Raw genomic sequence first — 144,179 nt, 5'->3', positions numbered from 1 at the left:
AAGGGAGGCGGGTCAGTAATCAGTCAGATAGGCTTCTTAAATCCCGACCCTTCTCACTGAGCCTCCCTGACAACAACAGGATAATGAGACCAACAAGTTAACAGCTGGCCAAATATAGCAGAGCGAGGCTTGCCCTCATATAAACTGGCCTAAATCAGCTGCTCCCAACACAGTGGGCAAGACCAGACTCTGGACACAAACACTTTATATGGGTTGTTTTAACCTTCTTAGGCGCTACAAGGGTTTGCCAGAAAAAAAACACAATGCAAAGAGTACCAGGGAAATGAGACAATCACAGGAAAGTTTCTAAAAGTGATTCTGTGATTGACAATTTACCTGAACTGTCCTGATCTGATTGACTCCACCCATCTGTACTCAAATGCAAAGACCTAAATAAAAATTTAAGTCTTTTTAATGCTACCTGGAATTAAATTTAAGACCAATTTAAAAAAAAAACATACTTTTTGACTGGTAGGTTTAACCATCGTTTACTAGCTGCAGTCTACATTGAGTGGCTTTATTATCATATTGAGGGCAAAACACCAAAGCAGTGACTACATATCACCAAAATCAGGAAAAACAAGAATCTTGCAGGCTGTCACTTTAAGAGCCCCCACATGATAGTAGCAGTATGTTATCAATACAGTGGGTCCCAGAGTGAGAGACTGGGTTCCTGGCTTGGTTACCAAGCTGAAAATAATATGAGAAACCCTTGCTATAGATTTACAATGACTGAGGGTAAGAGTGGTTTAATTCTCTTCCCTCTGCTTCACGCTGCTCTGCTGCTGTTTTCAATATTTTTCAGATAAACCAAATGCAGCACTTTGAACCTTGAGAGGTAAACTAAATTCAGCACAACATTGATTTCAGGACACACAGCAGGCAACTAGACAACAACGTATGGTAAACACAGCACAGCAACACACACACACACACACAAGTCAACAATGTAAGGTAAACCTACACCCACACAAACAACAAAGCACTAGCTATTAAAGTCTTTACTGATCCACCCAAGAGGGCCATTTCCTGGTCTGTTGTTTACTCGGGCTATGATTGGCCAATCATGAGTGCTTACTCAGGCTTTCACTGGCCAATCACAGGGAGGCATGCTGGGGGACGGAATGTCACCTGGCCCTGTCATTGGTCTAGGTGGGAGTCCAGGCAACAGATGGTTCTGTTTAGGGAAGACTAGCCACAGTGATAACACACACACACACACACACACTCTTGTATTATGTTATACTTGGAAGGAAATTCCAGTGTCTTACATTCATTCCATTGTCACTACATGCCTAATTCTAACTAACCTCAATCCCAAAAGGTTTGACAAAATTTCCCAATTTTGTATAATTTTCTTCATCTTGAAAGCAAGAAGACACACACACACACAAGCTGGGGGGGGGGGTCGCATGAGGAAGCAGTCAAAATGAATAAGAGACAGCTTACGATGCAGATCAACAACAGACTGTGTACAGTGAGTAGAGAAGCAAACATGATGCCGTGCCAAAGACGAGGGAAAACGCTCTCGTTCTGCATCGTACAAATGAAAAACACACACATCACCAGGACACACACACACACACACACACACGCACAGGGACGCATGTATTCACACAAGCCCAAACACACACGTACACGCATGGGAAGCGCACACAGGAAAACACACACACACAAACGCTAATGAAAACCAAACAAACAAAGCGGTTGGAACATATGTACAGATCTGGAGCTGGAAGTGTGTGAACTGTGTGACTGTGCGTTCATGCTCTGACCGTGCGCCCTGACCTCTGACCTCTGAGGGCTAATGGTCTCTTCCTGTGTTAAATCACTACAACATGGAGAAAGAGACAACGTGTTCATGCCCTCACTCTCTCTCTCTTCCTCCTCTCTCCTCACTTGTCCTCTTTCCTTAGTTATGAAACGTGATTTGATTTAGGATTCTGCTGTGAGGTTAAGAGATGTTGCTTTCAGCGGGGCTGACAGCCTTATTTTTTGTGTTTCCACATAAAAGCCTCACTGTGGGCTTCGTTTTAGTAGCTTCTCTGTGAAAGTAAATACAGCCACATGGTTCTTATACAGGCAGAATAAGTTAATGCACTTCAGGAATGGGCTGGTATACTGGATTAACTGTATACCATGATATAAATAACACTAAAAGTAGTGACACCACTGCCAATTTCTATTACTTTGACAAGATATGAATACCATGTGAATACTACTGACTAACAAAATCTGCAAATGTCTGCCGAAAACAAACCCTCCTGACATTTGGTGCTTGGTGGGTGGTCATTTTGGAGACTGGCTAAATCATTGCAGCAGCATTGCAACACAGGTGAAACTGAATTGATCTAAGATTATTTGACAAAGAAGGGGGTGTACAGGTGAAGCCGTGCTGACAGCAGCTTCTCTGTAGCAGCAGACAGCCATGTGAGTCTGACAGCAGCAGCAGAGGTTACTCAGCCACCCGGCCGACATTCCAGGTCTCCGCCCCACTCAAACAGGTTCTGATGCTCTAATTACATAGGCTACATGAATTTACAGTGTAACCCATAGACAGCTCTCTGGTAGACTGGAGTTCCAGTTATACAAACATTTCTCAAGAGGCAGAAATGATCGGATTGGTTGAGTTCAATCCCCAGTGGGCGGAGCCAAAGAACCACAGAGAGTTAGACTGAAGCCCAGTGAAAAAGACAAGAGGTAAGAGCGGAGGAAGCAATGTTATGAAGCCTAGCGCTCTGCTACTAACTGATAAAATGTGATCTAGCCATACTAGGTAGTTAGCCTAGCTGATCCTCCAGGTTCAAACTAGCCATACTAGCCTATAGCTGTCTAGGTCAGTGATTCTCAACCTTTTTCATACCCCTAATTTAGTCCACATTAGAGCCACAGATCCCCATTTGATGAGGTTTTGTCTCTTGAACCCAAATCTGAGAATATTTTTATTGTTACCTCCGCCAAGGAGGTTATGTTTTCGGTGCCGTTTGTTTGTCTGTCTGTTTGTCTGTCAGCAGGATTACGGAAAAACTACTGGCCCGATTTTCATGGAACTTCGTGGAAGGGTGTAGCATGGGCCAAGGAAGAACCCATTAAATTTTGGAGTGGATCCGGATCCGACTCATGAACAAGCAATAATAGCGCTCTCTGAGTGCCCTTCTAGTTAGATATGATTTTGTCCAGAATTCCATGACTATCTGTATTGTAGGTGGAGAGATAACAGTGAAACTATGATCAAAACAGTCTTTTCTTCTACATTCTCTAATTGTGTTCACTTCTTGTAAATGAAATAATGGTGAAGTTTAACAATTCATCAGTTTGCTGGGGACCCCCTGTAACTCCCTCAAGGACACCTGGTGGTCCCCGGACCCCACGTTGAGAACCACTGGTCCAGGTAAGCTACTTAGCTAGCTGCCGACCTTCCAGGACTCCGCACACTAAGGTTTAACCCAACCAATAATCCAAGAAATGATTGCATAACTACAACTCCAATCTGCATTCCCCAGTCAGCAGAAAATGTTATATATTGTAGGCCTACCTTTTGTCACTGAGGCTGTGCTCTGTAAAGCAGAGCCTCACAATCTTACCGAGGTCAGAACATTCCTGTCACCAAAAGAGATAGTTCAAAGAGGAGAGGATAGAGTGCTTCCACTGGGTGTCTGTGTGCAGAGGCATTTGTTGAAGGTGCTCTTTGGTTTGTGGGTGCTGCTTTCACTGAAAAAGGAAAAGTTTCAAGGCACTCTTCTTGCAAAAAGTTTAAAAAAGGCTTTAATGCATAGCTTGTTCAAAAGAATGTAGTACTTTTGAACTAGCTATGCAAAAAGGCTTTTTGATTTCTTGTGCTTGAAAAGCGCCATGGAACTCCCTTTTCATTTAAAACAATTATAGAATAAGCGTCAACAGTGAGCGCTAAGGCAACTTTTCATTTGTCATAGAGACAGAAATTAAGTGGCAGTTCGCTGCTAGTTTTGCATTTCAAAGTCATTCAAAGTCATTACAGACATTTTAGTTTGATTTGGATGTTTCCTACAGATCTCATTTCTATATTAGGGAATACATGCATCACACCTTTCATTCTAAACAGGGAACAAAATTGTACCGTTTCTGCTAAATACATACATATTATCCACATCTGACTCCATAAACATGCATAAATGTTATATTATACACAATCAACATCAACATTAGGCTTACCAGTGCAGTATCATCATTATGCTATTGTTTTATGGTTTCATAGTTCAAGGTGCAGTGTGGAGACTGTTCTAACCTGAACTGACACCAAGGGCCAGTTGCATAAAGACAGACCTAGTCTTAGACTTAAATGTGACCTTTAGTCAAACTTGCTATTACCTTCACATGCTAAACGTCACCATGTACAGCAATGCTTTGAAGCAGATGGGAACTAGACCATTTTTTTAATTCAACATTTGGTAATTGCAGTCTCCAATGAGTTTTAATGAGCAATGTGTTTTAATGAGCCTTGGTCTCTTAATGAGATGAGTAGATTGCATTAGGCTACTTACATTTCTGATGTGGCTACTGCTTAAACGGTTTAAGAACTTATGATCAGTATGATTCATCTGCATCACAGAAACATCTGACTATTACTGAATTTTTCACCCACAATACACTGGAGGTACATACAATATTAGAGACATTTTCCTGATATTGAGTTGCAGCCCCTTCAGCACAATCCACATCTCAATAGGTTCAAAGCTTCAAAAGCCTTCTGTTTCTCTTTATCTAAATCTCCTCTTTTGTGATTGGTATAGATTTAGTAAGGGAAATCAATAAGGGATAACGATTCACCTCATTAGTGTACTTCATGAATAGAGTAAGTGTCCCTAATGTCTTGTACATTCAGTGTAGATGCCACCATGTCAGTTAACACTGAAAGCAATCAGTCCAGTATGGTGTGTGGCTTTCTCAAGAGGATCAAGCCCCTCACTGAGGGTCCAGATGTTCTGTGTATTGATCATCCCCGATACACTGCGCTCTCTCCTGTGTGAACATCACGTCAAACCCCATTCAAAAATGTGGAAATGTAGTGTTGCCTCACTTATCAGCAAACGCAAATACCTCGTAAAACATGGCTAAAGGCACTTTACAATTCATTAGGTTCCATTCTTCGATTCGGCATACACACAATACATCGAGAACCACATACGTCCCTAAAAAAAATATACTTTTAGAATTGGTTCGCCTTCTTTTACCACATCCCTATTCCTTCAAAATGCACCGAGGGCGGTTACGAGCTGCGTAAATCAATTATAAAAGTTGAGATTTTCTTGCAATCATGTGCTGCTCGGTGAATTACCTGTTTGCCGAATTTTCCATTGGCTCCCAGCCATTCGTAAATGTCTTTACTCATGTTCCGTGAGGTATGTGGCATTTTCCGATAAGCAAGGTATCTTTAAATTGCCAGAATTTGTAATGGCGTTTGGCGTGACGTATTCTACCCGGCTATGCATTGATAAGAAGTGGAACTCACGAGTCTTGCTTATAGCTCTTAAAAGATTTTCCCCTAAAGCCTTTCCTGTTAATAAGAAGCCATGGGAAAGTGGTGTTGCAGGGGCGCAGAGAAAACTAGACTGTTCACACAAAATACCAAGACAGTCATGACAGATGCTGTGAAAAAGTAAATTAACAGGCGTATGCTGTAACTGCTGCTGCTTACCTCTGGATGTGTCGCCGAGATCCCTCTCACTGTGCAGGCGGGTTTTCTTTCTATATTCCCCAACAATATGAAACGTAAGAAAATAACGCTCGCCCTCTCGGTCACCGGTCGGTCAAAAAGTTCCCAAATCACATCCTGACGTAAACTGAGCTAAAGAAATCTTCACGCGAAACAAACGGGGACGAAAAGAAACGTTGAAACTGCCGTCGGTTCGGCTGCGCAGCTACTGCAGTCACGGTGGAAGTTTAGTTTCACAATATTCCCACGACAAACAAGTCGACAAGCTGCTTTCTTCGGCTTTTCCACGCCCAGGAACCCGGTTACATGCCCGGTTCAGGTGTTATTCATGACTACACCAACACACTCATGCAGTTTTACTGGTAGGAGCGTGTGTTTTCTACTTCCAGTACGAGCACGACACGAACACATCCACTCCTGTCGTTAGCTAGGAGCTCTACTGTAAACGGCGCGATACGCAAAAAACTGGTGTATCGGCATGGGGAGTTTTCCTCCTCCTCCTCCTCCTCCCATTAAACCCCCACTGCCTCTACGCTTACTTGCATCAAGCTAGCTACGATTAACTACAACAAGACAGGAAGTACATCGATTTTGCCTTCAAAATAAAAGTGCCAACGTGTTTACTCTAAAAACAGGATAGGGGTGTCCAGAATAACAAAATCCTATCACAACTGCGGTTTCCACTAGACAGGGAATTCCTGGAATACCATTCAACGTTGTGAGGTGTATTCCAGACAGGGGGGAAGTCGGGGAAGTGGATAAATTCTCTGGAAAGGTTTGGCAATATAAGGGAATTTTACAAATGAGTCACTTTACAGGAATATATCAGAATGTGTTTCATCTTGTTTCACTTAGTTATTGCATTAGATGATTGTTTTCAGCCCAACTGGAGTGGAAACCAGACTGCTTACTCCTTTAGAAAAACAACAAACCCATTAGGATGACCATTTTTAGGTCATGGAAACTTGTCTTCTGAAAAATTGTGGAATTCTACTTCAGGATCACAGTTGGTACCATGCAACATATTCAGTGGAATCATGAAACTAGCTGTTACATATGTTTTTTTTGTTTTTTTGCAGAATGTCCTTTTAACAGCAAATGAACTGCATAGGCTATTAATAGCCACATAGCTTATGCAAGATTCCAGATACACACGGATAATAAAAATATACAAAGGATTGTTTTCTTGAACCCACTGAACCTCCTATTATACAGCTTTTAGGTACAATTGTGCTACTGAAATGGGTTAAAATAGGCATATAAGACAGAGTCTGGTATAAGTTTGGTGTTTTACATATATTTTTGGTAGCCCACTGTATTTATGGCATCTTGCATTGGCCTATATATGTATTATTAACACGGAAAACTACCAACAACAGCATTTTAGCTTTAATTTACGAAAGATTCCACCTGAAATACATTCTACATTTTCACTTCTGTGCGTTCAAACCAACGGCTAAACACGTTCGTCACGAAGCTTTTATTTTGAAGTCTTAACCGGAAGTCCTATTGTTTATTCTAGATGGCTTGACGCTGGTGGTTTAGACAGTCCTATGGGTTTACATTGAAGACATTGCATTACATGGAAGAGGAGGGCAAACCAAACTACCGCTTAAAAAAAAACCCCACCAATAACAGAATATTCCATTTTCCTCTCCTCCTATTTGAGATTTATCAGCCCCAAAAAACTCCATTAACTCAATTAACATATTCACCTAAAATCTCAAAACTAGGCATAGTAGAAGGCTTATTTTAATTTAATTTTACTTTTAATGTTTATGTATAAGACACTATATAATACTGGCTGTATTATATCTTTATTTTATTTTTATTATTTTTTATTTCTATAAAATCTAACCAATCTAAGTAAACCTTCAGAAAGGTCTTTTTTTCCTCCATGCAGGGAGAGTGGTGGCCCTGTCAAGCCTAGTTAAGCGTGCAGTCGCCCCCGCTGCTAATTCGAGGGCTTGGTGGGACACAATGGAGGCTTTGTTGGTGGAGAATTTGTCTGAGAAGTAATCCTTGACACTGGAGCATTCGGGGGGCTAACCTTTTGTTTCATAACTCTCCTGAATGTTACAGTAGGCATCAGTGCATTAGAACAACTTAAGTCCTGCAAGTCGCCCCGGAACGGCAGGAACGATTTGTGTGTGTGTGGATCAAAGGTCAACAACATGGAATGAATTTGAAACTTACACATACAGTATATATAGATGTATCTACACACCGATCCTAATTCTAATCTTAACCCTAAACCCAAAATCCTCATCCTAAAAGAAGTGAGGAGCGGCAAAATGTCCTCGCTTTAGAGGACTTCTCTCATCTTTCTATCTTGTGAAGGCATTTAAGGTTCAGAAACCTGAGTACAGAAATGCAGGAACACACACACACACACACACACACACACACACACACACACAGAGCCAGGGTGTGAGTGCCACCATGTGTTCAGTATGTTAAATGTCAGTCATGCTTTGCTGATGGACCGACTGATAAACTGTTTAAATCACTGACTGGCTGGTGGACTGACTGGTTTATTGACTGACTGTGTGTGTGTGTGTGTGTGTGTATGTGTATGTGTGCCTGGCTGACTGTTTGACTTTCTTGATTGTCCCAACGCCTCCTGGCTGCCTAAATGAGTTCTTAAACATGGCATTGGAACGTGTGTGTGTGTGTGTGTGTTTGTGTGTGTGTGTATGGGGGGGGATGGGACTCCTCAAACGACACACATGCAAATTCACACACACACAATTGCATACACACACTTTGACGTGTGTCAGAGAGACACCCTGAAGCCTGACCATACACATTATTTAGACATGGGTCACCACACCCACACACACACACACACACACAAAGAAAAAAAAAAGAAATATCCCACTGTTCATACTTAAGCTTGTACTTGAGTCTCTTGTTTGAAGTTTGCTTTCCTGTTTTGTCATTTCTTCAAGTCTTTCTCTCTCTCTCTCGCTCACACACACATGCAGTGTTAAGCCCATCTGCCCTTGCTCAAAGCCTGATGTTGACCCATGACCTTTGACCCCCGCGGGTCTGGTGACCTTTCCACATGCCAGCCTGTCTGATCAGCCAGCCATGGATGACACATTCCTTCTTATTGTCTGTCTCTCTGTTTCTCTCTGTCGCTCTCTTTACACAGGGGGTGGACTAAATAACAAAAAACACCACAGGAAAGAGGACTTTTACTTTGAAGTAACTAAATCACAATTGCAAAGGCTGCTGCACAGGGAGTCAAATCACACTGAATGCCAATTAGCAGTATGTGTGTCAGCTTTAAAAGAGCTAGGAAAATCACTGTGTTTATATGTGTGTTTTCAAAGCAACAGGAGGCAACTAACAGAGCTCCATCAGCAGCCAAATTATAGGAGCATCAGTCACAAAAACTAGAAAATTATTTAATGTGGCCAAACCACTACAATATATGCCAAACAGAGGAACAGTTTCAGAAACCAGTATTTTTCCAAGAGCAACACATAGAGATGCATAACCTGGTGTAAGGGGCACAAAACCTGATCTGATGAGCCCTCTTCCTCCATCCAGACGGGCTTATGTTTGGAGAAAAGACAAAGATTCCTTCAAATGTATGGAGGACCAGAACTGTCATTTTAATAAATGAATGAACGAATGAATAAATAAATCCATAAATCAATGAAATAATGAAATGATAATTGCATGAATACATAAATAAATGCATTAACAAATAAAGGAATTAATAAATCAATAAATTAATGAATTAATAAGTGGTAAAATAAATGTGGGAATATTTATAGAAATGCGTAAATTAATAAATATTTTCAAAAATAAATCAGTCAATGAATAAATATCATATTTTTCATTTATTTATTCGTTCATTCATTCATTTATTTCTTGGGACATTCGATTTCCTTTCCCATTTCCTCAGGCATATGCTAATGAGCAAGAGAGCACGTGACAGCAAGGCAAGTGCAATCGATCACTGCACCCTGACATGGATCATCCAATAGTGGTCATTGTAGCTGCGTTCAGACGAGCGATAGCGAGCAATCTGCCGCCATTCTTTGATAGTTGCAACCACTGCAACAGCCTGTGGGCGGGTTCTGGTTCATGACCAAGCAAGCTATCTATAATGCTAGTTCGATTACTAATGCCTAATCAGACATAACCACGCCCACTGACTCACCTCGTTAGCATATGCTTAAGGAAATGAGAATCTAATGTGCAGCATTAAATAAATGAATAAATAAATACAAATGTGAGCTATTTATTAGTTTATTGTTTTTTTATTTATTAATTTACGCATTTCTATAAATATTCACACATTTATTTTACCATTTATTGATTCATTCATTTATTGATTTATTTATTCCTTTATTTGTTATTGCATTTATTTATCTATTTATTCATTCATTTATTGATTTATTTATTTATTACTATATTTGTTATTGCATGTATTAATTAATTCATTAATTCATTCGTTCATTCATTTATTCCTTTACTTGTTATAGCATTTATTCATTCATTCATTCATTTCTTAAAATGACAGTTCTGGTCCTCCATACCAACATACCCTTCATTTATTTGATGCGGCTCTTCATAATGTGATTGCAAGTTTGTAAAACAAGCTACAGACTTGTACCTTTTGTCACCAGGGCTGCTTGTTTTCTGACAGTGTTTGCCATATTAAGCTTTTAGTTTCTCACATCCAGTAGCCTATTGCAAAGTTAAACCTGCAATAAGCGGTTTCAGACCCTGTAACCAGTCCAGAAGCTAACGTGTGCTACGTGGAGATTTCCGTGAGACGTAACGATATAAACAGACAGCCACACACGCGGACCAGCTGTGTTGCTGTTTTCACCTCTTTCTTAAAGCTTGTTGTCAAAGTCGGACCGAGTCGAAGCTCCTCCCGACCGATTCAGTAGCTTTTCTTTGTTTTGTTTTTTTAACTAGCTTATCTCCTCCTTCGCTGTTCTTTCAAGCAATGGCATTGTTTAGAATGTAAACAACAATTTAAAAATGTCATTACAAAGTGTAAATAATATAATTTGGATGGAGAGCTTGTGAAATTGTGATGGTCAAGCGTCTCATTTGTGATTACTACAGCAGAATAAAATGGAGCTAATGATCACGATTCATTTTTCTGTCTCACAATACCTATTGGATATATTGAATTTCGATATATCGTCCCATCCCTACCAGATACTATGGTTGGCTAGCTAACAAGTTGACATTATCTAAACACAAAATCTATCTATCTATCTATCTATCTATCTATCTTGACACAATTTAGACTATGTATGTGGGCTATTTCTGTGGCAGGCTAACACCTCATTATTACATTGCCCACAGGTGTGTGTGTGTCTGTGTCTCTGTGTGTGTGTGTACGTGTGTGTGTGTACGTGTGTGTGTGTGTGTGTGCGAGCGCGTGTGTTTGTGTGTGTGAGTGAGAGAGATGTCAGACGTGAATGATTTATGAGTATGTAAATGAGACTGTTGAACTGTTGAAGGACAGTGAAGAGCAGGACTATAGGGACACACACACACCCCAAACACACACGCACACACACACACACACACACACACAAACATATTATCTCCCTCTCGATGGCTCATCTCTCTCTTCCTGTCTCTCAAAGCCACCCACTTAAAACTCAGTTTATCCTCCATTTTATATGTGAAATAAAGTTTACCTGCGTTTTTCAGCCGATATAAATCTAAATGAATTGTATATATTACAGTATGTAGCATGAGGCTGATCTTAGCTACATTAAAGTTGGGCCTTTTCAAGAAAATGAAGCATTATTTAATACTATTCTGAAAATACTAATGAATTGTGATAGGAGTAAGGGAGAGAGGAAGAAATAGTACTTATAATAATAAAAATAATAGATAAATGAATCAATAAAACAATAGAATAATACCACCATTGCTACTACTACTATTAGTAATAATGATAATGATATTCGTCACAGAGAAACAGTAATTTAAACAAACAAATAAATAAATAAATAGCATACATAACAGGGAAACAGAAATTTAAATAATGATAATGTAGAAATACTTTGAGATATTGATATAGCCTAATACCAGAGGTTTGACCAAGTAAGCTTTGCTCGAGTCCCAAGTCAGTCTCAAGTCTTGAGGCACAAGTCTCAAGTCAAGTCTAAATGTAGATTACCAAGTCAAGTCCAAGTCAAGTCCATGTCATTAATGTCAAGTCTCAAGTCTAAATGTAGAACAGCAAGTTAAGTCAGAACAAATCAAGAGTCCAGTATCAATTTAATATCTTAAAGAAAACTAAATATCTAGGACTTTTCAATGCAATATGGTTTTAATAGGATAAAAACTTGGTAAGAGCATCATGAGTTTGATTTCCATAATCAGTTCCAACTTCAATAAATTCAATCATTCCATACAAATTCAGAAAACAGAATTTAGATTCAGTCGTCTGCTGGAACAAATCTCATCACTTTCAATCTAAGTCATTTACACAAACACAAGATCTCAAGTCAAGACTTTAGAAACCTTTTCAAGTCAAAGTCAAGTCCCAAGTCACCAGAACCCAAGTCAAGTCAAGTCTCAAGTCTTCTCTTCATGCATCAAGTCTCAATCAAGTCATGTGACTCGAGTCTCCACCTCTGCCTAATACTAATAAGTTTATTTATTCGTTTATTTAGAGAGCAGAGAAAACCACTCTACATGGCCTTCATTCACCTTACGAAAGCTTTCGACCTTGTGAGCAGGAGCGGCCTCATCCAGGTGGTTGAACGGATAGGTTGCCCCCCAAAACTCCTCCGCATCCTCCGGTCCTTCCACACCGACATGCAAGGCACCATCCAGTTTGATGGGTCCACCTCAGACCCCTTCAAAATCTGTTGTGGTATCAAGCAGGGATGTGTGTTGGCGCCCACCTTGTTTGGGATATTCTTTTCCCTCCTCCTGCGGCAAGCCTTCGGAACATCAACTGAAGGAGTCTACCTACACACAATTAGGACAGACGGCAAACTATTCAACCTCGCTCGACTGAAAGCCAAAACAAAGGTCAGACCGCTCATCATCCGGGACATGCTGTTCGCTGATGACGCAGCAGTGGCAGCACACTCCCAGGAGCACCTGCAAACCCTCATGGACCGGTTCACCAAAGCATGCCAGGACTTCAGCCTGAACATCCGCCTGAACAAAACCAAGACAATGGGACAGGGCACTGAAACCCCCCCGTCCATCACCATCAACAACTCCACACTGGAAGCTGTAAACATTTTCACTTACCTTGGATCCACCATCACCAACAACCTGTCACTCGACGCTGAACTCAGCAGCCGCATCGGAAAAGCAGCCTCTACTTTTGGGAAGCTCACAGCTAGAGTATGGGATAATAGCAAACTCGCAGCCCACATGAAGGTACAGGTGTATGGCAGTGAAGCTTGGACCCCATACTCACATCAAGAGCGGAGGCTAAACAGCTTCCACCTGCGCTGCCTGAGGCGCATACTGGGCATCACCTGGAGGGACAGGATCACACATACAGCAGTCCTGGAGAGAGCACAGCTTCCCAGCACGTACTCTCTCTTCTGAGGCAGCGACACTGCCATGGCCGAATCCCGAGGGACATTCTCTATGCAGAACTGTCATCTGGCAAGAGGCCATCTGGCCGCCCACAGGTACGCTATAAGGATGTCTGCAAGCAAGACCTCAAGTCCTTCAACATCAACCCTGTCACCTGGGAAGATGGCGCTCAGGACCGTCTTCAATGGCAGCAGGCTCTCCGCAGTGGGCTGCTGACATACGAAACCACCTTGGCTCAACACTGAGAAGCAAAGAGAACGAAGAGGAAGCAACAACAACAGGACACCACCACATCATCCACATCATCGGGGCCGGGCTACACATGTAACATCTGCGGCCGAGTCTGCCTCTCACAGGTTGGACTTCACAGTCACAGCAGATGCTGCGTAAAATCCTAACTCCCAGGCACAAGAAATCTATGGTCTTCCGAGACTGCGATGCTGACATAGCACCATTCATACATAGAATGCAACTCAGAGTGCTGTACATAAAATAGATTGATTAAAACAATAAATCGATTAAAAAACAGTAAATGGATTAAAAACATCACATTACTTTAAAATTAAAAATTACAAATAGTTCAGTATAGGAATGACCCTCTATGCTATTTGAAAGCTGAAAGATTGAAGCTGCCAATTACCAAGTTTTTTGACCAGTTTCATATCCCAGAAACCATTCTAAAATTTTTCAAATATGTTGTCGAGGTGGAAAAGCTTCTGAATGAGCATTGAGACCATGATGGGACACTAAAACCAGATTTCTTTAGGGCTAGCATATATCAATCAATATACTGTATATGGATCTAACCCTAGTATATGTAATAGAGAGAGACAGAGAGAGAGAGAGCAAGAGAGAAAATGTGCAAGACAGTAATGACAGCAGCAGTGTTGGGGAAGCTACTTTGAAAGCATAGCTTTGCAAGCTACCAATTACTTCACACTGGAAGAAGTTGAACTACAGCAAAGCTACCCTAGGGAGAAATCTAGTTTGGTTAACTAAAGCTACTTAGAAAAAGTAGTTCAAACTACTTTGTAAAAAAAAAAGAAGATAAATTTGTGATACAAAATTATAACAAAATATAATACAAAAACTATTCCCACTATTCATGGGAAAGTGCAAGGAATGTCAGCTTTGGTTTTGTATACAATGTCCATCAGTCAGACACCTGCCTTCCAGAAACTAGAGTCCAGGTGGGGGGATTGCAGCAAGCAGGATTACTCAGTTAGCAGGTAACTTCTAAAATAACATGCAACAACTTCTCTGAACATTTGTTAATAAATAGCAATAATCATTTATTGCCATGTGTAACAAGTACAATGGAATGCTTACTCCCCATTCGCTCCCGCAGTATAAATTCTAAAAGGGGGCGGGGCTGGTCAAAGGGGGTCCAATTACAGTAATGGTAAAATAAAAATAAAAAATCATTCCTTTCCTTTTATGGCCCAAAATTGTTTGTAGTTTGTAGTTTCAGTAGTTAACTACACAAAAGATGGCAAATGTATCTACTTGAATCACTGTGCAAATATGAATGTAGTTGAACTACCAGCAAGCTACTGCAAAATGTAGTTAAACTTGTTTAATTACATGTAGTTCACTACTCCCCAACACTGGAAAGCAGGTAGTGAGATGTAAATTGAATCGTATGTGAGTGGGAGAACGCAATGAAGCCGCGGTGCGTTCAGGATGCTATTTAAAAACCCCACTCATTGCTTCCTGTAATGAAGCTATTCTCTCTTTGTGCGACACCTACTCACACACTTCATTTCTCTGTGTGTAGAACCCATTCTCTCATAGTCTCTGTAATGAAGCTTTTGAAGAGAGGGAGTAACAGCGTTTAATGTTTGATGGAAAGGAAGCCGGAGCGAGGGAGGGAATGATCCAACACATCAGCTACTGACAGACGAACACCTTCACCCATTATAGGGGAAGATTTAAATACTGTTAATATTTGTCAGTAAATGCCACCTGTTGAAGAAGAAATTACTACTCCTACTACTACTAGTACTACTACCACTACTATGAACAATAATAATAATTCATAAAAAATAATAATAATAGAGAAATACAACAGTATACAGGGAGGACCTAAATACTTGATTGGAACAGTTAACTTTCTTCCTGTTATTTTTCACTGATAACACTATTTATTGATTTTAATTACTTCTATTCATCTGTTACTCTCTATAATATCATCTCAGTTGATACTCCACTGCATCAGCGGCACATGTTTTCTCTCCTGTCATGTTAATGAAGCAGACTTGAACTTGAAATTGAATTGAATAGATAGAATGAAGCAGAGAGAGAGAGAAAAAGAGAGCAAAGGCCCGAGAAATTTGCTGACGCGGCGGTTTATGCTCCTGCGTGTGAGCGGGACGCAGGATGCAGGGCTGGAAGAGTGCGCATCGATTGAGGAATCATGCAGAACTGGGTTCATCTTCTCCGCAATTATGGGAGAAATAAATTGAGCGAGTCCTTCAGTCCATTAGGGAACAAATAGAATGTCTCACTCACGTCGATACAGGACTTGTTAACGGCGTGAGCAGCGTGTCAGGAAAGACTGATGCCCCCACTGCATCAGTGTCTCACATCACAAGATGTTGTTGTTAGAGCGCCGCCTCTTGTTGGGAAGGAGCGGTGCAGCTCATTACTCATATTTCAATTCGTAATGTGACATAATGCAGTCTTATATTTTTGGAAATACATTAGTGGTCTGGGGTTCATTGGAGAGTTTTAGTGTCCCACGATGGTCTAAATGCAGTTTCAGAGGCTTTTCCACCCTGATAAGAAGAAAATTCTGGGGGAAACACTGAATACTCAAATGTAAAGATGCTGCAGATCAGTACATAATATCTAGCCTGGTTCCAGACCCTTGAATCGCGTCCCGTCCACTCTTCCCGTCCAGGAGAGTCTCGGAGAAACAATCGAGCCAATCAGCGCCTTTGTGGGCGGGACTAAAGTTTGAACTGTTCGTGGAGCAGTTTTTCATTGGCGTTTAGGCAGAATAGATTTGTTGAACTCACCCCTATTTCACTGCTGTGAATATGATGATTTATTAAAACTAGGTCACCCATGTAGTAGAAATGTGTAATTATTTTTGAAATTGGAGCCCTATGACCAGAGAAAACTGAGACAACGGCTGTTGATTCCCCATATCGCTCTTAAGACGGAATCCTACAACAACCAGAATGCATTGCGCACGTCACTGACTCTGACGGTGTGTTCACGGTCATTGTAGCACAAAAGACAAAATTAGCAGAGAAAAAGCAGCATTATATCTCTTATTATATTATCTCTCTTATTTTCATTTACAAAACGTTTTTCCTCATCGAGTCTGGATAAATCGCACCCGTTTTCAAAGGATCATAAAACAAACCAGCGGGCTGGAGTCAGTTACGTTATGTGGATCAACTTACCGAGTGCTGAACGGTGCCGCTGGATGGAGCCGCAAGTTACAGGTACACAGTCGCTGTTGTTCTGTATTCAGAGTTGGCAAAGTCCGATATAATATTCTGTCAGAAAACAAAGTCAGGTTCACAAAACACCGTGAAGTTTGTTGCAGCGCGGAGTTTTCTGTCTGTCCCCCTGACGATCATCACCGGGCGTTCACAGGTGTTCAGCCTCCCCGGCAGGCGCGTCTCTCTCGGCTGACGCTGTTACAGCTCCCGTGGTCTGATTCCACAGCACTATATTCGGCCTCATAAGTTGTAATAGTGGCGCCACATCTCTGCTCCGACATTATATTGTAAAGCTAGTTGTTTTTTTTGTGTTAGATTCAGCTCTTCTGGATGAATCACGGAAATTTAGCAGCTTAGCTTAGCTTAGCTGCCTGAAACGTTGCTCTGGTCCGGTGGTCGCTTCCTCTTCCAGACTCTGTTGTGTCTGATTCAACAGCGTGATATTCGGCCTCCTATCATGAAACTAGTTTTCTTCCAAATATACTGATATTATAAAGTATTTAGTAGTATGATATTTTAGTGTCTGCTTTCCCGTATTGCTAGCGTAGCATGGGAACAAACATTGTCCAAACATTGTTCATTTGCATATACTACCCATATTGTAATGATACAATGCTGGCTGAAAATCTGCGAAGTTGCCCTTAACCAACATATTGTCTTTGCAAAATCGATATTCTTGTCAATATCAACTGACAATCTTGGTAAAGTTGGTAAATAGTTGTTAATATACTTAATAGTTGGCTAACCATGGATGTAGCTAACTGGCTGCCCAGCATCAGTGTCTCTCTCCCTTTCTTTTAACCTCTCTCTCTCTCGCCATTCAGTCTGAATATCAGACTAGGTAGCTCAATATCAGCTATCGGCAGCTTCAGTCCCAAAACATCGGCATCGGTATCGGCCTTGAAAAAACCCCATATGGCCGAACCCTCGTGTCCCTGGTGTGGAACAAACCGCTGTCAAGGTTCCTACAGGACTCCCCACTCATCGAGCTAATCAGGGAATTGAACCTCTAACCTCGGCCGTGTTAGTGCCTCGCTCTGCCCGTTGACCCCAGACCGGGAATGGAAACACCGAACGTGACCATGCGAAGACAGACAGAAGGTCAATTGGTGATGTGCTGAATGTGTGTGTGTGTGTGTGTGTGTGTTGCAAATATACGGCGGCTGCAGAAGGCTGTGAAACAAAGAGCAGGTAGATTGATGATTGATTAGCTGTGGCTGTGTGGCTGACTGAGACTCATTGGCAGCCGTCACTTTGATGAATTACACCGCTGAGAAAAACACTGCACTCTGATTACTGTCTGTGTCTGTGTGTGTGTGTGTGTGTGTGTGTGTGTGTGTGTGTGTGTGGTGGGGCCGACGGTGTGTGTTAGGGCATGTATGTGTAGGAGTGTATGTACCGAGGGTGACGCGGTGTTTTGGCGGTGTGTGTCTCTTCACGACGGTGTGAATTGCTCAACGGGGGTTGTTTCGGCGGGAAGCGCCAAGGCTCGCTCTGCTCTCTCGTGCCAATTGCGCTCGCGCGTGTGTGTCCGCGCGCTTGTGTGTCCCAACTCCTCGCTTAGTATTCCGCCGGTGAAAGCTGTACATCCCCACAAGTCTGGCCCAAGGTCCCGCGCTGCTCGTAAACAGTAGGCAATTTGTTCATATTTAACAAGATGGATGACAGGTAGGCTAGGTGGTTTTTTTTGTTGTTGTCCCACAGGTATGCCTTTCATGGGCCGCGTTGAATATTTTATGCCGTTAAAGGCCGTGCCCCGTCTTTTGATCTGACAAAGTTTTCGATTTGATTGAAGCATGATAGTGTGGCCAGATTATTAAATAAAACATAGTTTGGGAGCAGTGAAGCAGTGAGTGAATATCTTACCATCATGTATACTGTGAGTTTAGGTCATTAAGTTTTATATCCAAACCAAACCCCTTAATGTCATCCCTGAAATGCCCTTAATTTCTCCATTCCATAAACATTAATTATCCATTCAAAATAACACAGCTTTAAAAAAGTAAGGCTAGTAGGCCTATCATGTGTTTATAATGGATTTATTCATGGATTGATTCACAGATACACTAGTAGCCTAATTAAGGGATTTTTCATGCCTTTTGGAAATTAAGGGAAAAGTTCCTGCTGAATTTGTCATTAAATTAGAAAGTAAGGAGTCAAGATTAAGGGGGTGTTTAAGGACGTTTTGGGATCCCCGCCATTAATTACTCCCTTAATGTGAAGAGTTATTGAATGAATTAGGGTGAATTAACATAAATTAATGACAATGTAAGGTTATTTTAAGGGATTTACGGGTTTCAAGCGCCTACTTGAAAAGCAACTCGATGGTTAAACACAGTTGGCGTTCAGTGAGGTTTGGCTTCAGCTGTCAGATGTGCTGTTTGTGACTTTATGGCCGTATGTCTACCGCTCAGTGGGAGCTTTCGCATGTGTCTGACTGCAGTGAAGAGAGTTTGGACAGGAGTGAAACCTCTCTTTTGATGTTGCACTCTCTCTCAGCGCCCCTCAGATGCCCCCCTCCCCCGGTCCTTGACGGAGGCTGACCCGGACGCCGTGTGCCGGTACTGCAGATCGTCCTGTCTGCGGCGGGGCTGCCTTTGCCCGAGGCCCGGCGCGCATTCGCTGAAAAACAAGAGGCACAGCCACCAGTGTGTCTCCCACAGAAATAACAGAACGATCTTGTGCGGATGCTTTTATCCGGAGAGCCTCAGAGTGTCTTTATCCTTTGAGCTACACGGGATAAACACTTCTGAGAGCCTTGAAAAGACCTCTGAAGTAACATTTAAGCCACAAATGGAACGGTTCCAAGGCGTTCCCCTTCAAGCAGAAAAAAACCCCCAAAAACAAAACAGCATTTATTTCCTGGCTAGTTCAAAAGAACTTATTAAAACCAGCTCCAGTGTGTTTCAGCCATGCTGTGGCCTTCATCAGGGAGCAGCACACTGAACTGCATGAAGAACAAGATGGAAGATAGGGGAAGGTCCATTTCAAAATCAAATTCAACAAATTCAAATTCAGCATCTAAGCCTAAACATGCAGAACCGAAGATCTCGTATCTCTCGAATTATACTTTTTCTGAACAGTCAAACTACCTGTACAGTTGAGTCTACAACAGGAAAGAGTATCCCATCCTTGATTGAGACGCTGTAGATCCTCCCTATTTGCCCAAGTTAAACTCTGGTTTCAGTATGGTCACTGGTGGGAAATCCTCTTCACACATGAATCAAACCTTAAGACCAAAATCCAAAAGCTGGAGTCACCAACAATAGTTGAACCTCTTCACCAGCTCCACCCCACCACACACTGAGAATTAGACATTTAGTTTACGGACCTTACGTTATAGAATTTCAAACTTTTAAAAATTCCCTTATCTTGGGGCCACCAAAGTGTGAAGTTGCCTAGTGCAGCTTTAAAGCTTTCAATATTACAATATCCTATATCTGAAAACTTAAAATGGACTTGTATTCTTCATCTGAAGGCTTCACTTACTTCATGGGACATTAAGAGTCCTATGAGTAATAGAAATAACTGCTTATGAGTGGTCATTCTGTATGGACCTTTGGACCCCAATGTACTGAGCACCAAAGATGGAGACAAAATAGAAAACAAAGAACTCAAGGATTACCTCTTTAACAGTTAAGCCAACGAGGCCCCCTGCTGGTCAAGACCTTTTTCAACTGAAACTCATAACAGGCCACTGTCCAATAAATACCATTGACTTCTATAGTAAGGTGGAGTCATAGTCTACAAAACAGCGAGAGGTAACATAGGGAAGAATAGGGAGAATCTACAGCATCTCAGTTAGTGGGGATGGGATGCTCTTCTCTGTTAAAGCCCCACTTTGTGATTTAGACTCATAAGACGGGTATATTTTTACATCAAAAATCTTGCTTCAGTGCAGCTTTAAACTAAATCAAACACCTCAACCTCAAAGACAAATTAAGTAGGCTAACTTTTCCTAATCTGTCAAAGCGTCTGGGAATCTCTTGTGCACGAGTAAATGATTTGATGCAACCGCCAGAAAGAAAGAAGAAAGGGTTTAAAAGAAGGAAGCTTAGGCGGGTTTGAGGAAAGAAGAATGGATAGATGCGAGAAAGGAAGGACAAATGGAAGAAAGCAAAAGTGGATGGAAGAAAGGAAAGGGGGATGGAATTGAGAATGAAGAGTGAAAAACAATCGTGTTTTTATTAGTTTTATCTGCATTAATTTAACCCTTTAAACCCTGTTCTCATATCTTACACCAGTTTGATACCACTTACCATCATGTACACTGTGAGTTTAGGTCATTAAGTTTCATATTCAAACCAAACCCCTTAATTTTATCCCTGAAATGTCCTCAATTTCTCCATTCCATAAACATTAATTATCCATTAAAAAAACAGTAAGTTTTATAAGGGATTTATTCATGGGTTGATTTACAGAGGCACTGGTAATTAAGGGATTTTCATGCCTTTTGTGCATGGTTTACAGGTTTATTAAGTGGAAATTAAGGGAAATGTTCCTGTCTCCCTGGACTTTTCATTCAATTAGAAAGTGAGTCAAGATTAAGGGGGTGTTTAAGGAATGAATTACTCTCTTCATTTTAAGGTTTTTCTCACGAATTAAGGGGTGAATTAATGTAAACGAGGTTATTTTCTAAGGTTATTTTAAGGGTTTCAAGCACCGAGAACCTTCTGATCCGTAACACCCCCCCCGACAAGGTAGCCGTGATAAGCGCTTTGTGTTTTCCCCCTCTCTCTCTCTCTCTCTCTCTCTCCATCACGCTTGCCTCCGCCGCATCTGTTTGCGATAGCGATTAAAAATGGAACTAATTTCCTTAATCCGCCCGTATCACGTCGCGCTCGCACTGGCATCCTTTCATTACGGACTTTAACGGCCGGTTGCTGTCGAATAACAGGCTTCGCGGAGCAGAACAATCCAATAAAAAAGTTGTGAATGTTTAATCAACGCTCCCGGCGCGGCCCCGCTATCTCTCTCTCTCTCCGTCTTTCAGATAACCTTCAAGTGCCGAGGAAGTAATGCGGTTTTCATCTCATCATCTTTTTTTCATCATCAGCATCAGATATACAAAAATCATCCAAAAGCATAAATGGAGTAACAGATCAGTAACAAAGAGTAACAGACATACAGATATACAACGTCAGGGGTTACAAACAAAGCTTGACACAAACATACAAAATGAAAATGGTGCAGTAAAAATTATATTAAGATGTTAAATTTGGAGCACGAATTTAAGGTTTTCACAGCTTTTCTATTGCATGAGGTAGATCATGTTCTAATGTAGGACTCTGCTTCCTTTTTAAAGGTACAAAAAAAGGGTTTCGTTTTTAACACCTTACATTTATGGATATAAAACTTGCCAGATTACACAGAAAAAAATAATTTTCTAATTCTTTCCTATAATTTGTAAAACCAAACAATACATCCTTCAAGCAAAGTACAAAAGCATCATAGATAGAGTCCAGTACAAAACGACAGATGCCTTGCCACAGACTAAGAGTGTGATCACAAGACCAAGACAAATGGAAAACAGTCTCTGGGTGCAGGTTACATCAATATCCTTCTTGAATCTCACCAAAAATGACTTGACAGGATAACAATGATGAATGTTCTTTGAATGAAATTTCTTTCACTTTGTTAACCAGTAGATATCTATAGGAAGAGACCATATCTTTTCCCAACATATGTCCTGAACAAGCTCATTCCAGGTTGCAGTTACATATGGGACAGAGACACATTCAGTTTGGAATAAGGTGCAGATTTTTCTGTTACTTATAATGCGGTTTTCATCTCTTGGTTGGTGAAGGATGTGATGAAACGTCACACTCCAGATGGCTGGGTTCCACCCGCTAGTTGCTGTGTATGTTAATGTTTCAATTTGATATTTGATTGATTACTTTATTACTATATGAGTGACAGTCTAGACCCAGTGGACATACTGTATATCTGCAGTTCTCCAAAAGATGGCAGCATAGGCTTATAGCTGATGGGTAGATGCAGCAGTGTGTGTGTGTGTGTGTGTGTGTGTGTGTGTGTGTGTGTGTGTGTGTGTGTGTGTGTGTGTGTGTGTGTGTGTGTGTGTGTGTGTGTGTGTGTGTGTGTGTGTGTGATGATAGAGACAAGAAAGCAATAACAAGAATTACAAAGATGCTACTCTTCCTGCAAAGATGAACCATAATAACAGTATTCACATTCAAACCTGCAGGTGTGTGTATGTGTGTGTGCGTGCTTGTGTGTGTGTGTATTGTGGTGGGGGAAGGGTCCCCGCTTCCTGTCCTGAGGGGCGCGTCGGTCAAACACTTTCCCTCAGGAGAAAGCTTTCTCACGGTGGAGTATGGTGAGCGCAACTACAAGGACACACACACACACACACACACACACATGCACACACACACTACATGCATACAGGACACACACTTCCCTCTCTCATGCACGCTGCGTTTATGTGCACCTACTCACTCTCACACACACACACACATATACAGACAGACACATGCACACAGATGTGAACACTTGGAATGAATTCTTGGAATTGCTGGGCATGAATTCTGATTTAAATACATTCAATCCAGAAACAGGATTACATTGATCATTACAGCAGTGGTTCTCAATGTGGGGTCCGGGGACCACCAGGGGTTCTTGGGGGGGTTCCAGGGGGTCCCCAGCAAATTGATGAATCATTAAACTTCAGCATTATTTCATTTACAAGAAGTGAACACAATTAGAGAATGTAGAAGAATGACTGTTTTGATCATAGTTTCTCTGTTATCTCTCTACCTACAATACAGATAGTCATGGAATTCTGGACAAAATCATATCTAACAATAAAATATATTCTCAGATTTGGGTCCGAGAGACAAAATCTCATCAAATGGGGGTTCGTGGCTCTAATGTGGACTAAATTAGGGGTCCTTGATATGAAAAAGGTTGAGAATCACTGCATTACAGAGTTACTCATAAAACAAATTTTTCTCTTTATTATATATTGTTATATTGTTATTTTGCACCAAACTGCAATAGTATTTCTTCACCAAAGGATTGGGCATTTCTCTTTTCAACACTGCAAAATCTTTTGACTATATAGAATAACGCGTGTTGCTATTGTAAATATGGATATTTCAAAGAGGAATGATGGCTTCTCTCTTCTCTGTGGCAGATGGATTGGGATCTCAGCCACCACTGATGGAGTCTCCAGTAAGGAGCCCGGCCTGGTTCAAAACCTTTTTGTGCATTCACACCGCGAGCAAAGTCTCCATTTCCGATAGAGGTGAGTGGCAGAAAGACTCAGCTGCTGCATGGAAGGTAAACGAGCTTGTCGGCAGCCAATCAGGGGCCGGATTCACCAATGTGTTCTTAAGAGGAAATTTTAGGAAGTGCTTAAGAAGGCTTAAGAAGTGCAATTCCTCAATATTTTCTTAGTAACAGTCTCATTTCTTACAAATTTCTTTAATTTTCCTACTTAAGAACTTCTAAGGGGGCCTGAATTAATTCTGGTTAATAAACTTTAGGCTTACTGCAATTGAGGCTAGGAGACAAGGCCAGGAGGAAATCCAAAGTGCTTCCATCTACAAAACGATTGGGGAAAAACCTATTTAGAGCAACTAGAGCAAAGATTTAAACATTGGTTGCTGTTAGTAACTAAAATTTGCAGCTTATTTTCAATAAACATGAGGCCTACCTGGCCCTACACCAAATAAAGCTTTACAATAAATGTTCATCTTAATGTTAGGTGTCGGGGACCCTATGAAGACTTTGAACTATAACCTACTTGTCTAAAATGTGTTTAAATATATGATATTAGAGGCTTACCTTTTCACTGTAGTTTTAAGACAGGTGAAGGGCCGTCTTCAAGTTAAGAAAAAAATCAAGAACAAATTTGAGAACTTTCATTTCAAGAATACCATTTATTCATAAGTTTTTTCTTAGGAATAAACATAAGAAGAAAGTTAAGAAAAGAAAAGAACTGTTTTTGAGAATAGCATTTTTTCCTTTTTTTTTTTTTTTCTTAAGACTAAAGTTAAGAAAAAAATTTTTTTTCTTAAGAGGAACAATATGAACAATAGTCAAAGCCTCCCAGATCTCTACAACTTTTATTCGAAGGACTACAGGAATAAACGACTCAAAAACTTTGCTTAGAGAACGGTTCCATCCACCGCCACAATAAGCCACACATCAACCACACTTCACTTCTTCCTAGATATTATGGGATTTCCACTATCTCTCTCTCTCCTCTCTGTCATCCATCCATTTCTCTGGGTGTCATTGGGTCACAAGTGCGACTTCCGCCACTGGTGTCACAGGGGTCAAAGGTGAAAGTTCAACAGCTGGGTGTTTTTTTTTGTTTTTTTTCTGTGAGTGTGTGTGTGTGTGTGTGTGCGTGCAAAAACAGAGGAAGAGAGGGTGAGTGGGAGTGTTTGCGAGACCCAAGGGCCATGAGTGTATGGCACTTTGTGTGTGTGTGTGTGTGTGTGTGTGTGTGTGTAGGGGAGAGAGGTCAGGATCTTCCCTCCGCAGTTTCTTGGGAAACACTGGCGGATGGGAATCTCCACACACTGTCCCTCGCTGTCATGTAAACACACACACACACACACACACACACACGCACATACACACTCGCACACAAGGATCACGAGGGCTTCGCCGCTTGATCTTCCCCAGAATATATCGCACAAACCCTCCCACACACCCTCTTTTCCGCTCTTCACACACACACACACACACACACACTAGTATTTTCACCTCCACCCCCTCTTGGGCCCGCCGGTCCCCCAGGCTGTGGCCTCTCAGCTGGGATACAGCAGCAAATGGACTCCCAGGCTCCACATACGAGCTCCATAACCTTTCTAACATGTATGACAAAGCTGAGGGCTATAGAGGGCTTTCAGGTGATGAAACATCTCTCTCTCCTCCTCCCTCCATCTCTCTGTCTTTCCCTCTCTCTTGCTAATAAAAGGTCTCTTTTGGAATGCAGTGGAGATGTTTTCTACTAGATAAAAGCCATCGGAGCAACTGGGACCTTTAATCCCATGATATTTATTTGTTAATACAATGAAACAATTTTCTGAAACTCGGTTTACGGATTGGCTGGGACCGACTTTCTTTTCAAACGGAGCAGGACATGCTGGCCTGGACAGAAGATCAATGATTCAGTGATACAGAGAGGCATGTGTTCGTATGTTTGTGACCGCCTTCGCCATTCAGTGAAGACATGCAGTGGCATGAGGCTAGACAGGCTTGGAACAGAGCTGGTAGTATATTGGTGTCAGTGTGTCAGGGTGTGTGTATGCTCTCTTCCTCTTATGTGCCATAAAGCTGCCTTTGTGCTGCAAAGCAATCCAGCAGATTCCCCTTTATCCGACCCAGTGTCACAATGTAAAATGCAGCATAGATGCCTTCTTACTGTTATTTGGTTACAGTAATTAGACTAATGTCTCAATATTAATGTTGTAATGATGATGGTAAAATATCGCGCTTAGCACCTTGAATAAAAGGCCGATATATTGATGTAGCCTAAGCCCCTTGCTGCTGCGTGCCTGCACCGTCGACCTAAATGAACCTTCCCTGTCAATGCTGATATAGGCTTACTGACTGTTGATTAAATGACACTATTTACAACCACTACAAGCTAAAAAAAAATCATCTTTGAAAATACAAAGCGACGCAGCCCCCTAATGCTCATTCAGCTTTAATTTGACCTACATTTCCCCGCGTCGGTTATTATGAATTATATGAAATTTCGGCGGAAAAGCCAGCCACATCTCTCTCTGTGTCTGTCTGTCCGCCGTGCTGATGGAGCGACATAATACCGTATCTGCGTCCTGAATGAGCGGTCACGACCGTGCGGTCCTCTGTATTTCCTCTCCCCCTGCCTCCAGTACTATAAACACCATTATCCCATAACACGTCGGATAAGGGAACGACCCGGGACGATTTGACCGAACTTGACACCCTGCAACCCCGCGTCAAAAGCCGGGTAAGTGTCGGGGAAGGCTTTCCTATTTCATCCTCATTCCATTCGCAGCCTGGTGTCACACGACGTCTTCATCTTACACCGATATCTTGTTTGAAGAGAACCTCGCGCCAGACTCCATTCAGTACTCTGGGATTTTAATGTGGCCTTGCCTTATGTTGAAAGTACATGCATAAAAAATGACTCAATACAGTGCATGAATAATTAGGAGACATTCTTGCTTTCGGCATACATATAGTCCACCAGGCAGTACTTCGTTTCAGTGAAATCTCAACATTTTGAATCGGTTTACGCCGCACATTGCTGCTGTGTTTTGTTGGTAGAGGATTGTGGGAATAACGGGCTAGCCAGTTATAAAAGTTGACATTTTATTAGGATAAAGTGTTGCTTGGTGGGTTATATGCATGCCGAATTGAAGAGGTGGCCCTAATGATTTAGAAAAACGATTGAGTAATATTTCTAAAGTATGTAGCTTTGCTGGTAAACAAGGCAATATTAAACCCCTACATTTATGAATGGAGTTTGGCGTCACTTCCCCATATGAGAGTACGGAACGTCTTGGCGCGTGCACGTTGTCAACAGAAAGAAACGCTCCGGATTGGTTTTTATTACATCCTGGCAAAGGAATATTGGAATCGTTTTCTTTTTCATGTGATAGGCTATTCTTAGAATTATGCATTTCCAACATGCAATAACAACAGTAGGCCTTCAAAAAATGTCAGTATAGGAATGGACAGCATGGCTTTGTATCGGTTCAGTGCGCTCTGCTGGTCATATGCATATCCAAGGTCTTCCCTCCGATGCCTTTTATTCGCAGTATCTAGGCAAAGCAATGCCATGTGTAATCCTGCATCCTCTCAGATGTAGTGCTGTTTTGGCTTGGTGATTTTACAGCAAGCCAAGCTATTGTGTATCTAGCCAAAATACAAACCATGCATAATTGAAAATATTACAGGCTTGTAACACATGCACAAGAAAACATTATAATAGACTCATTGCTGCTTCTCCTATACGTTGGAAACGGGCTCTTTTCTTTTGGATACCTGTCTACCTGTATGCCTATATTATAATAGTGTTAATAATAAGATTCCAATATGAAACTAAATGTATTCACTCTGAATGCAATTTGTAATCATGTGTAAAATTATAATAGCCTGGCACTATCCATTTCTGCTTTTCTGTGTCTTTTGAGTTGGTGTGTTATACGTTCTTGACTCTGATTGATTTTACTCATTCATATTCACTTCTTTGAATATTGTAAAATACTTAAGAAAATAAAAGCCACAAAAGGTGTAAGAATTTAAAGTCGCAGTGACATGAAGTTTTACTACTAGGCTATAGCATCCCATCCTGAACTTGATCAGACCTGATCAACTTTGGAAACTAATATTTGACATATTATATATTCAAATATTTCAAAAATATCTACAGCCTATATAGGCTAGTAGGCTAACCACATGTTTACTGTTGTGAGGTTTGTCAGCTTAAACCAGGCTATTACAAGGTGTAGCTGAAGCCACAAATATAAACAAATAATACAATTAATAACAATAAACAAATAATAACCATATTATTTCAGACAGGCCTACAGGCTTGGCTGACATATCAGTTCCAGCACACAAGTTGTGAAGTAAGCCTTTAATAAACCACCATCCCACCACGAAACTGGTTCAAGTTTGGAAACCTGATACGAGGGAGAGCTGCGTCAAGCTAGGCACAGTTAGACAACGATACCAGAAGTAACGCGATTGTACCTTCAAAATAAAAGTGTCAATTTTCACTAATGCAATAATAAGATGAAATGTTAATGATTTATTGATCAATGCAAAAGAGAAAAACAGTGATACAATACAGCAAATAAAATAGTATATACATAATAATATAGCAAATGGGGAGAAGCAAATATAATATAAGTCCAACACTAGAATGTCTTAAGTAGAAATATATGAACGTAAAGTATTAGAAAAAATGAATCAAAGCGTAATGAGGGGGTGCAAAGCAATAATACATTCGAGACAAAGAAAAATGTCTGAAAAGCATGTAGGCTACAATATGAAAATCTAGCAGAAATATGAAATATATGCTGTACAGAATGATTGAGAAAATATATAAATATATATGCAATATCGCAATTGAGAAAAATATCAGGATATGAGGAAAAATAAATGCTCCTAAAATGCATTCTTTATTTTCAATTCTGTACTTCACTCAACATAGAAACGTTCGTCGATGGGGCTTTTATTTTGAAGGTTGTGACCGGACGTTCTGTGTTTTATTCCCTCTGGCTTGACACGGCTGGCAAAGAGAGTCAGCAGTATGCGGAGCAGCTGATGTACTGGCGGGGCTAAAAATAATCTTTTTCTCTCCTACACCTTCTACACTTTGTTTGTTTGTCTTTCCCTCCCTCCCCCTGTCTGAATTCTGTTTTCTAAAAATCCAGGTATCCGGAATGAAACGGTGTCAATAAGGATTATTTGTTTTCTCTGAGGTAAGTGATTTTGGTGTTTTATTTAGTCTTTCTCATTAGGCTACAGACTAATATACAGTCACTTGGTTTGATGATTAGAGCTGTACAGCAGGTGTTTTTAAAACGCTGGAGGTTGTCCTGTGGTTTGGCTTGGCTGTTAGTTAGATTGAGATTTTTTACTTCATATTTTACCAGGATGTCTAGTGTGACAACTGGCAAGACTGCCCTATTAGGACAGGGGAAGAAGAAGCCCCCCCTGAGACCAATTTTATGTTCATAATATATATTTTCATATAAATGTGGTATAGACTATGTACATTAGTCATGCCCAATGAAACATTTAAAGAGACTTTAAGTTGGGGAAAAAAATCTGCATGGGACAAGAAATGTGAAAAGGGGCTCCTTGCCCCTGAAGTGGTGTAATGTCGACTTCAAGTGCTGTCGGAAATATCAGAATTCTGAGCTGAGCGTAGGAATGACTCATCAAAGTGATAAATGGGACTGTCAAAGTTGGAATTTTCTATGATAGGCCTACCCAAATTATCCAGATGTGATGTATAGTGTTGACAATTTTTGTCTCATCAATTACATGCCAGATGCATTTTCCCCTTTTCATATTGCTTTTGCAGCACAAAGTCTCTCTGCCGCTTGATTTCTAAAATAAAACAACAGGCATCAAAAAACTACTTTTGTCATAGGGTCCATTTTTATTAGAATTTCTGACCAAAATTATAATTGAATGCACGTTGTCGTATTTATGACTTATGAACTTGGCAGTTAAAGCTTATGAGGAGCACTTGAAGGCAGCAGCCCTGCCCCACTGTCACTGACACTGTCAGAATTAACAGTCAAACACAAATCTGTTTTTGTTTTTTTACCAACCTTTTCAAGATGTAGTCTCTACAACTTCAAATCCAGATTATTATAAAACTGTACACTGGAACTTTTGTTATGGGTGACTCATATATCATCAATATTAGGCTATATGATGTTTTATAATGTACAGTTAGTTACACACACACCAGAATTTCTCTCCTGACCCCCATCACTAAATTGGATAACAACTAGCTATGTTAGCCTAGTTATCTTCGGTTAGCATTAGCAATGAGCAGCATTATAGATAATGTTTCATCTCTTTCTGCATTATGTTAGAAATTAAGGAATTATTTGCAGGTTCTGCAGTTTATTATGTTACCTCACACTAAATCACTGAAAGCTTACTTTGAAACTAGCTACTGTAGCAGCCGAAGCCTATGCTAGCTGGCTAAGCTAGCACTTAGCTTGTGGGTCCTCAGTTATGTATGATTAAAAATATAATTTTTTTGGTAAACGATGACCCTGCTGACCTTATTTTTTAATAGTTCTCATTGTCAGTGGATTGAATTGTAAAATTTCAACAAGAGATAGGACGGCAAGTGGGAAATATTGGAGTCTATGGAAAAATTCCCACATGTCCTACTTGTAACTACGGTTGACGTGAACGGTTCTTCCCAGTCATCAGGTCGTATCTACGGTAAATCCCATATGAACACAAACTCGGGAATTTGGGATGAACCGACGATGGATGACGACTTCTCTGACTAATGGAATTCTGACGTCACCAACAAGGAAATATGCAGCCAAGTGTAGGAAATGATACATTTATTTCAAAGAAAATGAAACAAAATGAACGATTTTCATCACATAAGTCACTGTGTGATCACAACTCTTACAAAACCATGGAAGGACACAACTACTTGCTGGATTTTTAGCTTTGTGGTTGACATTACAATGTTTGGTGTGCTGTAAAACATGAACTCAGATGTATCATCACTGAGTGTACGTGTGTTGATTGTGAAAAAGCTGAACAGCATCAACCAGACTCTACAGAAAAGTTCAACCATGACGTCTTGACAGCTTCAAATGACTTTGAATGCATGAAGACTTCCAAGTTGTTGCTTTAAAGCGCTAAGTCTTTCCGACCATTAGCCCCATATGACATGAACGCTCCATAAGCCTGAGGGCATTTCTTCTTGGCAATGCCCCTGAAATGTCTAGATAGCTCTCATGCCTGACAAGAGACTGTATCTGTGTGTGTGCGCACGTGTGTGTGACATGCCACTAAAATGCCAAAGCACTTCTATTGACACTAACCACAAACCATGACTATAGGAAGCATGGCAAAACAGTTTCCACTCATTGTTTTGTTATATGAGCACTTTTATGATGTATTTTATATCTTATTTAACCCTGGCTGAAGGCAGTGTCACTGCTATTAACCTGACCTTAAACTCCTTACAACCACAAGATAGTAAAACCATTTCATGGCTCAACCTGGGCTCTTAAACTTTTACAGCCAGGGATCCAAATGAGAAATGTATTCTTCCTCTGGGCTCAGTAACATGTTGGCATCCAGCATTTACCAATGCACAGGATTTGATGGTGCCGGCCTTTGTGCCATAATCCAGGGTGAGCATTTACACAGAAGCCCAGTTCAGATGTCAAAACAATGATGTACTAACCCACAAATAGTGACTATAGAGGATGTCAGGCTACAGTCAGCACCATTCACCAGCCAGGGTGGAGTGTGTGAGTGTTATTGGGGTTATCAAACCCGATACTGATACTGCTAGTTTTCGGAACTGCCAACGCCTGATATTTTGGGCCGATATTGAATCTTAAAATTTGACCGTTTTCATGCAAAAAATGTACCAAAAATTAGAAGTATTTAGTGTTTCTCGAATAAACATTTTATTCTTGTCAGGTAGGGATGGGACGATATTAGGGCTGCAACTAACTTTTTATTTTTCATTGTCGATTAATCTGTCGATTATTTTCTTGATTAATCGATTAGTTGTTTTGTCTATAAAATGTCAGAAAATGGTGAAAAATCATTGATCAGTGTTTCCCAAATCCCAAGATGACGTCCTCAAATGTCTCGTTTTGTCCACAACCCAAAGATATTCAGTTTACTGTTATAGAGGAGTGAAGAAACCAGAAAATATTCACATTTAAGAAGCTGGAATCAGAGAATTTTGACTTATTTTTCTTAAAAAATTACTCAAACCGATTAATCGATTATCAAAATAGTTGGCGATTAATTTAATAGTTGACAACTAATCGATTAATTGATTAATCGTTGCAGCTCTAGCCAATATATCGGAATTCAGTATATGGCGATATAAAAATGTGACGATACGTATCGTGGGGCAGAAAATTGAATTGTGATATTAGCTACATTTTAATCTGCTGTAGTAATCGCGAGTGATTCCATCCAAATTCTATTATTTACTCTTTGTAATGACATTTGTTGACAATTGTCGTTTACATTCTAGCAAGCCATCAATGCCATCGCTAGAATGATTTGTGGCCCAGAAATAAGCCTAATTCTGCACAGTCAGACTTTGTTGTCACTGAACTTTTATTCATTACATCGTATCGTGGTTGTATTGAATCGTGAACCCCATATCGCGTATCGAAACGTATTGTGAGATAAACATATTGTCCCATCCTTGTTGTCAGGGTGGAAAAGCCTCTAAAAGAGCATTTAGACCACGGGACACTAAAACTATCCATTGAAAGCCAAAATGACGATAATCGTACATATTTGTGCATTCTTGTGTGGAATCTGAATCAATCCAGATGAAGGTTTTTCACATAGACAACCAGTGTAGTATTGGTCAATTCTACAATAAATATGTCATCAACCGGTCCTTTTTTTCCCCAGACTGACCCGAGGCTTGTATGGACCGGCCGTCTGGTGGCATGGCCTTGTCATTCTGCGGCAACGAGGGTCAAAAAGCCTACAGCGTGGAGAATGGCGTGCTGAACAACGGCTGCTTCGTGGACGCCCTCAACCTGGTTCCCCACGTCTTCCTGCTCTTCATCACCTTCCCTATCCTCTTCATCGGTAGGTGACGGACAAAGACACGCACGCACTTAGTGAATGAATCCATGTATACTTGTGCTGCATGTCACACAGGGAAAAACAGTTCATAAGGGCTTCCTACTAGAAATGACTGTTCAGCTCAGCTTTCACATGGTAAATACTACTAGAAATTACTGTTCACTCAGCTTTCAGATAGTAAAACTACTAGAAAATACTGTTCACTCAGCTTTCAGATAGTAAATACTGCTAGAAAATACTGTTCACTCAGCTTTCACATGGTAAATACTGCTAGAAAATACTGCTCACTCAGCTTTCAGATAGTAAAACTACTAGAAAATACTGTTCACTCAGCTTTCAGATAGTAAATACTACTAGAAATTACTGTTCACTCAGCTTTCAGATAGTAAATACTGCTAGAAAATACTGTTCACTCAGCTTTCACATGGTAAATACTGCTAGAAAATACTGTTCTCTCGGCTTTCACATGGTAAATACTACTAGAAAATACTGTTCACTCGGCTTTCACATGGTAAATACTACTAGAAAATACTGTTCACTCGGCTTTCACTTGGTAAATACTACTAGAAAATACTGTTCACTCAGCTTTCACATAGTAAATACTACTAGAAAATACTGTTCACTCAGCTTTCAGATAGTAAAACTACTAGAAAATACTGTTCACTCGGCTTTCACATGGTAAATACTACTAGAAAATACTGTTCACTCGGCTTTCACATGGTAAATACTACTAGAAAATACTGTTCACTCGGCTTTCACATGGTAAATACTGCTAGAAAATACTGTTCACTCGACTTTCAGATAGTAAATACTGCTAGAAAATACTGTTCACTCTGCTTTCAGATAGTAAATGCTACTAGAAAATACTGTTCACTCAGCTTTCACATGGTAAATACTATCAATGGCGATGGACCTCAATTTCATTGACTTTTTTCATTGACAATTCTGACATTGCAAACCAGGAAATACCTGTGGTTAAGTGTAGGGAATGATACATTTATTTACAGTAAAAATAAAAATGACAAAATGAACGACTTTCATCATATACTGTAAATCATATTGTAATCCCAACTCAATCCCAACTAAAATACCATGGCAGGACACAACTACTTGCTGGATTTTTGTTTGTTTGTTTTGTTTCATCACTAAGTTCATTGGTGTTAAGGATGAAAAAGCTGATCAGGAGCTAACAAAGTCTACAGAAAACCACAATTACAATGTTTTGACGGGTTCAAACGAGCTTGAACCATCATTTCCATCATCAAGTCGCCGCTTTTAACATTTGAAGCCCCTCTGATGGTTGTCCCCATATGACGTGAACGCAGCGATAGCACACACACACCCAGACACAAACACAGACCGTTTCTGTGTATAAGCAAGCCCATATGCTTCAGTCTGTTGGTCCGTTTAAGCCTCTTATCACTTCACCTTTGCTGCTGGACGTATCAGAAATCACTGCATCTGTCATGTAGGACAGTACTAATCTGCTGAGGATTATTTGGACCAGAGCCAGGGAAGACCGGACAGCTTCACCCTTTGGCTGATGCTGGCTGAATATGATCATTGTGAAGATAATGTGTTTCCTGTTGTGTTTTAATCAAGCAATCAATTTGTATTCATTTATTTCATATTACATTAATTTATATCATATATTTAGGTGCAGGGAAGACGCAGACAGCTTTACTCTTACTCTTCACTCTTTACTCTTTACACTCTTATTCTCTCATACATTTCATGGCACACACACACAGCTCTTTGATGCACTTCTGTGTTACTAACGTGAATGTTAAGCAGCTTTGAAGAGTAGATAAGATAGGATTAGGTCAGATGAAACTGATGATGATCCCTGTGGGGAAATTGGGCCATTGTAGCAGGGAATAGTAATAAAATACATCAAAGAAAAACAGAATAAAAAGTGGTGTGGGTAGCAATCATTTGTTTGGTTAAATACTTCCTTCCTTCCTTCCTTCTTTCCTTTCCTCCATCTGTTCCCTTAGGAAGGGAGAAAGGAAGGGAGGGAGAAATGATGGAGTGAAGGAAGGAAGAGAAAGAAGGAGGAAGGATAGATTTATATAGTATTGTAAGTGTGGGATTGCGGTGACTCTGCTGTTACTGCTGCATTACTCTGCAGAATATGACTTTGACTGAACGTTAATGTGTGGTTTGTTATCTATTCTCTGTGTGTGTGTGTGTGTGTGTGTGTGTGTGTGTAGTTTATGGGAATGGCTCTGACCAGAAGCCCTCAGCCTGCTCCCTAAGGACTCGCTAATTGATGCTTCCTGGTTCTAGTTTTTTATGGACCGCGTCCCCTGAGGCTCACAAATGGCTCCGGTCCATTTAGTTAAGAGGAGAAACAAACTTAATGACAAACAATGTCTCCAGTGAAATAAAAACTTCTGTATCGGGGTCCCTGATTCACTCTAAAAGTCCACTACACCCTATTTGTGTACTTGCATATTATCCATAGGTTTAAAATGTGTAAAGTTCAGATTCATATCTCTCTCTCTCTCTCTCTCTCTCTCTCTCTCTCTCTCTCTCTCTCTCTCTCTCTCTCTCTCTCTCTCTCTCTCCCTCTCCCTCTCCCTCAGGTTGGGGCAGTCAGAGCTCCAAGGTGCAGATCCATCACAACACATGGCTTCACTTCCCCGGCCACAACCTGCGGTGGATCCTCACCTTCTCGCTGCTCTTCGTCCATGTCTGCGAGTTCGCGGAGGGCATCGTCTCCAACAAGTACGACCTCAGAGACGTCTTTTTTCCATCCCATTAATTCCATGCTGTGTTTGTTTTAACGTGTCCTTGAATCTCTCTCTCTCTCTCTCTCTTCCTCTCTCTCTCTCTAGAATGATGGCCACCAACCACCTCCATCTCTTCATGCCAGCGTTCATGGGTTTCATAGCGGCCACTACGTCAGTAGTTTACTACCACAACATAGAGACGTCTAACTTCCCCAAACTACTGCTGGGTAAGACTCGCCACTGGGGATGAAACGTCCAGTTTGAGGTCATGACATTAGCTTAATATCACAGAGAGACTTTGAGCAGGTTGTGCCATGTTGCTGCCATTTCTGTAGAAGTAAGCAGGGCTGCAAACTTAGTATTCTGACAAGATCTACTGGCAAAGAATCATAAGTCATAAAATAGAAAAGTCATAGAGAAGGATTTGTGCTGACATGACTGCCACTGAAAACTGCAATGGCTAAACTTGGTTGATTGACTTTCAGTTCCTCCTGCCACCTACAAATATCAATCAACTTTTTGGTAGTCACACTAACTGAAAAATGAACTTAACTAAGGTGCCCAGGTACCTAAGTAACTTAAGTGGCCAAAGAGTTTTCTATGTTCTGAATGTCTTATTTGTTTAAAGTTCTCAGCGTCTCATGGATGCTAGTCCTGAGGCAGGGATTCATCCTATTCGTCCTTAAAGGTGCTATGTGTAGAATTTTCAACATCAATATCATTGTCAAATTAATTGTGATACCTTGGCATAATTACCGTAAACAAATGAGACCATGTTTGAGATGATAGTTAGTCTCAATGTCACACCAGTGGTATTGTTGTGCTAGTGCTTCTCAAAATTAAGACTGCATTTCACATAAACCCTGTTGCTGATGCCATAAAGCAATCGCCCTTTGTGCTGTAAAGCAATACAGCAGATTTCCCGCCAAATCTGACATGGTGGCACACAATGTAAAATGCTGTGTAGAGGCCGATAGAGGCTGACGATCATCTTTATTATGGTATTATGGAACTATACTGATGACAACACTCATCAGAATCAGGAGTAGATTTGTGTTTTATAGCATCTGTACTAGTTTGCTACATTCAGAATCTGAAGCAATTTCACTGCCTTGTACACACCTTTATGCTGTAGCTTCCTCCAAAACTGCCATTCTCTCTGATAAGATGATTGTGAAGTTGCTGCATTTTAGACATTTTTAAAACAAACATAGTGAATATTTCCTTACCCTGAGGCATTACATTAAATAAGTTCTGCTCTCATGGAAATGGGCCTATCCACAGAGAGGAAGCAGATGGTCTAGACAGCTATTATCTCCAGTTGAACTGTTTTGGTGGGTCATGCAAAAAAGCAAACATGCACATACAAGTTCTGCTTCAGTATATGGCTGCAATAAAATGATGTCATGTTATTCTAGTTCATAATGCGACCATTGGAGACCAAATTTGGAGAAAAATTGGATAACATTTTTGTGAGGCTCAGAAGCCATTGCCTTGTAAATGGCAATCAAACTGGCCATGATACACAGGTGACATTTTGAGGCAGTATACATGGATGCTATATCTAACAGTTAAGAGTGGCAGTTTGACAGGTTTATTCAATCTGCAGGTTGGGAGCCAAGGAGCTCAAAATCTGGATGATTCACATTCCCTGCTCTGACTTACTTGAACTTCTCTCTCCACCCAGCCTTGTTCATCTACTGGGTGTTGGCATTCATCACAAAGTCCATTAAGCTGTGGAAGTTTGCCGAGTTCGATGTGGGACTGCAACACCTGCGCTTCTGTATCACAGCCCTGCTCGTGGTTCTGTATGGACTGCTGATGGCCGTGGAGATCAACGTCATCAGAGTCAGGGTGAGTCAGCTCTTTCACATCCTACCTCTTAGATAAAGAAGGGCCTAAAAGACATCAAATCTGACCAAGGAAATAAGTGAAAGTGTTTGTAATTTTTATTCTGTTTATCATTTTTATATATATAAAATGTGCAAATAGGTGTAAAGCATGCAAACATAACACGTTCATATATAGAGGCCTTTTCTGAGATGTGATGTTGGAGAGCTTTTAGTGTTGAGTGATTCAAATCCTTTATAAAGTTTATACCGTTCCATCCTGCATATTGATGACGGTAGAGCCCATCAACTTTTGATATCCTTGGTAATAGTTCCTATTACTATCAATAATGCATTACATTGGGAGAGTTCTCAGCAGGCAACGCCTTGGTAACTCATTCTGTCAGGTTTTTACCATAAGTAAAGCTTGATTAATACATCTCTATTCATTTTACCTCATCAAAAGTCTGATTCAACTAATTTAATCTTTATTCAACAAAATATGAGGCTGATTAAACTAAATAAATCAATGCAATCAACTGAATTCAACCAATTGTGGCAAGTGGCTAAAGTGGAGCATAGACAGTAGTCCTCAATATGAGGCAAAGATTCAAATCATTTTAATTTCATGAGCATGTTTGAAGTGAAATATTTTTGTATTATATATTGATCAGCTCCTGGTTACATTTTTGTTGGTCCTTCTCCTCTTGTGTCCCCTATATTCTCTCGTCGCTCAGCAAACATAGGCTGGTGTTTCCCCAACATACTTTACACTGGGATTTTGGGACTGGATCCTTTCGTTCTATTCTATTAGCATACCTGTCTATTTTTTTGTCTTCTTGTCTCCCTGTAGAAGTACGTGTTCTTTGCCAACCCCCAGAAGGTGAAGCCGCCAGAGGATCTGCAGGATTTGGGGGTTCGCTTTCTGCAGCCGTTTGTCAACCTGCTGTCCAAGGTACCACGCACACACACACACACACACACACACACACACAAAAAAGCTATGGAAAAGTGTTCGCGGTGCAGCAGAGTGCATCTGACTTTTTGCGTCTCTCTGCCAGGCAACGTACTGGTGGATGAATCCTCTGATTATTGGAGCCCATAAGAGGCCTATAGAGCTGAAGAAGATCGGCAAGCTGCCCATCGCCATGAGAGCGCTCACCAACTACCTCCGCCTCAAAGACGCTTACGAGGACCAGAGGGTGAGTAGATGCCGCTCCGTCACTTTTGTTTTTTTATCCCGTATCAGTAAAACCCCACTATTGACTATATGAGAAACACATAAACTTTCATAATTTCTCCCCTTCTCCTTCCACCCTTCCCTTCATCAACCCCTCGCCCCGCACAGAGCGCAGAGGAGCCGGAGCGAGCCCCGTCCATCTGGCGCTCCATGTACCGGGCGTTCGGCCGCCCCATCCTGCTCAGCAGCACCTTCCGCTACCTGGCCGACCTGCTGGGCTTCGCCGGGCCGCTCTGCATCTCCGGCATCGTGAAACACCTGAACAGCAGTGAGGTCACCAAGCCCGACAAGTTCAACGTGCGTGTGTGTGTGTGTGTAGCGTAAAAAGGTTTTCATTTCTGTTCTGCTGGCGCCAGTGGGACCATCGTCTGGTTGAGGCGTTTGCATAAGGTCATTTTGTTGGAGTATAAGTGAAATATAAGAGTTGTCCACACACACACACACAGATTGCGTGTCTGCCTGTCACAGTGATGCTGGGTGGTCCGGCCAACCAATGGATGACTCACTTCCAGTGTGATGTCACCAAGGCGTTGGTCCTAGCCATCATGTCAGCACTAGTGTGTGTGTGTGTGTGTGTGTGACTACATGTCTATGTGTCTGAACCATCCTGTCTCTGACCTGGTAATATGTCTCTAATCTCACTTTGCACTAGTGTTGTAATGACTCACACACACACACACACACACACGCGCACACACAGACACACACAGAGCAACATGTAGAAAGCGACACTAGAAAACTGTGAAATCACATAAATGTGCATTAGTTACAATGACACCAGTTATCCATCATGTCTTCACTTTTCCATCACTTTTATACATTGCACCACATTAGTTTTTCATTGTTCTTAAACTCCACATCCATGGAATACAAAATCGCATTTCCAATGCTGCTGGGTTCATTTCCAATGGACTTCTTAGTAATTGTGATCTGCAACTGGCAGTTTCACTTCTGTGCGTTCAGTATTTAGTGTGCTATGGTGCTTTTATAATGATGCAAATGTCACAGGCTTTTCCACCCTGACAATAATACAATTCTGGAGGGAAAATATTGATTATCATCAGCTTCACTCCAAAAATATTGGTGTCAGTATCGGCCTCCGAAAAACAGTATCGGTTAGACCCTACCTTTAACCACAATACTCTGCAGATGAATAACATCTGCCCATGGCAGCGTAATGAAGAGGGTAAACAGTGGTGTAGCAGGCAGAGAGAGAGAGAGCAGACTTTTACACTGACAGTCCATTTGGCGAGGGCAGAGACACTGGCAGACCTGATCACAGAGATGAGCTCCTCTTAAGTCCATGCCAGCCTGCAGAAATGGTTTTAATGGAGAGAGAGAGAGAGAGAGAGAGCGAGAGCAGACACTTCTACAATGACAACAGATATTCATTCAGTCCATTTGTCTGGACGGTGTTATAGTTGATCTGGAAGTTGGGCCGTTGTCAAGTCCATGCCTGCTTGTTAAAGTGGGTGTAATGGGTAGTGAGAGATAGAGAGCAGAGCGGGCCTGCATTTCTGACTGACATGGAAAATTCCCCGCTCACCTCACACTCTTTCTCACAATTTAATATTGAGGGAAGGCCTGTGGAGCATCAGACTGGGCTTTTTGATACTATACCATGTGTGTGTGTTTGTGTGTGTGTGTGTGTGTGTGTGTGTGTGTGTCTGTGTGATTCCATCCTGTTCATGCACAGTATCTGTGTGGGTTTACAGATGCACTGTATATTTGTACAGTTGTAATGTGTGTGTGGATATACAGATCTATTTCCATATACTGTATATGCTGACATCCAGATGCCTTGTATAGACTCTTTAAGACATCAAAACTGGACTGCTTCTGCTGACATTATGTATTTAAAGTATTTTAAGAATTGATTAGTACTGGGAAAGTTGTTATTGTTGTTAAATGTCAGCTAATGTAGGGCATACCTCATGCTTTCATTCAAAGATGAAAAGTATGAAAGTATTTGGTGATATTCTAATGTACAAACTAATGGTCATACAATCACAATGGCTACATGGAAGAGACTATCTAATAAAATGGAAATACTTGTAAAAAGGCTAATGTTTCCTGTATGTATGTATGTATGTGTGTGTGTGTGTGTGTGTGTGTTCCCAGGAGACCCATTTCGGCGTGTACTTCATGTCGTCCACCGAGCTGCTGCAGAACACTTCGGTCCTGGCCGTGCTTCTCTTCCTGGCGTTAGTCCTGCAGAGGACCTTCCTGCAGGCCTCCTACTACGTCACCATAGAGACGGGCATCAACCTGCGGGGAGCCCTGCTGGTGAGTGGAGCATCATGGGAAATGCGGTGTCAGAGGCATTAGTCAGACTGGAAAATCACCAGTGGGGGGAAATAACCAGATCAACAACTTCATTAAAAGTGTTGCTGTTTTTGTATTTACCGTGTCTGTTTCATTAACTAGGCAATGATTTACAACAAAATCCTTCGTCTGTCCACCTCCAACATGTCCATGGGAGAAATGACCCTGGGTCAGATCAACAACCTGGTGGCAATAGAGACCAACCAGCTCATGTGGTTCCTCTTCCTCTGCCCTAACCTCTGGGCCATGCCTGTACAGGTACAACCTACCTGTCTATCTGTCTGTCTATACTTCACTCCTCTAAATACCTGGTAGTAGAGCATTTGTTTATACAGTGGCGTTTTAGAGAAGAATTTAAATGCTTATATGTTCTGTCTGGTCTTGTCTCTCCTTCCTCTCTCATTCTCCTTCATGATGGGCATTTTGGTGTTTTCAGATTGTGATGGGGGTGATCCTGCTATACTATTTGTTGGGCTACAGTGCTTTGGTAGGAGCTTCAGTCATAGTTCTCCTGGCGCCAGTCCAGTATCTCATCGCTACTAAGCTGGCAGACACACAGAAGAGCACGCTGGTGAGTACAGTATTTATAGTATTTAGTATTATAGCACTGCGTCTTTCGTGTAGAAGGTTTTGTAGATGTGTGTAATTGGGGTAAATTTATTTATGAGACTCTGGTTCACTTCTGGGTTCATTCCGTTATCTGATATTTTCCCACCCATATCGGCTGATGGCGATATTCATTCTGTTGCTATTTTGACAGTTGTATTAAGTGACACACTCTTAGACAAAAGATCACAATAATGCCAATTCCACAAAAGACCATAGGAATCGGGCAATATTAGCTTTAAAAATCAACATTGGTATCAGTCCTGAATGATGTGTGTTTTTTGATGTGTACATATTTACGTGTTAGTTAACATACAATACAGATACAAATGGATTCAACCATATATCACTCATCAGCATTTTAGTATAAGGATGAGAATCAAAAGTGCATTTAGCATTAATCTTTCATGGTCCATTAATGACTAATGACACTTAGCCATTAGTTATTTTGTGTTTTAATGTTAGATAGATTAAATAAGGGAGGGACTGAGGGATGACTTTTCTCTTTCAGGACCACTCTACAGATCGCCTGAAGAAGACCACAGAGATCTTAAAGGGCATTAAGTTACTGAAGCTGTACGCCTGGGAGAATATCTTCTGTGACAGTGTGGAGGAGACCAGGGGCAAGGAGCTCACCAGCCTCAAGACCTTCGCTCTCTACACCTCTATGTCGAGTAAGACGGAACGACTGGAGGGGCTCAAGCTAGTGCCGCTAGACGACTGAGTTTGAATTATGTGCGCTGAATTTGTGTGATTCTTGAAATCAAAATCCTTAAATTGCATCCGATTTTATTTTAAAAATCTGAAAAATGTCCAAAAGCTTTCATATTTCAAAGTAAACTCTCGGAAAGCTTTCAGATTTCAAATGAAACTCTTCGAAAGCTTTAAGATTTTAAATTCAACTCCTTCAGATTTCGTATTCAACTCTTGGAAAGCTTTCATATTTCAAATTCAATTCTACAAAACCCTTTCATATTTCAAATTCAACACCCCGAAAGCTTTCAGGTTGTAGCAACATCTGGGCAATTATGAAGAACAATAGATTCCAGATTTTATCCAACTTCCCTCTAGCCATCAGCTTCAGCCCATATGACTTTGTTTTTTTGTTTCTTTGTTCCTTTCTTTCTTTCTTTCTTTCTTTCTTTTCTCCCTGCATTTCTTAAGTCTCACTCACTCTCATTTCTCTTTCTCACTGCAATAAAACCTTTGTCTTAACCTCTGTATCTCCTCTCTCCATGCAGTTTTCATGAACGCTGCCATTCCCATCGCTGCCGTACTTGCGGTAAGACATTTCGTGCCGAAGTTGAAATCTAATAAGCACTAATTTGACTCTTGACATCGTGTAATAAAAGATGCTGGGTTGGATGGTAAAATATGGAAGTTTTGTGTGCCGTCTTTGCAGACATTTGTGACCCATCACCTCCTCAACTCGACTGGGCCCAGTCCTTCTGAGGCCTTTGCAGCCCTGGCGCTGTTCCACATCCTGGTCACCCCTCTCTTCCTGCTCTCCACCGTGGTGCGATTTGCTGTCAAGGCCCTGGTCAGGTGTGTGTGTGTGTGTGAGAGAGAGAGAGAGAGAGAGTGCGAGACTTGAAAAAACTCATTGGTCAAACGCTGTTAAATGCAGCTAAACCATTGTCATAGATAACCAAGCTGCTCTCAATTTTCTATTTTAAAAATGCGTTGACAGCATTGAAATTAAAGCTGCACTAGGCAACTTTGCACTCTAGGGACATATAACTTTTAATTTTTGAAAATTTGACTTCACTATTTGGCTGTAAATTTTGATTTGTCAGTTCCTGTGTCTCAGTTAGTAGGGATGAGACACTCTTCTCTCTCGTGGCCCCACTTTGTGATTTAGATGGATGTATTTTTACGTAAAGATCTTGTCTAGTGCAGCTTTAAATTGGCCAGTGAAAATGTGAACCTCACATGCCCTTTATCGCATTTATGCCCTCCGCCTCATCTGGCTTGTGAGGCTGCTTTTGCATAACCATCCTTTTAATTTTACACTCCACAAATCATGGTGAGTAAGTCTGTCACAAGGCCACTCTATCCACATGGGCTTACTCCCATCTGGTCCTTCGTGTTGTCATGTGTGTTGTGTTCCTGTTCTCACTGGAAAGAGATTTACTGTATGCTGTATACTGTTACTGAGGGGTTTAACTGGTAATGCTATTTTGACCGAGAGAGGGGGGATGTGGACATGACTAAACAAGGAACACCAACTGGGATGCTGTGTCACAGACAGGATACGGTTCCAGTGGTGAATCTAACTAAGAGAACTCGGAGGAAACCTGATAGGAATGAGGAGAAACTCTAAACTCCCTGGAGCCGACTGCTATCAGTATCATCATCATCACACTTATTTATGGACTCTGTGTGTGTGTGTGTGTGTGTGTGTGTGTGTGTGTGTCCTTACAGTGTTCAGAAGTTGGGTGAGTTTCTCCAGAGTGATGAGATTGGAGACGACAGCTGGAGAAACGGAGACATGTCTGTTTCGTTGGAGGCGTTTAAAAAACATGCCGGGGCAGTGAGTATTACTGATACCAGATCAATTAACGAAACGGTGATAGCAGGGCAGGTGTCAATGCACTTTTTGGATTTTTATGTAAAAATACACCTGAGGGACCCCGTAGATTCTCCTTATTTGCCCAAAATTCTGGTGTCGGGCGTGGTCACTGGGAAGGACTCGAAATTTAAGATTTAAAAAACAAACCTTCTCCTAAGCAGCAGCAAATAAGTGCCAGCCACTAAGAAGAAGAAATTTAGGAGTCTGACTATACTGATGTCATGATACATGATTTCTGGGTAATGAAAGAAGAAATCCCAACAATTACCTCTCCACATGGGCCCGCCAAAGTGCCTAGTGCAGCTTTAAGCAGATCAAAACAGAAATAGTTATTGCAATTTATTTGTTTGGGATATGGCCCGCATTCTCAATCAAAAAGAGTCCTATTCAGACCTTAATGTACCTATAATATGTCTAGCGCTCGCATTAAAGAAATCTGTATACTAATAATGGCCAAATACATCACACAGGATATCAATTGTTGACTCACAAAAACTTGAAGGGAAAGAATTGGGTTATGCAACATAACACTGTTGATTCCAGAAGCACTGCCAAGAAAGCGTTTTAATGCGCTGCGTTTAACAGACAGTACATCCATCCTTCCTCGTGGACGGGGCTTGGATCCCTGAGGTGTGCCAGATCACACAGCAGCAAAATTCCTTCCGTGTAACATTGCGTCCTTTCCATCCCGCTGACAGGTTCCTTTTAACAGTGTGGACAGGCAGGCTGTGGGAATATCTCAGGCCCTGTGTTCTTCTGCCTGGAGCGGTTCTTAATGGAACAGACGCACCGAGGAATATGCGTATATTGGTCAGACAATGACGTGCAAAGACACACACTCACTGTAACCACCAGGGAATTGAGCACACAAGAACAAATATTGAGAAATAGAAAAAGACATCAGTATTGATATTTGTTGGTGTGTCATGCAGAAATGGTCATAAGTGTCTGCAATGATTAAAGCAGTTATTTCTGCCATACAAATCATTATGGTTTTGGGGCTGTGGGGGGTCACTGGCACATATACAAAACATCACAACCCAGTACATTACAGTCCAGGCTCTAATCTTCTGCCTGTCTGAGGTTTCAGGTGACTGGGTCACATGGTGACTATTATATCCCAGTGGGATTATCACTGTGTGCATCCAAAAGGGACAGTGATACTACAGGGCTGAGAGACACGGGGAACTCTGTAGAGGCGTAATGGTTTTCAAAAAAAGCTTGAAAGGCGAGCTTTTAAACACTATAGATACATTTTCATTAAAAAAAAGTCCTTAAATTCATCAGTAGTCGTCAGTAGTTCCAAAATATAGATGACTCGATCTTCCACAATGTTAGTATATAGGGCAGAGGTCTTAAAATAGCTCATGACTTAAATTTTTTTTTTACTTCTCAGGCAATAATATGAGTCTGTACCACTTTTTTCAAATTTGAAAAATGGTGGATCTCAATTTGCCAAACAAAATGTCATTTTTTCTGACTGTCACTTTCCTAAACAACAATCATATTTAAGTTATTCCCTCTACTACTACCTCTGTGTCACAGTCCCATTTGCTGCCACAGTGTGTCCTTTCTATCAAGCTTTTAGTTGAATGCACTTGGAGACACAAAATGAGTGAAGTGAATCAGAATCACTTAAAGTGGTAATCTGCGAGATCCTTGTATTTGTATTTTAGCGACAGCTTTGTTGCTCGGCGCTCACTGCTGTGGTGTTTCTGCACTGCTCTTCCCACAGATCACCTGTCAATCAAACAGTGTGTCCAGTACTGTGACATCTTTTTCTTTGGATTTTCTGTTGATGCAGTTTGAGTCTCTGTAGGTGGTGCTCTTTTCTGTTTAGTGTTTGGTGGCTATCACTGCTCATGCTAACTTTGAAGTTCTTCTTCTATTCATTCCAAACAAACCAGAAATTTAAAACGCATCACTTCCTGTGCGCCAGAAGATTTTTCCCAGGAAAGAGCTACCAGACAGCGGGTGTTTAGAACAGCAAATGGAAATGCTTTCATGAACTGGATATAGGTTGACTCACTATTGTGTTATATCACTTGGTAATAGAGAGTAGTAGTGGCAGAGTGATGGATGGGTGGATGAATAGAGGGAATAGGAGGATGTGGGGGTAGCTGTGGGATTGAACCACCCTTTAGGCCTAAATCCCCAGGGCTTAGATGAGAGAGAGACCCCCTCCTCATCTTCTCCCCAAGGAACTGAAGCGGATGGAGGAGAGTCCAAGTTTATTAGTTATTGCTGACTGGAATCTCTCTGTTTCTTTTTCCCTCACCCCTCGTCTCTCCCTTCTTCTTTCACCCCCCCACCCCCCCCCCCCCACCCCTTCCTCCCCAGACCAAAGCAATTAACAGGAAGCAGCCTATGCGCTACCAGATGGACAACTACGAACAGCCAACCAGGCGACAGATGAGACCCACAGAGACCGAGGACGTGGCTGTAAAGGTCAGGGTCAAAGTTCACACGTTGGGGAATGGTGGAAGGGAGGGAGGATACAGAAAGAGCAGTAGAGTATGAAGAGGCACAGAGGCCAAGGACATAACTGCCAAGGTCCAAGGTTAAAGGTTAGGGTAAAGGTTTTAGGATTAAAGGTTCGTAAACTTGTTCAGCCTTGAACATGAATGAGAAAGAGTCTCTCACCCTGGGACCCAGGCTCATGAAAATATATCACTATGATCATGGGACGATTTCACGCAATAGTCCTTTTAAAGTCCGAACCACAGTTTGCTAGGTTGTTAGATTGTATTGTTTCACATTGCCTAATATCTAGCACAGTGGTTCTCAACATGGGGTCCGGGGACCACCAGGGATCCTTTAGGGCATCCTAGGGGGTCCCCAGCAAATTGATGAAGCGTTAAGCTTCATTATTTCATTTACAAGAACAATTATAAAATGTAGGAGACTGACTATTTTGATCATAGTTTCACTGTTATCTCTCTCTGGAGTTCTGGACAAAATCATATCTAACAATAAAAATATTCTCAGATTTGGGTCCGAGGGACAAAATCGCATCAAATGGGGGTCCGTGGCCCTAATGTGGACTAAATTAGGGGTCCTAGATATGAAAAAGGTTGAGAACCACTGATCTAGCAGACCTATTGCACAGATATTGTGATGAAAAATCAAACTAGAATGGCACTCAGAGGATGTTTTCACATTATAATGCTACACCTTGCCATTAAACGACCCTGTAGTATTCTGGGGTACTTTAAATGTAATCCTCTGCAATGCGTCGCACGTACTTCCACTTTTGGGCCAGTAGGTGTTTCACTTGCTAGTGAGATTTCAAGGCTTAAAATCTGTATAAGGAAGGGTCAATGACTTGGGAAACCTATCGACAAGACAGAAAAACTCCCGTCAACGATATGTCTGCATTAGGTGAGTTTATGTTCATTTTCGTAAATATTGTCCAAGGCAGCAGGTGTTCCATTTAGCACGTAAGAAAACACAGCAGCTCCTTACCGACCATGGAGAAAAAAAAGAGACAAGAATATCGTTAATGACTCGTTAATCGTTAATGAATATCGGATGTTGTTTAGTGTAAACGGCAGGATCGGGTGGTGGCTGCAAAGTGGGCCGCGCATGACAGTCAGTTTTCTAGAGTCACACTGAGATTCTTGGCAGTCTTGGCAAGAGTCATTGTGGTCTTGTCCATAGTGATGGAGCGTTCTCGAAGGGATCTAATAATAGGGCCAAGCGATGTACTGTAGAGTACAGAAGAGGGGGCCCAGGACGGAGCCCTGGGGGACCCCTGAGGGACCCCAGTGGAACGTGTGCGCAGTTAAAGGAATACACAGAGTTTTTGAGATATTCTATACATACATACACTATGTTGAGTGATCGTGCGACTGACATTATCTCAAACGTGAGAAAATGAGAACTTGTAGAAGCTCTAATGTTAAATGGTAAGTCATTTTAAATGATATATGACTAAGTCTGACAGTTTTGTGTATGCGATTGGTAAAATTTGCTTGAAATTTAGTCCAAAAATAACATACTGTTAGTAACTAGGGACTATTTTTCCTGTACCCACAAGACTTGGAGCACGACTTGTTTTGTTTCCAGAGGTAGTGAAGATGGTGGGTGATGGGAGACTGTGTCCAGCTGACTGGCAGTTTCATAGTCCTCCCTTAACGATGGCCTGAGTGTGAGGAGACCTAGGGGGATAGATATGGTTAGATTCAGTGCGGTGATGGGGTGGACTGCCATGTTACCAGAAATGGCGAGAGGGACAGAGAACAGAAATAGACATGAGGCATGTGTGATGGAGATATAGAAAGAGAACAAGAGAATGTAAAAGAGAAGGGATACAAATGGATTAGCAGAGTGCCAAAGATACAAAATAATGGGAACACCTCATGAAAAAGGACCTTTGATGTAACTAAATCATAATTCAAAAGCAGCTACACAAGCTGTTCTGGTCCTTAATAACTACTTGATATTGATATGTTTTTAGATGTACAGTATGCCAATGGCCATTTTGAGTCATTTTTCCTTCCATTTTTCCTTTCTTTTCTATTTTTCCTCCAGCTGTTTCATATTTTGACCAGTTTTGTACATACATGGGTCTTGTGGGTGTGTGGAATCATACGTGTGGTGTGTGTGTGTGTGTGTGTGTGTGTGTGTGTGTGTGTGTGTGTGTGTGTGTGTGTGTGTGTGTGTGTGTGTGCGTGTGTTCTCTCGTCTCAGGAAGTGTGAGATTCTCACGAGAATTTGTTGCCCCTTAAAGGGCCTTGTAAATGTGGCTGACATTTTCTCAGCCCCTCTGTGAAGGCCAGTCTTCCTGTCTCATCCCTGCGGACGCTGCTGGAACTACCAGACAGCGGTCCGCTAATTAGAGAGAGAGAGAGAGAGAGAGAGAGAGAGGTAGAACACAATAGAAATTCATAGTTGAATCGTAGGTGTAGGATTTTATGAGCTAATGAAATATACAGTTTTAGCCTAGTAGACAAAGGTGTATTTCAGGTAGGGAAAGTCAGGGAATTGGATGAAATCTCTGGGCAAGTCAGGGAGTATCAGGGAATTTTTTTAATGGATTACTTTACAGGAATATAGCAGAATGTGTTTTCCAACTTGTTTCACACATTCATTGCATGAGCTGGTGCTTTTCAGCCCAACTGGAGTGGAAACCAAACAGAAAATGTGTTGTTTTTCTAGTGAGAAATCTGCCCAGACATTCTCACCTACTGTATATTCCGATATGACTACACTTGTTTTCATTTTCACGTTTATTTCATTCTTTCTGGCACTAAAAAGCTCTTAAAAAGTCTTGAATTGAACTTGAAGTAACTTGCAGAAACCTTTTCTTACGACCCCTCCTTTCCTTCCTGCAGCTTCCAGCATTCTGTTTAATTTATCCTCCTTTGATTTTGATTTTTTTTCTTCTTTCCTGTCTTTCCTGTTTCGCTCCCCTTTTAACATCTCTCCTCTCTCTCTTCCTTTCTCTTTCTCCTCTCCCCCGTTTCCTACTCCCAAATCCGTCTCTTTGCAAACTTTACTGCTTTTTCTCAGCGGCCACAGAATCAGTCTTTCATCTCTTACATGTTTGTTTGCTCTGATCAGCTGATCTGAGTACGACTGTGATGCCTGGCTCCTCTGTTTGTAAGAGCAGGCTAGAGGTTGATTTATCAGACAGCAAACGGAGATTATCAGACAAAATAACCATTAAAGTGATACTGTGACGTTCAACAAGTTAGCCTGTGCCTAGAGGCGCCCTTTGCTTTTAATGAGGAATTGTAACCTGGGTTTCAATGGAGAATTTTAGTGTCCCATGGTCTAAATGCTGTTCCAGAGGCTTTTCCACTCTCACAAGAATACAATTATGGGGGGAAAACACTGAGGTCCACCTTTCAAAGGATCTTACATACATTACAATAGTTTGGAGGAGTTGGTGTTTCAAAGTCTTAGTGAAGTACATTTACATGGCCATGTCTACATATGAGCAAAATAATGAGATTTACATATAATTATACATATGCATGACCTTCACATGCATATGCTATACCATCATTTTGTTGATATAGCTCATGCGCTTCCCTGTGCAAACCTTGGCCTGAATACTTTTGAGGATTTTTTTGGAATGAAAATGGTGAAATTTAAAGATGTTGGATAATAGCACAAAATTTTGGTTGTTGGCAGCTTCAATCCACAAATACTGGTATTGGTATTGACCTTCAAAAACCCATATCTATCGAACAGTACTAACAATGCTATTTTAGTTATTTCTCTGTTATGTCTCTGTGGCAATACAGAAAAGGTTTGACCCACAGGTGCCTGGTGAGGAGAAACACCAGATTTAGATTCCAAATGTCAAGATGTTGCTTAAAAATCAACATGGACCCAGTATCCAAAGGTCACATCCTCTCTCTCTCTCTCCCCATCGTCCCCCTGTATCCTCTCTAATAAGCCAAAAACATCACAAAATTATCGTCATGAAAAAAGTCCATCGTCATTCATTTGCTTACAAAGGAACTACAGTGTTCTTAACTCTAAGATGCCTTTGGGGGACTGCGTCTTGTGTGTGAGAAAGGAGTTGCGGGGAAAAGGCAAGGGGGGGGGGGGGGGGGGGGGGGATTGTCAGATAAAATAAACATGAAATAAATAAGTAAAAGCAACAGATGGGAGGAATGTAAACAGAGATAGAGTCCTAGCAGGAAGCAGGGTGATAGATCACTAAAAAGGGATTATGGGATATGAGGGGCCTATAGCGTATTGCGCTCTGCTGTTGCATAGCGATGTCTTACTCTGGGCTGTTTACTGCAATTAAGCTCTCTTAAAGGTGCAGAAATGAGACACTGGGTCTAATCTGCAGGTGAGGAAACGTTTGATGCTGGAGTGACATTTTGAAACGGGACAGTTGCTAATAGGGTTTGACAAATAAATGGACCGCAGCACCTGCTCCTCTGTTGTGTCCTGACATTTTCGTTGGCCGCGTTCACTCCAGTGAACTCTCGAGAACCCCGGTTTCTGCAGCAGGGGGTCGGGAGGGCAACGCGTGACGGGCCGACTTTTTGGTGGATCCCCACGTAATGTGACAGCGGTATGTGTTCCTCTGTTGCGTAATGCCATTTCACTCAGGGCCGTTCGCTGCGATGAACTCCCAGCAGCTTGGTTTCTTTAACTGTGGGTCAGGACATAAAATGGGTCACGGGCCGAACTGGTGGGTCCCCACAGAACAAGAAAACAGCACGTAGTCATCTGTTGCATAATGGCATTTCATTCCGGGACATTCGCTGCTATGAACTCTCAGTGACTTGGTTTCTAAAACTAGTGGATTCCCAGATAGTGGGACATCCCAGCCAGCAAACTGGCATGCAATTAATCTAGTATCAGTGTTAGGGCTCCAATGTAATTTCATAGAATCAACGTTGAAATCTGGCATTTATTCATCATCTTGTTCTGCACTTATCTGGCACTGATATAGCATTGACAGTAGAGTGAAAACAAGACAACAAGACAAGTAAACATGTCGTCCTGCACGAATGATGCAGGCACCCTTTGGGCCAATCAGTAACAAGTAAACAAATTTTGTTACGCTTCTCTTTGGCCAATGAGTGCAATTTTACAACTGCCAGAATGGTGCAGTGCGATGCATCTTTACATTCGTGGAAATTCGATCAGCAGCGTCCGAAACATTGTAGCTCCCCCCATAGGCCAGTCAGTGTCATTTTGAAAATGTCAGAAGAGAGCAATGACATGCATCATTCCCCAAAGATTTGTCAATATCCAATCAGTGGCGTCAGAGATATTGTGCACAGATGAACGGACGGATGGACATCGTGGGGGACAAAAAAATCTACTTTAAACAAAATTTCTGTCATCTTTTTTGGTTGATCTAACGTTGAAATCTGACATTGTTATAAAACTTTTTTTGCTAATTTATCTAACATTGACACAACATTGAAAATGGGCTGAAAATGACACAAACTTAAAATAAATCTTTTTGGTTGATCATTACCATTGAATGCGTGAAATCAATCCTCCTTTATCTTTTTTTGTGAGCAATTAGTATTGATGTTGTGAAGTGCATATGTGTGTGTGACTGTACTCCTGCAGAGGCCGAAAGAAGAAAACTAGTTTGAACTAACAAACATATGCAGCCATACGCCTTTTGAATTGGAAATTAGGAAATGTTCAGGACCTGAATGTCAGACCTGTGAAGACTTCGTTGATGTAGCAACTTTTCCCTATATCACAAGCTCAGCAGCACACCAAAACATGATGTCAAAGAACGTTTAATGAGACACTAAAGGAGCAGAGTTGCGTTTCTGCCTTCCATCAGCTGACTTGACTCCAGCAATTCAATCTTCTGGTGTAAAACAGATGAGAAACAAAGGAAACGCCTTTCCAGATTGAATATTTTACATACTTCTCTACACCATCTAGAACCAACAAGGGATATAAGTGGGACTAATATCCCTTTTAGAGTGTGTTATATTATAAGTCTGTGACACCAAAGTGGGCCTGGAAGATTCTGGTTAAAAGAAACTGACCCACAAATTCAGTAGTGCCACAGTTCTGTGCTTTAACAAAACAACAGCAGCAAAATTAGCCTTTTGTACTTAATTTCTCTTGATTTCCCCATATTTCTCTTCAGGTGAGCAATGGATTCTTCACCTGGGGAAGCAACCTGTCAACGCTGTCCGACATCAACATCCGCATCCCCACAGGTAACTGACCAGGATAAGTATTACAGAAAGTCAATATCAATAAACGATCCACATTTCAAAAGATGCTCCATAGACACTGATAATTCTAACTACCAGATAATGTTGGCATATTACAAATTCGATTGGTTGGTGAAAATATGAATTCATTTGTTAGTCTGGCAGTTGACAAAAAAGTAAAATTCCTACTCTGGTTGTGAGAACATATTAAAATGTGAATGGAATAATCTAGATGTGGTGTAGGAGGACTGTGGGAAAGTTGCAGCAACGTCACTGGAATACCAGGCGTCAGGAGGCCAGGTCAAGTTTAGGAGGCTGTGCAGTGTAGTATATCACACACACACACACACACACACACACACACACACACACACACACACACACACACATACACACACCTTCCTCTTGGGAAGTGACTTACTAGCTATCCCAGTTATCCTTCTAAGACGAACATGATTGGTTGGCCTGCCAAGTGTTAGTGTAATGTTATTTGTAGCAACTTAAGTGTGTGTGTGTGTGTGGCATTCCTATGAGTCAACGTAAGTGCTCAATTTCAGCTGAGCTAGAGTCTGTGTGGAGTGGACTAAAGGCAGACTTTAGTTTCCACCTCCTACTAGTATTTTTTTTTTTTTACATTTTTAACAGATACCAGTTAGGTTTGTTTTGTTGATTTAAAGAGAGACAGATCAGATTAAAGAGCCACACATTGGCTGTTGCTCTTTACTTTTCCTGACAGTTAATCTGTAATGACTGACCATACAGCTCACTGTGTTTTAGTTGAAACTGATGAAACGCAATTCAGTTCAGTTGTTTCTTTATTGAAAGGTAACAGAGATTAATTGGATTTGCTATAGAACACTTGAAATGATCTCAACATATTCATGCATAGCTACTTGTGTGGAATCTGATCAAAATGTATCATTAGAGTCAGTTCAGGTTAAGGTCTTCCCATAGACAACCAGTGTAGTATTGATCAATTCTACAATAAATATGTAATCAATCAAACTGCATCACATCAATCATATCAGATGACACTGACTGGACCAGATCTTATTTATAATAAAAGGCCAATATTGACACCATATATCTGTCTTCTCAACGTCTTCCCTCTGTCCAGGTCAGCTGACGATGATTGTGGGCCAGGTGGGTTGTGGGAAATCTTCCCTTCTGCTGGCCATGCTGGGCGAGATGCAGACCATCAATGGAAAAGTCTACTGGAGCAAGTAAGACATCACAACAACAGAATTCAACATGTTATGTGAAAGCTTTACCTAAATTATGACTCAGGAACCACAATAGGGTGTGAGCCTATTTCTGATACTGTATGTGCCTACATGACAAGAAGAACAGAATAATAATAACGATGTATGCTTTGCTGACATAGGAACAACAATGAAACTGTGAGTTGCAGCATCAATGTTTCATGGTTAGTAATGAGATGAAATGATAAAATCACACTATCTACAGAACGAGAAACAGCAGATTTCCATTTTTAGGAATTATTTTGCAATTTGCCTCCTAAGAAATCCATGTGAGTCAAGACACATTTTAGAATCACTATCCATGGCTATAGGTCCTCATTACCAATGCTAATCAAAGGTGCCATCACAGTATAGGCCATCCCATTCCATTCTTTCATCAGTACATAGACTGATCCATTCCATCCATTCTCCAGCATCTCGTGTTCACCTGTCCATTAAGCTTTTGTGTGTTTTCAATGTTCTTTCCATGTTCTGTGTGCGTTTTCTGAGTGCCACCATGCCAGTTTTGCTCCTTGTGTCTAATCCAAATTCAAAGCTTTATCAGGGCATCCGCAGGTCCTTAAAAACTCTGGAAAAGTCTTGAAATAAATGTCTTCACTCCAGTTATTAGTTGTCTTATATTTCACCATGCAGTTACTGGTTTCTTTGCGCTGCATGTCGACTTTTAGATTAATACAGAACAGGGTTAGTAGTACAACATGCAAGTCATGTTCTTATGTTGTCCATTTTCTTATCCTGCCCATTTATAGTTTTAAAACTGTCATTAGCGATGTTCAATCAGAAATAGACTGGTTTATCCAGCTTTGCTTCTTCATTTTGGTTGTTAAATTGGAATTAATTCAATTCCAGGTAGCATTAAAAAGGTCTTAAGAAGTTTCAGAAACCTGCAGATACCCTGACTATTGCTGCTGTGATTTCACTAATGCACCCTAACCTCCACTGTCTGTATTCCATGCCTCCATTTAAACAATGACAATCCTGTCCAAATTCTATTAATATAGTTTGAAACTCTAATAAGATTCATAAAGTCATCCTTCAGTCCATCTCTCAGTGGTGATGAAGCTGAGGATGGATCTCTGATTAGCATGTAGAGATGAGTTTATGAACAACTGAAAACAGCTATTAGCCTACACAAACAATTTAGCCCCAGATAAAGCCGTAGTAAAGTCCCAGGCAGTGCTTCTCACTATTAGAGAAGCACTGCCTGACAGAGACTAATCAGCTATCAATTAGTGTCAAGTTTCCTAGGAGCGGTTGTAACAGTATGATTCAGTTTCCTTCTCAGATGGTTATAATAAAATTAAATGGCTTTTTGGGTTATTGAATCAATTCACTTCCTCACTGAAAAGGTTTTCATTATAAAAATGACAGCAAAACCGACTATTGATCTCATTTTATGGCATTTGTAGTCAAACATTCTCACTGAGTTGAATGTAATTGCTACTCAGTGACGAACTCTTGGGGATATTGAATTATACTGAAGAGGTTTTCATTATGAAATTACCAGACCAGTGTCATTATTTAGTTGTATCATTATTTGTAGTCCGTTTCCATGGCAACAGACATGCCCTTTGAGTTTATTATTATGACCTATAGTCTCACACAACAGCAGAAGCAGCCAGTTAGTTACTGAATCAATACTCTGGAGATTATTAATGAAGACTGGATAGCAAAGAAGCATCTAAAATGACAGTTGCCGTCACTTTGATTGATTGCTGCAAGTTTATTTAGATTTATTTTATTATATATATATAGTAGATATATATTTTGACTTGAACTGAACTGCCATAAAATGTCTATGTTATTGAATTTTACTTATTTGTAGGCATGTACTCACTATGACATTGACTTACACAAGACAAATCAATTGTATTTGTCAGTAGAAGTCATTAGAGAAAGCCATAGAACCTATCTCTACCTCTGCTCTTCCATCCACTGATATGTACAGATACTCTAACCATCATGGAAGTCCCTCTTTGTATGCATATGCTCGCTGCAGTGCCGCTTCTGCACCGTCGCTCCACCTTTTTGGGGAATTATTTGGAAGCAGCTAGATGCAGGGTGGGGGGGACTTCTGCCATGGTTACCACTGTATCATGTGATGCTGATAAAAGGTCTCTCCCTCTTGCCCCTCTTATGATAGCAATGAAGCATCTAAAATCACTGTTGCTCTCATTTTTGATTGGATCGAAACAATACCGATGTGAAGTCTCTCAAAGCAGATCAATTCTAAAAAACCTGGTAGATTGAAGATGCACATTAGTATCATAAGAGGATCTGTAGCCACCAGGGCTGGATACTAACCTTTGCCTGACTGTGTGTGTGCGCGTATGTGTGCGACTGTGTGTGTGTGTGTGTGTGTGTGTGTGCGTGCGTGTGTGTGTGTGTATGTGTGTGTGTATGGTCTGTCTCTTTACGTCCTGCCCTATTGCCATATCAGGCTGCCTGATTGTGAGATGGTCCACGAGGGGAACATAAGGTACTTTCTCCCTGGTCTCTCCTTTCTAAAACACACTCATTTACACACACTGTACTGTATTTAAGACACATTCACTTTTTAGCCATTTAGCTGACAGTCTCATCCAGAGTGATTTACAGTAACTAGCTAAATCCCTAGATTGTCCACAATGCAAGCAATAAGTTGGTGACTTTTTGGTGACTTTTGTTACTAGTTACTGTTACTTTTCAGACTCTCCTGGCAACTTTATTTGTCAAAAGTGTCTATCGACAAATCAGGCGATTTTTTTCCTGACCATGGGGAACAATATTTTACGCTTCTTGCTTGTCTAATCCAAAGAGGTCTGATGGTCACAGTGCTTCCTATACACAGTGTAGCCCCAGTGTATGCGATATATGCAAATTATTCACACATGATGTCATCAGGCGACTTCTAGCAACTTTTTGAGCTTCCAATAGCTAGGCCTACTTTCCTTAGAAAAGAGTTGGCAACATTGAGCCAGCCAAATCCAGCAAGTTTGACTCTTACTGACATACATGTCATACACTTTAACATACACTTAAACATACATGTGTTACAGCATGTGTATGTTAAAGGAATACAGCAAGTTTTTGGTAGATTGTCCCCTTATAGGCAACTTAGCCAACAAGTGATGAGAACATAGCGCCTACTGTCACTCAACATAGCGTATGCTAAAATGTTAGCATGGAGCCTACTGTCACTCAACATAGCGTATGCTAAAGTGTTAGCATGGAGCCTACTGTCACTCAACATAGCGTATGCTAAAGTGTTAGCATGGAGCCTACTGTCACTCAACATAGCGTATGCTAAAGTGTTAGCATGGAGCCTACTGTCACTCAACATAGCGTATGCTAAAGTGTTAGCATGGAGCACCGGATCCAACGATCTACTGGGGACACATGGATGATTTTGGTGTCTGTATTCTCATCATGTTACAGCTGAGTTGTCCAACACAATCTCCCAGAAACATGATGTATTCCTTAACTCTGTATCGGAAAATATAGGCAAGTAAGCATATTGTATTTAAAATACAAGGCATCTTAGGGCTGTCACTTGTAGTAGGCTATATCTGCCAAAACTAATGCATGCTATTATTAACAGTATATGTATGTAAATTAAACATTAAGCAATACATTGCCTGCATACAGTTGAAAAGATCCCCCACATACAGAATATGAGACTTCGTGCTAGGTTAAGCCAGGGCATCATTACCACACACATACGCATACACACACTCACACACACACACACAGAATATTGGACATCATTCTAGGAGCAGTCACAAAACCTAATTATCAGACAGACAATGACTGCATCAGTTACACTGCTCTTCTTTTCTGGGTGGGAAGGTTAATTAAATTAACAGTTGGCAGGCTAACGGTGTGTTCATGGTCTGGGGTTTGGCATGTCGACGCACACGGGAAAAACATCTGTCTCCTCCATAGCTTTTGTTTTCACGCTTTGTTCCTTTCTTTCTCTTTCCTCATCGACTTTTCCTTTCTCTGTTTCCTGCATCTCATCACGCACACCGTTGATTTCAGGAGGCTTTGTTCTGTTTCTCTTTCCTTCTTTCTTTTCCTTCGTCTTTAATCACGCACATTGTCACCCACACACACACACAAATGCTGTCAATTGCAGTCGGCTCGTTCTAACACATTTGACGTGACTTTGACAGTTGGTCAGAGACAGAGGAGTCTGACGAAGACATCAGGAGGTATAGGTTCCACTGCCGGTCTCCCGCTTCCCGTTTCAGATCTGAAGTGACCCCTTGACCCCTCATCTGTGTCCCCTTTCACCTCCTCTCACCTGTTTTACTCTCGCCTCCATTTGTCATCTTTACTCTGTCCTTTCTCTCAGAAGAAAGTACATCTACTGTTTGTCACTGTACACAAAGGATTTGATTTATTACAGGCTGTGTTGTTCTTGATCACACATATACAAGTTTAGTTGAAATTGTGCATGTGATTTTTATTCGCAAATTGTGTCCCTTTTTAATGTTTTTGGCAGTAATCTGCATTGTAGGCTTTTTGCTTTTTTAACCTTAGTTGCCTTGTCTTTGAGCTTTTACCTTTCTAGATTTATTTTGGTTTTAGTTCCTGAGTTTATTTATCCAGGGAAGGATTTTTGTGATTTTTTTCAACACTGCCCTGCTTCACATTCATATAGTTCAAATAATTCAAAATCCCGCTTCTTCAACCTTCCTGCTGCTGCCGCTTGGCGTTCATATGTGTGTGTTCAGGAACAACCCCATCAGCTTTACTTCAGTGCTTTGACAGTGTACTATCTTCTGCTCATCTTGTGTCTCTTTGTCTATCATCTCTTCTCCCACTGAGGTGATCATTGACTTTGTGCTAGCCCATATTGGAGTGGTTTGTGCTTGTAGTGCTGGGAGTCTGTCTTAACTCAATGCTATTATCAAATAAGCCACACTCAATTTCTATTTACATAGTCGCAAGCAGACATAAATTTGTACAGGCTGTTCCAAATGGTTTCCCTCAGACTAAACTGCTGGGTTCAAATGCCAAATGTGGTTTAGAACAGAAGTGCTGAGCTGAGACCAGTTTGTGTCTTAAATCATGTGACCTTTGCACTGTCATGTGGATGGATCATAGATCAGTATTTTTATTTTTTAAAGGCTTTATGAATATTGTCATGGAAGGGCCAGAAAAATGATTTTGCTCACACAGTATTTTTTCAGCACAGTATGTTTTCAAAAGGAACAGAGTAATATTTTTTGAGAAACTAAATGTCTATAGCTGACTCCCATCTATTTGGGCCAGTACAATTCCCTGACACAGACTGTATGTACTGTACAGTATACTGTACATGTGTGTATTAGGATGTGTTTATATTGGTTTGCTGAAAAATACAGTAATCTTTTAATAATAGTAGGAACAAGTTTTCAAGCCATCATTATAAAGGGAAGAACTGCTTAACAGGATGCAAGAGAGCACAAAACTATCTAAAAATTATATTCACATAACAATACAAGTTTACATAATAAAATCACAATTTCAGGAAACAAAATCTCTTGGAGTGTTGGAGTTAAAATTCAAATTCACATCAGACTCCCAGCAAAGTGCCACAGTTGTTGTTCTTGTCGATGTTGTTCTTGTTGATGTCGGTGTCGCTTTAGCTGTCGTTCTTATCGATTCCGTTGTTGCCGTTGTTGTTGATTTGCAGTTCATCATTAACCTGATCCATATTTATCTCTCACATCTGACATTACCTTACATGTTGCGGTGGAGTTTGACAGCTTCCAAAGACATTTACTCCCCCTCTCCCTCTTGTCCTCTCTTGGGTCCCGCATTCATAAAGCGTCCCAGAACGGGAGTGCTGATCTGATCTGACATTAGTTTGCCTCTTAAACAGTTCGCAGACACAATTTTCAGATTAGTGGATACAAAACGAAAGCAAGAGATTGAGCAGTGACTCACAAAAACATTCACTTGTGCGCACAACCTGCTGTTGGGTGTGCAGGAGATATAAAACATGCACTTGAGCTGCATAAAAGCATGCAAATAAATATAAATCATGCACACATTATAACTTAATATGTAGAGTCAGTCCGCTAGACAGAAAAAAACGTATATCACTTTAAGGAATGATGCAGTTGATATGGCGATTGTAGATCAGCACTCCTGCTCTTAGACGCTTTATGAATACAGGACTTGTAGTTCTCATCTGTCATCTGTTTGCCTCTATTTCCCATGATGCCCCCAGCAAGAACAGGTACTCTGTGGCCTACGCTACCCAGAAATCCTGGCTGCTCAATGCTACAGTGGAGGAAAACATCACCTTCGGCAGCCCCTTCAGCAAGCAGAGGTAAGATGCCCCCGCTCCCACAATTCTTGCTGAACGTTTCTCTGCTTTTTGGCTGTTTTGCGTTTTCATTTTCTTACTTTAAAGGGGCAATACGTAATAAGACTTCTAGAAAATAGTCTCCCAGCATTGAAGACATTCTGAAGATTTCAAAGTCCATGCTGACTGTGATCATGTTGTGTTTCTCAGGTACAAGGCAGTGATCGACGCCTGCTCCCTGCAGCCAGATATTGACCTGCTGCCCTTTGGAGACCAGACTGAGATTGGAGAGAGGGTGTGGACTTATTTGTTTAGTAATTATTTGTGATTATCATTCTGTGAATGCTCGGTTTTCAGTATCTGTCAACTGGTACTGTTTTAAACCAAGTTAGTATCTTTGAAAGTCTAAATAGAAGGGACATTTGTGATCTTTCAGGGCATCAACCTGAGCGGAGGTCAGAGACAGAGGATCTGTGTGGCCAGAGCTCTCTACCAGAACACCAACATCGTCTTCTTGGTGAGTTCAACTCCTATTATCAGCCAGTTGGCATATTAAATCTATATACGAAAGTGCATGAGTCACAAAAAATTTTGGGACTCTTCTCACAGCTGTAGAAATCCTCAACTCCCGTAAATGAATCTGTTATCTTTCTCTTTAAAGTATGTACAGCAGCAGAAATGATGTTTTGCATGTCTCCAATGATTATAGGGTGTTTCCAATATGTGTGTGTATGTGTGGACAACATACTGACTCCCATTATGCATGAATTATTTCGGAACACATTTTGATTTCGAATATTTTGTGTATTATCATCAAATATAGGCAGTTGATTTGATTTCCGTGACAACCTTCTGTGGCCATTGGGATGAGGAGTTGTCCATTTCTTACTCTCTCCTCTCTTGTGTCATGTGTTTATCTTCCTGAGTAGTTACATCATTTCCTGTTGCCATCGCAGGTTTTAATTGGCTATCAATCACAGACTCCAGATTAAAAGCCGCCTCTGGCATTCTTTTATACACTCATCACGCTTAGTAATGTCTTGAATAATTAACAAAAAAGGTTTTATTGATGAAACACTGTAATGCAATATGAGATCTGTACAGGGAATGTTTTCTTAAACATTGTATTTGGCTGTAAAACTGCGGCTGCTCGGGCCAGAGAGGGTCAGATGTCTGATCTCAGGTTTGGATTGTGCGTCATACACACTCAACATGAAATGCATCAAGTAATCATAACCATGACTCCATTAACACACTATAGGACAGACTCCTGTAGCACCCACCCACCCTGCAAAAGACACATCTAATAGAGCAGAGACATACAGCTGTTCCTCCCTCAGTAGACAGGATTCCTGCCATGGAACTGATGAAAGATTCCATGATTTTCCAGAGCTAAACGTGTTCTTCCCCCATGGTTTCTAAATCTTGTTCTTCTAAAGGGGACGAACACTCCAGGTTTCCACTGGTTTCTGGTTTCCACTCCAGTTGGGTTAAAATTCACTGAAATCTATTTACAATATATTCTTTACAATATATTCTGCTATATTCCTGTAAAGTGAGGCAGTTGTAAAATCCCCTGATGTTCCCTGACTTCTCCAGAGAATGTATCAAATTCCCTGACTTTCCCTGTCTGGAATAACATGGAATATTGAGTGATGTATTCCAGACTGGAAAGTCAGTTTCACCGGCAACTCTCTGGATGACCCATGATCAGTGTTGCACATCTGCCTGAGGTTTCTGGAATTAGCCTAACTTCTTCTCTCCATCACCCATCTGCCTCTCTCCTGTCTCCCAGGACGACCCATTCTCAGCGCTGGACATCCACCTCAGCGACCACCTGATGCAGGAAGGAATCCTCAAGTTCCTACAGGATGACAAACGCACCGTGGTGCTCGTCACCCATAAGCTGCAGTACCTCATACACGCTGACTGGGTAAGATGAACCCCAAACTGATATAACAATACCCAAGATAACTACTATACTGTGCTGTGGTACACATAGTCCCAATACATGACGTTCTCCAACATCACGCCAAACTCCATTCAGAAATCTGGCAGTTTTATGAGGCCTTGCTTATTGGCACAGGTGCATACTGAATGAATGAATGAATAAATATTTTATTTTCATGTCTGGTCATTTACGTGACCCATCCCTCATGGAATTATTCAGACACATTAACTAACAACAAACCAAACATTCCGGAATGTTAACCCACCATCATCTAACAGCACAATACATAGATATCATCCAAAAATAAATAGCCTATAAACATAAACAAAAACATAAACATCATCCAAACATAAACATAAACATAAACCTTCCACAAATAACGCTCCAGGAGATATCCCACAATGGAAAAACAGCAAAAATAAGCAAAAATCCCTCCCAAAAAAACAGCAAATATACAAAAATACAAACACAGCCCCCTAAGCACAAGACACAATACACAAATCCAAAGAGGACAAAATCTGCATCTTCATCCATTAGTGCCAAACACTGTATATTTGATCCAGTTCGTAAACCAATATAGTTTGCAATCCATATAGAATAGAGTATCAGGAATTTATCTATCATATGTTACTTTTCTCCTATTCCATGCTTTAGAGAGATATTCAGAGAATGCAAAAACATTATCAAAAAGGTATTCAATTAAAGCTCCATTCTCCATACCTATCAAATCTAAATCAGGAACATGAACATTTTTAAACAATATTTTTCGTAAATCATGATATAAGGGACAGTATGGGATGAAATTAATTTCGTTCTCCACTTCATTCAACTCACAATACCCATTAAAATATGACTCATGTTATTTTCTGAATTGTTAGGAGGCTCTCTTTAATTTGGCATACACACAGTCCGCCAAGCAATATTTATTTCAAGAAAATTTCAGCTTCTAAAATTGATTCACACTGCTCACTACCACCTATAAGTGTACGTTGGTGAAAGAAGTTTATAGGAATAACAAAGTGAACCAATTCTAAAAGTTGCTTGGTTGATTATATCAGTGCCAAATTGAAAAGTGGCTCCTAACAATTCAGAAATTAACGTCATATTTCCATCTCCATACAAGAAAGAATGGCACATACCAGGATTATGGTATACCATACTATGCTACACCACACTATGCTAAACTACAATCTTCTTTCTGCCTTGGCACCTTCCTTTCTACCATACCACCAGTTCGCTTAGCAACCAATTCATAACTATCTATCATGTGTTATCTTATTTTAATCTTGTTTCATCTTATCGTTTCATCTTATTGTCTGGTCCAGATCATAGCTATGAAGGATGGCTCTGTGCTGAGAGAGGGAACTCTAAAGGACATTCAGACTCATGATGTTGAGCTCTACGATCACTGGAAGACCCTGATGAATAGAAATGACCAGGAGCTGGAGAAGGTACTGTACACACACACACACACACACACACACACACACTCCATATAGGTCTATTTAAGGAGCTTTATTCTTTATCTAATGTAATGTTTCTATTGTAATCCACTGTCTCTCTGTGTATCTAGGATACAGAGCTGGACAGCCAGACGACACTGGAGAGGAAGACGCTAAGGAGAGCTTTCTACTCCAGGGAGACCAAGAACCAGATAGACGATGAAGACGAAGGTAATAGAGCCTTGCAGTCTTTTAGCGCATTTTCAACATTACAAGCAATTTAATGATAGGATACAAGGCTCTGCATCTGTGGTGCTTGATGCCATTTCCAACCCTCAGGTCTATATTACTAAATGTAAAAGATGGAATGGAAATAGTGTGTGTAAAATTGTTTGCTTGTAAATTTCCCTCGTCAATCTCATACCCGATTCCACCCCATCAGAGGAAGAAGAGGAGGAGGAAGATGATGACAACTTGTCCATGACCACGAGCAGACGATCGAAGATCCCATGGAAGGTAATCCATCCATTCATCCATCCATCCATTCTTCAATCCACGGATTTTTAGTTCTACAAACATTTCTCGGAAGCAGAGCTGCTCTGGAGGCAGAAATAATCTCATTGGTTGAGTGAAACCTCGATGGGTTGAGCCAAAGAACTGCAGTTTTAGAGAACTGGCAAACTTGAATGGCAAATAAGGAACTCTGGTCAAAATCTAAATAAAAAATTGAAATAGCAATGACATCTATCCATCCATCCATCCATCGTTCCACCCATTCTTTCATCTCTCTACTCAACCGTCCATCCGTCCATGAGTTGTAATGAGCTGTATGTCCTCAGGTGTGCTGGCGTTACCTGTCTTCCGGAGGTTTCTTCATGGTCTTCCTAATGGTGTCCTCCAAACTCCTCAAACACTCCGTCATGGTCGCCATCGACTACTGGTTAGCTGTCTGGACCTCCTCCAAAACCAATCAGAGCACGGGGGCGGGAACAGAGGGATCTAACGGAACCACATCGGCTGACGGCAGCAACAATACAGCGTCCCTCCCTGGTGCTTTGGATGGCGAGGTATAGTATGACTGACTCGAGTTATATATCATATGATGGTATAGCTATGGTGGCTGGACAGGGAAGTTATTTGAGTTTGGAAAAATGCAGGGTCAGTTGTTGAGATCAATAGAAATTATTGGGTGTAATTTTGTGAACTAGCTATAAGAGTGGATACAGGTTAAAGGTTACATGTGTTAAGAACATATTTTAAGTGGAACTGTATGAATAAAAGTATGATGGATTGCAAAATAGCAGTAGAACATACTGGGACAAAGAGAAAAATGAATGAAAATATGTACAATATGAAAATACACCAAAAGATGAAATATAGGCAGTATGAAATTATATAGTGATTTAGTGACATATTATATACTGTAGTGAGAAATTATAAAACTATATGCAATATAGGAAAAAAAAAATGATAATATGAAGAAAACAAATATGTGACAAATATGAAGAAGAAAAATATACAGTAGTTTTATATAACTTATAAGCATTTCTGAAACTTTTTGTCTTTGTATGACTGTGTGTCTACTTATGTGTCTGCTTTGTGTGTGTGTGTGTGTGTGTGTGTGTGCGTGACCTACAGCCTGACTATCTGCCAGTGTTTATCGTCCTGTGTGGGGCTGGCATCACTTTATGCCTCATCACCTCCCTCACCGTGGAGTTCCTGGGTCTGTCTGCAGCCACCAACCTGCACCACAACCTGCTCAACAAGATCATCCACGCTCCCATCAGGTAAAGACACACACACCTCCACAACTTGCAACATGGAATTTAAACTCAAACAAAATTCACACACCCGGATTCTTAATTGGAAGTCACAGAAATCAACTTTGTACACAATTGTTGCAGAGAATTTGATGAAAAAGTGATTTGTAGATCTGTTACTTCAAGACACTTGTGATTTGTAGACATTGTCACTAAGAAAAACATTGGTAGTCAGGTGTTCCATTGATTGGATCAGCTGTTAGATTTCCTATTTATTTACTCAATTATTTGTTAATTTTATTTACTCATTTAACTTTTACTGTCGGTTTATGCTAAAGCACTTTAAATGGTTCGATATTTATTTCAGGCACTAAAAGTAATACTTCAAAATGTTCTCCAAGGTCAGCAGGTCTGCTTCTTCATCATCACTGATCATCACACATCATCTCTGTCCTCAGGTTCTTTGACATCACGCCCCTGGGGCAGATCCTCAACAGATTCTCAGCTGATACTAACATCATAGACCAGGTGAGTGGGTGCTGAATGGAAGATCCTGGGCAGGACGGGTCATAGGTTTGGTTTACAACTCTTTCAATCCCCAGACCCTCTTATGGGACACTCTATAGAGGTTTTATGGGTGATTCTCATCATCATTTGCTAATTAAAATATCCATATATCCTAGATAACGTCCCTTCCTTTCCTAGGTCTCTTTATTCCCTGCTTCCTGCACCACAGTTCTCTTGTTAGAGGACAGAGACTCACATTTTCAGGCGTCTCGGTGTCTTTCTCACTCCTTCTTTTTCAGCATATTCCTCCCACCCTGGAGTCGTTGACCCGATCCACGTTGCTGTGTCTGTCGGCCATCGGGGTCATATCCTCCATCACGCCAGCCTTCCTGATCGCTCTGGTCCCGCTGGCCGTGGCCTTCTACTTCATCCAGAAGTACTTCCGGGTCGCCTCCAAGTGAGTCCACAGTGTAGGCCTAGTAATTGTTGTAGACTAGGGGCGGGTCGATATGGGTTTTGAAGGCCAGTATCGATACAGATATTCCTTCGGATTGAAGCTGCCGTTATTTCATGCTGATATTCTTTAAATTTGACCATATTCATGCATCAAAAATTCCAAGTATTCAGGGTCTCTCCTAGAATTTTTTCTGTCTTTTTGGATTTTATCTTCTATCTTTCTGCCTTATACACACAGCACACCCATCCACATACATCTTTATTAGAGATCAGTTTGTTATTACTACCTTGCATTAAGAAATACTGTTCAGTGAGCGAATAGATGACAGCAGCTGAAGTAAGAAAGGTACAGTGCTGTAAAGGGATCAAAACAATCAGATTTAATGTTGGGTCTTAAAATATTAATGCTGACTCTCTCTCTCTGTCTCTCTCTCTGTCTCTCTCTCTCAGGGACCTCCAGGACCTTGATGACTCTACCCAGCTTCCTCTGCTCTGCCACTTCTCTGAGACTGCCGAAGGCCTCACCACCATCAGAGCGTTCAGGTAAGAAATACCGAAAGATAGAAATAGAAATACAGTAAATGGATACATTTTTCAGATGAATAGAAATCCAGTGACACTCAGATGTAGTCACTTAGTGTTCCCGCTCAACAGTTAATTTACATTTCCTCTGCTTCTCCTTGTTCTGTTTGGCCTTGAGCTATTTATTATATTTTACAGTACTTGAAAAGTGCTATAGAAGTATTATTATTATTGTTAGTAGCAGTAGGAGTAGCAGCAATAGTAGTACCAGTAGTGGTTATGGTAGAAGTAATAATACTAGTAGTAGAAGTAGTAGTTGTTGTTGCAGTAGTTAGGGTACCAGACCTGTATTACTAGTAATTGTAGTTGTGCAGTTGTGTAATTGTAATAGCAATAGCAGTAGTAGCAGTAGTAGAAGCAGTAATAAAAACTAGTAGTCCAACATTGTTGTAGTTATGGTAATAGTGCTAATAGTAGTAATAGTAGTAGTAGTAGTAGTTGTAGAAGTTATGGTAGTATTGCTAGTTGCAACAGCAGTAGTAGTAGTTGTAGTAATAGTTAGTGTTATAGTGCTAGTAGTAGTCATAGTATCGTCTAGTATTTCTCTGTCTCTGCACGTTCACCCTCTCTTTCCCAGCATCAGTCTAATCCAACATTAAACAGCTCTCACGCTTTCCTCTCCTCCCTCCCTGAGGACTTCCTCTACTCACACACACACACACGCACACACATCACACACAAATACGCACACACTCAATGACTCACACACACATATGAAAGCACATATCATGCACACACACATAGAAAAACTGATTCTACTGCTGAGGCAGATACTTGGCAGTCACTGGCCAGTTCCCATTATCATTATCCACTGGTCTCCATCCAAACCAAGTCTCTGGTGGAGATGCTAGTTATTCACTACTGCATGCAGATAGGAAAAGATGATGAGTTTGTTTTGTTTTTGTTTTTTTTTGCCAGTTTTGCTCCCCTGTAACCCTGATTTTGATTCACATCTGGCCTTTTTATTGTTTTATTTCATTGGTTTCCAGTTGCTATTATTTTATTGTTTGTTTTATTGTTTGTAAAGCACTTTGTAACTCCATTTTGAAGAGCAATAGTTGGCTGAATGAAGAGATGCATACTATATCATGTGTATTGAAATGCTTGTTTCAGACATGAGGCTCGTTTTAAACAGCGCATGCTGGAGTTGACAGACACCAACAACACGGCCTACCTGTTTCTGTCTGCCGCCAACCGCTGGCTGGAGGTCCGAACGGTGAGGAACAGTTTCATGATTTCAATTTCATGACACTTTGTTTGTAACAATAACAAGGAGTCCAATCCTGCCTCCTGTAATCCAACATCAAGTTATTTTTAGCCTCTGCAAATGTAAAAGGTCATCCATGCTTTTATCTCATCTTTGTAGACTCTTGCAACTCTCTTTACTTTGGTTTCAATTAAAAGTAACTTGCATGTCTGTAGCTTGTTCAGAATGCAACAGTATCTCTATACTGGTTACCAGTTAGAGTTAATTTTACAATTATACTGATTGTGTTTAAAGCTAGGAATGACCTCAGGCTACACTGCAGACCTTTTACTGTCCTTCAGTTTAGACTCAAGAAAAAAGGTGATTTTACCATCAGGGTCTCTCAGAATCAGAATCAGGCTTTACTGGCCAAGTATGCACACATACAAGGAATTTGAGTTTGGTTAAAAGCCCCAGCTCCCGTTTCTTACATTCATACATACATAACATTAACACCTACCCCACACATATATACCTCCCTACCATGTGTGAAATATGCACAAACAATGACAATATAAGCACATACAATGACATCAGTGTCATTAATCTGGCATCTCTGCAGGGTGCTGAGTGTCACTGTATAGAGTGCAAATGTATGTGGTAATGCATATTGTGTAACACCTTGTCTGAGGAACTTGAACTATCTAATAGGGATGGGACGATATTTCGAAATTCAATATATCGCGATACAGAAATGTGACGATACGTATCGTGGGGCAGAAAAATTAATCGCGATATTAGCTCCATTTTATTCGATATATCGCATATCGAATCATATAATGTGATAAGCATATCGTCCCATCCCTACTATCTAAATCATCATCTTTTAAATCCCTTCTTTAAACATAGTTTTATGGACTTGCTTTGGTGTAATATTTTTTGTTTTTGCCCACTTTTTAAATGTTTTCATCATTATTTTTATCCACTTTCTGTTTTGAGTGCCAATTTTTTCTTCTTTCATTTATATATTTTTCTCATTTTGTTTCACTTTAATTTTGAATAATTGCAATATAGACTAAATAAGCTTTCTTCTTCTTCTTTCCCCTCTCTGCAGGACTACCTAGGAGCGGTGATAGTGCTGACAGCAGCGGTGTCCTCCATATGGAGTCTACGCTACGGTCTGCCTTCTGGAGGCCTGGTGGGCTTGGGACTCACCTACGCCCTCACTGTGAGTTTCCACTGCTCTCATTGCCTCTGTCTTTACCTCTCTCTCCCTTTCTTTCTCTGCTGGGCATGCGATTTGTCTGTCATCTTTTTTTTTTTTGCTTTTTTATAACTCTAAATACTCAAAACACCAGCTTAGCCAAACCCAAACAACCCATTTCATTAGACAGATGGCATTTCAAAGTGCATTGCAAGCGGATTATAAGCCCATTACAAGCATAGACTAATTTTTCTTACAATGTAATCATCCAACAAACATCAGAAAATTACATTCAAGTTAATATCACGTCTTCAACTATACACTTTCCCCATAAAGCATTCAGCCCCCTACATTTTTGCACATTGTATCATGTCCTGCTCTCATTATAATAATTATTCATGCACTTACAATGTGTTTATAATGTGCTTATGATGTGTTAAATGCCTTATAAGCACAAGTTCCCAGCATTTCTATCAGGCCATTACTGTCGGATTGTAACTGTATGGGCAGCTCATTCAGCATTCTGCAGTGTCTGCTTACAGATGGATGCTGACAGCAGGAGTATTGTTTGTGTCACTTGAAACATTAGTGTTTAACTGCTAACTTGTGCATGTCTGCATAGATTCAGCTGTAATATACTGAGGTTCAGATGGCTGCAGTTTAGAGCAAACAGAACACGCTTAAAGGAACAAGACACTGAACCCCTACCTGCTTACACATAGGATAAGAGCATCAGCTTAATGTATCAAATGTAATGTAATGTCTTTGGATGCCTCTATACAGGTGACCAACTACCTGAACTGGGTTGTGAGGAACCTGGCGGACCTGGAGGTTCAGATGGCAGCGGTGAAGAAGGTCAACAGCTTCCTCGGCACAGAGTCGGAGAACTACGAGGGATCTATGGGTGAGTTCTTGTTATTAGACATTTACATTAACATACTATCAGATATTTACATTGACATACTGCATAACATACTGCACAACTGCCTTCACCTTTAAGGCATTTTTTCAGATATTGTTTTCCAGAGTGACTTGAATGACAGAAAAAGTCGACATTTGTACATCATTGTAAGTAGTTTTCAAGTGTAGTGCAAGGGGCAACAACATTTATGAGAACTAGAGAAGGGTAGCAGGTACTTCTTCTACTGTGACTACTACTATGAATTACTATCAACTGAAGTACTTTTACCCTCCTGATGGGGGGAGCAGGATGATGGATTGGTTTCCCTCCATTCGTTTATTTATTTAGTTCTCATGTCTGTCCGTCACATGCAGTATCTCAGACACCACTGATTGGATTTTGCCGAAACGTGGGAAATGATGCATCTCACCGCTGCATTCCAGCATTTCCATAATTACATTCATTGTTTGAGAACAATGAAGTAAGAAAACTAAAGGGTCACGTTGTGGCAAAACCAAACCTTTTACACATTATATATCCATCAATACCTATTAAAGGTTTGTTCACCAAGTGAGATTTTCACACACAAAGCCAAGTACAAACAGATGAGGCTTGTACGCCTGTTAAAGGTTCATGACCGAGACAGAGTGACCTTTTACAATGATAAAACCCTTGTTGGAGCATCATTGTAACTGTATGTGCGTGTGTGTGTGTGGAGAAACTTTATAACTGTCTTCCCCTCCGCTTGGAGTCCAGCAACTGTTTTGAGTGTCTGGGATGTGCTGTTGCTATGGTGAAATACAAGTGTTCCTGGATGGGAGGATGAGCCAGACCCTTGGCAAGAAAGATAAGATAGAGACTTTATGTTTTTTTATTATTCAGCCTTTGTTTAACCAGGTTGAATGTCTTTGTCGAGGGAGATCTGGCCAAGGAAGCAGCATCAAGACAAACAGAAAAGTGGCAGACAAAAAACATACAAGTCAGAATATAGTCAAAATCACATAAAAGAGAACAAAAAGTACAAATCCTCTGTGTAAGTGGTCCAAAATTCACCAGTAGGCTAAAGGGCCAAATCTATTTAAATCTCGACTAAACAAAGCTCCTCAGTGAGTCTGCCACAAGATCTTTCAATAACAGTTAAAATTTTCCAAGGGAGACCAGCTTTTTCAGCTTTAAATCACTTTGCGTTAAGTTCTGTGAAGAGGGAGCAGAATATATGAAAGCAATTTTGCCTAATTCAGCTCTGACCGTCGGGACACATAACCAAAACAACTCCTGAGACGGAGGGAAGGCAGGGAGAAAGGAGGAAAGCGGGGGAGTCAAGAGCAATCATCAAAGAAAAGGAGAAACTGGGCAAGAGAAAGAGACAGAATAGCCGATTTTTTTGGCAGAATGTCTTGAAAGACAAATGAAGGAGGAGAGAGAGGAGTAAAGGAGAGGGGCTCCTCTTTTTCTCTCCATCTCTCTCTCTCTCACTCTGTCTCATAAGGGTCAGCTTATTCCTCCTGACCTGGTGGTTTCCGGCAAATAACCCGTGAAACCCTAAAACAACCCCCAAAACCCCTGAGCGAGAGTAGAATAGAGCGGTTCCTCCTCTCTGACATCATGGAAGCTTCCAGCTCCGGCTGATAACAGCGTCAAATCCTCCGGGAACTTTCCACAGTAAGGGAGGAACAAGCTGAAGGTAGACAGAACTAGAGCCATAAAACTGTTATCTGCTGGATTTTATCCTCCTACTGGCACACACACACACACACACACACACACACACACACATGGAGTGTATTACTAATGAAAGAGTGGGTTTGGAGTAGACCTGCATGATATTGACAGATAAATCATTCAAAAATTTGTTTTTTTTCCTGAGTATAGCAATTGCAGTATGAATTGCGCATGCAGGCCCCACTGTTTCACTAATGTCTATAGGGAATCTGAGGAGCCCTTTAAGCACTTTAATAGGAAAACTATACTATATCTGGAATGTTATGACTTGGTCCATATGGTCTATATGCTGCTGTTTATACAAGCCAGGACTGTAAGATGCACAGCCAGCAAGCAGTTGGTGCTGTCTGTTTTGTGTTTCCATTGTCTTGTTCTCCAAATAGTATTTTAATAGTATTATTTTTTTTTGTTTTTTGTTTTTTAAGATTCTTTTTATTGGCTTTCAGTATTTCAACTGTACAATAACTAACTATAATCAAAATAGGAAACACTTAACAGATATACACAAATTAGAGAAAAAGATTTTAAAAAAGAGAAAAGAGGAGTGTGAAGTTGCTTCATGGTATAAATAGGAAAAATGATTGTATATATAATGTAAGTATGTATAGAAGAAGAATATATCAAATTGGGATTATATAAACATTTGCCACCGACACTTTAAGTATGTATGAATGGCGAGTGTGGGAAAAATTACAGCATTATTAGGGTGTAAAACAACAGCAGTAGGACTTACTGAGGCATAGAAGAAATTACTTAAGAATATTTATGATATGGAAATTTACCAAAATATGAAATATGTATGTATTCGATACATACATTTATGGAAATTTAACATTTCAAAAAAATATCAATATGTATGCAATGCGTGGGATATGGGAATCTGAACAACACAGATATGTGAATTTATAGCAATATACAGCAGATATGTTATGGTGTTTTTGTGCTGTAAAAACCTCCACCACCTCTCTGCCTCCTCCCTTCCCACCTTCCCCTCTCTCTCTCTCCCTCTGAGGTTGGGGCTTCATTGTTAAGTGCGATGTGCTTTGAAAAAAAAAAAAAAACACCTCTCCGTGGGTTGTTGTGGAATTTCAGCTCTCTCCCTGCCTCTCTCCTCCTCTCGTTTCTCTCCCTCCAGATACCTCTCAGGTGCCTGAGGACTGGCCCCAGCAGGGTGAGATAAAGATCCAGGACCTGTGTGTGCGCTATGATCCCATGCTCAAACCGGTGCTCAAGCACGTCAACGCATACATCAACCCAGGCCAGAAGGTAATTAACATGATGCTGCGAGGAGAGAGTGCGAGAGAGAGAGAGAGGGAGAGAGAGAGAGAGAGAGAGATGGGGTTGGGTGTGTGGTAGATGGGTAGGGTTAAACCGATACGGGTTTATAAAGGCTGATACCAATATTTTGTGCCGATATTGAATAGCTTATATCTATTCAGATATCACTTCAATGTCTCACTAAATAAATTTGACAATTTTCTTGACAAAACATTCCAAAAAATTCACAAGTAGTCAGTGTTTCCCCCAGAATTGTATCACTGTCATGGTGGAAAAGCCTCTGGAACATCATTTACAGAAACTAAAACTCTCTATTGACACCCAGGATGATAGTAATAATCAGAGGTGGATGACACTTTTAATAAGGGCAATATTGGCCTGATATATTAGCCCAACTCCCTTCATTAGCTGAAAAGCATAGGCCTGATGTGCTTTGTAACATAGACCTGACATAAATCCATTTCATGCACAACAACTTTTTCCTTAAATGTTCCAGATCTTTTCCATTAAGAGATCATGTGTGTTTCAGAGCTACTGCCAAAACTCCAGAAAATGTTCTCTAGCAATTTGCTGTTTCGTGACCAAGTGACATTTCTGTAAAAGAGCCAAAGTTAAACTTGCAATGTTACGTATTCCATGTAAGGAAATTCAGGTAATTCACACACCATTGCTGGAAAGCTTGGGCCTCACATCACACTGCATTGATAAACTAGCGATGCGTCTATAGGCAGAAGGGAAGGGAACGTTCTCAAGAGGCCAAGGAGAGGAAACACATAGGAGGTATCAGTGATCATGAAGGAAGGATAAGGGACAGTTCAAGGGAGATTGATATTGATTTCATTTTGATAATTTAAAGCTGCACTAGGCAACGTCACACTTTGTTGGCCCCAAGTGGCCTCGAGAGATAACGGGTTTGAATTTTTGAAAGTTTGAAGGACTTCATTACCCAGAAATCATGTAACATGACATCAGTAAACTATGCACTCCTTGGATCTAAATCTTCTTTGTGACATGGTTCTTCTTGTTGTTAGAGAAGACCAGCCAATTTTTTTTAATATAAATCATAACGGTGAGCCTAAAATCTATCTCTTGTAATAAATCCCAAGGCAGAGTGAAAACATTGAGTAGAAGGAGCAGCCTGTGAATACAAAATTTCTCTATAATGAAATACAGGCATGACTGTGGAATGTACAATGAGTTTTCTATTTTCAAAAGACAAGCATGCTTTGCTTCTGTACGAAAATACATTTTGACTTCACACTGTTCATATTCAAAAGTAAAGACTAGCATGTGGATTTTGTTTGAATGTGGACTTTCCCTTTAAAGTCACAGACATACGCCTCCGTGAAACTGTGAATTGACACCTAGTGACCAAACTCCACTCCACACACAGCATGAGCATGCTACCGGCTTGTTATCACACAAGTGCCTTATTCCTCAAGGCAGCGTTACACTGAATAGCTTCTTGACCCATCTCTCTCTCTGTCTCTCTCTCTCTCTGTGTCTCTATGTCTTTCTCTCCTCCCTCCCTCCCTCCCTCTTTTAATTAGGTGGGCATCTGTGGTCGGACAGGCAGTGGGAAGTCGTCTCTGTCCCTGGCCTTTTTCAACATGGTGGATATGTTTGAAGGTTGGTCTGTCTCACATCACCCCCTTCACACAGAGAGAGATCATAATAAGGTCCAAGCATCAGCTCTTCTGTCTCTGTCTGTTTCCTTGGTTTCTATCCCTGTTGACTCCTACTCTCTCTCATCTTTCTCTTGCTAACTCTGTCTGTTGTTTCTCTCTCTCCTCGTCTCAGTCTCTCCAACTCACTGTTTGTCTCACAGGAACATCTGAGGAACATTGACCCCGGGTCTCTAATTGTCACCCATGTACTTTGCCCAAAAAACAACCCAACTCTCTTTGTGCCTCAATTTCTCTCTCGCTTTCTCACGTTCTTTCTTTCCGCCTCCTCTCATCCACCACAAAGGTAGAGAGGATGTACAGCCTCCCCATCCTTCAATACAGTCCTCTTCTGTGAAGAGGGTACTTGAACCTCTCAAAATAATCTAATAGATCACATAATATGATAGATGATGAACCACAAATGAAGACAATCTTTAGTGCTTCACACTTGTTAGGCTTGCCAGAAAGGCCAGCATCTCCATGTGCTACTGTGTCTAAGAGCCTGTAGGGTTTTCATTAGGTCCTTGTTGAACTGCCATGTCTCAAATGCTGCTGAGCTGCTAATTCATTAGTTAATTTATGATGTAACTACCCAGGGGCTTACACCACATACCATAGAATGTGAAAGGAAATATAGGGTGCTTCCTCAAGTCTTATGATAATCACCATTTTGAAATGCATTGAATGGCATTTCTATCCATTCAAAATCTGTGATACAGGCACAGTTTGGTTATAGCAAATGACAGTAAATGCACAGGTAAAAATGGATCTCTTTTTTTTGTCTTCACATGAAAGCATGAAATTTGGCCAACATTACCTGAGACTAAAGACCAATATCAACTTGCTCAATACTAACCAGATGTTGAAACTCTCCATGTTTCTCATTGATGAAGTCTAAATGTCCCCTCTGCCAATACTTTCTGTGTTTACATAGCACCATAGTGCCATGGTGACTGTCACCTCAACTCACCATGAAGATGGTGAGTTGAGGTCATATTAACCAGATGCTCTTGCTGTGTCTCATTTCTATAAAAATACTTAATCATTTAAACAGTATAACTCATAACAATACAGTACAGAACTTTATTTGTCCCTGTGGGCCAACTGAAGCAGTGTAAAAGCTTAACAATACTCTACACATAGCAAATGTTATCACACAAAAATCTTGCATAGGATGCAGCACAACATATAATAATATTCTAAAATGTAGATGCAGAAGAAATACAGTGGATATTAAAAGTCCCTTTCAAATGTTCTAGTTTTTAAAAAACAACAACATATCAGACATTTACACTTTCATTAGGATATAGTAACTAGCAAAATCCAGACAAAAACAAAAGGCTGCTTATTTTTGACAATGTAGTAAAAATAGAAAACTAAAACATCATAAGCGTAAGAGTACAATTTTATGGCCTTAGTTGTGTATATCTAAGCTAATAGTAATAACTTGCTGCCATTTGTAGCTGCCAACATGCAAATTTGCCTAGTATAGCTTTAAGATAGTTGTTGAGTTGATCATTGTACAGCTGCATTCTTTAACAGGTGCTACATGTAGCATTTTAACATCATTAAATCATGACCAAATTAATTTTAAGGCATTAGTATTATTACAGTAAACAAATGAGAAGACCATCACTGAGCAGATCTGCAGCCTCTACACTGCATTTTACATTGAGCCACTGAGTTGAATTTGGTGGGAAATCTGCTGGATTGCTTTACAGCACAAAGGGAGATTGCTTTACTGAATAAAAGAGGAAGAGGGCGCTGTTCCTTTAGCCCAAATGGAGCTAAAGCTTTTAGAGTTTCTGGCAATAGGAGATGGTGGAAGGAGTGAAAGGCCAATGGAAAAATCACTTCCAACATGTTGATCTTCTTCAGGGAGGGGGAGGGGGGACAGGAAGCAGCATGATTTATGGGAATTGTGGTTGTACTGTTGAGAAACACTAGCACTGACAATACCACTGGCGTGAGATAAAGTACCAACCGTCTCAACCACGGTCTCGTTCGTTTACGGTACTTATGCCAAGGTATCATAGTTAATTTGACAGTGATTCATTGATGTTTAAAAATGCTACATGTAGCACCTTTAACTCAAAACCCCATAACCCTTTCAGTATCCCATTCCTTTTTATGGTCTAAAGAGGGAATTGTAAACCCTTTCATCTTGGGACCCAAACAGTGTAAATCTAGTCCCTCTTGGTTTCAAACACATTACTAATCTGGCTATGTGAAGCCCATTCGGCTATTAGACCCACAAAATATTTAGGTTCTGACCCGTACAGTACATTAAGAAACCTTAGTCTGAAGTGCTTATTCACTGATGATTACTCTCTGTGGATTGTTCCACTGCCTTGCTTAGCTTGAAGTGTGGACATCAGTGACTTCAACTCCCCACACTACAACTAACCATTTAAAGCACTGTAGGCAGGCAATATTGCTTTAGTGGCAGGGAGAAAATCAATGTACATAACATAGTGGGCTTTTAGGGACAGAAGCATAGTACAAATTAAACACTACTGGAGGCAAATTAGCCATCTACGTTCTCTTCCAAAGATTGTTTGTGTCATATCTTTGAACTTCTGCCATCCACCATGTATTACAGTCATGCATGTTTATGTTGGAGGAAATGTGTATATTTAACAATCCCTCCTTGCATGTCTGTGCGGTTGAAGCACTCCTCCAGACCCCTCTATCTAAAGACTGCACTTAATATGGGCTGAAGTGAGAACATGCAGGTCTGATTGTTCCTCCTGTTTCTTGCTTTGCTTTTAAATTCCTGAAAAGAGGACCTGAAGTGCACTTTTCTATCAGAGGTTGACCTATTTTCTTTTTGTGTGTCTGTGTATTTGGAGCCTCTGGGTTATATTTCAACTTCAAGACTGTGGTCACGAACTCGAACTGCTGCAGAAAAATCTTTTTGATTTATTCGGTTATTAAAGCAATGCGGTGAGAACACAGTGATAGCGGAGTCGTAATCGTAATATTCTGTTTTTACTCTAAACTATGATGGCTCGTCCTAGACAGATTATTCAGCCAAAAATGAGATTACACACTTTTTCCACACACACACGTGCACACACACACAGCACAGCACAGCTGTTCAGACATTTTATTTAACAGTAAATTAAGACATTTGTGTCAGCAGCGTTTCCTTATAAAGCAGTGAAATAAAATTAGAACAGTGTCACGGTGATAACACTCCTTCTAACTAAACTCCTGCAGTCTACAGAACATTCTTTGTTTCATAACCCACAAAATATGCCTTCATGCTGAACGGAACAAAAAAATATGTATTCAAGAAATTTTATACCAATGAGGAGGTTTACGGTGTGAAGACAAATTTAATGAGGTAACTATAATTCAAAACGACTTTAAAAATCACCTGATAAAGAGACAATAAGTACGCTTTCTACTGCCCCATAGCACAAAATAACCATAATATGCACAAACACAAATTTCAGCTATAAAGGATAAAAAGCCTCGATCTCAAATCAAAAGAGTAAATGACAAAGCAGTATTATTCCAGTATTTAGCATGGTGATATTTTACCTCTTCACTAGATGGTAGCTGATGGAACGTCCTTGATATGGACCAGTAATGTGAGTGTGTGGTTTATTACAGGGAAGATCATCATTGATGGGATCGACATCTGTAAGCTGCCTCTGCAGACACTCAGGTCTCGACTCTCCATCATCCTACAAGACCCCGTGCTGTTCAGTGGATCAATAAGGTACACACACACACACACACACACACACACACAATCCAAAAAGAGCGATGAAGTGTTAATCGACAGAGCCTTCCTGAAGTACCATCAGAGGGATCGCTGCGGTTTTAGTCGCCACAAGTAAGACCAATTGGGAGGCAGAGTGGCAGCTAGCGCCCCTGCTGGTTGTGTTCATTACTGAGACAAAACAATTCCACTAATTTTCCCATTATAACGCGTGCAAAATCATTTCTCATGAAGAATTGCATTAACTTTACCAGAAGTATCATGTTTGAATAACCTAAAATAAAGTTTAATGCAATAAAACACAACTCCATCCAATATAAGGAAGAAAGAATAGAGGATTCAATGAAGGAAGATTGTTTTTCTGTGAAAATGTAATCCCCATTATGTTTAATTCAATGTACTCTGTAAGAGTCCAATTTGTAGAATGGAATCATTTGACATTCATCTTACTTGGTACAGTTTTAAACCAGATGTAACTGGTTATATGGGACAAGCAGCATGTACAGTGCTTACAACTCCTGTTTTCACATTAAGCTCTCAGTAATTATTACATATTATCTCCATAGCCAGATCTTACACACACATTTAGTACTGTGCCAGCGGAAGAAGAGGGCTTAGCTGAAGCCATTTGTCAATAGGAATGAACTGAAAGAAAAAGTCCTGTTTGTGTTTTTTTAAAGGAAAAGTTCACCAAAAGAAACTCCAAAGTACTAATCTGAATAAATGTCTATAAGTTGAATCACTACTGTGTTATATCAATCGATGATCACCCCCGCTTAGCACCAAAGATGGAGACAAAATTTTTAAAAATGAGAAAAGCAAAGCACAAGAAGAGAGTAGAGTATCAGAAAATATTGGTTGTGACACTTAACAAGCTGCACAAGAGGTGTTGGTGCACCAGCTGGGGTTGAGCTGCACCAACAAATCAATAAATAAAACACACTCTGGACATCTCCAAAATCCCAGTTTTTGAATTGTGAAAAGTGGTTTGGCCTCAGTGACACTTGTCACACAAAGACACGAGGGCCCAGCTGTGGGGTGAGTAGGGGAAAACACAGTGGGAACACTGGTGGGACCCAATCTGACTTCTTTACACACGTCATCGCCCGGGAGAGGTCGTTCAAGGGATGTAAGACCCCACATATCACTCTTTCTCTCTCTCTCTCTCTCTCTCTCTCTCTCTCTCTCTCTCTCTCTCTCTCTCTCTCTCTCTCTCTCTCCCGCTCTCATACACGCTCGTGGCCTCCGTCTGTTTGGAGTACTAGATGATAAAGTGACTCTGTGTTTGTTATGAAAGACAAAGAGCATGTGCTGTTTGTTTGGACAGATATGCCGGTCTAGATATAGAGAGAGGAAAGGAGAAACCGTGTGTGAGTGTGTGTGTGTGTGAGAGAGAGAGAGAGAGAGAGAGAGAGTGAGAATATCTTGGCGTCTCCACCAGCTCTTGTTTATGTGAACAGAGGCCTGAGGTGAATGGTCGACAGTAACTGTTTTAGCCTGTTAGGTTAGATGTACACTACAAGATTTTGACCCAGTTTACCCCTAATTTGCCCATGCCACACACATTTGCCATTTTCCACTTATTTCTCAAATTAGAGAATTCATTGGCAAACATAAGTAAGGAATTTGCTAGGTATTGCGTAAACTCAATAATAATTCCAAAAATATTACAAGTATTTTAGTCTTGGTAGGGTGGGAAAGCCTCTGAAAAAGCATTTGGACCACAGGACAGTAAGACTCTAATACGAATAAGAATAATAACTTTAATAATAATAGTAACTTTATTTGTGTGGCACTTTTCTAAACAGAACTACAAAGTGCTTTACAGGCAATAACACTTTGAGAATAATATTTACACACAACTGACAACATTCAGCAATACAAGATCAAATCAATGAATAAATCCAGACACCACAACACGTGAGTTCATGACAGAAAGGGGAAAGAAAAGAGCAGCATGTATCAGTGCCATCTTAGATCTATTACTCCTGATATCTGGCCGCAAGGCAAGTTTATTTATATAGCACATTTCATATACAAAGACAATTCAAAGTGATTTACACAAGGTGTATAAGACATTAGGTCATATTTGGTGTTTCATTTGTCCAATAAATCTTCTTGTGGGCGCCTTGGTGTCTACACAGCAACCTTTAATGTATGTTATCTCTCTTTCTCCCATATTTCCTGTTGTTCTCTACTAGTGTTCGACCTATATGCGTTTTTGAAGGCTGATGATAGTCGATATTTTGTGCTGATATTAAAACTTTAAATTTGACCTCATTCTCATGTCAGTAGTTTTGGGGGAATTCCACATGTTTCCACCAGAATTGTATCAGGGTGGAAAAGCCTCTGAAGCAGCATTTAGACCATCATGGGACACTAAAGAAAAGAAAGAAAACACCATGATGCGTACTTTTGTGTAATCTGATCAAAATCAATTCAGGTTAAGGTCTTCCCATAGACAACCAGTGTAGTATTGATCAATTCTACAGTAAATATATAATGAATCAGACTGTATCATTTTCATCATATCAGAGGTGAACCACAGTGACTGGACCAAATTAAATCTTTAATAAAAGGCCAATCGTGGCCTGAAATATGGGCAAACCAATTTATCGGTTTAACCATACTCTTGACCATAAACTATGTGATAAAGCAGTAGAAATGCAATGGAAATAATTAGTTAATTAATAAGAAACCAACTTCAGTTACACCAGAAATGTTGTCTCTATGGTTACGTTATATATCAAGGTTGCCAATGTATGTATGTCTGAACAGTGTGCAGTAGAGTGGAGAAAATAGTAAGAAGAGAGTACAGTACAGTTTACAGTGCAGTACATTGAAGTAGGATAGAGTCGAGTAATAGACACTGTAGAGTACTACAGAATAGTGTTGAGTACTCTACAGTAGAACAAAGCACAGTTGAATGATATCTTAAGGTGAAGTGCTATCCTCCTTCATGTTGAGTATTCTCTGTGCTCTGGTTCTTCAAAGCCAGCTGGTAGAGCCAGTCTCTGCCTGATGACTGTGTGTATGGACACACTGGCATTGCCTGTTATGGTCATCTCCTCTCTCCGAGTTCTCAAGCCTCCCTGCTCTCCGCTGCCCGCTTGCTTTGATGCTCACTTGCTTGCTTAATGGTCTACTTACTCACGTATCCACTCATTCACTCTCTTCCTCTCTCTGTCTCTCACTCACAGGCTTCCCCACTTGAAAAATACTGTTCCGCTTGCAGATTGTTAAATACTGTCTTTCCCATACAAAGCGAATGCAGCATCACTCACGAGTCTCTCTCCTCTCTCTCTCTTCTCTCTCTCTTCTCTCTCTCTCTCTTGTTGTAGGTTTAATCTGGATCCAGAGAGGACGTGTACTGACGACAGACTGTGGGAGGCGCTAGAGATCGCTCAGCTGAAGAACATGGTGAAGGCTCTGCCTGGAGGACTAGGTCTGTCTTCATATACAAGATAAGAGAAGAAATTTAAATGATTGAATGATGCACAACCCATTTTGTGTCCCCCCAGGTTCAGAAACCAAGTACTAAACTAATATTCTTTGATTCCTGTAGGATACACTGAGCAGTACGAGTGGCGTAAACAAAACGTAAATTAACACAAGTTTCCTTTTCCTCTGAATGTATGCGTCTTTGCATATGTGCACATGCTTTGGTGTGTGTGTGTGTGTGTGTGTGTAGACGCGGTCGTAACAGAGGGCGGAGAGAACTTCAGCGTTGGCCAGAGGCAGCTCTTCTGCTTGGCCAGAGCGTTTGTCAGAAAGAGCAGCATCCTCATCATGGATGAAGCCACAGCATCTATAGACATGGCCACGGTGTGTCTGTGTAGATGTACTGTATATACAGTATGTAATTTATAATATATGTATCTAATTCCCTTTCAAATTCTAATTCATTCTATTCTCTCTGTCCTTCCTCACAGGAGAATATCTTACAAAAGGTTGTGATGACAGCATTTGCAGACAGGACAGTCGTTACTATCGCGGTAAGTCAACCGACCGACTCTCCTGTCGATTTTGGTACTGATTGGAAATGAGGAGGATTCAAACCAGAACTTTTCCTGCTTCTTGTTATTTGGACAGACCACACCTTAAAGGCCATAATGCTCGGGGGACATTTTGAGGCAATGCAAGTGGACCATTTAACCAGCCACTACAACTGACAGTATTTTTCTGTGATACTTTTCCTCAGCTTCTTCCCCTTCTGCAGGCAAAACTGTCTCCAATGCCTGAAAATGTTGCCTGAGCATCATGGACCTCAGATAGCTTGCTAATACTTAGACTGTCAGCAAATTATTCTCTGTAAACATGTAAACATAAGAGTTGCAATGAGTGAGTATAGTGGAACATTTATGGAAAAAACAAGCGGGTTTGTTCAAGTAACAGTGACTTTTATGTCTACATAGATAGATGCATATATTTGTCTCCCCCTGGTTTGAGCTCTATGTGCATCTATCATTGAAAAAAAAAAACTATTTTCCCTAAGAATGCCTTCTTCTCCCACATCTTTCCCCCAAACATTTCCCATGGTAACTACTTCTCCTAATCTAACCGAGTTACCCTTCCAAATGCATTAGTGTCTTTACTGTAAACTCAGTCTTCTTGCCCACTTCTTTCATTTATCTGCCTTCCTTTTCTTTTTTTCCTCTCCTCTCTCCTCTCTGATACTGTCTTGTCCTCTGCCACCTGTTTGTACATCCTCTCTCTTTCTACTCTTTCTGACAATTTCCCACAACTCTTTCTGCTGTCTTCACTTTTCTGTCCCTCTCTGCCTCCCATATTCCTCCATAATTACCTACTCCCTCTTTCTGAAATATCCCTTTCATCCATCTCTCTGCCCCCTCTCAATTCTTCCCTCACCCTTCTTGCTCTCCCTCCCTCTCTCTTCCCATTTCATCTTGTATGTGCTTTTATTTTTCCATCATTCTCTCTTTTTGTTCTCTTTCCTCCTGTCCTCCCCACTTCCCTTATTTTCCATCCTTCTCTGTCCCTCCATCTCTCTCCTCCCTTCCTTTCTCCTCTCCCACCATTTCCCCTTTCCCCTACCATTTCCCTCTTGTGCTTCCCGTGCTTTCACTTTCCCGTCCTTCTCTCCTCCTCGTTTCCCTCTATCCTTCCCTCTGTCCTCGTCCTGTCGCCAGCACCTGGTGTCCTCTATCCTGGAGGCCGAGCAGGTGTTGGTCTTCTCCTCGGGCATCTTGGTGGAGTGCGACTCAGGTCCCAACCTGCTAGCTCAGGAGGAGAGCCTCTTCAGTGTGCTAGTGAGGACTCACAAGTAGACCCAGCCCACTTTGGCTCAGCCCTGCTCTCGCCTGTCTTCTCTATTGCCTCTGTCCTCTTCCACTCCTTCCTCTGTGTTTCTTTCCCACTTCTCTGGAGTTTGGGTCTGGGTCTGCTGAAGCCTCACAGCCACTGACAGCCTGGTTGGTACAGAAAAAAGCTACTACTGCATGCTTTTAAAGATATTTCTTGCATGTGCAGTGCTATTTGCTCATAGTGTTTTGACATAGCCTACAATGTTATTTTAATTTAAAATAGTCCACAGTGCTTGTAGATTAGTGGATGTCAAATCATCCATTCATCCATCCATCATCATGCCACTTATTCGGGTCAGGGTCAGGGTCTGGCTACTGACCTGAGGCCAGTTTGCCTTAGGTGCCCCAACCAAGAGCACAAGGTTCCTAACAAAATATCTCTCACAGTCATTTTTGGCACACAAACCCCTCCACCATTGATTGCAGGAGCAGATTAGGTACTGAATAGAAAGGTACTGAATAGAAAGTCATTTCAAGGTGCTGTTAAAACAGGCATGGAAAATGAATACTGAAACCATCCACTTCAGCAAAAGGGTTGAAGGCTAAAACATGTTACATAAAAGTGTTGTAAAACACTGGTATCAATGAACCCATAAATCCATCTTGAAAGTATAACTCAGAAATAGAGTATTGCATAACACTAGCAATGTGTTGTATGTGCTATAAAGCATTTCTTTCATTGTCTTTATAAACACTTTTTCCAGAGTCTAATTCTCTCGTTTTGCTTTCTCTGTGTTTTCAGCACCGTGTTCACACCATCCTAACGGCTGATCTGGTCATTGTGATGAAGCGAGGGAACATCCTGGAGTACGACAAACCTGAGACTCTTCTGGAGCAGGAGGACGGGATGTTCGCCTCGTTCGTCAGGGCCGACATGTAGACACACCAGTCATCAGTCAGCCTGCCGCTCAACTGATAGACTGATCAGTTAGTTGAAATGTTTTTTACTTAGCTCTTTTTTGGTGAGGTGGACAGGCCTCTTGAACAGTATTTTGACCATGTGGCACTAAGGGCTCTATTTTCATGACGGCACATAGCAGATGAAGCAGTGAAGAGGCATTTTCATCGGGCGCACAGATTTTTTTCTCGTCTGCAGTCTTTTGTTGTTTTAGTCACTGAACTTAACTGCACCTAAGTGGGAGGAGAGGGGCAGTAGGGGGTGTGTCAGTAACGATCAAGCAGCGCTGTGCAATTTTGGTGTCAAGGATTACCAGGAAGGAAAAGAGGTGATTTGATTGGTCGAGGCCCACCACACCTACTGATAATGTATTCCTACTAATCCAGTTACCAAAATTCATTCGCTATGCCCTGTGTGCTCGCGCCATGTGCCTTTGACTGCACTTGATTCACGAAAATAGAGCCCTAAAACTCTCCAGTGGCATGTAGACACACCGTCAACAAGCAGTCAAATATAAACAGATCATTCAGTCAGTCAATCAGTTTATCACTTCTGACATTTCCTACACTGTAGGAATGTAGCTGATGCACATATCCAGAGGGATGCACCATGAGTGCAGCAGTGGAACAAGCATCAATTCTTGGATCACCGACCTTACAACCAACCAGTAGTACAAAGTGCAACAGTCAAACCTAAGCCTGGACAAGAGATTTAATAAGATTTATCATCTCAGCCCCCTGGTCAGGGTGAGATCCTTGTCAATTACCAACCCACTACTCCACATGTCAATTGACAATCAATCATAGATCAGTTAAGTGATTAGGTTTCTCTTTGCCTAAACCACCTTTAATAGCTGTCTACCGGTCATGATTGAGCTTTTGATATATAGTTGATATCAAACTCTACACTCTTTCAAAATTTCTAGTCTTTGCCCTGAGGCCTGAAATGAAAATCTATCAAATCAATTTCAGGCCTCAAGGCAATAAAGAATAGAAGATTTGAAAGTGTATAGACTTTAGATATCCACTGTATCTATGGACTTGGTCATTTATATTGCAAAATTGATTGTTTGCTGAATATATTCATTGATTGATTAATTGATTGATGTAACAAGTAAGTCCTGTAAGGATAATTTTATATTGCTAGAATTTCAAAAGTCCTTAATTTTCTTGTTTAAATGATATCTTTGTTACATTCTATCAGATTATGTACAATATGTATCAATTTTATTATTCTTTATCACTTGTATGTAAGCAATAAGAAGGTATGCTGCAGACTAGGGAGAAAACTTGTATTTAAAATCCTTTGAAAATGGTTGAATGTTGGCTTTAGCCAATGTTGTGTACAGTGCATGGAGCAATTATTGTGAAAGGCTTTGTGCGAGGATTTCAAATTCTAATAATTTAGAGCCTTGCGCATCGTGTGCTAGATTTAAATGTTAAGTTCTGCCATAGAACTAATATTGATAGAACTGATTCTTATTGCAGTCAGTGAGAAATGAAAAGATGGGATGTTGCACCAGCCCAAACTGCCATGGTCAGAAATCAATGGGACTACAGTGGATGGGGCCCAATCTGCAGCCTGATGCTGCGCTCACATCATATCGGAAGTAGGGGAAGATATCTCATTGCTACAACTTAAAGCCTTCATGCCTACATCCAAGATGCTGATGGTAAGGTCAATTGCTGTGGCACTCTTGCTGAGGTATTTTACGATCAACCAATATTATCTTCTTCTGAAAGACCTTGAGGAGTAAACGAAACCGATATCAGCTGTTTTTGCTGCCCTGTTTACTGCCTGTGTTGAAACTCTTGCGCAGTTTGTGAAGCCAAGTGGGAGATGTCAGCGTTTACAAAGATATTCCCACATGTCCTACTTGTAGTTACCACTAGGTGGCTGACCTGAACGTCTTTTCCCAGTCAGCAGCTCGCACTTATGGTAAATCCAAGATTACGTGAAGGCGGCGCAATCTTCCATGTTCAGAACTCGGAAGAAATCCAATGGGTGGGACCTGGTCTGATCTTTGCTGTATCTCTCCAGACTGCCAGAGCAGGTTCTACGTACTCTGTTCTATCAATTCTATTTCTATGCCTACACTAGTACAAACACTGTAGGGTTTTCGCAGGCGTGGTTTGAAGCCAGTGAACCCACTGTCTGTCTGTGGTCATGCTTTGCTGAACTTTGGAGACTGGGACAGTGGACACCAAGTATTAGCTCCCATCGAGAGGTTTAATGGTGTCGGACTGTTAGTGATTTTTGAGATACTAACATTGACTAGCTGCCCATGAGTTCTACAACTGGGCCCACATTTAGGAAACACCTCGGAAAAGTAGTAATGAACCACAGGTCAGGCCCTTCACATTTAGAAGAATTGAACCTAGGTCTAGACAGATCCTAGATCCATGAAGCCTGATCACCCTGAAGTGGCTTATTTTGCGATCATGATTGGCTTGCTGTACCAAACAGATCGGATAAAATTTTGATCTAAAATGACTTTATCACATGCTGACGTCATTTCCAAGCTTCCGCCAAAAACGAACCCAACGGGTGACGTCTTTTTGCCACCAGGTGTCGCCAATTAATTCGATGAGAAATAAACAAAATCCGCCAGACTTCTTGACTGTGGAGTGATACAAGATGTGAAACAGCAGTCTGTTATTCAGAAAAAAAAAACAACAACCTCAGAATGCATTCACTGGCCCATCAGAATTGATTATTCAACAAAGCTGTGTAATAATCCCAGTTGATGTGTTTATGAAGGACAAGTAGTCCTTTCTCTGCCAATCTGGCCATAATATGTCAACTGTGAGCCAATACACTGTGTTAAGCAACGCTGTCTGTTATGAAAAAAACCCCACACAATTCAGTATGTTGATAGAAATTCTACATGGGTGTTTAGGGGCTCAGTGCTGTACTCAAGGGTACGTCTAATGTGTCTAGGGACTTCCCATCTCTCTGGGAGCGGTGCCACTGTCCCAACATTAATACCGATGTATTGTACATGATAGTTATTTTGCTTATCAGTGAGACTTTTACAAAGACTTTATACTGTATCGCCTAAATGCCAAATGGATTCTCTTCAGGATTTTGTCGTCTTTCTCAGCTGTTTACTCGAATGTCTCATCTCAAGGAGTTACCAATCCAGTATCAGTCTTGCTTTGTTTCACTTTGATGTTGAAACTAAAACCAGCGCTCTCCTCTGCCTCGACTCTCATGCCGACTGTCTCTCCTGTCGTTCTCTCATTCTCCCCCCTTTTCTTTATCCCTTACACCTCTCACTCTCTCTCTGTCCGCCTCTGTCTCTGCAGTTGCTCCATCCTCTCCTGTGTTAATGAGCGAGTGGGCATCCGGTTCTTTCATCTTCTTTCAACTTCCTTTTCTGTCTTGGCCATGGCTGCATTTTATAAACCCAATATGTCTAGTTTACTCTGTGTGTGAGAATGGGATTATGTGTGTGTGTGTGTGTGTGTGTGTCTTCATTCACCAGCCAGAGCCGACAGACCGTTGCCTTGTTAATTCTCCACTTCCTACCCTTCACCATATTTGTCAAATACAAATCCATCATGTTTGTCCATCAGCTCATAATGTTTGTCTGCATTTAACATTGAAATTGGGTTGATATTATCAGCTAGGAAATATACATAGAGACATAGAGATATACAGGCAGATATATCCACAACTGATCTGAAACGAACTGAACTACATCACCACAGACATTGTCACCTTTTCCAACATCATCTATGGAGCTTTACATAGAGAGGGTGGGACAAACTCTTCTCTTGGGAGACTAGTGATTTTTCACTAATGCCAATGAAACTGTCTTAGGACATAGGACAAACACATTGAACAGATTTACTGAAATACATGGCACATTTTCTAGTTTTAAGTCTTGATTTTTCTGGGATTTTTCCTATAGAGCTGATATGGCTCTGGGGCAAAACTATCTAAAAATGTTAAATTAACTGCTATGTGCACACTTATAAACAATTGCATAATGTTGCATAATGTAATTTTTACACTGAATTAAATTACCATTGGCAATTCTGCTGTATGCAGTGGCTTTCCCCTTCAGGTTAGCCTGTAGGAACAGATTTCAAATTTGTGGGGAAGGGCAAGTGTAATGAGACTTCATATTTCATATTTTAAATACAGCATATATGGCACAACAGATACTCACCACCACTGCAGGTTTGCATGTAACATCCACATTATTAAAGCTATGCAGAGATGCTATCATGAATGCACATTAGACTGTTAACAATGCAACTGAATAATTACCTATCATCATTTTCACAAGTACAGGCTGTTTTTCAATGACATCTAAATGTGTGTTTGTCTTAAATGTACATTATGTATAGTAACCTGTACATCCATGAATTTTTAAACATAGGCCTATAAAATATAGCAAACCATTATAAAGTGTGCCTACCTTTTTTACACTTGAAGATAATAAAATTGTTTTGAGTGAAAGAGTGACTTTGTTTTGTCATGAATAACTTGAAACCTGTAAAACACAGACAGCACATTCATTTAGTGATGCACATATACAGATCTGACACATTATATACTAGTTATCCGACTACACACAATACATTACTAAATGGCGCCACCTGCTGACTCAATATGGGGACCGTAATGAACCTGTCCTGCTTTAATTAAAGCACAATAGAAATTGCTTGTATTAAATATACAATTAGATAAACCACTAGTATAGCCTTATCGGCATTTAAGCTTAAGGTTTATAGTGTTAATATGAATTGATAGGCAGGTAACGCCTAGATTTTGCTTGTAAAGAGAGCAATTCAAAAGAGAAGTTCAAGGACTTGTGAGTCTATCAATATATTTTTTTTCAAAAATAGGGGTCTTATGCAGGAAATGCAGGACATTGGGCTGGACTGTAGAATTTCAAATATATCAAATCATTTTCCATCTACTGGATGGAAAAGTTACTTAACTGTGTTTTTAATATAGGGGAAAAGAGAGTCACTACGGAAGAAAGGTCGATAAGTTATGAAAAGTTAAAAACTGCCTTTAACTTTTCATAATCAATAGTCAAATAATATCGGTGTTAATAATACGTTTGTTACAGTAGGCTACTTGTCTTCCTAAATATTAGCCTACTTATATTATATTACTTCCCCTAACAAAAATGCTCTTCACACAGTCATCTACATTAACGCTTTTTGGAATTGAGTCGAACAATAATATGCTGCCTTCAAGTGCTCCTCAGAAGCTCGGAATCAAGCCTGTAATTAGTGTTTTAATTATTTTTATTAGGCAAAAGTGGTTGTAGACTATATTTGTATATATTATTGTATATTTGTATCTTTTTTATACATTTGTTCAGCAAACATACAGGTGTGAGTGATGATGTTGGTCTTGTAGAAATATTTAGCCTACACTCTATTTGCAGTTGTCTCTTTAAGTTGTCTCTAAAAGTTAAACAAAGAGTGTAAACAGAAACATACAAAAATACCAATCAACCACACAGAATGCCAAACAAAATCACATAATAATCAAACACATCTGTTATACCACCGACACCGAAACATCACATCTCAGCAACTCGGGTATCACAAAAAAAAAAAAAAAAAAAATCCCCCCCTTCCCACTTTCTCCTATTCAGCACTGACTCGGGTCGTTCAACTCGCCATTTCGATATTTCCGACAGGCCATCGAAGTCAGCAATACACCGCGAGTCTAGCCGGGTCTGGACCGGGGAAGTCAGACTGCGTCAACAGGGGACTGGAAACCCTCCCAGCACCACAGAGGAGCGCAGAGGAGGCGGCGCGCTGAAATCACTCCAAAACATCCCCGAAACCCCTGAAAGCGCCGCTTGGACAAGAGACTTGAATCTTGGACTCCTTTATCCCGCAGGTGGTCGCGTCGGAGCCATGCACGGAGACGCACTGAAAACTATCTGAAACTAGTAGTAGGGACAAAAAAAAAAAAAAAAAGTTCCAGATGTTGGCGAGGAAAAGCATCATCCCGGAGGAGTTCGGCCTGCCGGGGCTCGTGTCCCGCATTCCCCGCAAACCGGTGTTCAGGGACCGGGTGAACAAAGCGCGCTTCATCGCCAAGAACGGCTCCTGCAACTTGGCGCACAAGAACATCCGCGAGCAGGGCCGGTTCCTGCAGGACGTCTTCACCACCCTGGTCGACCTTAAATGGCGCTTCACTCTGGTCATCTTCACCACCACGTTCGTCAGCAGTTGGCTGCTGTTTGCCATGAGCTGGTGGCTGGTGGCCTTTGCGCACGGGGATCTGGACCCGTCCCGGATGAACGGCACTGAACACTGCGTCACCAATGTTAAGTGAGTAAGACCCGGGTTATCCTTTATTGCATTGATTATAAAATAACAGAAACTACTGATGTGGAACTTGGGGTTTTATAATGAGTTTGAACAGAGGTATGGAAAAGAACATTTCTGCACTTTTCTATAGTCACTAAAGTTCTTAAGTTACCAAGGAGAGTGATTTCTGACCTCTCTCCTCACTGCATCCATCCATCCCTTCTTCCTTCTTCTCCATTTTCAGCTGGGAGAGGAGAGGAGGAGGAGGGAAGGGAAGGAAAGAGGGATATCTTATGAGAGTGGAGTTCAGAGGGAATGAAGGGACAGTTGCAGGCAAGAGAGGAAGGAGAGAGTTTGGCACCTCCCTGTTCTTCTGCTGCCTCCTGCACCGCTCACCAAGCCTTAACTCCGGCCCCCTTCCTTCCTTCCTTCCTTCCTTCCTTCCTTCCTTCCCAATCTCTGTCATTCCTCTCCCTTTCTCTTCAGTCTCCTCTACCTCTCTTTCATCCCTCTCTCTTCTTCAGTCCTTCTCCACCCCTTCTCAGTCACTCTAGCCCTAAACCTCTCACAGAACATCAAACAGCCTATACCAATCAGTGGAAACTTAAAGTAAAAATCCACTGTTAAAAACAGATACTGGTGATGTAGTTTGCATTTCTGGGTCCATTTTGTTGATTGGTGGTGTAATATTCTTATTCCTGTGGATAACTGGCCATATTCCCAGCAACTACAATGTTGTTTGATTCAAGAAAATGTTTCAACATCAATGGTAAACAACAGGTTTTGGTGTCAGTCACTCAGACTCAAAGAGCTTCTTTCTAGATTAATTTCTAGATCATTTTTCACTAATGTTCAATAATCATGCAGGGAGAAATCCATCGCAGAAGATGCAGAGAGGCCAATTTCACCACTGACAGTAGCCTCAATAACCCAGAATGCAATGCAGCCACAAGACATGTTTTGTGTAAGGGGCGTGGCCATGGCTATCATAGACACACCCTAATGTTCACAGACTAGTTGGCAAGCTAGTTAAATACGACGGTCCTTTGATTGAACGCAAAAAGTTGACGCCCCTTCTCTGGGGACTGTCAAAAGGCCTTGTGGGAAATGTAGGCAATCACTAACTGAGGTTGAAGTAGATGAGGCAGGTTGAGGGAAAGTAGGTACACCAAAAAAAAAAAACTCCTGGTATGCCTTGAACATCACAGATAGATGATGGGTAACAGTGTCAAAGGAACTGAGGGGGCTTTTCCTTTAAAGCTGCACTGGCAGGTTGCAGGTGGTGAAGAGCTTTCTCTGCACAGAGTCTTCGATCACTGCTATTTGGTTTGGATTTCACTCCTAAAGACTTATTAAAGGATAACACCGGTGTCAATTTAGTTATTTTCCTATTGTCTTAACGTTACCTCCCAGAAGTCTCCTGTTGTTTTCAAAAATCTAAAAACAGCTCAGAGACAAACTGCTGCCTTGACTAATGCAATCTATCACTTTAAACAACAAGTGCTATTGTATTTTCCTAACAAGACTCTATAAGGACACAATCATCGCAGCGATCCTATCAACGGTGGTTTCATTTTGCCAGAATTGAATGTGGATATCACTGGGCATGTTTTGCCTTTTCACTGCCTTCCAATGTAACAGTGCGCAGTAGTGGACAAAGTGAAAATAGTCCCCATTGAACGCGATGATTAGCTGCGTGATAAAGTCAAGTTAGGAAAACCAGTTTCTATACCCGAGACCAGGATTTTCATTTGGGCTGGCTTTGTGATTTAGATAAGATGGGACCATGAAGCATTCATCTTGAATACCTCTGTCTCTCTCTCATCCCTCCATCCAGGTCGTTCACCTCGGCGTTCCTGTTTTCCATCGAGGTTCAGGTGACCATCGGCTTCGGAGGGCGCATGATCACAGAACAGTGCACGACTGCGATCACGGTCCTCATAATGCAGAATATAGTGGGACTCATCATCAACGCCATCATGCTGGGTAAGGGGAGGGGAGCTGAAACTGCATGGTCCCACCACTAGGGGGAGTTTACCACTATAACAGCCAAAAGTAGTTATTTTCTTATTTCCTGAAGACAGAAAAGCGCATATGAAAGCTTAGTTGACTGCTGATTTGGTTGACTGACAGGTGTATTCATGTGCACAGGTTGTATCTTTATGAAGACGGCCCAGTCTAATCGGCGGGCAGAGACGCTGATCTTCAGCCGCCACGCGGTGATCGCTGTCAGGAACAACCGGCTGTGTTTCATGATCCGCATCGGAGACCTCAGGAAGAGCATGATCATAGGAGCAGCTGTCAGACTGCAGGTATTTCTCTATTTTATTATAACCTAAGCCCACTTGATTTATTGATTTTTTTACCACAGCATCATAGTTTTCCAGAAGCAAATTCTGCCTGAGCAACAGGAGGCAATTTACTTCCCTTCTTTAAAGCTGGACGCTCAACTCTGTTCTTTATTGAACAGTATATACTTATTAAAGTAAAAGATGTCTTATGTAACTTAAAATAAAAAAAAAAATATAAAATGTAAAAAATTTATGCTAATGAGTTTTGAGGATGTCCTGCAATAGGGGAACTTCTGGGTTTCTCATATAGTCATTAACTTTTCGGCCCAAAAAGGGATTCCAGATCCTTTTCGGTCTAATGTGAAAATGAATAGAGGTGTAAAATGATTGCCTTTAACTAGGTTTAACACCAATATTACTATTTTTGCTGTCAGGAGTTTCTTTATTGCATTTCTTAATTTGTTGAGCTGGGTTCTGATGGGTTTTGAAGCTGCAATGGACAAAAAAAATCACTAGGCATACTCAACATCCTAGCATTTCATGGCTCTGTGAAGCGAGGATAATGCAACATCCGTAACATGGTTGTTAGCAAAATAGTTTTAAAATTCAGTAATGTGTTAAAATATATAATAACTTCACAATATGTCATTTCTACCTTCAGTATTTCACAATTTTAAGAAACAGGATCCAAAAATCCCATTAATTTCACCACTACTATGTACCAGTGATGTATATAGGGATATGTATATACAGCTAAATCTTTATCATTGTAGGAAAACATACTTATTTAATAGAAAGCACAGTGTTGTATAAGCAGGGCTTATATCCTACAAGCTATGCTAATGGTTCAGTTGCTAATGTTAACTAGCAAACCAGCTAGGCTAAAGTGACTGTTTTCTCCAAAGAGAAGACAGATGATAGGGAGCCAGAGAGATCACATAGATAAACTGATCATTACTTAGTTCTGCCTGTTATGGCCCCACATGCACTGTGGAACTGATATTTGTTTATCTCCAGGTGGTGAGGAAGACGACCACACCAGAGGGAGAGGTGATCCCTATCCATCAGATTGACGTCCAGACAGAGAGCGCTGTGGCCAGCAACAGCCTGTTCCTCCTGGCCCCGCTCATCATCTGCCACATCATAGACAAAAACAGGTGGGGAGACGTGAGACGCAACACACACACACACACACACACACACAGTTGGGAATTTTAGAATATGCTCACTCCTGCTCAGAAAAATGCTAATTGCATTGACTGACATTGGTTTGGCAACAAACCAATAGAGAAAGGGAGAGCCTATGCAGTTTCTCCACCCATTATAAATCTATGAAGTATAATTCAAAAACTATGATATTCTCCCAAAAAACATAATGGTACAAAAGTGTGTACCTATGGTGTCCGGGCCAGAATATGACATATCCTATGGAGGAATGTGGACTGTCCACTGTGTGGACCAATCAAAATAGCTTGGTGCTCAGTCTCAAAAGCCGTAGACCAAAGACCTAAGTCAAAGACCTTAGATAAAACATCCTGTGATCATATTAAAAAGGTCCACTTTAGGGGAAAAAGACCCATCTACCTTCCCTCTCCTATACAGCCCACTGTACGACCTGTCAGCCATGGAGCTTCAGTGTAGCGACTTGGAGGTGATCGTGATCCTGGAGGGCGTGGTGGAGACGACGGGGATCACCACGCAGGCCCGCACCTCCTACGTCTCCGAAGAGATCCAGTGGGGTCACCGCTTCGTTCCCATAGTAACAGAGGAGGAGGGCGTGTACTCCGTGGACTACTCCAAGTTTGGCAACACGGTCAAGGTAAGAGACGGACCGTCATTGTTGCTTCTTACACAGAGATCTAGAAATTCTGCTCTTTGCATACAACCTTAGACACTCAAATATTAACAATCACCTGAAGAAACCATTGATAATGGGTTATAAGCAGGGATGTAACGGAGAGTAAATCCAGCTAAACTCACTTTAGCCACATTTCTATTTGCATAAAAGAGTATACCATCCATTTTAGGCTGACAAAAATGTTTTATGTATACTATGAATTTATGTCAAAGTCATGAGGATAGGGCCTTTGAAAGAAAAAAGCTTAAATTAACGCATTTGTAAAGTGTATTCTGAAATGTATTTTTATAGCACCATTCATACATAGCATACAACTCAAAGTGCTTTACATAAAAGAGATTGATTAAAACAATCAATGGATTAAAACAATTACAAGCAAAAGTAAAAATTTCAAGCAAAATCAAATATAGTCCAGCATAGGAAAGACCCTTGTGGAAGAATTGTGTATATACTGTATATGCTGTTCGCCCCTAGACCTGTAGGTGTCACGACAGGCTGGTTGTATGTAAGATTCTACTTCCTCTATTAGCTCCACCCCGAGCAAGTATAAATACTGACCGGTACCTAGTGTCCGGTGAGAAGATTAATTTCACTACTAAGGAGATGACCTTCTCCAGTGCATGTAAAATAAAGCATAATCAACAGCAGTCCACTGAGTGTTTCTTGAAGAATTCCACGACACCCTCTATGCCTGTACACCTTATCAGTCACTGTCCTGGAAGAGGGAACAAACCTCTATGTACCCTAATGGGTCATATTTATAGAAACAACACATCTGTAAATATATCCTCAGGTGGCCGAGCCTTTCAGTACTTGGTTGCTCTAATAATCGCTGACTGGAGGTCATCGTTTTCCCTCCTTTTTATTTACGACTACACTGTAAAAAAAAATACATTGGGAATAAGCTTAAAGGGGCAGAGTACTGGCCGGAAAGTGAGTTCTGAAAGCCAGAAATCTCAGCACCTATCACAAATCAAGGTCATTTTGTGCTATGGGCAAGTAAAAATCACACTTGTTGCACCTTTAAAGTTGTCATTGTTTGCTCTTGAAGGTAGCGACGCCCCGCTGCAGCGCCAGAGAGCTAGACGAGAAGCCGTCCATCTTAATCCAGACCCTTCAAAAGAGTGAGTTGTCGCACCAGAACTCGCTGCGGAAGCGCAACTCCATGCGACGCAACAACTCCATGCGGAAAGGAGCGGCGGGAGGCAGCGGAGGGTTGCGGAGGAATAACTCTGCGCTCACCATTCCTAAAGTCCAGTTCCTCACCCCCTCCGAGGGAGGCCAGAGCCTCAACGCCGTCACCTGACATGAGGCCTGGATCCTTGTGGCTGCCCTGGTCTTCCTGGTGGGCAGGAGGATCGTGGGTGTTAGCATATCACCTGGCCTGCTGCCTCAGTTGGGACTAATTCTCTTTCTGTTCCCTGCCTTGCCTCAACTTATCTCTCAACACTTTTATGGCTGATGTTACTCTACCAGTGGCTACATTTACATGCATGAAGTAATTCATGGTCATACTCCGGTTAAGGTCTTAATCTGTTTATATGAACTGTTGATACCCTGCAATTGAGTCTCCCTGTTGCCATGAATAAACCAGCTCGCAATAGAACCTGATAGAACCTCCACCTGCAAAGAGATTATAATCATAATAGTCAGGGCTGCAGTCAAGAGCATCTTAGTTCAGTCCAAATCAATTCCAGGACCAGGTCCTGTCAAGTCCCAGTCAAGACCAGGTTCAAAGGGGATCGAGACCGAGACCAGAGCAAGTTGAGTCCTACTTAAGATCAAGACCAAGATAGGCAATAAACAGTGTAGCCTACATGTCTTTCCAAATGTAATGTGTTTGCCTTTTCAAATAATGCTCAAGGAGTTTCTTAAGGATCAACAGAGATGATCTATCTGCATGAGCTCTGTGCTAGGGCCGTCAATTTAATCTAAAAATCAAATTTGTCATAATAATATTGAGATATATATATATAAATACCGTGCACTTGTTTACATGTTCTAACCCAAAACCAGGTAACTTGAGTAACTGGGTTAAGAAGGGAATTCTCCTTGCATGTAAACATAGCCAGTGTTTCACCTGTAGCTACTTTTTGCACCACTGGTGGTTAAGAGTAACTATAGCTGTGATTCCAAGTTTCCAACTTTTTTCAGCCACATTGTCAGTCCCAGTTTTCATTGCAACTCCAAAGTTCAAGTGTTCTTTTCTTTTAATGTCACATTTTCACTTGTAGTGGTGGTAATTTACTTGCTCTAGTGGCCCACGACATATGAGTGAATATAGAAGGAATATTGTACTGTACATGTGTATTTTGCACTTGCTGTGTTTTTCAGTTTTGTTGTACAAGAATAAATGCACTTGCTTTATCGGAATGTGCTTTGAATACCTGAAGCTAGTATCATTAGATTAGATGAAATTTAAATGATCCCAGTGCAGGAACTGGGTCATTTAGCTGCAAAGGATATGGGTACAGGTTATAAAAAAGAATAGAACAAATGGATATTTAATTTTCTTCATCCATGCATAGCCTAAACAAATACATACAATACATCACAAAAAACAAGATAAAGATAACTCTTCATTGAGTCCCCTTGGCTCCAGTGTATCAAGAAAATGTATCCAAAAACATTCCTTTTGAAGAAGGATTCTTTCCCGATCCCCACCTCTAGATGGAGTTTTAATAGTCTCAATGCCCATGTATCTAAGATCTCCTGTTGTGTGGTGGTGGCTGTTGAAATGCCTAGCAACCGGTGATTTTACATCATGATTGCGGATTGAGCACTTATGTTCACAAATCCTTGTATCACACTTCGTTTTGCCAACATAATATAGGTTAAATGGGCATTTTAATAGGTACACAACAAATTTAGTGTTGCATGTTATTCTTCCTCTAACGTTTACAACAGTTCCAGTCTTAGAATGGAGAAAGTGATTACCTCTAATCAGACCATGACATTGAACACAATTAAAACAGGGAAAGTTCCCACTTGGGATATTTGATAAGAAGTGAGATAACCTGTTTGGTAAATCCCATCTCAAGTAGTTACGCAGATTAGACTGCCTTTTATAGAAAAATCTTGGTGGCACTTGAAATGCCCTGCCGATTTGAGGGTCCGTTTCTAGAATGTGCCAATATTTGTTTATAACCTCTTTGACTGCACCATATATTGGGCTATATGTAGAAACCAATGAGACTGACTTACAGGAGGAATCTCCTTGTTTATGATTAAGTAAATCATTTCTCTGGACCTGACACACTCTCTCCATGGTATTTTTAATCAGTGGCGCTGTAGCCTCTAGTGACAAAGTTTTCACAAAGATTCTTAGCTTGTGTTTGAAAGACATCGTCTGAATCACATATACCTTTATATCTTAAAATATGACTATATGGCAGGCTCCTCTTAAGTGAGGGTGGATGGTAGCTACTAGTGAAGGAATGTGTTTCTATCTGTTTCTTTTTTATACACCTCTGTGTGCACTACATTGCCATTTTTCTTCACCAAAACATCTAGAAACGAAATACTGTTTAGATCGTAGTTAAGTGTGAATTTAATAGATTTTTTCTTAGCGTTTAGATACTCAAGAAACTTTTTCAGGTCTTCCACATTACCACTCCATACAAAACACAAATGCCCATAAATAAATTTGCATAGTTTGGTGCTGCAGGGGAGCCCATAGCCGTGCCCTTGCACTGCAGATAATAACGATCCTGAAATCTGAAATATTTTTTAGTTAAAACTATATCAGTTAAGGACAACAACAACTCAGTTGGAGGATGTAACTCAGATCTCTGGTTTAAATAATTTTCTTTTTTCATTTATTAATTAATGACCACACGACCGAGGTCGGTGGAATTTGCTTTCGGTACAGCATGGTGGGGTAAGTTCAATTCAACAGTGTCAGTAACATCAAACATAGATATCAGCATCACATTAGACACATGACACACAACACGAGACACATGAGGCACAACAGACAATATACACAGATTACCACAAGACTGAAATCACAGACAATATTTACAAGATTGACATATGAGTTTTAAAGTGCAGGTACATCTGTCAGAGTTAGTGAGAAGTGTTCAGAGTCCTTATTGCAGTGGGGAAAAAACTGTTTTTAAACGGGATGATTTGGTGGGCAGGGACCTATAGCGCCTCCTAGAAGGCATCAGTTGGAAAAGGCGGTGAGTAGGGTGAGGGGGTCAGAGATGATTTTTTTTGCTCTTTTGATTGTGCGTTTGTGATATAGTGATTCAACTGATGGGAGGGAGGTGCCAATAATCTTGGATTGGTTGGCTGTCCGTGCTGCCATACCAGACTGTTATGGATGAGGTGAGTATGCTCTCAATGATGGCTGTGTAAAACTGAAGGAGGAGGTTTTGTTTTACTTTTTTTTTTTTAGCTGGAAAAACAGTCTCTGCTGGGCTTTTTTGGTAATGTGGTCTGTATTGATGTTCCATTTGAGTGTGTTGCTGATGTGTGTGCCAAGAAAATAACTCAAAGCTTTCAAACCATCCTCATGTGGTATACTGGGGTATAGAATTGATACATCCATAGTACAAAGTATATCAGTGGAGGCAATGTTGCAGTTTTCAAGGTTTTTCAGAAAATCAGTAGTGTCTTTCAAATGAGAGGGTAATGTTTGTACCAAATCTTTAATATGAGAGTCAGTGAATTGAGAAATGGGTTTGGGGAGCGAGCCAATGCCCGAGACTATTGGGCGTCCAGGTGGATTTCTCAAATTCTTGTGAATCTTTGGCAAGGTGTACAACACAGGTCTTATGGGATTCTCTCTTTTTTTTAATTCCTTTAATTTCTTTAATCTTTATTGGATTTTCAGGGTACAGCAAATATACACATTCACAAATCAAGATAAGATCACAAATCAAATATCAATTGGAATGAAAAACTAATTGAACAAATTGAAATGAAAAATAAAAAAAAACAGAGTTTGTGGGAGGGCACATTAGATTAGATTAAGATGTGAGTCAGTGTCCTTATAATTTCTCTAGGTAAAGTATCCACTTCTGCCATCTCTTCACACACAAATCTTCCCTAAAACCTAGCACACAAGTCAATCTTTCCATTGTCCATATTTCCTGTATGATGTTTAGGAGACTCAGGTTTATACCAGCTTCTAGTTATGGCTTTCCTAGCTGAGTATCTTAACCAAGCATCGATCCCTCTCAAGTATTACTGGTGTAATGTGGCCCAAGTACAATATAGTACATGACAACGGAATCTCGTATCCAAGCACACTAATCAGAACTGAATGTACATCTTCCCAAAATGATTTCAATTTTTATATGGGATTCTCTTTAATCATGTATTTATATTCATTGTCCGAAATCTCTCCATCACGTAAGTAGTGCTTCAGCGTGTCTTTAATTTCTTGTCCAAATCTGAAAGTCGGATGTGTGTCCAGGAGGGTATATATTAGTCCAGAGTTAGGGTTAGGGTTCATTCACATAAGCAGACTTATCTTGAACTACTATAGCCCCGCCTTTGTCAGCATGTCATATTACAATCTCATCATTGTTCATTAATTACATTAAGGCCTTCCTCTCTGATTCCAGCAAATTTGAGTGTAGCCTTTGTTCTCTACTCTGACACACAGAACACATTCCATCTACCTTTTTTTTTTTGGTGAAAAGTGATAACATAAAACTAACTCACTGATTACATCTCAATTGAAAAAATGACCGCCTCCATTAACCATGAAACACAACTTTTCCAGGAAACATGGGAGCCAATCACCACTGCCTCACTTCCCTAACTACCTCCATTTCATCCACACTCCACCCCGAACACCACTCCCTGCCAGCAACACAACACTATACTACACCACACAACACTACACAACAAATCCATTTTTTTTCTCCACGTGTTTCTTCTTAGTTGTTGTCCTTACATCTTGACTCAGCATTGTCTGTTACTACACTTTGTTATACCTATCTACATCTGCACTAATTAAAAAATGCTTATTTCTGAAGCATGTTTTATTTAGAGTAACATGAATAGCATACAAATGCAATATGTAATTCAATATAGCAATATGTAAATGTATATTCTCACTTCTCTGATGTGAGTGCAGCTGTGTATTCATGTAAACGTGTGCATGCTTGAGAAGGCGTGTATGCATGTGATCCTGGACAGAGTGAGATATAATTTCAGCATCTGTGTTTAGGTAGCGGTGTGAGTCTTATTTCAGGACACAAGCGGCGACTCTACCTCTATCTGACACAGAGACACCAAGGAACCAGACGACCAAACCCCAAACCCAAACCCAGGGTAGAGAGGTTCGGTGAACGTGGAGTGGAAGGTGTGGATGTGGATCAGTATGTCAGAGGAGACTCTGTAGAAGGACAGAGTGCCAGCAGGCCAGTCCAGATACACTCCTACTCTGTCAGAGTCAGAGGAGTGGGGGGTACGTATATCTGTTTTTCTCCCATTGTTCCAGGCACTGTAACTATTATCAGAGCATAACAGACCCCAGGACTTGTCATTCCATCCAAGCCGACACTCGTCACCCTTTCCTCTCCTTTTGATTCCTCTGTATGTCACTCCTATGTGAACCTCTCCTTTCCGCTCAACTTCCCAGTAACAGCGCTCAGTCAGACCATTTCCACTCAGCACCTGTTTCCAGCAGTCAAATCTCTCTGGGTGATCAGGATATGGCTCCTTCTCTCTCACCACTGTCACCTTTCTGTTGCCCTCAGACAGAGTGAGGTTTCGGTTTGCTGTGTTCAGGTCTAGTGTGAGTTCACAGGCATCTGATGAGGAGAACACAATACACAATACAGAAGTCATTTTTGATCTAATATACCTGTTCTGTTTGGTTGGTTTTATTAACAGTTTGACTATTAATTTATTAACACGTTTCATGATGACACATTATGTCAGCCATCGTCTTCATTCACAGTAGGGTTTGAATAGACTGATGACGATGCTGTGTAGACTGGCTTTCCATCTAAATAGCTGCATGTATGCTGCTTTGTTGTCATGAATAAAACTAAACACACACTTACACTTCCTAAGACCAGGTTTCAACCTCTGCATTCCACCATGGTCCACACTGGGGGTGAGGAGATAAGCAACGTCAGTCCAGCATATTCTCTTTGATAATGGAAAGATGGGCATTTAATAACCTTGCCACTAGTAAAGTCCATAAAACCTAAAAGTCATATCCACTGTTAAAAATTAAACAACATTACACAGTTTCACAATATAACAGAATATGGTTCCCTCCTGACTCGAACTCCTCTAAAGACATTGCCTCTGCCTGGCAGCAAGCCTCTTCATACCTAAGAGTGTCCAGTCTCCAGTGTGGATCCTCCAGTACATCAGACAGCAGCTTCACTCCTGAGTCTTCTGGATGATTGTAGCTCAGGTCCAGCTCTCTCAGATGGGATGGGTTGGAGCTCAGAGCTGAGGCCAGAGAAGCACAGCCTTCCTCTGTGACCAGACAGCCTGACAACCTACAAATGCACACAGAAAATAGGCTACATGTTAGATTTTCTTACTATATTACAATAAGTTGTGATAGTGCAGTCGAATGACAACAAAACAGTCTCAACTTCAAAGACTAAAGCCATCTAAGCCAGGATTTAAATGGTTATCTGTTGAATGGGTTCAGGAACACTGACCTGAGAGTCTCCAGTCTACAGTGTGGACTCCCCAGTCCAGCAGAGAGCAGCTTCACTCCTGAATCGTGTAGGTCATTGTTACTCAGGTCCAGCTCTCTCAGACTAGAGGACTGGGAGCTGAGAACTGAGGCCAGAGCTTCACAGCTTCTCTCTGACAGCTTACAGCTGCTCAGCCTAAATGGAGATGTACAGATATGAAATGCTATGAGTAGAGTTTACAGTTTACTTTGCATGGTGCTATAGCTCAGTGAGTTGAGCGTAGGTGTCATGGCAGCCGCCTAGCAGCTCTCTCTCTCTCTGTGTGATGGGTGTGCAGGTCGGATCTGCATTCTGCATGTTGGGAGGCAGCTGTTCCCATTTCTCCAATCAAGCAGCCTACTTATTCCCTGCTGTGCCTGCAGTCTTCGTCAGATCGTAGATTCTAGTGTGCTGTTCTCTAGCCGCTAGACTGTTGGTTAGTTGACCAAATTTGTAAACGTCTAATCCAAGTTCAAGTCTAAGTTTAGTTCAAGTTTTGTTTAGTCCGTGTTGCTTCCTGCTCGTCTGTTTCTAATCTCCGTCTCCTTGTCACAGACCAGCCTGCTCGTCACCTGTGCTTCCTCACCTGGAATGCCGCTGCACACTCTGCCTCTGCTGCTGCTCTGCCTGGCCCATGCCTGCCACTGCTCCTATATGCCCCGAACCTTGTTGATTAATATACTGCTTGAAATCTAAACTCCAGTCTAAGTGTCTGTGACAGTAGGTTTGATTCCCACTGGGGCCAACTATTCACACATGTTATTGTAAGTTGATTTGGATAAATATATCCACAAGTGGCATATGCTATGTTATGCTTTACAAAAAGCCATAAATAAGAAGAGTAACACATATAAAGAGGATATAGATGACACTTTCAAAAGAAATAAACAATAAAAATGAATAATTAAAACATGAAAAACACAAGATTAAGAAGGTGAAAACAAAAACATTACACAAAAGCAAGTCAATAAAAGTGTGCTTTACAAAGTGTTTTAAAAGATGATAGTGAATTTGCAAGTCCTTCAAGGAAGGCACTCAACAGTATAGGGGCCCTGGTGGCAAAAGTGTAATCACCTTTAGTCTTGAGCTTAGACTGAGTGACAGTCTAAGCTCAAGGACCCGAAGGTCTCAGCTTGCACTCCAACTCACAGGCAACTAACTGCAATGTAACCGGGGACCAAACCAAGCCATGCTTTAAATGTGCTGCTTTAACCAACTGCAAAAGTATTATTGTTAAAAAGGACAACTGTGAACAAGCTTTGAAACTGTAATAGCATACCACCTGACTCATTTCAGCTAATTAGAAAATTGAAATGTTGAAATTGAGAGTTCTGCCACATACCCAATGCTCTCAATATTCACCTGAGCGCAAAAGACATTATGGGGTATATGACCTTTACACACCAGATTGCCACCACTCCCAATGAGGGTCTGATCACTTGTTGGCATGCTGGAGCAGCTTGGGCACAAAGGGCAAATAGAGCTAAGCTGTGGATCACACGTCTCCCGTCTCTTGTCTTATCTCATGATCTGCGAGCCAGCTTCCTGAGGCATGTCAACCCTATCATAATGCCCATTCCAACCCTCCTTCATCTTGCAGACTGGCTGGAATGAAGCCAGAGTTCAAGTGGATAGCCTACAGTGTGTAGGTGATGAGCAAGGTATGTGTCTCCTCCCGGTGGGACAAGGGAAAGAATGCCAAGTCTTCCAGGACAAGCACTGTCCTTCATAGAGCAGAGCAGAGCAGGGCAAAGAAACAATCAAGGACTCTATGCCATTGGCAATGCCATTGGCTCAGATTATCCCCATCTTATTACTCCCGGTGAGCCAGTACGTCTCTGCCCTCCTGGCAGTCATGTAGCAAAACCCAGTTGGGTTGGACCTTGCAAGGGCCTTCCAAGTTCATCAAAGTGTCTTTCTCCTCAACAGTGTCTCTTGGCAGGCATTTCATGAGCTTGAGCTTTTCATAGTGTGAAGAAACTGTGGCAGTTAGATACACTGCCATACAGAAGTGAGAAGCTTGTTACCAGGTCAAACGGGATGCCGAAGCAGTCCAGATCTTGGAAGATAAAACTGTGCTGGCAACTGTGCAACATTGCTGGAGTGCAACGTAAGCCACACCGCTGTTAGCACCGAAAGAAGCTGTGCTGGCCCACCTGAGAGGGACCAAGAAGCATCTGTTGAAGGACTCAGAGAAAGCAGCTACCAAAAACGCAAAGGTCAACAAGTTGTTCAAGGCAGGATATGTCCAGAAGATACTCCCTGTAGAAGTAGAGGAATGGCCAGGTTGGTACATCCTTAATGCAAAGCCACTAGGATACGTGTCTTAACATTGCCAACCCAGATCCTATTACTCCTTATTATTTGCTTATGGGGTGGCCAGATTCTTCACACCCACAAGTGGTCTACCCAGAGTCAGAGTTGCTCACTTGTAGATGGTGGAGCCATAGCCAGGTCCTAGCTGACCAGTTCTGGCACCGCTATATCCGCCTTTACCATAGGCATGGTCATGATGATCATGGACCAGCAGTCTTCATGGGCCCTTTGGCCAGTGGGGACAGTCAACAAAGTCTTTACTGGAGCAGATGGGAAAGTCAGGACTGCTGAGGTCAAAGTGAAAGACTGTACCAACCAGACATCCATTGCTCAACCTCTTGAGGACAACTTTGAACTGTAGCTGACCTTAAAGGAACTACAAATCTGCAAAGCATATTTGGGGCAGCTGTTAAAAAGGCCAGCTGCTGTGAACATAGCACCCCCTGCTGGACAGTTGAACAAGCTGTCAGACTATAATCATATATGACCTGACTCAGTTCAGCCTGTTAGAAAATCATTCTCAGACTGAATTCTTGCATTTAGTGTAGAGGTAGTTGTAGAGGCAGTTTAACATTGGTGTCTAACCAGTAATTTAATGTTTATCCAGTGTTTGTAAGGTTCCAGTGTTCTGTATGCATCCATACAAAGTGTAAATGCTGAATGTTTCAAAGTTTATATTTATTCAAGCGGTTTGTGTGTTTGTCTTAATATCTTCATTTTGTATAGAATCACATACACACACCTACCCATACCTACACTGTTGGAAACTGGATTGAGAGTTGTTGCTTTGCCTTTGAGACTGGAGAAATTAAAGCTGATGTACTAGACATTCTCTGCATTCATTATAATCATAGAAAGTATTAATAAATGGACTTGTACTCCTGCATTTCTGACCTTCATTATTGGGAGCCTTAGGCAGTCAGTTTTCTAATCAGTGCGAATTACAGTGTAAACCAAACATTCAGTAGGTGCAATAATCATGGATGACCTTGTCTCTTCATAGTGTATATAAAGCTGGATCAGAATAAAAAAGGTGACGGAAAATTCCACAATTTTCTTTCCAGTGAAAATGCCAATGTAAAATGGCTCTGAAATCAATTAAAATTGCATGGTTACCATTTGCACATTTAGGAATACTGACCTGAGTGAGACTGGTTTGAGCGCATGGGCTTTACTTAGGAGGAATATGTCAAATCATTTGAGAAATCTGTGTATTGATCTTACCTGAGATTGTTCAGTCTACAATGTGGACTTTCCAGTCCAGCAGAGAGCAGCTGCACTCCTGAATCCCGCAGGTCATTGTTACTCAGGTCCAGCTCTCTCAGACTAGAGGATCTGTAGCTGAGAACTGAGGCCAGAGCTTCACAGCTTCTCTCTGACAGCTTACAGCCACTCAGCCTGAAAAGGCATTAGTGATAAAGACAAACAATAACTGTAAAATGCTAAAATGTTTCTATTTTATATCCTGTAAAAAATATATTCAATGTACTTATATCTATCCAGTGTACCTACAGAGATTTATTGGAGGCTTTGACCACTGGCAGCAGCCTCAGAAGACCCTCCTCTGAAGCAGAGTATTTGTTCAGGTTGAACATGTCCAGTTCTTCTTCTGATGACAGTAACATGAAGACCAGAACTGACCACTGAGCAGGGGAGAGTTCATCTGTGGAGCGACTTCTTGATCTCAGGTACTGTTGGATCTCCTCCACTAGAGAATGATCATTCAGCTCATTCAGACAGTGGAACAGATTGATGCTTCTTTCTGGAGAGGGATTCTCCTTGATCTTCCTCTTGATGTACTGGACTGTTTCCTGATTGGTCTGTGAGCCTGTCTGTTCCACTAGACCTCGTAGGGCAGTCTGATTGGTTTCCAGTGAAAGACCCAGGAGGAAGCGGAGGAACAAGTCCAGGTGTCCATTTGGACTCTGTAAGGCCTTGTCCACTGCACTCTGGTGGAGGTGTTTTACATTAGATGTGTTTCTTAATAGTGTAGACCACCAACCCATTGACTGTGGTTCTGACAGTAGATTGACACCAGTGTTGATGAATGACAGAAAGACATAAACAGCAGCCAGAAACTCCTGAATGCTCAGATGGACAAAGCAGAACACCTTGTCCTGGAACAGTCCATGCTCCTCTTTAAAGATCTGTGTGAACACTCCTGAGTACACTGAGGCTGCTCTGATATCAATGCCACACTCTGTCAGGTCTCCTTCATAGAAGATCAGGTTGCCTTTCTCCAGCTGCTCAAAAGCCAGTTTTCCCAGAGATAGAATGATCTTCCTGGCCTCTGTATTCCAGATTGGATCTGTCTCAGCTCTCCCATGATACTTGACATTCCCCTGTTTGGACTGAATCACCAGGAAGTGGATGTACATCTCAGTCAGGGTCTTGGGCATCTTTCCTCTCTCATCTGTTCTCAACACATGGTCCAGAACTGAAGCAGTGATCCAACAGAAGACTGGGATGTGGCACATGATGTGGAGGCTTTGTGACATCTTGACGTGGGAGATGATTCTGCTGGCCTGCTCCTCATCTGTGAACCTCTTCCTGAAGTACTCCACCTTCTGTGGGTCAGTGAAGCCTCTCACCTCTGTCATCATGTCAACACACTCAGGAGGGATCTGATTGGCTGCTGCAGGTCGTGTGGTTATCCAGAGGCGAGCAGAGGGAAGCAGTTTCCCCTTGATGAGGTTTGTCAGCAGCACGTCCACTGAGGTTGACTCTGTCACATCAGTCAGGATCTCGTTTCTCTGGAAGTCTAGAGGAAGTCGGCACTCATCCAGACCGTCAAAGATGAACACAACCTGGAACTTGTCAAACCTGCAGATTCCTGCTTCTTTGGTCTCAATAAAGAAGTGATGAAGAAGTTCCACTAAACTGTACTTTTTCCCTTTCAGCAAATTCAGCTCTCGGAAAGTAAACGGAAAAGTGAACTGTATATTGTGGTTGGTTCTGTCTTCAGCCCAGTCCAGAGTGAACTTCTGTGTTAAGACTGTTTTCCCAATTCCAGCCACTCCTGTTGTCATCAATGTTCTGATTGGTTTATCTCTTCCAGGTAAGGCTTTAAAGATGTCTTCACATTTGATTGGTGTTTCTGGTCTCGCTGGTTTCCTGGACGCTGTTTCAATCTGTATGACCTCATGTTCATCATTGACCTCTCCACTCCCTCCCTCTGTGATGTAGAACTCTGTGTAGATCTGATTCAGAAGTGTTGGGTTTCCTGCTTTAGCAATCCCTTCAAATAAACACTGAAATTTCTCCTTCAGATTACATTTGAGTTCACGCTGGCACACTGCAGCAAGAGTTTCTGAATGAGAAATTAAAAAATAACATCAATGAGTGGATGTAACAGTAAATATGATAAATGTAAACAATTCCTGGTAAATATATACATATCAGCATTTTACACCCACATTAACAAGTCCATGGGGATTGTGCTCATTTACCTTCCAATTTGGAATTGGAGAGAGCTCAAATTTTGTAGAGATCAAATAGAGATCAAATTTTGTGTCATTCTGACCTGTGGTTCATGAGAAGATTTTTCAAAAACTCTGAAATGGCAGCCAAAATTAAAAATGTTCCTACATTTTACCCTTTACAGCATGTTAAACCTGTTAAAAGCCTCTTACTGCTCTGCAGAGAGTCTGCCACCTCCTCCTGCTTCATTCTCCTCAGGAAGTTCAGTGTGATATTCAGAAATGCCTCTCTGCTGCTCCTCCTCTGCTCTTCATCCTCACCGTCCACCACCTCTTCATCCTCCCTCTGCCTCTCTACACATTCTGGGTAATCTGGATCCAGAACCCTCTGGAACCTCTTCAGCTCATTCTTCATGAAAGTGATGATGTTCTCCTCAAGAAGCTGGAACACAATACTATATAAATTACACACACTAATTTTATGGAACATAATGTCAAATCCATTTGTCACAGATTGAAAGCCCACTGGTCTGAATGTTAGAGTGAATATTATGACCAGAATGGTTGTTTTACATTTCATTTGTAGCTGAAGTGAAAGGTGTTCTACATTTACACACCATAAAAATGGAGGCCAGGTCTGTTTGATGCTCTTGAGCAGAGTGACCACTGGGAACCTCTGACCTCTCCTGGTGGATGCTGTAGACAAAACACAAAGCGTTAGATCTCCAGGTCCCCATTCCTCCTATGTTGCTTAATTTATCCAGGCTGATATGATGACAGCCGGTTCAAACTATCTCGCTAATCCTTATCTGGCTATCTCAGTTCCTCAAATGCAGGTGGCGGATTGATTTGTCAAACTTGGTGTAGTTATCTTGGTTTACTGCGCACTCTTGTTTTGAGGTAAAGGGATCAACAATCATATGATTGGCTGCATGGCTCAATGCCTTTAAGAGACAGCAACTTTTTACTGCAGATGAGCAAGAGTTACAGTAATAACTGAAGGCTATGAGGAACATGTTATTTAAAAACATGAAGCCTCTAAAATCAGACAGGAATGGTGGCAGAAAATTGCAGATAAATGTGTAAGAAGGCTAATTACAATTGCATCTATAGCCCATACTGTGTCATTGTAGTTACCTAAACTCAAAAACATATTTTGGTCTGTTTGCAAGGTTTATACATTTCAATTGTATGATAAACTTCCATTAAATTGAATGAAGTAATTCTAACCTAAGTTAATAATCTTTTATGAAATGAAAGTAAAGTAAATAGATTGAAATTAATTTGAAAGAATAAATTCAAATGTATGCAATTTGTGCTTATGATGCCGATATATTTCAAATGTACAGTCAGACTCTTCAAACTATAACAAGAACAAGTTCAATTTTAAGCTTGCTTCAAGGGGCAGAAAATCCCAGGCTCACATCAAATTGTCAATAAACTTATGCAGTTAACTCAGTTGTTCATGTATAAGGACAAGGGCCTTGCTCATTATTCATCTATTGTAGGAACTATTGTAGGTTGAGTATGAAGAGCCAGACCAAATCTATATCTCATGACTTGTTACTTCTGCTTTGTAGAGTCTGATAACAACCAAATCATCTATTTTTATCATCTAATTTAAATTCTTGCCTTTGCACAGTAGAGTGGCGTCCATCTTTGAACTCGATAGGTGCCTCTCTAGACCAGTCACTCTTCATGGACACACAGCTGGGTACAGGAGAGGCTGGTCTTTTCTGCTGGATCCTGCTATCAACAAACGATTGAAAAAACTGGGTTGCTAGTTGCAAAAAAGCTTAGAGAAGCAGGCTTCTAATCAGAAGGTTACCAGTTCAAATCAGAGGAACAGGCTTGGAAAATTAGAGTGAATGTGTAATGCTTTCAAGTACTGCAAGTGCAAGTATTATCAATGTCAGTGTCCTTTTGCAAGGGCATTGTTCTGGTAGAGCTGCTCAGTGGCCAACAGTAGAAGATTGCTGTTGTACTGGTGTGGATAACTGCATGAATGTGAAGCAAGGCAATGCAGCAAAAGAGAGAGTATGCCATGTAAAACCCCATAAATAATTGTAAAAACAAAAAAAATAGAATGTAATGTTACATGTTTTAATGCTAATACCAGCTTACTTCTTGTTAGATATGTTTCGTTGTGCTTTAAAGTAAAGAGGGAAATCCATCGACCGGTCGCTCTTCGTGGACACACAGCTGGGCACAGGGGAGTCCGGTCTCTCCTGCTGGACCGGGCTTCAACACAACAGAGACAGACCTTTTACTGTGAATAATGACGGAGCAGTGATTTCTGCTGAGCTCTAAAATGGAGAACAGTCATGGACAGATAGACGTATTTAACTCTTTTCATTGTGAAAACTATTTGACTAAACCTGTATCTTTCAAACGCCAAAGCGACCTTGGCGTTCTCTTCTAAAAGCCTGTCCATAACAGCACCTTGATCTAGTTGCTCCTCTCTAAGGAAAGGAAAAAACTTTGCAGGGTTGATCTTAAGAATTTGTTGCCCTGGTAACAAGTTAGACTACATTTTAAGCTTGCATCAAGGAACAGAAAATCCCAGTTTTACATCAAATTGTCAACAAACTTATCCAGTTAACTCAGTTGTTCATGTACAAGGACAAGGGCCTTGCTATTTATTCAACTAAATCAACAGAGTATGAAGAGCAAGACCAAATTTATATCTTACGACTTGTTTTCTGCTTGGTAGAGTCTGATAAAAATCAAATCATCTATTTTTATCATCTAATTTAAATTCTTGCCTTTGCACAGTAGAGTGGTGTCCATCTTTGAACTCGATAGGTGCCTCTCTAGACCAGTCACTCTTCATGGACCCACAGCTGGGCACAGGGGAGTCCGGTCTCTCCTGCTGGACCAGGCTTCAACACAACAGAGACAGACCTTGTACTGTGAATAATGACGGAGCAATGATTTCACTGCTGAGCTCTAAAATGGAGAACAGTCATGGACAGATAGAGATCCTCATCTTACCTCTTAGCTTCGCTCTGGCTGTCATGTTCCCCAGTGGTTTTAGAGGGAGGGACCCCCTCCTCTCTGTCCTCTGACATATTCACAGTACAGTGCAGACCTTTAATGACACACACCCAACATCCTGAATCATTACAACAAGGCTTCTATAAGAGGATATGTTATATTTCACCTTCAGCCCTGGGACTGTGCAAAAGGGGATTTTATGAAAGGAAGTATATCTCAGTACTGGCAGGTGGTAGAGGCATACTTGGTGTTTGAACAATGATTAAACTCACCACTTCTGCTTTGAAATGAGGAATGAGCAAACCTGTGACCTTGTTGACTACCACTAAGAGGAAAATATGTAAAACAGTCTCATACAACCTTCAGTTTGGCTCCCAGACACAAATGTTGGAAATCACAGTTAACTCTAATGACTATTCAGACCTACAAACATTATACATTGGAGTCTCCTTTGTAATCTAGTGCAGAAATGACAGGTCTAAGTATAGTGGTTTTTAATCTGGACCTGGTCTAATGTGATCTGGATGGGAAAAAAGCAGTGAGATATCCTTTTTTTTTGCATTTTCACAAATAGAATAAAGGTTTCACAAATCTGAAACTGTGTTTTAATGAGTCTCTGGAGTCTCCTTGGTAATCTAGTCCAGATTTGACAGGTCTAAGTATAGTGGTTTTTGATCTGGACCTGGTCCAATGCGGTCTAGACATGAAAAAAGCAGTGAAATCTGAAGTTCATCTCATCTCTAAGAAAAAAATGCTACAGTAAAAATGCATAAAACTCAGGATTATGATACCCTGTGATGTCCCCTGCCATATTGGAGTATTGGTTTCTTGAGACTTTTTAATACTGAGCAGGTAGGACCACAGCAACAGAAATAGCAATAAGACTGAAAATCAGTTTACCATGAGTAAGAGCAATAAGAAAAAAAATGCTACAGTTATGTTCAAAATCCATTTAATTCTGTGATTCATTCTCATTTCATCTTCCCCCTATTTGTTACGTTTTTCAGTTGATGAATTAGCTTGAAAATGACTGAACAACGCCATCTACAGGCGTTATGCCACTTTTAAGGTGGACCGGAAAATTCCAATCAGAAGCTGCGAATCGGATGCCAACTTCAGCGTCGTAGTGAAACGGAAGAGTAGACCCAGCACTCTGGATGGAGGTGGGGAAATGAAGACTAAAAGAAGACTAAACTTTTGGTACCTTGAAACAATTTTAAATATGGCGTCAGCAACAACTAATTCGTATAGTATAGTTGACAGTGAATGTGAAAGTGAAACATTTTAATTACATCTACTTTTTTAATTAAATTTCTGTAACGTCCTTGCTTTTGTTACTTCATATGCAGGCACCGTTTCCTTGATTAAGCTTGCCTGATATCACACAGAATTGTCAACTCGACACTCGACACATTTCAGAATCGTGGAATTGACGGATTCTGGGCCAGGCAATGATTAAGCATGTAGAGAGGGCGATACAACATGTTACTAGAAGGTTACTAATTTTAAGCGATTACACACCCAAACACTAATATGTTGGAAACTGTTGGAAGAGTGTTGATTTATGTTCTGAACACAAAGAGCGGGTTTAGACGACTGAGTTGGACATTTCCGCTTATTATGCATATAGGCTAAATCAACTAGGCAGGAACAGCTGTTACTATTAGCTGTTGTAGGCAACTAGTATTCTAAAAGATATGCTGGGATAGAGTCATTAAATAGGCTATAATACACCGTAAAAATATAGTAAACCTACCTTCCTTGTCTTTGGCCACGTCGATTTAAGGAAGTGGAACCGAAAGAGACAGGGAGGGTGTGTGTGTGTGATACACAACTTGTCTGCACAAGTCTTTGCACGCCACGCCATCTCTTTTTTCCTCGCCCCGAAAATATGTCCATGTTCTGTAGGCGATTGCTCCTAACTTATTTCACGCATCTCCTCCTATTCAGTTACTATAATAGTCCAGTGATCCACTGCACTGCTGGACTCTCTGCAACCGTATTGCCATGCTTTCCGAATGCACATAGTGGCAGAATGGTCAGTCTATATTTGTACAGTCTGTCTACGGTAGGCTACTACAAGGTTCTCTTGTCCTCATACTAGCCTATGTGGGACAGTATGTTAGCTACTGTAAGTATTCAGCTGTGGGGGAAAGAGTAGCCTACTACAATGTCCTACTCAAGTAGAAGTATTGTTATTTTGCTGATATTTCACTTAGTAAAAAGTAGCTCATTTATAATGTTCTCAGAGTAAAAGTTACTGAGTTCCTTTCTAGAATGTATATATTACATATAGCCTATATATAGATTATATATATAGTATTGCACGCTAAGCCATCCCAGGGGGGATCCCTATTTGCCCGCCCAAGGTTTCTTCCTAGTTTTTCCTACTAAGGTTTTTCTTGGGAGTTTTTCCTTGTGTGCATTAGGGTGTAAGGCTGGGGGTGCCAGGTAGGTTAGGCTGTAGAATAGGTAGATTGTTTGTCTTGCTAAAATCTGCTCTTGTCTACCTTGTGTTTTTTGCTTGTCCTACATCTTTTTGTTCACCACTGATTTTGTTTAGTTAGATCTTGCTAGGCTCATTCTCTGTAAAGTCCTCTGAGACATGCTTGTGATAAACTTGAACTTGAACTTGGTATGTGATCTTCCATGCGGTTCTAAAAGGACAGAGAGGACAGAATTCAAGCTTGATTCTATAAATTGGAAAATATGGAAATTACACAATAAAGCGCACAAAATAAATTGAAATGACTCTTCTCTTTGCTGACTGTCTGTTCACTGTGTATGCATCCACAATTTTTCAATTTACAATTGTCCAATTTCTGATGCCTATGGAGAGCAACAAAATGTGTACTCTGTAATGAATGTGATTTAAAATGTAGTGAAGTACAATACTTCAGTAAAAATGTACTTAAGTAAAAATAAAATTACAGACTTTAAAAAAATAGCCATAAAAAAAAACAAACCCATACTATATGGGTCAGTATGTTAGCTACTGTGAGTATTCAGCAGTGGTGGAAAGAGTGGCCTAAGTAGAAGGATTGTTACTTTGCTGATATTTTACTTAAGTAGAAGTAAAAAGTAGCTCATTTAAAATGTTCTCAAGAGTAAAAGTTACTGAATTCTTCTCTAGAAAAGAACTTTTCCATGCAGTTCTAAAAGGATGAGGGGACAGAGTTCAAGCTTGATTCTTTAAGTTGGAAAATATGGAAATCACACAATAAAGTGCACAAAGTAAATTCAGATTACTCTGCCCGTTCACTGTGTATGGATCCACAATTTGTCAATTTACGATTGTCCAATTTCTGATGCCTATGGAGAGCCACAAAATGTATACTTTGTAATGAATGTGATTTAAAATGTAGTGGTACAGTACTTAAGTAAAAATGTATTTAAGTAAAAATAAAATTACAGACTTTAAAAAATACTCAAAAAAGTACAAGTACTCAAATACAGTAACGTGAGGAAATGTAATTAGTTACTTCCACCCTTTGTTTTCAGTATGCCTCTGTACCAATATCACTATTTTCTGTACATTTATTTCACTTTACAATTAAAGTGACTATGATAAGAACCTGCATTTAGTGTAGCATTTTATACAGTAAAAGTGAAAGGACTGGGAATATAGCCCAGGTTCTTCTGTTGCCTCATGCTAACCACTGATAAACCGTCACCTCCCACAAATGCAGACACGCCTATCTGGCTGCCTCCAGTGCAGGTCGGCCTGCTAAGGAACAGAGCTACTGATGCAGCAGGTGTTTCTGAGGAGCCTAATCAGATGTGGAGTTAGACAGGTGTCATGCAAGAGAAAAATGACCCACAATAAGCCAGTTTGTGGCCTTTTTGCATCCCAATAGTGCTCCAGTTGTAAGAGACAGCCAAATGCTTGTTTTACTTTTCATTCTTACCTCAGTGTTGTGGCATGGAATGTGGCATGGTAAGAATTTTTGTGCTCGTGGCATTCAACATATTCCAAATTTGCAAGGGTCATAGACATGCTCCAATGTTCACAAACTAGCTGGCTATATTTACATGCCCGAAAGGCATTCTGGGAAATGTAGGAAATCACGAGCTGAAGTAGACGACGCAGGTTGAGGGAAAGTGGATACACAAAAAAATTAAATGACAACACTTCATCACAAAATAACTCCTGGACTGTATTAAACATTATAAATTGATATTTAACTTTCATGTTTTATCAGTCATGTTGTTGTCTTTGTGCTTTATTGTCCTGGCTGTCCAGGGTGACTCTAGGGGTCCTCTGTCCTGCTTCACTGGGATCAGGTATGAGCTGGCAGGGCTTGTGAGCTGGGGAGTTGGTTGTGGAAGGTCCAGGAGACCCGGAGTCTACACTAAGCACCACACTATGTGGCTCTCTGAGTGCTCACAGGAATTTGGTTGCTGAACTAGTAATTGTTTTTGGGGCTTAAAGGATAATACTAGTGTTTCTTTCCATTCTTCTGTTGGTGCCTGCACCCAGAAAGCATAGTTGGAGATATAGGGCTTGTTATCCTTCATTCAGAAGAAGCCATTTCCTGCCATTCATTCTTGTACAGTATGGAAAAACAACTTCCACATAGCGAGATAATCCATCATTATTTCATTGTGCCAAGTTGAGTGGTTTCCTGTCAGTGCTGCAGTACGTTACACTCTGTTTCCTGTCAATAAATGTTGAAAAAATTGAACTGCATACACCATGCATTGCAAATAATTAGGGGAAATGCAAACTAGATGTAGACAGTATTAAATGGGCTACAACTGGAAATGACACTGGTATTCTCCTTTTAAAAAAACAACAAAAAATAACAGTGTTTACATGTATTGAAATGTATTCTAGTTTAAAGTATCTAAGTGCCTTTTCAGTTACAGGTGATCAGAGTATGATGTATGGGGATTCGGGCATTATCAGAGAAGGTAGGTTTTACCTTTGCAAAATATTTTAAGTCTCATTGCACTGAAACTAAGCAGAATTTATTCACAACTCTGCTAATGTATTGTAGCACGTTTTTCAGAATTGTCAGACTGGTCTAGATTATACTTATTATACATAAAGCTCCTCATGTCTTGAAGTTCAAATATGAGTAACATATTGTTCCCAGAGGAGAGATGTGGTGAGAGGGAGAAATCGACCTGTGGGCTGGGTCCTGTAGACCTACAATACAATACAATGCAATGCAGTGTAATGCAGTACATCTTCATTAAGTGAATAAAGAACTCTTGGGGGCTGGGAGAGAGAGGAAAAAAAGAACTTGTTGGGTTGATGAGACACTCTCACTCACTCTCAAGTCAACCCGCCCAGTTTCCCGGGAGAGTAATTGGTGATCACCTGGAGAGTTCTTATGGAGTATTTCCTCGGGAATACACAGAAACTCTGGTAAAAGGTTTTGTGGTAGTAAACTCCTAACATGTAGGAGCTCATTCCGAACGGTGTCGCTGTGTCTAAGTTTAACAAACAAATCAAACACACGAGACACCAAAACACCATGGCTGCCTCTCGGGCACCATAGTATTTCCTGAAATATTCCTTTTATAGAAATTTCCACTCTTATACTGTTTGGTCAAAATTTTGTATCTTTATTAATTTACTCAATGACAATTTGCCTGAATATAATGTCTACTACTTTATACAACAGTAATATGGAAACATCATACCTCTAGTGAAAAGGAGAGTTGAATGTAATTGCTCAATTTTATTTAGCCTACATTAGTATTTTAGATGTGTGATAAGCCTTCCACTCATTCACAAATGTTCAGACTTTACACAGCAAAAACTTGTAACACAACCTTGAGATAAAATTGATCTGTTGTTCTGCCCCAAAAGTCTCATCTCCCTATGTTGTTTGGTGAAAATCAAGGGATCTCCATTTCCTCAACAAGGTTAATTACCATGTCTGTCAATGTACTTTTCCCTGTCATCCTCGCTACTGTTTTTTAACCCGCTGGTTAGACAGTGAATTGAACCCAAGTCATAAAATGTTTGATCTTATGCATTATCACTCAGGGTAGACAAACATTTTCATCCACCAGTGGTTAAGACCCTGTCTTTTGGGACTACATGCAGGCCTACCACTGCTGGTCTAGATTTCAGTTCCACTAAGGGGAGTGGACTGGCCACTCTAAAAGGAAAATACTTTCATTAACCCAGGAGAAACCAGCGAGGCAAGAGCCAAACAAAACACAAAGATGCCAACAAATGGAATTTACAAGTGAAGTTTTGGGAATGTCATATTGGCTCAGTGGCCTAAGGAGCATGACAGACTCTCAATCTGTGTGCTGATAGTCAAATAAACTTCACACACCAGTGTTTTTGTTCACTTCAACTTTTATTAGGGAAACAACTGATAGAGAGGTGAGATTCAGTAATTTGATTAGAAAAGAATAGTGGAAATGAGAGTTTTTATTTTTTCGACGACGCATGCAGTTGTTGCACCCGGCAAACAGATGTTTGATGATTTTAGATGAGGATATGGAGTGAGGATTAGTTCAGTGATGTAGAGTGGAGAGAGACATTTAAAATGTCCCGAGGATCTTTCAGGATGTCACCATCCGTGCTCCTGTACCCCTGATTAGTTGCTGTGAGTTAGTGTTACGATCTCAACATAACATAAAATAGACGCCACCATAGCATTTAAGAAACAAATTTCAAATGTTTAAAACATAAAGACCAAGAAGACAACATAAGAAACAAAATGAGAATGGAGGTTGGACCACACTTAACAAAAGGATGGGGAAGACACTGGGCCAGCCACGCAATGGGCCATCGAAGCCAGTGTTTCCCCCTGATCCAAAGCTAAACTAACAAGATCAAACAGAAAATAGGGACTACCCATCCCCAAATAAAAAGGGAAAATAATAAGAACGGCAAAACGCTACGCAGGGTACCGTTCTCCTTTCTCCCTCCCACAGGCTCCTTCTATAGGCCGGACCTGCTACCGCGGTGTTGCAGGTGCAGCACATTGCTCATCAGGAATTACCTGCGGGAGGAGAGAAAGCAGAACAAAACAGTAAACACCACAAGGGGGCGCGCAACAGTTAGTTCTGAGACTTAGTTGTCACAGGTGTGTGGAAAAACACAGGTGATCTCATCATCATAACATGATCTTGTTACAACATAGAATCAACAAAATAAGGAGCTCCAAAGTATTTGCGGGATGCAGAATTTTACACCCACATTAACAAGTCCATGGGGATTGTGCTCATTTACCCTCCAATTTGGAATTGAAGAGAGCTCAAATTTTGTAGAGATCAAATGGAGATTAAATTTTGTGTCATTCTGACCTGTAGTTCAAAAACTCCAAAATCGCAGCCAAAATTAAAAAATGTTCCTACAATTTGTGTTGTGTTAAACCTTACTGCTCTGCAGAGTCTGCCACCTCCTCCTGCTTCATTCTCCTCAGGAAGTTCAGTGTGATCTTCAGAAATGCCTCTCTGCTGCTCCTCCTCTCCTCTTCCTCCTCACCGTCCACCAGCTCCTCATTCTCCCTCTGCCTCTCTAAGAATTCTGGGTAATCTGGACTCAGAACCCTCTGGAACCTCTTCAGCTCATTCTTCACGAAAGTGATGATGTTCTCCTCAAGAAGCTGGAACACAATACTATATAAATTACACACACTAATTTTATGGAACGTAATGTCAAAGAAATTGACACCCACTGGTCTGAAGAGTGTTATGTTATGAGTGAATATTATGACCAGAATGGTTGTTTTACATTTCATTTGTAGCTGAAGTGAAAGGTGTTGTACATTTACACACCATAAAAATGGAGGCCAGGTCTGTTTGATGCTCTTGAGCAGAATGACCACTAGGAACCTCTGACTTCTCCTGGTGGACTCTGTGGAGAAAACACAAAGCTTTAGGAATCCAGGGCACATTCCCTGTATGTTGCATAATTAATTCAGGCTAATATGATGATAGCCAGTTCAAACTATCTCGCTAATCCTTATCTGGCTATCTCAGCTCTAAACGCTGGTGGCAGACTGATTTGTCAAACTTGGTGTAGTTATCTTGGTTTACTGCGCACTCCCATTTTGAAGTAAAGGGATCAACAATCATATGATTGGCTGCATGGCTCAATGGCTTAAGGAGACAGCAACTTTTTACTGCAGCTGAGCAAGAGTTAATAACTGAAGACTATGAGGAACATAGGTTATCTATAAACATATCAGTTCAGTTTAGTTTATTGTCATATGTAAATAAATACAATGAAATGTTTGTGCTACGGGACACTCAGTTATCCAGCAGATACCATCCTCACAATACAACACACAGACATAACAATGGCACAGTAGACATTAGGCAGTGGACATGACTATCTAACAGCTACCCCACAGATACCATCCACACAGTACGTGCAATATAGACATAACAGTGGCACAATAAATATGACAATATACACAATACGAATTAAATATACACAATACAAATTAGTTCAGGAGTGCAAGTATGTGCAGAAAAAAAAATGCAGTTGGGCATCCTGTGCATTCAGGTTATACAGGATAAAGTGCAAGTTAACCTTGCAACTCAGCCGTTCAGCAACCTGACTGCCCAGGGGTAGAAGCTGTTACCGAGATGGGAGGTGTGTGCTTTAATGCTTCTATACCGTTTCATAGACGGCAGGAGTGAAAACGTCTGTTTATACGTTAACACTGCCACAGCCTCTAAAATCACAGAGGAATTGTGGCAGAAAATTGCAGATAAATGTGTTGGTCTGTTTGCAAGGTTTATGTATTTAAATTTGTATGATAAATTTCCACTAAATTGGATTAAGTAATTCTAACCTAAGTTAATTACCTTTTATGAAATTCACTCACATAGAACTAAAATAAACTGATTGAATACATTCAAATGTATACAAATTGTTCTTATGATGCTAATATATTTCAAATGTATCAAATGATCAAACTCTACATCATCTGGTTCCATCCAATAACAGTCAGACACTTCAAACTATAACAAGTAACAAGTAAAATTTTAAGGTTGCTTCAAGGAACAGAAAATCCCAGGCTTACGTTAATTGTTAACAAACTTTACTAAACAAAGAGTATAAAGGGCCAGACCAAATCTATATCTTAAGACTTGTTTTCTGCTTGCTGGAGTCTGATAAAAATCAAATCATCTATTTTTATCATCTAATTTAAATTCTTGCCTTTGCACAGTAGAGTGGCGTCCATCTCTGAACTCGATAGGTGCCTCTCTAGACCAGTCACTCTTCATGGACACACAGCTGGGTGCAGGAGAGGCTGGTCTCTGCTGGATCCTGCTATCAACAAAGGATTGACAAAACAGAGTTGATGGTCGCAAAAAAGCTTAGAGAAGCAGGCTTCTGATCAGAAGGTCACCAGTTCAAATCACAGGAACAGCTTGGAAAATCAGAGTGAATGTGTAATGCTTTCCCCACTCTGTGCAGCTACTATCAATATGTCTTTTTGAGAGGGACTTAAACCCAAATTGTTCTGGTAGAGCTGCTCAGTGGCCAACAGTAGAAGACTGCTGTTGTACTCGGTGGTGTGGATATGCATAACTGCATGAATGTGAAGCAGGGCAATGCTGCAAAGAGCCTGTATGCTAGGTAAAAGCCTTCTTGGATAAATAATTGCAAAAAAAAGAATATAATGTTAATAACAACTTACTAATAACAACTTACTTCATTTTAGATATGTTTCGTTGTGCTTTAAAATGAATAGGGAAATCCATCGACTGGTCACTCTGCATGGACACACAGCTGGGCACAGGGGAGTCCGGTCTCTCCTGCTGGACCGGGCTTCAACACAACAGAGACAGACCTTTTACTGTGAATAATGACGGAGCAATGATTTCTGCTGAGCTCTAAAATGGAGAACAGTCATGGACAGATAGACGTATTTAACTCTTTTCATTGTGAAAACTATTTGACTAAACCTGTATCTTTCAAACGCCAAAGAGACCTTGGCGTTCTCTTCTAAAAGCCTGTCCATAACAGCACCTTGATCTAGTTGCTCCTCTCTAAGGAAAGGAGCAGCCAAGTCCGGATATGAGTTCATGGATGAGGTAGGTTTTAACAGACCTGGTCATAATCCAGCTAACTCTGACTAAACCTGCCACTTTGCAGGTTTGATCTTAAGGATTTGTTGCCCTGGTAACAAGTTAGACGACATTTTAAGCTTGCATCAAGGAACAGAAAATCCCAGGTTTACATCAAATTGTCAACAAACTTATCCAGTTAACTCAGTTAAGTTAAATCAGGCGTTGATATTTACTCAAATGAATCAACAGAGTATGAATGGCCAGATCAAATCTATATCTCATGACTTGTTTTCTGCTTGGTAGAGTCTGATAACAACAAAATAATTTATTTGTGTCATGTAACTTAAATTCTTGCCTTTGCGCAGTAGAGTGCAGTGCATCTTTAAACTGCATGAATGTGAAGCAGGGCAATGCTGCAAAAGAGCATGTATGCTAAGTAAAAGCCTTCTTGGATAAATACTTGTAAAAAAAAAAAAAGAATATAATGTTACATGTTTTAATGCTAATAACAACTTACTTCAATTTAGATAACTTTTGTTGTGCTTTAAAATGAATAGGGAAATCCATTGACTGGTCACTCTTCATGGACACACAGCTGGGCACAGGGGAGTCCGGTCTCTCCTGCAGGACCAGGCTTCAACACAACAGAGACAAACCTTTTACTGTGAATAATGACGGAGCAATGATTTCACTGCTGAGCTCTAAAATGGAGAACAGTCATGGACAGATAGAGATCCTCATCTTACCTCTTAGCTTCGCTCTGGCTGTCATGTTCCCCAGTGGTTTTAGAGGGAGGGACCACCTCCTCTCTCTCCTCAGGCAGAGCCATCGTACAGTGCAGACCTTTAATGACACACACCCAACATGCTGTGTTGGACGGAATCATTACAAGAAGATTTTTATTAGAGGATATGTTATTTCACCTCCAGCCTTGGTACTGTGCAAAAGGGGATTGTATGAAAGGAGGTATATATCGGTAGGCTACTAGTAAGGTTGTAGAGGTTGGCACTGTGACCTTGTTTTTATTCTGATGATTTGTTTGTATTACACAATACTTGTTGCAAACATATACAACAACCTGTTCTGAACTTCTGTCGTTATACCTTGAAAGAATTCCACCCCTACCAAAAATACTAAAGGCAGAAATTAAACTAAATAGACACTAAGCTTAAACTAAACATTTGTGAAAAATAAAAACTGAAGTAAAAACTAAATCAAGGCTATATACAAATAAAAACTAATGGAAAATGAAAAACTATAACAACCTTCATCTGTAGAGGAAACAATGAGAAAGAATATGCAGCTTATTCTCCTTGGTCAGTCATGGGTGTCTGTACATTTGATCTGAGGCTACTGTCATCCTCATAACTTTGCTATCAAATTCTAGAAAGATCCATGTGACATGAAACCAGTCTAACCTGTGCCAGTGGATGTAACTTAGTTAGCCTATATGTATGTCCACTAGATCAGTGGTTCTCAACGTGGGGTCCGGGGACCACCAGGGGTCCTTGAGGGGGTTCCAGGGGGTCCCCAGCAAATTGATGAATTGTTAAACTTCAGTATTATTTCATTTACAAGAAGTTAACACAATTAGAGAATGTAGAAGAATGACTGTTTTGATCATAGTTTCTCTGTTATCTCTCTACCTACAATACAGATAGTCATGGAATTCTGGACAAAATCATATCTAATAATACAAATATTCTCAGATTTGGGTCTGAGAGACAAAATCTCATCAAATGGGGGTCCGTGGTTCTAATGTGGACTGAATTAGGGGTCCTTGATATGAAAATGGTTGAGAATCACTGCACTAGATGGTACCCGCATCATCGACAGTGAACTTAAGTGGAGACACAGCACTGTCCATCTAAAATGTAATGTATGGAAGTGGAGAAATGAAGACTACAAAAAGACTAAACATTTGGTATCTTGAAATAAATTTAAATATGGCGTCAACAACAACTAACTGATGACCCAGCTGGTTCTGGGTTTTAAAGTCTTCCGTGTTAACCAGCAACAACCCCCTCTGCATTTAAAACGTTTTGGAGGTTTTTGTTAAGAAATTATCAAAAAGCCTCCTGCTAGCATCGTTGACAGTGCGAGTGAAACGTTTTCATTACATCTGTTTTTATCTTTTAATTTTTGCAACATCCTTCCTTTTGTTACTTCATATGCAGGCACGTTTCTCTGATTAAACACGTCGAGAAGGCGGTACAACATATTACTACTAGAAGGCTACTAATTTTAAGGTATTACATTAACATTAACACCCAAACACTTACAGTATATGATGGAAACTGTTAGAAGAGTGTTATGACAAATAGGCTATCTTTAAACTGAGTTGTACATTTCTTATTATGCCTATAGGCTAAATAAACTAGTAATAAACTATTAGCTATTATAGGTAGCTAGTATGGTAAAATATATGTTGGGATAGAGTCATAATAATAATAATAATAATAATAATAGGCTAATAATAATACATTGTATTTGTATCGCGCTTTTCTAAATACTCAAAGACGGTTAGGTAGGCCTAGCAAAGGAGATACGAAACACGTAACAGACAATATTAATGAATAAGTCAGAGAATGGAACATTTCAGATCGGGAGAAAGACAAGAAAGTTTAAATTAAAAGACCAGGAGGCCGAAAGAAAGTTAGAGATTAAAAGCAGCTTTTAATGGATTTGTATACTGGTTGGTTATGGTAAACGTACCGTCCTTTGTCTTTGTACTGCGTCGGTGAAGTGAAAGTGAAAGTAGGTAATGACGTCACACCTAGACAGACAGTGGGGAGGGTATGAGTGAGTGAGTGAGTGAATGAGTGAGTGAGTGATGAGTGAGTGTGAGAGTGTGTGTGTGTGTGTGTGTGCGTGTGATACACAATCTTGAATTAACCATGTTGTCTGCACAAGTCTTTGAACACCACGCCATCTTTTCCCCCGCTCAGGAATTATGTCCATGCTCTGTAGGCTATTGCTCATAACTTATTTCATGCTCCTATTCAGTTATTATAATAGTCCACTGGTCCACTGCTGGACTTTCTGCAACCTTACTGCCATGCCTTCTGAATGCACATAGTGACAGAATGGTCAGTCTATATTTGTACAGTGATAGTCTGCTGTCTACGGTAACACATCTTGCACTGTCCCTTTGCTCTGAATGCAAGGTCCTCTTGTCCCCATACTATATGGGTCAGTATGTTAGCTACTGTGAGTATTCAGCAGTGGTGGAAAGAGTGGCCTAAGTAGAAGGATTGTTACTTTGCTGATATTTTACTTAAGTAGAAGTAAAAAGTAACTCATTTAAAATGTTCTCAGAGTAAAAGTTACTGAATTCTTCTCTAGAAAAGAAAACTTTTCCATGCAGTTCTAAAAGGATGAGGGGACAGAGTTCAAGCTTGATTCTTTAAGTTGGAAAATATGGAAATCACACAATAAAGTGTACAAAGTAAATTCAGATTACTCTGCCCGTTCACTGTGTATGGATCCACAATTTGTCAATTTACGATTATGGAGAGCCACAAAATGTATACTTTGTAATGAATGTGATTTAAAATGTAGTACAGTACTTCAGTAAAAATGTACTTAAGTTAAAATAAAATTACAGACTTTAAAAAATACTCAACAAAGTACAAGTACTCAATTACAGTAACGTGAGGAAATGTAATTAGTTACTTCCACCCTTTTTTTCAGTATGCCTCTGTATCACTATTTTCTGTACATTTATTTCACTTCACAATTAAAGTGACTATGATGAGAACCTGCATTTAGTGTAGCATTTTATACAGTAAAAGTGAAAGGACTGGGAATATAGCCCAGGTTCTTCTGTTGCCTCATGCTAACCACTGATAAACTGTCACCTCCCACAAATGCAGACACGCCTATTTGGCTGCCTCCAATGCAGGTCGGCCTGCTAAGGAACAGAGCTACTGATGCAGCAGGTGTTTCTGAGGAACCTAATCAGATGTGGAGTTAGACAGGTGTCATGCAAGAGAAAAATGATCCACAATAAGCCAGTTTGTGGCCTTTTTGCATCCCAATAGTGCTCCAGTTGTAAGAGACAGCCAAATGCTTGTTTTACTTTTCATTCTTACCTCAGTGTTGTGGCATGGAATGTGGCATGGTAAGAATTTTTGTGCTTGTGGCACTCAACATATTCCAAATTTGCTCTTCTAGAGTTAGCTAATGCTAAAAACGTAACTGATAATGTGATTCTGTTGCAGTTGACTGTAGTGAGCAGCCTACCAGTGGACCATCTGCAAATACAACTGCTCAGAGAACCACATCAAGTATTTCTACTAATGGTGGGAATATCTCAAACTTTAGACTTCTGGTTATATTAACGATGTCTTCTTGTGGCTATAAAGTTGGAGACTTCTGTGTTTTTCCCTCCATATTTCTTTAGATGGAGTCAACCAGACGCAAACTTTACATAACCTACAGAACGCTACTTTAAATCAAACGGAAGAGGAAAATGCAACCTTCTCAGGTCGCTTTGGATTTTATGGTACGCAAGACCTATTTCTCACTGATTATTAACTTGGCAGCACAGCATCTAGTTGTGATTACATGCTGCATCCCAACCCAGATCATTTCAGTCACTCCGTTGTTCCAAGTCATTGTTTTTTGATTGTAGATTTGGCCGGGATCCGTGCCTTCAATCCAGAGCTGGAAATGGAGACCAGGATCATCGGCGGTCAGGAGGCCTGGGCCCACTCCTGGCCTTGGCAGGTGTCCCTTCGCTTTGCTACCATGCCAGCCTGTGGAGGAGCCATCATTGCCCCTCTGTGGGTTGTCACTGCCGCACACTGTTTCAGACGGTGGGACACCATGCTGCTACCATATAGACTCAGGAGTAACCCAAATATCTGCCCTTACACCTAATAATCAATTCTGTTTTCCAGGTATAACAAAGCCTCTTTCTGGACTGTTCTGGCTGGAAAACATGACCTGGATAATCCTCATGAACTGGGTCAACAGGTTGGCAACACGAGCACACACTCACATACGATATTTAAGAACATATTTCAATAACATTTTAGGACTGAACCCCACTTGCATTCTGGTAACTTCCCAACAAGTTGGTGGGAGTGTCAAGGGTAGTCTGCCACCAGGGCTACAACAGCAAGACGAAGGACAGCGACGTGGCCCTGTTGAAGCTTCAGGCACCGCTCATATATAACCAGTATGTCAGGCCCATAGACATATGGATGATGCCACTGATGAACTTCAAGAAATGCACCATCACCGGCTGGGGTTCCACCAGAGAAAGTAAAGAATACGCTGAAAGTGAAAGGAATCATTTGTTTGTACTAATGGTAATGCTTTAGCCTTTGCTGGAGTTCCAGTTTGATGCCGATTCACACGTATGCCCTCCTCTTCTCAGACGGTCCACGGGTTAACAGACTCCAGGAGGTGAATGTGACTACCCTGCCCTCCGACATGTGTAACCAGTACTACCGTGGGAGGGTCCGGTCGTCCATGTTCTGCGCCGGAGAGCCAGGAGGAGGTGCAGACGCCTGCCAGGTACGTCTTGAAGGTTTCCAAACCCTGAGGCAGGGAGGTGTCCAAACCATAGAAGTGTCTGCTGTGATTTGGTGTTGCATGTTTTTGTTCTGGGGAAAAATCCACCCTGTAAAACCCATTAAACAGCTATTGCCGATGTACCTTGCATTTCTGAACCCTCAGAATCCAAGAGCAAGAGCTTCTTTCTAGAGGCGCCATTTTGCAACAATGTTCAACAATCATACAGGGAGAAATCCATTGTAGAAGAGGCAGAGATACCAGTTTCTCCACAGACAGTAGCCTCAATAGACCAGAATGCAATGCAGCCACAAGACATGTTGGGTTTTGAATAAGGGGCAAGGATCATAGACATGCTCCAATGTTCACAAACAAGCTAGCTATATTTATATGCCCATACACCCACCTTTGATTGCAGCAAGTTCACACACCTTGGGGTGTGATGGGGGGTTGGAAATCACTAACTGAAGTCGAAGTAAACAAGGCAGGTTGAGGGAAAGTGGATACACCAAAAAAGTAAATTAGAACACTTCATCACAAAATACCTCCTTGACTGTATTCAACATCACAACTTGATGATATCTAACTGCTGAAGAGTAGCCAAGGGTGGATTATTCCTAAGGACAAATGTTTTTAAGCTGTTATCAGTCATCTGTTATGTTTGTGCTTTATTGTCCTGGCACTCCAGGGTGACTCTGGGGGTCCTCTGTCCTGCTTCACTGGGATCAGGTATGAGCTGGCAGGGCTGGTGAGCTGGGGAGTTGGTTGTGGAAGGTCCAGGAGACCCGGAGTCTACACTAAGCTACAGCAACACACTATGTGGCTCTCTGATGTCATGAGTAAGTGCTCACAGGAATTTGGTTGCTGAATTGGTAATTGTTTTTGGAGCTTAAAGGATGGTTTGTGTTTCTTTCCATTCTCTGTTGGTGTCTGCACCCAGTAAGCACAGTTGGAGATGTCAGGGCTCGTTGTCAGTCATTTCCTGCCATTCATGCTTGTACAGTATGAAAAACAACTTCACCAGAGTGAGATAATCACAGTAAACACGAAACCTTCATTTGACTTGCTCAACGTTTCTGTGTCATTATTTTCTTTCCGTCAGAGCTGAATGTTTTCCTGTAACAGCGCTGCACTTTGCAGTGCTATTACACTCTGCTTCCTAACCCTGACACCCAACCCTGACACCCACAACAAGAACTGCAAGTCTCCTCCAGGAAATAATCCCTCAAAAACATGTCACCTTACAAATGTTATTGACACATCCATGACTTTTTATTTAGGGCGTCTTTGTTAGCCGGGACAACTAACTTCTTAATTTCAAGCTAGGTTTGACACTGTGAAGTTTGTATTTTAAAATGACAACAAATCAATTCAATGTTGAAAAAATTTAACTGCATACAACATGCTTTGCAAATGATTGGGAGAAATGTAAACTAGATGTAGACAGTATTAAATGGGCTACAACTGTAAATGACACTGGTATTCTTCTCTTTAAAAAACCCCCCCCAAAAAAACCTGTTTACATGTATTGAACTGTATTCTAGTTTAAAGTAGCTTAAGTGCTTTTTCAATTACAGGTGATCAGAGTATGATGTATGGGGATTCGGGGATTATCAGAGAAGGTAGGTTTTACCTTTGCAAAGTATTTTAAGCCTAATTGCACTGAAACTAAGCAGAATTTATTCACAACTCTGCTAATGTATTGTAGCACGTTTTTTCAGAATTGTCAGACTGGTCTAAATAATACTTATTATATATAAAGCTCCTCATGTCTTGAAGTTCAAATATGAGTAACATATGATTGTTTTTCCTCCTTGTTCCCAGAGGAGAGATGTGGTGAGAGGGAGAAATCGACCTGTGGGCTGGGTCCTGTCCTGGCCGGGCTGACGGTGTCCCAGGAGGGTGAGGTATCGGTGGGCAACGTGACAGAGGCCTGCCCCAACTTTTGGCCCTGGCAGGTCAGCCTGCAGTCCCATGGCAGGCATTACTGCAGCGGCACACTGATCCACAGACGCTGGGTATTGGCACCACAGCATTGTCATGTCAAGTGAGCAGCCATATCACATTATGCGGTATATTTTACAATCAATATTGCATCGGTGCAATCGGAGCAAAGTGCTCAAATGAAAGAGACTAACTTTTAGATCATTAGATCATCAGTGTCTTACAGATACTAACCCAAAAGGCCCATATTTAAAAAGTTGCATGATCACACATTTCCATTACATAGGGTAATTCCCAACAATAGTATATACAAACACAAGGATATAGCACAAAAAATTACAAGGAACCAAAAACAAGCGTTTCAATGTCTGGGCCTTAAGTGCCTTTACAATATTCAATATCCCATGCTTCTGTTAAAGTCACCTTTTTATAGTTGAAGGAAGAGGTTTCACGCGCTTCAGCCAACTCACAAGGAATAGTAGGCCTGTCTGGTGCTCTCAGAGTAGAGCAATCTTGTATCAGGAGGGACTTCAGAGATAAGGTCCAAAGTATACTGGAGCACACGGATTAAAGGCAACAAACTTTATTGCAGGACTAACGTTTCAACGCCAAGCGCGTCTTCATCAGAGTCAAACAGTACAAAGGCTTGTATTTTCTTAAATAACCTCCCCTAGTACATAGTATGATCCAGTCCTCCTCCCATCGACCCACTTGGTTACCAAAACCACCTCTAGGGTTCTATAGATGCGGTAACTGTGTTCACTGCTCTAATTCAAGTGACACTAAATATTTTTCTCATCCCCGTACAGGCAAAAAATGTAACATCAAATCTTTCATAAATTGTAATTCTACACATGTCATATATATTTTGAAATGTCCATGCGGGCAAGTCTATGTTGGTCAAACTAAACGCCCTCTAAAACAAAGAATAGCTGAACACAAGACTGCTATCCGCACTAAGAATATGGACTATGCAATCGCACGCCATTATATTCAATTTAATCATGGCTCTCCTACTTCTCTTAAATTCTGGGGGATCAAAAAAATTTCGAAAAAAAAAAAGTGTCAACGTTCTGTCAACGGTTATGATCATTATAGTTTTCATCATACATTATTAGAAGTCAAACCTTTAATGATGCCACCAACTCAGTGCCATTTCCTTTGTCAGAGGAGTGGAGTTTTCTACTTTGAAGCGAGAGTTGAAGGATGAATAATTTTTCTGACAGAGTGTGTTTGCCTGCTTTTACTCGCTGGATCTGTTTTGGTTGCCAGGTGAAGTTAGGAGCCTGGATTTTCACTTTGGAATTACTTGAGCCTCAAATGATTTCCACGATGGAAGTTTGATATTACTTTGCTGTTTCTCTTATCTACACAGTTGTTATGTAAGGAACACCTACTGCTCAGCGGCTGCAATGCAATATTATTTAAACTTACAGTATGCAGTTCTTACGTTACAGTAGTGTGGGTACTCTTATTGTGAAGAGTTACGGTGGAGGGCTCCTGTTCTGAAAAGCTCTTGAGTTAAACATCAGTGAGTGGAAGTACTGTGAAGTTTTTGGCGCTACACTTGTAGTGGAGGACTCTTACTGTGAAAAGCTTGAGAGTTATCCAGCAGTGGGGGCGCTCTTATTGTGAAGGTTCCTGAAGTTACAGTGGCGAAGTAGGATTCTTATTCTGGTTACACGCATACAGTGTAGAAATATTAGTTTTTACTCACAATGGTTTCGGATGCATTTTTCAGTTTCTACTGTTGTATTCACTGTTTTTGCCTAGGACTGGCTTGTGATCCCTCTATGCTTTTTACTGTAGAACCTTACCCTGTCAAGTGCCCACATGTGAAAATGCCTTTCAGTGCACCAACCGATCAATACACACACACACACACACACACACACACACACACTTTCAGATTCAGTGGAACTCCTTGCTGTTTCATGTAGCTTTCTCCTGTGGAATGATCTAGAGTCTCGAACACAGCAACAGGTTCTCTGACTGCTAATTTTCATTTCTGAATTTTTTATTTTGTCTGCAATTTTAATGTCTTTAGCAGCACCTAACTTAATTCAGTGGTTTCATTTCCTGTATTGTATTTGACATTGTACAAAAGTGATTGGATAAAAACACATGTATGAATGAATGAATGAATGAAAAAAATGTAGGGAGTCATCGGCAGCCTTTAATGGTATGTTTTGCACTAAGTATAGAGTGTTCAAGCTTCATATTAAAAAAACAAAAGTTGTTAAAATGAATGGGAGTGACTGGATTTTAATGGATGCCTGGGATATTTTGGGTCTTGGAACTATTATTAAGGAATAAAAAATCAATTTATAAATCAAAATTTACGGAAAACAACATAATACATTGCAAACATGCTATGAGTCCACAAAGTCAAGCTCTCATTCATTGTGAGTGGAGCATCACAGTTACGAGATTTATTTTTCTGTACAGTAATACTGTGATAGGTAATAATGTTAAGTACTGATGGACTTGGATATGTTCCTGGTAATCAACTTTGTATCCTCTTACCAACACTAGTTTTAGTTTTTAGATTATGCATGCATAACCACAAGGTTTAACCCTAACAGATGCAACACCAGCAGCACAACTGCAACAGAATGATGCAGCAGTAACAGATTCTGTCATTTGAAATGAATCAACTTCCACTGGAGAGCAACACAATCAATGCATTGAGGGGTTTGGCAGCAGAAGTAAAAAAGGTTCTGCACATCTGGTGCTTGGATATTTGCAGGAATGTAGAGTCTGGGTCTAAACTAGAGGTGTGGTTAATGGTTAGACAGGCACCCTAGAAAATGTCTCAATCTTCATCTTTTCTTCACCTCCTCCTCGACCTCTCTGGATAAAGGTTAAAAAGAAACATGTCACCATTAGAGTGCTATTCAAACCTGTCCAATTTTGGAGTAAGGCTGCCCCCTGCTGGACACAAAAGGTAAGTCTGTTCACCCTCTGACCTAACATAACATGACCAAGTGTATTGGTGTTTTTCTTCTCTCTTCTAGGTAAGGCCATTTCATCTGGATTTTTAAACTTTTTCATTAGTATAATTCCTCCAATATTTTATTTCAGTCAACTGAAGTTGAAGCACAACTCATTTGGGTAGAAGCAAACTATTTGGGTACTCTTCTACTATCCCAGACTCACATTCTCATACTGTCAGCTATTCTTATGCTATCACAGAAGCAACGAGGGAAAAGGATAAATTGTATGGTTTTATTGAACTAGACAGCAGACAGGTGGTAAAGTTGTATAAGTGCTGGTTGAGGGTCAGTGGCAGGTTGTGGCTGGTCAAACAGGTGGTCAGGGTGTTACCATACGAGGGGAGCAGGGTTGGACGATAGTATGCCGCAGGACTTTGGCCCGCATGTCCCGGTCCCCTAAACCTACCCTCACCTTTGTTTCTCCACACGCCTCTTTAATGTTTCTCCCTCTTCTTGATTTTTTTCTTCTGCGTCTCTCCCAGAACGTTAGCCTTCAGCTCAGCCCTTCCAGGGTTGATGGGAGGCAGCATGCACAATGGTGCTGCAGGCACCGGAGGCACCCAAGGTTTCAGCATGCAGGGTTGTTGTTGTTCCCTCTTGGGCAGCATGCGTCCAGGATGCGCCGATGTGCCGGGGCGAATGGTGCCATTTTGGCCCTGGGCATTGATGTTCTCCAGAGGCTCCAGAACTGTCAGCTTCTGCTGAAGGAGCCGCTGGCTTGTTGGTGTCAAGCAAGGCAAGAGGTGAAAAGTCTCACCTGCTGGCCAACCTTGGCTGTGGTTGGCCTATTGGTGTGCTGGTCCAGCACAGGAACAGGTAGAAGTCTCACCTGCCGGCCAACCTTGGCTGTGGTTGGCCTATTGGTGCGCTGGTCAAGCAGGGGAAGATCTGGAAATCTCACCTGCTGACGGGGCGGGGCGGAGGGCCTGGAGGAGGAGAAGGGAGCCTCTGTGGGCCCCTGGCTGCGGCCTCTGTCCTCCAGGAACACTCTGTTAGACTGCCCCTGCACTGCTGATGCTTCCGTGGAGCTAGACTCCAGAGCGTTGATCTTTGGCAGTCAAGTCATTCTGAAGAATGTCTGTTGTAAGTCACCTGTCTGTATATTCTGTCCAAGTAGTCAATAGTCTCAAGTGTCTTCCAGCTGTCCGTTCACGACGAAAGTTCAAATGAGAACGTGCCGGGAGAGGCCACTCGCTCACTTTTATTGGGGGCTATTATTGTGATGCCATAATATAATTTCAGCCTTCGCATTCGATAGGAAACATAGGCCTAACAGCCTATCATTTGAATGAACAGATAAGGCTAGTTGATTTATTACTTACATTATTCTCAAACGGCTCTGATTCAATGGGAAACAATTTACATCGGCAGTTGCCGTCGGTATCTGATTAAAACGTGATCTACAATACAGGAATTTGGTCACATTTACACTAAATACATTCAATGGAAACTGAGAAACTATTCATTTTCTTTACTGTAAAATGGTCTTATCTCAACTATGCAATATCTGGACATCACAAGTTTATTCACGTTAATACCAATGATTTGAATATATTTAGTCCTAGAGGCCTACAACCTAACCGTCCCATCGCTAAAATCCTAAAATGTAAATGTACCCCACCTGTCAATTTGCCGTGAGGATAAAATGTGAAATAAGCTGAAAATGAAAAAAAAACTTTCCTGACAAGTTAATCTGGATGCCTCGTTGAATATTGACCCACTGTGGCCCATAACCTATAAGAATATGAATACTATCACAATAATAAGAATATTAATATTGCCAATAAAGGTAATGACATTTTCAATATGAAAAATAGATTGCATTCTTTATTCCTAAAAATCACCAAAGGGGTTCATTCCCAAATGTCTGTGATACACCACAGTAGGTAGTGACTTTACAGTTTATCTTTTCTCCTATGGGCTTACTCCAGGATTTCTATAGCCTAATTTTTCAGGCTTGGTGCGAAAGTTGCATGGATACCTCTAAACTCGTCCCAGATATAAAATAGGCATGCAGCTTAGTTTAACTTTTATGCCAACTTTACTGCTGCCACTATGGTTGAAAACAGTGTTACTTTAAATCAGAAGAGATTGTGGCCTCCATGCCCAAATTGCCATCGATACCATTAATAGCCTATTGAACAAGAAATTATGAAAAGTAAATAAGCGATCGATACGTCATCGACACTATGTATAAGCCCGGGGAATAATCAAACATGTCAGTGGCACCATATATATATTCATCGATGACAACATGAAGTATATATAAAACAAAGCTCATAACTTGATTTTCTGTTTTTGGTACATTTTGAATGATTTGAAAATGGGTGCAGAGGGTTTTAACAGGGCTTTGGGTCACCGTGGACCAGAACATCTTCAGTACATCCTGCTGAGAGAGAGAGAGAGAGAGAAATTTCGTCATACAATTCTTTTTTAAAAGATAGATTTCTCAAGGTTTTGTGTGGACACACAACTCTTCCATAGACGTTTCTGTTTTACTTTTTCCCCTACATTGTTTTCCACGTCATCCTGATCACATCCTTGAGGAAAATAACAGTAGATTTTAATCCTGCTGTATTCGACCCAAATTCTTTTATTTTTTAATGTGATTGTTGAGGCTGTTCTGCTGTATTAGATGTCATGGACAGTGAATATGTGTTATGAAGAGCAATCAAACCCACAACTCTGCATGTGCATCATACTGTTTACACTTGAGCCTGCTGAACTACAAGGTCTGAAATCTCCTCCCACAGATGATTGGCAGCTTTAGGCCCATGCATTAAGCCTCAGCATGAAAGGTTTTTAACTTCTGCTTTGAGAGGAGTGCCAGGGCAAGTTCTAATTATTTTCCACCATGTGTGGACATCGCCATACTGCTTGAGACAGGCTATATATGATAATTATTGATACAATACGATGCATGGTTACAATTTATGGGTGGATGTAAGGTCATGTATCTTTTTTGTGTCCTTTTCGTTATTATTTATTAATCAAGAACCCTATTTATATACAGCCTACTGACCCCTCTTCACTTTTCCAGCTTTTGCTGTAGTAATTCTTTATTAGGAGAGTGTTGGGTTTGATATTCAATGGGCTAAGATACATCGTTTTGATGCAGGCGATTTAGTGTTGTTGCTGTTGTCTTGATGCAGTCTGTGGTTACTGCTGTAATGTTATGAATAGATATTTTCTTTTTCCATATTTACTTTCTCTTTTCTCTTTTTTTTAATATTGCATAAGAGAGAACTTTGTTTTCATGCAGTTTATTGTCCCCTCCCCCTTTTTCTCCCTCTTCCAGCCTATGCTGTAGTAATTTCTGATGAGGGGACTTTTGTTTAAGATATTTAATGGACTAATATATATTGTTTTGCTACAAGTTATTTATTATGGTTACTGATATCTTGATACAGCTTATTGGATGTGGTTACTGATTAAATATCATATTTATGTATCTATTTATGTATTTACTGCCCTTTTTTGTTGCATAGTTGGGAACCCTGCATGCAGCTTGTTGTCCCCTCCCCGTTCTTCCAGCCTGTGCTGGATTAGACCCTAATTAGGGAGGTTATTTAAGAGAATAAAAGCCTTTGTACTGTTTGACTCTGAAGACGCACTTGGCGTCGAAACGTTAGTTCTGCAATGAAGTTTGTTGCCTTTAATCCGTCACATTTTTATAGTATTATACCTCACTACCAAGGTCTAAGGACCTCATGCATGATATTAACAAATCATTCAGATTTATTTTGACATGATTTGTTTTTCACTGCTTAGAAAATGTTTTTTAAAAAGAAGAAAATAACATGCTAAAAGGTTAGTTTGAAGTAAAGCAAACAACATTTGTTGACCAGAGATTCTGCACAGCATCAGAAAACCTTGCTTAGGAAGCTGTCTGAAACATCTTTGCCTTTTAGGAAAAACACATCTGATTTAGAAATTTCAAAATCAATATTTGCCATTTCAATATATATATATATAATTTTTTATTTTATTTATTTTTTCAGTTGTGCAGCAGTACACATGCAACCTTTTTATTACAGATTTACCTCATACACTACTAGGGAGGGAGGAGTGTGATCAGTTGCTGTAGTGTTTTGTTGAATGAAAACGTGCCAACCACTGGCTTATAGAAGGAACGTTGGTAGTAACTGTTAAAATCCTGCTTGTTTGTCTTTCTATTTTATTTTGTCTTCGTCAGAGCTAAAGAGGACACAGTGGTGCTGGGAGTCCATGACCTGAGGTTCTTTTCGTCCCAGACCGTCCCAGTGGACGAGGTGTTCAGCCTGCCTCGGGACGGCAGCTTCCCCCCCGCCTGCGACCTCTCCCTGCTGCGCCTCAGCGTGCCCGCCAGATTCAGTACTGAAAACCCGACAATTGGTTTTCCCTTTCTGGTTTTTGCTTCTTTGTCTGAAGGTTTCAGTGGATGATGGTACATACAGCATTTTTTGTCATCCTTTCTTCTGTCCTGTACCAAGGTGCCAGTGTGTTTCCAGTTTGTGTCCCTGATGATGATGTGGAGCTTGATGACAGCTGGTCTTGTGTCACAACAGGCTGGAGAGCCACTAAAGCAATAGGTATGAATTGTAACATCTATGATCTCTTTACACTCAATATTAACATGTGTCTGTGGCATAGAGCTTGGGATAGAGCTTAAAGGGGAAATAAGTAAGGTTTTTACTGCACTGTAGTACTGATGATCCATGTTCTTATGCCTCCACCTCTAGCGAAGGTTAAACCAGACACACTGCACCATGCCAGGCTGGGTCTAGTCAACCAGACGGCCTGCAGACAGAGGTGGGGAGCGAGCCTCATCAGAGACACACACCTCTGTTCACATCCAGCAGGCTCTGTCTCCTGCATGGTGAGCATGGAAATAAATAATACCATAAAAGCAATATATATATAATATATATATTATATTATATATATATATATAATACACCAGTTTTTGGGAGATTGTCCGGTCGGTCAACTTACCTGTTAAGTGATACCAAAATCATCCATGTGTTCCCGGAAGATCATTGGCTCCAGTGCTTCATGCTAACACTTTAGCATACACTGTGTTGAGAGTGATAGTAGGTCACTAGCACTAGAGGTTTTAGTAATGAAAGGTTGTAAGTTTTTTTTATTATAGCCTGTAGATTCATATTTTCTAAAAATGAAATATTCACTCGATGTAGCTGAGGTAGCCAGGTTTATTTTTGGACCTATTTTAGCTGAGAAACCACGTATTCATGCCAATATATCTGCATGTCCCAGCTAGCATATTCAGGTTTTTCATATTCAGGATATGGGCTTATCCCAGTTGTAAATGGTGATGTGGCATTTACATGCGCCAACTCAGAAAAGGAATGTTTATTAAGGAATATCCAAATATAAACTGAACTAAACTCATTCATTGGCTGAGAGGTGACCTTGACTCTTAAGTCAAGGAATCAACTCTTTTGGGGTCGACCCCCTCTACACCTTCGCTTCCTCTGAACTCAGGTAAAGTAGTCCCTGGTAGATCAAAAGCTTGAGTTTTTTTTGTATAATATTATCTGTAAATTTTATCAGTCTTCTACACAAAGCTGCCAGACTTGGCCGCATATCATTTAAGATTACTTACCATTTAGCTTTAGAGCTGCTGGAAGCTCTCATTTTCTCACTTTTGAGGTAATGCTAGTCGCCTACTATCACTCAACATGGTGTATGCTAACGTGTTAGCATTGAGCCTTCCATGCTTTTAATGTTGCTTTTTCAGGCTAGAAGGACTGAGTTATATCCAGGGGAGATAAGAAGCTATTTGAACTGTGTGAGTGAATTAGGGGAGACCGGGGTTGGTTGGCATACTTTTTACTCTCTGCTGTATTTCTCTGGCATAATTTATGTTAGAATATTCTAACCAGCAGCAAATGAAAGGTTAAGGTCTCAGCTATAAATAAATATGTTTTAATGTACACAAATGTTTTCTAAAATTAGGTGATTGGTGATTAAAGTCATGTTGTGCATTTGTGCCAACCAGCTCCATCATGGGGTTGGTTGGCACAGTGTTAAAATGCTGTAGTTACAGTCCTATATATGATATATATATATATATATATATATATATATACAGTATAGGCTATATATATAAATAATATAAATATTATATTATAGTCCTATATATGAAACAAACACACACTATTAATGCTGCGTGTGTGTGTGACAGTTTAAGTTAGCAACTGGTAGCGATTGTGATCAAGCTACAAAATATGAAATTTGATTAGCCTTTATTAACAACTATAATTTAAGATTATGAAATGTGATTCAATTTTCATTTTATTTTTGCCTAACTGGGTGGGAATGTTAAGGAAATAGCAACATATAATGATAAAAATACCATGAAATTTTTGATACTTACTTTTACCTCAGGATTACAAGAGTGTGATGACCGGGGAGTAACAACAATTTTCTTAAAGGACAGTGACCACAATATTTTTTAAAGGGACAGTAGCCACAACAGTAGCCTAACAGTACATCATTTTGTAACATTCTGATGTTCCATTTTTGTTTCTGTGACCTTCAAAGGACCAGAAAATAGCTGTGTGCCAACCAACCCCTGTTGCAACCAACCCCGGTCTCCCCTACATGCTGTGTTTGTCTGAAAGTGCTGTTGACGGACACACACCCTCTTTCTCTCTCTGCAGGGGGATCCTGGTGCTCCTCTGTTTTGCCGGAAGCGTGGGGTCTACTATCTTTTTGGCATGGTCACATGGGGCAGCAAGCGCTGTGATGCAGACAAACCCGCCGTCTTCTCTAGTATATCGGCATATCATTCATGGATCACTGAGGTTACTGAAGATATTTGACTCCCTTTTATATATAAGAATAAACAATTTGTTTAATTCGCTGCTACTTGAAGTTGTTTACCTTTACAGTCCCCCGCGCAATGAAATCAGTGGGGAGGACTATGGATCGGGCTGTGTCCGTCCGTCCATCAGATGTGATATCTTCAGGTGATGTCAGACACCACTGGTCAGATGTGACTCATTTTCACACTGTTCTGGGGTTTAATAAATTACACTAATTGGCCTGAAGAAGGTGCTATAATGAAAGCTTCAAATTTCAAACTTTGAAAGCCCTGAACTCCTACACTGTCAGCCCACTGGTGTGATTTTTTGACAACAACTTGATCTGGATGATGCATTTTGGCGGTATGTTCTGGGGTTTAAAAACAGTACACTGATTGGTCTAATGGTTTATAATTTAAAAACAAAAGGCATAAAAGAAAACTTTAAGGGAATTCTGCTATATCCATATATGTCCAATTCTAGTCCCTGTAACTTGTCTACAAAATTTAGCACTAGGGAAATAGAGGAAATTTGAGGTGCAATTCTTTAACAAGTATTTTATTTTATAGGGCATTTAATTCACAGTGTTGCATATGTTCTCATTGGTGCTTTTATACAAGATTCTACACATATCTTTGGTAAAGAAACATAAAAAACAATCCTGATCAATTTGCTGCCCTGACATAAGCAGTCTCAGGGGACACTAACAATTTGTCACAGTAGTATAGTCATTGGCACTCAATCCATATAGGAAAAAAAAACAAAAAACATTTGCAAGGCACTTATGCCCATCACGAGTGTGCTTTGGGATTTGAAGCCTGCGAGGAAAAATGAGGAGGAAATGATGCACAGCCAATCAGAATTTGGTACAAGAGGCTTTGAGATCCCAATGGCATTTGCACAGGCGAAATAAACTCACATCTCCACATCTTATGCCCCAAATTCTGCCTGGCTGCGGCGACAATGTCTTCTCCCAGTTGTTCCTCCTCAGGTCGAACCCAGGTTCTCTTTCACCATCATGGGACATCACCAATTGTCTCCCATCAGTGGAGAAAAAGTAACTGGAAAAAGTGCTGATCTCCTTGATAAACATTGGTTCAACATGTCAGAGCATTTCCAGTCCACTCCATAGAGCTAATAATAGGCAACACCTATCTATCCAGTCTGTCCGGCAGAGAAATGGGGTTGGGTCCCTCTCAGCTGTCCTGGAGCAGGTCGTAGGAACCACCGTTCACCACCTCATGCTTGTCCTCTGCCTGGAAACGACAGTCATTGTCACTTAGCAGGCCACGAAACACTTGCACTAAATGGGACTCTTGTAAACTTGTTATTCTATTTGCATACTTTCATTTGGTAAGTGGGGTCCAGGGAGTGATCATGAACTGACTCACCACATTACGTTAGGCAAGTTAGGAGGAGAAGTTTGGAGGAGTTTAGATGCTACTGCTTTGTGTCGAGCAGCGGAACAGGCAGCCAATCAGGAGCCTGTTTGATACAGAGCCATTGTTTCCCTGTGATTCGATTGGCTCACGTTCAGAGTGACAGCAGGGACAACGTGACTGTAAGAATGAAACTTATACAAGGGTTTCACTTTCACCATGATTATCTCCCCCCCATACAGTGTAGACCAGTGGTTCTCAACGTGGGGTCCGGGGACCACCAGGGGCCCTTGAGCGGCTTCCAGGGGGTCCCCAGCAAATTGATGAATTGTTAAACTTCAGCAATATTTAATTTACAAGAAGTTAGGGGATGTAGAATAATGACTATTTTGATCATAGTTTCACTGTTATCTCTCTACAATAGAGATACTTATGGGATTCTGGACAAAATCATATCTAACAATAAAAATATTCTCAGATTTGGGTCCAAGAGACAAAATCTCATCAAATGGGGGTCCGTGGCTCTAATGTGGACTAAATTAGGGGTCCTTGATATGAAAAAGGTTGAGAATCACAGTTCAATTCAGTACTATGTCAGCAACAAGAAAACTCCTGATATGGGTTCTTATCTAATCTTATAAAATGGGGTCTGTGGCCGTAATGTGGGTCTGTCACATGAAAATATTTGAGAAGTGCTGACTCACAGGAACATCAGAGGGGTTGGGCTCAGGAGGGTCTGGGGTTGCATCATACACTGGGTTACAGACATTGGGGCTGCAGTCTGGATGTGAAGCCTCTTCCTCTTCATCCTCCTGTCAAAGGGAGGAGGGCAAAGGTCAGCTCTACAAAATGTATTACGCTGTGCACAGGACACATTGAAAAAAGATCACACACACACACACACACTCTCTGACCTTGAAATAGTGGAACTGGAAGGGCTTGGTGTTGTGGCTGTAGAAGTGGTAGCCAACAAAGAGAATCCCTGCAGCCAGTATAACCAGCAGCAAAACTCCAACTCCCATCCCCGCCTTGTGTGCCACATGGAGCTGCAGGGCCAATCACAGGTAAGGTCAGGGGTCAAACATGGGAAAACACATTTTAGGCCCAATCTCAAACCGGCCCCTACCCACTACCACTTCACCACCAAGTGTCACTCCAAAGGGATAGGGCAAGGGGTTAGGTGCTAGTTTGGGATTGGGCCTTTGTCATTTTGTAAACCAATTCTAGCAGTCGATGCTCTGACTGCTTCATGGACTGATTCATTTGTTTCAAACAGATGGTGTGACGTGTCTGTGTGTGAGGTCACTCACCACGTGCCGAGGAGGCGGGGCCATAAGCGGGCCCTGGAGCACATGGATGATCCCATTTGATGCCAGAATGTCCGAGTCTGTGACGAAGCGGTTGTTGATGTAACGGGAGGACTGGGGAGATCAAGGAGGTTTCAAAGTGACAACTAATTAATAAAGACCACTGACAGCAGAATTTCTGTGGGAAACTACACTAAAAAACACAAAATCCATACAATATACACATGGAGTAAGGTCTATTTTCGCTTGGTCGACTGTTCAGTGTTTGGTCTAAACAAATATCTTAATATGTGGTGTGTGGTGTGTACCAAAATTTACAAAAGCCATGACCAGTCATTAATATGTTTTTCTTTGCTTTAAGTAAAGTAAGTTGCTTGTTCTTAGTGTATTATAAAGATTTATAAAGCACCTTTAGTTTGTTTTAAGTAAAGTAATTCACTTCCCAACCTAGATGGGGTGGGGGTGCTGTAATACATTATGAACATATTCTATAAGCCATTAGGAGCAAATATGTACAAAACATCAATGAGCTTCATAATTTATAAATCACTATAGGTGCACACATAGTGTCATAACATTATGTCTTTATAGGTAATTATAACTACACTTACAACGGAATAATGGAAAGAAGAAGGGCAACCTGGAAGATTGACACAAATTTAAAACGCTGGAATCACCCTTTAAATCAGTGGTTCTCAACATGGGGTCTGGGGACCACCAGGGATGCTTGAGGGGGTTCCAGGGGGTCCCCAGCAAACTAATGAATTGTTAAACTTCAACATTAACAGTTACAGAATGTAGAAGAATGACTGTTCTGATCATAGTTTCACTGTTATCTCTCTACCTACAATACAGACAGTCATGGAGTTCTGGACAAAATCATATCTGACAATAAAAATATTCTCAGATTTGGGTTTGAGAGACAAAATCTCATCAAATGGGCTCTGTGGCTCTAATGTGGACTAAATTAGGAGTCCATGATATGAAAAAGGTTGAGAATCACTGCTTTAAATGACACCAGACGCCCCCTAGTGGCTGGTTTACACCATAGCTCTTACTCAGCTGTTTGAACCCTACATAGTTCCTCTCTTAAAATAATTTTAACAATTTATCTATTTTCAAAAATGTTAGTGGCCAAATTTTTCTAATTGGTTTTCACGACTCATCCCTAATATGTAGAGAAGCGATGATTTGTCTAACCAGAGCTTTGGGGTTGAGGAAGTCTGCGATGCCCAGGACAGTGAGGCTGCCCAGGCGGGTTCTGATCCGACTGCCGTTCTTCAGCTCACTGAGAGCCAGAGCCTGGCCCTCCGACAGATGGTACTCAATGTCCCGCTGAGTCAGAGTCTACACACACACGTGCACACACACACACACACACAACAAATGCATGTTTTGGTCTGTTCAGAAAAGTTCTACAGGGGTAAACAGTCTAGTTTCCAGTACAGTTGGGCTTGCTGTGGAAAAGTGTCCATACAGAAAAACAGTTGAAAACCACCATCTAATGCAATGAATGTTTGAAGTAAATTGTAAAATACGTACATTCTGCTATATTCCTATAAAGTGACCCATTGGTAAAATTCCTTGATACTCCCTGACTTCTCCAGAGATTTTATCAAATTCCCTGACTTTCTCTGTCTGGAAAACACCTCTCAAAATTCCATGACCAGCGGGAACTGTGTTATCACAAAACAATGTGGGGTTCAGGAGGTTGCTTCTGCCACTCACCTGGTTCTCAGGCAGACCTGTGTTGTCAGGTACAAACAGAGTCGACTGGACGGTCAGGTTACTGAGGCGCCTCACAAACTCCTTCCCTGACTCAGAGCTCTGGGAGTAGTTCAGGATTTGCTGGAGTAGAAAAAATTTGAATTAGAGATTGTAATAAATGGAGCATATGTCAAACTGGAGATTAATAGAAGGCTTCCAGGTGACTCATGCCCTCTGGTGGCCATATTGGAGGTCCTCAGCTCTTAACATTGGCTGAAAACAGCTGATTGCATTTCTGAACTTATGACTTATTGTCTCAACAATAGACAATGTTGATAATAATAATAATAATAATAATAATAATGATGATAAAATAAATAAAACAAAATAAATAAATAAAAAATAAATACATAATGAAATCAAATACTACTACTACTACTAATAATACTAATAATAGGACTACTACTACTAATAAATATATACACACATATACATACACACATACTGTATATATA

The 144,179-nt window shown here is 40.8% G+C and overlaps 5 protein-coding genes across 8 annotated transcripts; 3 read left to right on the top strand and 2 right to left on the bottom strand.

The window, feature by feature from the left end:
- The first annotated feature begins 32,888 nt into the window (after positions 1 to 32,888).
- On the top strand, positions 32,889 to 85,141 carry abcc9 (ATP-binding cassette, sub-family C (CFTR/MRP), member 9). Of its 2 annotated transcripts, none has more exons than XM_071518223.1 (40): positions 32,889 to 33,033; positions 35,619 to 35,760; positions 35,871 to 35,992; positions 37,453 to 37,619; positions 38,448 to 38,549; positions 38,656 to 38,796; positions 38,943 to 39,137; positions 40,956 to 41,120; positions 41,262 to 41,417; positions 41,596 to 41,730; positions 42,277 to 42,439; positions 43,007 to 43,047; positions 43,168 to 43,310; positions 44,190 to 44,298; positions 46,678 to 46,785; positions 52,937 to 53,009; positions 54,124 to 54,229; positions 58,423 to 58,461; positions 60,471 to 60,572; positions 60,759 to 60,843; positions 60,985 to 61,065; positions 62,344 to 62,481; positions 63,825 to 63,950; positions 64,073 to 64,172; positions 64,384 to 64,457; positions 64,781 to 64,940; positions 65,584 to 65,728; positions 66,160 to 66,229; positions 66,508 to 66,665; positions 67,115 to 67,207; positions 68,360 to 68,462; positions 69,547 to 69,660; positions 70,420 to 70,540; positions 73,395 to 73,525; positions 75,088 to 75,166; positions 78,826 to 78,934; positions 82,279 to 82,382; positions 82,629 to 82,762; positions 82,870 to 82,932; positions 85,004 to 85,141. In XM_071518223.1, exons 1-40 carry the CDS (start codon positions 32,889 to 32,891, stop codon positions 85,139 to 85,141), a joined length of 4,680 nt encoding a protein of 1,559 aa, XP_071374324.1. The 2 variants fall into 2 exon arrangements, with proteins under 2 accessions (XP_071374324.1, XP_071374325.1); XM_071518224.1 differs by lacking the exon at positions 85,004 to 85,141 and adding an exon at positions 84,088 to 84,225.
- A 5,982-nt stretch (positions 85,142 to 91,123) lies between these two features.
- Positions 91,124 to 97,075, top strand: kcnj8 (potassium inwardly rectifying channel subfamily J member 8). The gene is made up of 6 exons (XM_071518225.1): positions 91,124 to 91,473; positions 93,290 to 93,438; positions 93,604 to 93,764; positions 94,761 to 94,900; positions 95,346 to 95,562; positions 96,653 to 97,075. The coding sequence occupies exons 1-6, from the start codon at positions 91,124 to 91,126 to the stop codon at positions 96,905 to 96,907; spliced, it is 1,272 nt and encodes a 423-aa protein (XP_071374326.1). The 3' UTR covers positions 96,908 to 97,075.
- Positions 97,076 to 99,445: 2,370 nt separating this feature from the next.
- On the bottom strand, positions 99,446 to 124,745 carry LOC139643075 (protein NLRC3-like). Of its 3 annotated transcripts, XM_071518228.1 has the most exons (15): positions 124,715 to 124,745; positions 122,746 to 122,866; positions 122,517 to 122,633; positions 121,641 to 121,757; positions 121,143 to 121,256; positions 111,766 to 111,882; positions 110,633 to 110,749; positions 109,618 to 109,696; positions 109,196 to 109,442; positions 107,094 to 108,891; positions 106,806 to 106,979; positions 103,248 to 103,421; positions 102,906 to 103,079; positions 102,630 to 102,676; positions 99,446 to 102,374 (listed from the first exon to the last, which is right to left on the bottom strand). In XM_071518228.1, exons 2-15 carry the CDS (start codon positions 122,826 to 122,828, stop codon positions 101,809 to 101,811), a joined length of 3,924 nt encoding a protein of 1,307 aa, XP_071374329.1. In that variant the 5' UTR covers positions 122,829 to 122,866; positions 124,715 to 124,745; the 3' UTR covers positions 99,446 to 101,808. The 3 variants fall into 3 exon arrangements, with proteins under 3 accessions (XP_071374329.1, XP_071374330.1, XP_071374331.1); XM_071518229.1 differs by lacking the exons at positions 121,143 to 121,256; positions 121,641 to 121,757; positions 122,517 to 122,633; positions 122,746 to 122,866; positions 124,715 to 124,745 and adding exons at positions 111,125 to 111,241; positions 111,995 to 112,088 and having other exon boundaries at positions 109,214 to 109,442; XM_071518230.1 differs by lacking the exons at positions 111,766 to 111,882; positions 121,143 to 121,256; positions 121,641 to 121,757; ... (1 more) ...; positions 122,746 to 122,866; positions 124,715 to 124,745 and adding an exon at positions 111,125 to 111,729 and having other exon boundaries at positions 109,214 to 109,455.
- A 1,367-nt stretch (positions 124,746 to 126,112) lies between these two features.
- Positions 126,113 to 138,882, top strand: ovch1 (ovochymase 1). Its single transcript, XM_071518227.1, has 12 exons — positions 126,113 to 126,122; positions 126,636 to 126,819; positions 126,904 to 126,979; positions 127,081 to 127,270; positions 127,386 to 127,525; positions 128,211 to 128,361; positions 129,347 to 129,540; positions 133,068 to 133,198; positions 136,658 to 136,815; positions 136,935 to 137,033; positions 137,184 to 137,320; positions 138,853 to 138,882. Exons 1-12 carry the CDS (start codon positions 126,113 to 126,115, stop codon positions 138,880 to 138,882), a joined length of 1,500 nt encoding a protein of 499 aa, XP_071374328.1.
- Positions 138,883 to 139,845: 963 nt separating this feature from the next.
- On the bottom strand, positions 139,846 to 143,805 carry LOC139643070 (stabilin-2-like; the record flags this gene model as incomplete). Its single annotated transcript, XM_071518222.1, has 6 exons — positions 139,846 to 140,527; positions 141,355 to 141,462; positions 141,565 to 141,696; positions 141,961 to 142,071; positions 143,158 to 143,304; positions 143,686 to 143,805. Coding segments are annotated over 6 exons (678 nt in total), but the record flags the coding sequence as incomplete, so codon positions are not given.
- Between the last annotated feature and the right edge of the window lie 374 nt (positions 143,806 to 144,179).

This window comes from Centroberyx affinis, unplaced genomic scaffold (genome assembly GCF_046629955.1).
Source record: "Centroberyx affinis isolate AG114_WGS23_722 - 3 ecotype Tasmania unplaced genomic scaffold, CSIRO-AGI_Caff_v1 ptg000558l_1, whole genome shotgun sequence".
Lineage (NCBI taxonomy): Eukaryota > Metazoa > Chordata > Actinopteri > Beryciformes > Berycidae > Centroberyx > Centroberyx affinis.
The sequence above is the reverse complement of the archived record's forward strand: the minus strand, read 5'-3'. Positions and strand labels throughout refer to the sequence as shown.

Coding starts and splice junctions, on each gene's coding strand:
- ovch1 (XM_071518227.1), top strand. Junction 129,541..133,067: donor CACTGATCCACAGACGCTGG/GTATTGGCACCA, acceptor CCTCTTGGGCAG/CATGCGTCCAGGATGCGCCG. Junction 137,034..137,183: donor GAGAGCCACTAAAGCAATAG/GTATGAATTGTA, acceptor CTCCACCTCTAG/CGAAGGTTAAACCAGACACA.
- LOC139643075 (XM_071518228.1), bottom strand. CDS start 122,828: ATGGCTCTGCCTGAGGAGAGAGAGGAGGTGGTCCCTCCCTCTAAAACC. Junction 108,892..109,195: donor CAGTAAGAGGCTTTTAACAG/GTTTAACATGCT, acceptor TTTCTCATTCAG/AAACTCTTGCTGCAGTGTGC. Junction 102,375..102,629: donor GAAACCTGGTCTTAGGAAGT/GTAAGTGTGTGT, acceptor TCTCCTCATCAG/ATGCCTGTGAACTCACACTA.
- kcnj8 (XM_071518225.1), top strand. CDS start 91,124: ATGTTGGCGAGGAAAAGCATCATCCCGGAGGAGTTCGGCCTGCCGGGG. Junction 93,765..94,760: donor GAGCAGCTGTCAGACTGCAG/GTATTTCTCTAT, acceptor GTTTATCTCCAG/GTGGTGAGGAAGACGACCAC. Junction 95,563..96,652: donor AGTTTGGCAACACGGTCAAG/GTAAGAGACGGA, acceptor TTGCTCTTGAAG/GTAGCGACGCCCCGCTGCAG.
- abcc9 (XM_071518223.1), top strand. CDS start 32,889: ATGGCCTTGTCATTCTGCGGCAACGAGGGTCAAAAAGCCTACAGCGTG. Junction 46,786..52,936: donor CCGAGGACGTGGCTGTAAAG/GTCAGGGTCAAA, acceptor ATTTCTCTTCAG/GTGAGCAATGGATTCTTCAC. Junction 60,844..60,984: donor AGACTGAGATTGGAGAGAGG/GTGTGGACTTAT, acceptor GTGATCTTTCAG/GGCATCAACCTGAGCGGAGG.